Raw genomic sequence first — 139,629 nt, forward strand, 5'->3', positions numbered from 1 at the left:
CTGCTGGCGGCCTGTGGAACTCACAGTCTGGGAGGAGCAACTGGAAAAAGCTGCATTCCCTGCTGGGTTTCATTCACCCCGACTGGAGACACCAGGCTTGCCCTCAATACCTCCTCGCCCTCAGCTCCTTGAGGGTTGGTTATTACTTAGTGTGGGATGTCTCCCTGGTACGACTGTATGTTCCCTGAGCGCAGGGACCATGCTGGACTTGTTTACCACGCATCTCCAGCGGCCGGCACGAGGCCCGGCCCCGGCAGTAGTTGTGAAATGAGGGAGTTTATAGGGTGGAGAAAATGGGGTGTGGAAGTGTGGGGCTTTGGGGACATGTCCCTCTGAGCTCCTCATACTGTAGCAGTGGGGATTGTAACCCGCCCCACCATTCTTTTGACATTGTTTCTGTAAATACTGACTTGGACCAATATGTCGCTTGTAGATAAACAGCATCCTCTGTAATAAAAGGCTAATATGCAAATGGTCCCCTGACCGGGAGTTCAGGAGTTCGACTGGGAGTTTGCCTACAGCCCCTCCCTCGGCCAGCCCCGCCCCCAATCGCCCCCCTCCCCCACCTGATTGGGCCCAGCCAGCTGGACCCCACCCATGCATGAATTCATGCACCGGGCCTCTAGTGTTTGTATAAGAATCCTAGGAACTAACTTCAGAAGATACAGACTCTGACCTTCAGTTCCCCACTTCCGGGTGAGTTGTTGACCTTCAAACGTAGAACCGGGTTGACGAAGAGCCAGGATGACGCACGCCAGACCTCCCTTGACCAGTTTCGAGATCTTTATCAGGATGGACTGTGCTGAGAACTTTTCAACCCCCTCTCCTTGATTTTGTTGTTCGACTTTGCCTCTTCCTCCTTATAAAAACCTCTGCCTTCACCGAGGTGGGGAGATGGGCTTTGTGACAAGTGTTCCCCATTTCCTCAGGTGACCAGGACTTGAATGAAACCACGTTCCTTTTTCACCAGTATTTGTCTCACGAGTTTTTTTTTTGTGGTGGCAGGCAGCACAATACCTTGGTCACTTAGAAGCTGTGTGGCCTTGGGCAAAATGCTTAACCTTTCTGATCCTCCGGCTTCTTATCTGTTAGATGACACCATCTGGTGAATATGCTATAAAGACTAGAAATAATATCTGTGATTGAAAAAAAAGAAGCCACGTACTAAACCTGACAAGCTCAGGGGAGGCCTGCATGGCAGGCCCTACCAACTCAGGGACCAAGAGTAACCACATAGGATGGTCTGGGCATAACAATTCCTAGCTAACCGTGGGTCAAGGTGGGTAGTCCCTCCCTAGGCCTGTGGCTTCCTTGACAAAGATTAACTTTGAACTTAACTGAGGCTATTGTCTTCTTGCATCTATGATAACACACCTTTGGAATGTCTGAGTAACTTGTATCAGGACACAACCAATGCACCAGGGCAAAACCACAAATTCCCTCATTGTTATTGTTATCTTGTTAATTGCTGACTGTTAACTATCCTGTACCCACCTATGTATAATAAGTATGTGTCTATCATTTTACTTTCTTATCCAATCCCAGAGTTTCCCCCACTTTACCTTCTCCCTAATCTATCCCCAATGGATTTCATATAACCCACTTATGTCTCCTCCTTTAATGGTAATTTATAAAACTAGGTAAAAAACCGCCATTCTCCGGGGCATTATCTCAATACATAGAGATTCTACTTCCCAGCAATAGTCCACAGTTTGGCTCAAATAAACTCATAAAAATTCTCTACAATTTCTTTAAAAAAAAAATCTCGGCATTTCTTACGTCGACATATCCAAAAGGGCCTTATGGTGTAGGCCTCCCGTGAATGCAATCTATGATGAGTGTTACAGAACAGAGTCCGTCCACCTGGCGCTAGCGAGGCCAAACACTAAACATCAAGAACTGCAGTGGACAAATATTGGCTATTTTTACTATGAATGGTGCCACCCAGGAGAACTGGAAGTTAACCAAACTCCCTGACGGTGTGTAGGTTACAGATGATATAGGGCAAAATCACAAGACACCATGGGTTAGGGGTTCGGTGTCGTGCTGGGAGCTGGTTGACCAGAGGTGAGAGAAGGGTAATAAATAATTGTTCCAGGTTTTAAGGACAGTTCTGAGGTCGGCAGAACCTCTGTCTGGTTTCATGGGAAAGTAGCCAAGGAGTCATCCCTCTGTAGGGCTCAGGAGCTGAAACTTACCTTAGGTCAAGATGTTATCTTTAGCCTCTGGAGGTCCAGACCTTGTGATCATTGTTCAGGTCTGAGCTACTATCTCCTGCTGCCTGGGGGTGGGGTGGAGGGTGGTTGCTGATTATGGGGTCGGGGTGGAGGCTGTCTAGCTCTCTCAGAGGGATATGAGATAGAGAGATGAATTCTAGAGCTAAATTTTAAAGCTAAATTTAATCCAAGTCACAAGGACCCTGAGTTTCATGAGGAGGAGGAGTGCTGGCACCATCTCTCAAGCATCAGCAAGGCAGTAAAGCCACTCCACTCCAGAATACAGGAAGTGGTTTTCCTCCCAGCACTTCCTGTGTCTTTTGGTTTTCACAGAGCTCAGCCCGCCTGTGCATGGATTTAGGTGAAATGGGGAGATCAGGCTGTGCATGTGTCAGAGCAGGAGAAAATGGGACCCTGGGCCTGTCCAGGAAGCCTTGGGAGAGGGGGCTGGACCTCTGAGACCCCCTGGGGGGCTCCAGCATTCTGCCTCAGAGTTTCTCTGCTTTGTCTCTGAAAGTGGCATCAACTGAGCACCTCCTGAGCCAGGCACTGTACCAGGCTTGGGAACAGGAAGTCTAGGAAGGTCTGGTCTGGCCAATGCCACTTCCCCTCTCAGGGTTTGTTTCTCCCTCACTAGAGGGGGTGGGGGAAGTGTGGGGGCAGCGAGGGGTTTAGAGTGAAGATGTTGGGTGAGCTTCCTCAGCCTTGGCTTTGCAGATCTGGCTTTCCTTCTCCCATTCTGTCCCCACCTTTCCTACTGGGGAGGAGACAGACCCCCTAGGAAAGGGGCCTCTTGCATTCTCCCACCCACAGGGCAGGCCCCGCCCTTCCCAGTGCAGAGCGAGCGGAACCCCTCTCTCCCCATTGGAAATCAAGACTCCTTCACCCAAACCCCAGGCTCACCCTTCCCTTAAGTCTAGATTAAACCTCTGAGCAAGCAACTTCAATAATAATTCAAAAACACCTTGCTATGGGCCAAGCACCTTATGTACGTTATTTCAATTAATAGTCACAAAAACACTTTGGGGTGGATGCCAATTTGCCAACAAGAAAACTGGGATAAAAGGATAACCTCCTTTTATCCCAGCCCAGACCAGGCAACCAGACCAGGGTCACCAGGAAGTGAAGGCGCCCACCCTCCTGATGCCACCCCGGGGTGGGCAAACTCGTCTCCAGCGCCCTTCGGCCCAGATCCCTCGCGTCCGGAACCCCCGAGTCCCGCCACGTCCCCAAAAGCGGGGTTTGCGGCGAGGCCTAGCGGCCCAGAGCAAAGAACCGGACTCAAGTGCGTGGCACAGTCGCCCCACCAACCCCAGGGCGCCTGCACCCAGCTCGCCAGGGAAGGCTGGCAGGTGCGGGGTCGGAGGGCCCTGGGGTCTGCTGCGCGGAGGATGGGGGGTTTGGCTGAGCTCGGGTCGCCGCGCGCGCCGGCGGGGGTGGGGGTGGGGGCGGGGGTGGAGCTGGGCCAAGGTCGCCGCGGGGCTGGAAGGGGCGGGGCCACGGCCGAGGTGGGCGTGGTCTGGGCCCAGACCGGAGTGGGCGGGGCCAGAGTCGGGGTCGGGGCGGAGCTGAGGTCGAGGTTCAGGACCCTGGTGCTCGCGGAGCCGCGAACAGGGACCCGGTAGGGCCTGGGACTAACGTCAGCGCGGAGCCCGGAACAGGGCCGAGGTCCAGGATCGGGGGTCCGGGCGGAGCCAGGCTCAGGAGGGATCGAAGCGGGGCTGGGGACCAGGCCGGACACTGTCGGGGGGGAGGGGACGGGGAGCGGGGGCTGGGGAGGCGGTAGTCTGGGGCCGGGCCGGGGGCGGAGCCGGGGCAGGGCTGGGCTGGGCGGGAACGGTTTCCCGAGTCTCCGAGGAGGGAGGGCAGGCGGGGGGAGGAGGGGACTTGGCTGCGCCCTCTCGGCTCGGCTCCACTCCGAGCACCCACGCTTCGCGGCTCTGCTTTGCGCCCCCAGCCCGGGCATGCGCCCCCCGAGCTCCTGGCCACCCAGAGCTCACGCCGCCCCCCGGAGCCTCCCAAGAGCCGGCCGCGCAGGATGGGCGCCCCTGGTTCCACGCCGCTGCTGCCGCTGCTGCTGCTAATGCTGGGTAAGCCCGGCCCCTGCCCTCAGCCCCAGCCCTGGCCCCAGCCCCGCTCGGCAGGTGCCTGCCGCCTGGCGCCCAGCCCGGGCAGCCTTCCCAACATCTGGGAGCCCCTTGCATCCCACTTCTTCGTCAGGAACCCTAGGGTCGCTGCGCCTAAAAGCTGGGACTCCTCTCTGCCTCCCGTGCTGCTCAGGCCCAGCCCGGGTGCCCGCTGTGCGTGGGCAGTGTCTGCCGGGCTTCATAATTGCCCCTAGTTGGCGGGAGGCCCAGGGGCCGGCCCTACCCATGATCTTTGAAGTAGGTCTCCCCTAATTGCCCTCCGAGGTTGCACCCTTCATCGTCTGAGGTTGGGCGTAGTTCCCTCACCTCCAACCTGGGCAGGGTCCCTTTGCCCCACTTCCCCTCGGGGATGGCAGGCTCTGCAGCCTCCCACTGGTGGACACACGCAGTTAGTCCCAGCTTCCTGCCTCAGGAGAAGCCAGGCTCCATGGAGACCGGTGCGGGGATCTCCAAGCACCTGTTTCTGTCTGCTGGGTGTCCCTGGTGGGGTGCTGCTGCTGCTGGATTGTTTTTGACATGAACTGAGGGCTCCCTGTAGATGATCCCGGGAGGAGTATGGCCTCAGGACAGGGAGACTGACTGCCTGTGGGGAGAGTTCAGGAGACTGAAGCCCTTGAAATAAGAGCGCAGTGTGGGGGTGAGGGTGGGGGTGGGGGTGAGGGTGGAGCTGGGGGTGAGGGTGAGGGTGGGGGTGAGGGTGGGGTGGGGGTGGGGGTGAGGGTGAGGGGAGTCTTGCCGCCAGGATTCGGAGCTGCCACCATCCAGGCGCAGGCTGACAGCACCCGCTGCCTTTCCTGGCCCAGAGCTCCACAGTGGCACCACGCAGCCTCCCTCTCCTGCCTGCTCCCGGGCCCGTGGGAATAGAATGAGCCCTGGGTGGGAGGCAGGAGGATGTCACGGGCCCGTTGCCTAGCACTTGGCCCATTCTCCCCAGTGGGCAGAGGGGAGCGGCCAGGAGCTCCAGGGAGGTGCGCTGAGATGCGCAGAGAGGAAAGAGCCTGCCAGGCACTTAGAGTCATTTCGAAGATGAGGGAAACTTGCCCAGAGAACACACATCTAGTGAGTGTTGGGCCTAAGGTTTGAACCCAGGTCTGTCTGACTGCAAAGCAAGTCTGCTCCCTCTTCCCTCTCTGCTAACACAGAGAAGGGGGCCTGGCTGGGGAGAGACCTGCCTGGGGGCTGGTTCCCTAAGGCTGTGGGTGACTTTCCCATGGGCATCTCCAAGCATCAGCAGTGTGGAGCCAGGAAGGTGGGAGGGGGCCCTTCTGAGCAGAGTCTGCCTGGAGGCCAGGGAAGGTGGAGGCTAGGACAGGTGGACGCCAGGGAAGGTGTCAGCTCATCCCTCTTTGCCAGGACCCTGATGTAAAGCTCCCCCAGGCAGGGCCCTCCTGAGTCGCACTGCCAGAGCGGAAGCTGTTAGCTCTCCCCAGCGTGGAAACTGAGGCCTGGGAAATGAAGGGTCAAGCCCAGGCCACAGAGCTGGGGTCAGGAATGGGCTGAGTCCCAGTCTGCTCCCGAAGCTTAGAGCTACCACAAGCTCTCCCGGTGACCCAGCCACGGAAAGGGCGAAAAGCCTGGCCCGGTGGGAGCCAAGGGGAGTGCTTTGGGAGGAGCTGGAGGATGGAGTTTGACAGCAGACTCAGCCCCTGCCCTGCGGACAGGCCAGCAGCCGTGGGGATGCCCCTGGGAGGGACGTCTGGTTGGTGAAGTCGTCCCTTTAGGCCTTGCTTGCCTGGAGCTCCCCCTCTTCCTCTCTGGCTTTGTTCCTCTGCAGGGACGGGTGGAAACCATCCAAGGACAGTGGGATCTTGGCCAAGACTTCTGCCCTACCTTTCTCATGGGTCTGCCCCAGCCCTCCTTACCTGCTGGGGTTCCGTGATCTTACCTAGTGGGGCTAGGATGGAAGGAAAGGAGGAGGAAGCTGAGCCCTCCAAGCCCCCACGAGTATCTGCTGAGGCAGTGTGGGGCCTGGGGGAGGGGGAGGGTAGCTCAGTTGGTTAGAGTGTGGTCCCTATAGGCCAAGGTTATGGGTTCCATCCCTGGCCAGGGCACATACAAGACTCAACCAATGAATAGGTGGGACAACAAATCACTGTTTCTCTCTGTCTCTATCTCTCTATCTCATTCTCTCTCTAACCTTCCTTTCTCTCTAAAATCAAAAAAGAAAAAGAAAGATAATGTTTTGGCCTCTCCTAGGAGAGAAAAGTGGGAAGGGACAGCTGGGATTTCCTGTCTCTCTATGAAAAGGGAGCCATATATAAATGGATGCATATCATATGCAAATGAAGGCTTTTGTTAGGGCGTTGGGGGGGGGGGGTGGAATTGTGCATCAGCTGGACCAGCCTCTAAGATTGGCAGGCACTGGGGTGGGGGTGGGGAACTTCTGTCCCCAGAGGCCAGGGCAGAAGCTGGCCCTTGCCCCATAAGCCTCAGCTGCAGCCCTGTGGGGTGGGAGAAGCAGTGAGCTCATGGCACAGCTGGAGGGGGGGGGGGGGGGGGGCGGGGCGGGCATTGTGTGGTGAGAAATGACTGGGTCTGTGCCCTGTCCAGCTTGGGCCACTGGCTCCATTGTCTGGAGTTCCCTGGCCCAGGTGACATAGCTGAGCCAACCAGCCCTTCTGAGCAACAATTTGCCAGCTCCTCCCAAACAAAGGAGGGGGACATGTGGTCTCAGCATCTCTTGGCTAGAGGCTCTGCTGACCAGGCCAGAGCAGGAGCCCCAGACGTGAGAGTGAGGGGGCGGGCGGGGGGTGGGGGGGATCAAGGTGGAGCTGGAATCAGGAAGTGTTAAAACCGGGGGCAGATGTTCTCCATTCTGCCCATAGACGCTCTGCTTCCGCCTCCAGAAACGGGGTATTTCTGGGCTCTGAGACAAGCCTGGCTGTGTCATCAGTTCCTTGCGGCCCAGGTGTCCTCTTTCCCTGTCCTCAGATCTCAGTCCACCGGCTTACCACCTTTCTCCTCGCTTCCTCTCCTTTCAGGGGCCAGGGGCCGAGAATGGTGCTGGTAGTGGGGGGACACCTGGGGATCCAGGCCTTCCCAACTCGCCTTCTTCTTTCCTACAGGAGCCGGGTGCTGTGCCCGGGAGGTGCTGGTCCCCGAGGGGCCGCTGTACCGCGTGGCTGGCACGGCCGTCTCTATCCCCTGCAACGTCACTGGCTACGAGGGCCCCGCCCGGCAGGACTTCGAGTGGTTCCTGTACAGGCCTGAGGCCCCAGAGGCTGCACTGGGCATCGTCAGCACCAGGGACACCCGGTTCTCCTACGCTGTCTTCGGGGCCCGGGTGGCAGCCGGCGAGGTGCAGGTGCAGCGTGTGCGGGACGATGCCGCCGTGCTCCACATTGCGCGCCTGCAGGCCCAGGACGCCGGTGTGTATGAGTGCTACACGCCCTCCACGGACGCCCGCTACCTGGGCAGCTACAGCGGCAAGGTGGAGCTGAGAGGTACTGGGCCGGGGGAGGGGAGGAGGCAGAAAGAAAGGCAGAAAGTCAGGGCCGGGAGGAGCTTGTCGGATCACCCCTTAGGCTTTGCACCTGAGGAGCCTGAGGCCCAAAGAGGTTAAGTGAGCCCTGGCCGGTCTGGCTCAGTGGATAGAGCATCGGCCTGCCAGACTGAAAGGTCCCAGGTTCGATTCTGGTCAAGGGCACGTGCCTGGGTTGTGGGCTCGATCCCCAGTGGGGGACTTGTGGGAGGCAGCCAATCCATGATTCTCTCTCATCATGGATGTTTCTGTCTCTCTCTCTCCCTCTTCCTTCCTCTCTGAAATCAATTAAAAAATTTTTTTTTTTTAAAAAAAGAGGTTAAGTGACTTGCACAAAATCACCCAACCTGTCAGTGGCTGCCCTCCCAGTCCACTGCTCCTATTCCATTGGGCTGCCCCTGGGACAGGGGAAGCATCCTTACAATGTCCGATCCCTTCTCCATTCCCCGTCAGTGTGAATCTACTCCATTCCGGGCGCTTCTAGATTCCAGATCTGGAGGAGTGGGGTAGGAGGAGTAAGGCCATGTGACATTCTCGCGCTCTTAAGATTCTTTGTCTTCTGAGAAGGAAGACAGAGCCACTTCTCTGAGTATTTCACACAGGGTTCAGTCCCAAACATAAGGGTGAGTAGGCAGCGGGCTGGTTCTGATATTCAGCGAGTGTTTATTGAGCGCCTGTTGTGTGCCCAGCACTGTGCTTGGCACCACTGAGCTACAGAAGAAACCAGACACCATGAAATCTTCGCCCTCTAGGAGCGCGCAGTCTAAAGGGGTTGCAGGTAGGAAACAGTGACGAGGGCTGCCAGCTCCCGCCCTCCTTCACTCCGCTGTTCTCTCCAGTTCTTCCAGATGTGCTGCAGGTGTCTGCGGCCGCCCTCGGGCCCCGAGGCCGGCAGGCTCCCACTTCTCCCTCTCGCCTGACGGTGCACGAGGGGCAGGAGCTGGCACTGGGCTGCCTGGCGCGGACGAGCACGCAGAAGCACACACACCTGGCGGTGTCCTTTGGCCGAGCCGTGCCCGGGGCACCCGTGGGGCGAGCGACTCTGCAGGAAGTGGTGGGACTTCGGCCTGACCTGGCTGTGGAGGCCGGCGCTCCCTATGCTGAGCGGCTGGCTGCCGGGGAGCTGCGGCTGGGCAAGGAGGGAGCTGAGCGGTACCGCATGGTGCTGGGGGGCGCCCAGGCCGAGGACGCCGGCACCTACCACTGCACAGCCGCCGAGTGGATTCAGGACCCCGACGGCAGCTGGGCCCAGATCGCGGAGAAGAGGGCGGTCCTGGCCCACGTGGACGTGCAGACTCTGTGTGAGGGCAGGGGCTGGGAGCCGGAGTATCTCGGGGGCTGGCTCCACGGGCACTGGGGACACTAGATGGTCCTTGTCTGGCCAGGGAGCCCGCCTTCCCTAGAGTGAGCAGTGCTGTGAGCATCACTTCCCTCTGGACCCAGGAGGCTTTTCTGTGCTTAGAGTGGGAGTGGAGACAGGAGGGCTCTGGCTGAGGGTGAGTCAGGCCCCTGGGCGGGGAGACGGTCATACTCCGGGAGGGTCAGATGGGTGGCCTCGAAGGGAACAACAGCTGGGGAGTCAGGTGCCCTGTGCCCCCTCTGGCCTCTGTGACGCCTCTTCCCCCTCCTGTGTTTCAGCCAGCCAGCTAGCCGTGGCGGTGGGGCCTGGTGAACGTCGGATTGGCCCAGGGGAGCCCTTGGAACTGCTGTGCAACGTGTCCGGGGCACTGCCCCCACCAGGCCACCATGCGACGTACTCTGTGGGCTGGGAGATGGCGCCTGCAGGGGCACCTGGGCCTGGCCGCCTGGTAGCCCAGTTGGACACAGAGGGCGTGGGCAGCCTGGGCTCTGGCTACGAGGGCCGGCACATTGCCATGGAGAAGGTGGCATCCAGAACCTACCGGCTACGGATGGAGGCTGCCCAGCCTGGCGACTCGGGCACCTACCGATGCCTCGCCAAGGCCTATGTCCGAGGGTCTGGGGTCCGGCTTCGTGAAGCAGCCAGTGCCCGCTCCCGGCCCCTCCCCGTGCATGTGCGGGAGGAAGGTAAGAGGGGCGAGTTGGGCTTGTAGATCCCTTTTCCTTCTGTTCCCAGGCCTCTCTCCCTTCATCAGCTGCCTCTATGCCTTAGTCTCACACTCCTCTTGTAAGATTGTGGGGACACCTTGAATTTCCTGGGGTGTTGCTTGGACAGCGGTCCTGGCCGCATGCCCCCGACCCTTGACCCTCTGCTGCCATGGTCTCTGTTGTGTAGGCGTGGTGCTGGAGGCGGTGGCGTGGCTGGCAGGAGGCGCGGTGTACCGCGGGGAGACCGCCTCCCTGCTCTGCAACATCTCCGTGCGGGGTGGCCCCGCAGGGCTGCGGCTGGCCACCAGCTGGTGGGTGGAGCGACCCGAGGACCCGGAGCTGAGCTCTGCCCCTGCCCAGCTGGTGGGTGGCATGGGCCAGGATGGTGTGGCAAAGCTGGGGGTCAGACCTGGAGGAGGCCCTGTCAGTGTGGAGCTGGTGGGGCCTCGGAGCCATCGGCTGAGACTGCACAGCTTGGGGCCCGAGGACGAAGGCATATACCACTGCACCCCCAGCGCCTGGGTGCAGCATGCCGACTACAGCTGGTACCAGGTGGGCAGTGCCCGATCGGGGCCTGTCACAGTCTACCCCTACCTGCATGGTGAGTGCCTCCCTCCCCGCCTCCTGACTCACCGCCTCCCTCCAGCCCCATGCTCTTATTCCTCCCTTTCCATCTGACCCTCCTACCACCCTCCCCTCTTCTCCCCACATCACCTCACACGGAGAGCCCTGAAAATCCAGCTCTCCGCCCCCAGGGCCCATCTGCCCAGAGTCCTCGGAGGTGGAGGTTGCTGAGTGCGGAGAGGGCAGGGAGTGGGCTGGGAGGGCTGTCTGTGATTGGGGAGGAGGTGCCGACAGCTTGATAAAGAAGGTGCTGGGACTTCAGGGAGACAGTGCTTGGGGGGCAGCGGCACCCCAGGCTGAGCCATTCTCTCTCACCCAGCCCGGGACACCCTGCTCATGCCCCTGCTGGTGGGGGCAGCGGTTGCCCTAGTCACCGGCGCCGCCATCCTTAGCACCATCACCTGCTGCTTCATGAAGAGGCTGCGAAAGCGATGAGCCCTTGCCCCCGGCCCAGGTGAGGGAAAGAACCCTGGCCTTGCCTCCTCAAGCCCTGTTAGGAGCTGCTTGCTCCTTGCCTGACCCTGTGAATTCACGGGGTGAGTTCTGGGAGGGAGCCCCCCCCCCCCCCCCCCCCCCCCCACCAAGGGCCCTCCTTAACCCACTCCACACTTTCTCTGCAGGTCTCACAGGTGTTGACTGTCTTCCAGCCCAGCTCCAAGCCCACCTCTGGTTGCCCGGCTACCTTCTCCCTCTGTCTGCTCTTCCTTTAATTTATTGGACCTACCCCACTCGCAGTGGGGGGCCTGGCCTCCACTCCCCACTCCTGCCTCCCGATTCCTCCCTCTGGCTTTGTGTTCCGTATCTCACACCCAGCCTGCAGGGAGGCCTTCCCCATCCTGGTTAGTTTTTCTAAGATGTGAATAAACTGGTTTTATAAAATCCAGGCGTGGCGAGTCTTCCCTGCATCGTGCTGTGAGAGCCTGGGGGTGGCAGGGAGGTTGCCGGGGGCTGACAGCCTGTTCTGGGTGACCCAGGTCTCTTCCCACCACAGACGCCATCTGGCCTCCGTGGGCTGTGCCGCCCACCCAGGAAGGGACACCTGGGTCCCATCTGCTGCCAATTCCTACTGGGACTCCTACTCAGGGAGGGAAGCACAGCAAGGGGAGGGGGTCCCCGCTCCCAGCTTCTCCTAGGTTGTAGGGTCCAGTGCCCTGTCTGAGCTTCTGGCAGCGCCTGCACTCTCATTCTGCTGGTCCTGCTGGTCCCGCTGGTCCTAGACCTGACTCCTCCCACGGGCCCTGAGGCCTCAGCAGATTTCCTGGGATCTTCATTATTCTGTCTGACAGCAGCAGAATAGAAGCCCCAGGCCCAACCGGCGCGGCTCTGGTTGAGCATCAACCTATGAACCAGGAGGTCGGTTCGATTCCCCGTCAGGGCACTTGCCCTGGTTGCGGGCTCAATCCCCAGTGTGGGTTGTGCCAGTCAATGATTCTCTCTCATCATTGTTTCCATCTCTCCCTCTCCCTCCCTCTCAGAAATCAAAAAAAAAGGAAGAAGAAGAAGCCCCAGAACACAGCCCTGCTTGGGCGGTGGGTACACAGCAGCCAGGGCAGGCCTGTGTATCCATAGCCCCTGCATAAACCCGCCCCATAGCCTGCAGGCACCCCCAGGCCTTACTCACCCTCTGCCTAAGGGCTCTTTAATCTTAGGATTCTTACTACACTGCACCGTAAGGGCACAGTCTACTCTTTCTTTTTTAAAAATCATTACATATGTATATAATTTTCTTTAAGTCTCCCATTTCAGTTATTTAAACATTTATTGAGCATTACTGGTTTGCTAAGTGCTGTTTATACAGGTGGGGAAACTGAGGCCCAGAGAAGTGATGTGTCTTACCCAGAGTTACAGAGCTCATCGGTGACAGTGTCGGGACTAGACCTAGGTCTCCCGACTCTTTGCACTGTACCCAGTGGTGCCGAGTGGCGAGGACAGGTATGGTCTCAGTGCCTCCCATCCCGCCCCAGTGTCTCTGCCCATTCAATTGCAATGGATTAACTACTGTGTGAGTGTGTGTGGACACAGACAGCCCTGCCCTCCTGCACGGACTCCAGCTTTCTCATGGAATTCAGCCCATCCTGCACCCCACATTTGTTCTTCAGGTGACGCTAGGGTTCCAGGATCTCATCTGTGATTGATGCTGACTCAGGTGGCCCTGTGACCTGCGGCAAAGACATCCTTTCTGAGTGGACCTGAACTGATATGGACTCCCGGGACCCAGCCAGATATTGGACATCTCAATTCTCTGACATTCTCTCCCACATTTAATTACACAAGTGCTGGGGTCCAACCCCAGCAGGTCCAGGGGTCCCCAAAGGTGTGGACGGAGTCGGCGAAGAAGGAATGACACGAAGACAGCCTTCAGTTGATCAGCAGCCTAGTCAGGACCTCTAGCCAGGATCTCCAGCCAAAGTTCTGGTTAGGAACTCCAGCCAAGCTCTGGTTAGGATCTGATGAGGATCTGATGTTTATTGTCTTGTTACATCTATTTATACCAGCCGATTTTAATCCTGTCAATTTCTATTACAAAGGTTAGGGTGTTTCTTATCTCCATTCCAGGGAGTAAAGATTATGTAGATTAACTACCCGCCTGGCATTTAGTTAAGGGGTTGTATCCCCTCCCTAACCTCAGGGAAAGATCCCCACCTGGGGAAACAACCTTTCTCGGAGAGGTGACCTTGGTTAAAACACATGGCGCTAAGGAGAGCAAACATATTAAGAACAATATGCTATATATGCCAGGTCCCTTGAAACATATGCTGTGCAGATGTTTCTTTCCTGCAGCGACTGTGTCAAGCAGCAAGGATGGACCGGCTTCCGGCACACAAGGATGTCTCTGGTGTGTTTGTTGTAGCATCTTCGCAGCAAGCATTTTTTCCTGAAACATTTTCAATGCATAACTAACTGGCCAGAAGGCAATTTTGCTGTGAGAGGGATAAAATAACTGTTTGACAGTTTGGGGTATTTTTGTATTTGTTTGTTTGTTTTCATTTTTCCATTGACAAACCAATCACCTTCAGCAGACTTCATACATTTAAGCTAGTTGTCATTCTGGTTTCATTTCTCCATTCATAAAGTTCTTGCAGTACTCCCATTTTTAAATTGCATATAAATCTTAGCTAGTTTCCATTGTGGTCTACTCAGTGACAAGTAGACGGATGCTGGTCTTATAATAGCTAGCATTTCAGCCCTAGTTGGTTTGGCTCAGTGGATAGAGCGTAGGCCTGCGGACTGAAGGGTCTCCGGTTCAATTCCGGTCAAGAGCACCTGCCTGAGTTGTGGGCTTGATCCCCAGTAGGGGGCGTGCAGGAGGCAGCCAATCAATGATTCTCAGTCATCATTGATGTTTCTCTCTCTCCATCCCCCTTCCTCTCTGAAGTCAACAAAAATATATTTTAAAAAGTAGTTAGCATTTCTTCCAGATGACGATGATTGGCCCCCAAAGTTGGTTTCTTTGAAAGACACCACCTTGGGAGGAGAAAGAGAAGCCAAGGTCGCGCTTTGAAGGCGCAGAGTGGAACCCACATTTCCCACAGAACTAAGCCAAGTAGTTACGTACAACCGCAAAATAAAATCAGTGACCTGTGCAGTACTGCCACGAGGCCGCACCCTTTTAAAATGTACTCGAATACCTTGTGTTTTGCAATAAAGTCTTTTATTTTTTCCATCACCGTGTATCCTCTCTGCCCTTTAGTCTCCTTTTTAATGGCAGAATTGCCTTATAGCCAATCAGATATGTGGCGAAAATGTTTGCGGCCAAAATGCTTGCAGCAAAGATGCTACTGGGTAAGTAAGAATGCCCAGGGGGTTCCCTCCTTTGCCACTTCCTGCTGCAGCTCCCCACCACCTCCCCAGGAATCCCCTCAGGGCCGCTACTGCCTCCTCCTATCTGAACTGCCTGCTTATCTTCCCCAAACACTCTCTCTAGCTGTCACTCCCAGTTTCCACGGATGGGGGAGTTCCTGGGCCCAGAGTTAAACTCATCAGCCTGGGTTTCGGGGTACCTCTCCCCACACAAGACTCCACTCTGTATATTTCAGTCTCCACCCCAAGATCCCCCAGCTTCTCCTCAGCTTGTGTGCTCCATCTCCAGGTCTTCGCTTAGAGCAGGAGCCCTCCAACTGTGGTCCGCATTCCAGCCGTGTCAGCGTGACCTGGGAACTTGGCATGAAAACGTTTGGTCTCCGCCTCAGACCCATTGAGTCAGAAGCGCTGGGAGTGGGGCCACAGTCAGTTTCCACAGCCCTTCAGGTGACTCTGATGCACACTCAAGCATTACAGCTGATGGCTTAGACATTCTCCGTGCCTTGCTCAACCCCCAGCTTTCAGATTACCAAACCCTTCTACCCCTGCCCAGAGACTGCTCAGGCTCTCCGTTTGAAACAGTTGCCATGGGAATATTTCTCTGTTTTTCCCAGGCGCACTATATTCCGAGATAGGAAATGGGTCTCGGACTGTCCATCCCCATGTGCCCAGTTCAGTGTTCTATGCCCAAAGGACACCCAATGAATGGTATGAGTGACTCCTTCTCACTAATTCTGCTTTCCCAAGGGCCCCTGTGTCCCTGCTCTAGTGAACTCACCTCAATCCCTCCCTGGCCCTCTTCCTCCTCAGAACCCTCTCTGCCCTCCACCATTGCCGAGGTGTTTATGACATTTCACTTCTTTGCCAGGGCCCCAGCTCTGGTAGCTCCCTTCTTGCTTCCCTGTGCAATAGACAAAGTCATTCACACCTGCTGAGCCACTCCTACAGCCCCTCATCCTCCCATTCAGCCTGCCACAGTGGTAGGGGTGGAGCTGGGAGGGCAGCCTCCTCAGCTCTGCCCACCTCCATCCAGCTTTCTCTCCTCTGGGTCAGCTGGGCTACTGTATCTGGTGAGACAGGTGTGCCAGGCACAGGGAAGCAGGCTGAGGAGGTGAGTGCGGGCTAAGATCCAGCCCACGTTCTGTGCCCCAGGCCACTCACCCTGGTTTGGGGTGGTGTCAGTCTGGAGGAAAAGGGTGCCTGTTTAGAATTTGTACAAAGATGCTCAGTGGGTTAGCAGCAGCCCTGAGTGTACCACCTGTCTGTCGGTCCTCTTACCTATCCACTAGCTGTCTCCCTGTCCGCTTCCACCTTCCCATCCAATCCACATAAGTCCATCCTTCTGTCCATCCATCCACCCATGAGCAGATGTGAAGGTCAAACACGACAGGCTGGTCAGTTCACTCATTCCTGCCCTCCATTCTCTTGATATCAGGATGCCTCCTTCCACATTGGATCCTGGACTCGAGATTCTGAGGGGCCCCTCCAGCCTTAGCACGTCCCCAGGCACCTCACCGGACTCCTCCCCCTCCACTATCCAGCGCCCTAGGTGCCTGTGTCTGATCCTGCCACAGGGGTCTGCAAAGCTGGTCACACCTTAGACTCACTCTCTGGCGGGGGCAGGCAGCCATCCTTCCCCTTGTCAGCCCCAGCCTCTCCCTCTGCCTCCTCCCCTGCCCCCTCCCTTGCCCCCTCTTCCTCCACTCGCTCATCCAGCCGGCTGGGTATAGACCAGTAGAGATGGGCATCAAGGCGGGCCTCGGCCTCGGCCAGCTCCCGGGCACTGCATGAGGGTGTGGGCACCTCAAAAGTCTGGTGGAAGCTGGCATAGTCCACCTCGTAGAAGCCGTCCTCCAGGGTCAGCACTGATGTGAAGCGGTGGCCCCACAGCACCTCGTCCACCAGGTAGGAGCTCCGAGCTTGGCATGTCATTCCTGGGGGGAAGGGCATGGGTCAGAGGGATCCCAGCCCCAGGCTTCTCTCTCCTGCCTCTCACTCCATGACCTGATTCCCAACACCTTGCCTCATATCCCTCCCCAAGGGCCCACCCCCTTTTGGTCCGGCCCACTTTTCTCCCTTTCCCAACTCCTGAACTTGCTCAGTTCTCTCATCTCTCGTCCATTTGTACAGCCCCTCTTCATCTCCAACCCGCTCTCTCCCTGCCTCTCCACTGGAGATGCCAATCAGAGAAGCTTAACCTTAAAATTGACCTTGGGGATCATCTAGTCCAACGCCCCTCTCCATATAGGGCTTCTCACTGGAGCATTCCCAACTGTGGGCATCTGGCTTGCACTCAATTACCTCCCAGAATCGAGAGCTCACCACCTCGCAAGGTGCCCGCTCCTTTGCTCGATGGATGTAATAGTTGAGCTAAAATCTGCCTCCCCGGATTGCCACCCTTTGGTTTCATTCCTCCCTTATGACACCCCTTCAAGTATCTGAAAGAGGTTCCATCTCATCTTCTCTTCTTCAGGCTGAACACTGCTCATGTGACCCGGGTTTCCAAAATTTTACTTTCTTGACTGTAAACCAGAATGGCCAAGGAGGATCCATTAAGCACTCTCTGATAAGGAGTCCAATTGAGGCCTGATTCTTGCATGAGAGAGGGCTTCGCACTGCTCTCTTCTGGCCATGATGCGCTAGAGCAGTGGTTCTCAACCTTCCTAATGCCGAGACCCTTTAATACAGTTCCTCATGTTGTGGTGACCCCCAATTTCACTGTTACAAATTGAACATAATTAAAGCATAGTGATTAATCACAAAAACAAGATGTAATTATATATGTGTTTTCTGATGGTCTTAGGTGACCCCTGTGAAAGGGTCGCGACCCACAGGTTGAGAACCACTGCGAGTCTAGCCAATAGGGCCCAAGATTACATAAACGTGTTGGAAGCTGGATCACACTGCTCTGACATTAAGCCTGTGGCCAACTCAAACCCCCAGTTCTTTTTCACCAGAGCTCTTCCATGCTGTGCTTACATAAGTGATTTTTTTTAAAGTCTAAATGTAGACTTTTATATTTACTCCTTTTAAATGTCATCTTGTTGGATTTGGGCTCATTATTCCTGCTTTTCAAAAGCATTTTGGATCCTGACTCTCACACTCAAAATAATACCATCCTTTCTAGTCTTGCCGCTCCAGAAGTCAGACAAGCTCCATCCCTATCTCCTCCACCCCGCACTCCTGGCCCTGGGCCTGTGTCCGGTCCTCCCTCTTGGTGGGCACACCCCTAGGGCAAGTGGTTCTCCTCCCCCGGGGGTCTCTCCTTTCCACCTCAGCCCACGTGCACCTCAGAACAAGGGGGGACAGGGTGAACACCAGCTAACCAGACTGGCTCTCACCAGGGCAAGCCCCACACGGAGACACCTCAGGGTCACTGGCAGCCTTCCTCCCTTGATGAAGGCGGGGATAGGAAGCTTCCAGTGAGGGAGAAGAAGAGGCCAAAGGGACCCTGGGGGCAGGGGGCTGAGACAGAGAGAGGGAGGGGCTGGGTACACAGGGAGAAGAGGGATGGGCAGGAACATCCTTGTAGGGGAGGGGCTGCCTCAGGTACTGGCAAAACAGAGCTGGAGGGATAGAGAGAAAAGGGGGTGGGGTGAGTGGGGAGGGAGAGAGCTAGGGGAGCCCCGGGGGTGGTTAAGAAGAAAAGGGGAACACGAGGCAGAGGGTGTGGGTAGAGGATCAGCTTGAAGGGGCCAGGAAGAGGCTTGTGGGAGAAGCTGGCAGAGTGCAAAAGTTCTGACAACAGTGGTGGGAACCACGTGGACCTTCAGCCATCCACCTGCAGTTCTCGAAGCCGCCTCCCGCTCGGAGACCTCAAGCCCTGAAGGACCTCACCGCTGCGGGCGCTGACCTTCTCCTACCTTCCTCCAGGGCCTTCACTGTGTAGCCTGAGTTGGAGGCACTGACATCACAGGGCGCTGCCAGTCCTCCCGGGAGCCACTAGAAATGCTAAGAGCATCTATTTCCTTTGTCGGTGGAAGTTGAGACTCTTTGGATGGATGGGGAAACTGAGGCAGAAGTGAGACCAGGTGTCAACCTCTCGTTAAAGGCCAGCCTGGGCCAGCCTAACTCAGGTCAGGGAACACCCTCACCACCAAATTCCAGGGGCCTGGGCGAGACTCAGAACCGCCCCCTTCCAACCTGTAGCACTAAACACCGAGGCCAGACAGGCATGGCCACTGAATAGCCTGTGGCTGCAGACAACTTGCTTAACCCTCCGTTGGGCAATCTCCTCTGAAACACGAGCACAATAACAAGTTCCCTTGGAGAGGTGCTCGTTAAGATTGAGTTCTGCTCGTTAAGATTGAATGAACTCGGAGGTGTCAGGTGCGTGGGAGCCGCAGGACAGAGAAGCGCTGACCACAGCCCTCTCTCTGTTCCCACGGGCAGGCCTCTCCGCCGGGGCCCAGGCCAGGGCCGCTTCGGGGATCTCCCGACTTTCCCTGGCTTCTCGTTGGGGTCACTCTGCTTACATGCCCTGCCCAACCGAGGTCCCCCGTCTCAACGCATTCTCACCCTTCACCAGCCTCTCGGCCTAACCCCTCCCGGGCCCCGCCCCGCCCCGCCCCGCCCCGCCCCGCCCGCCTCCTGCCAGCGCACCGGTGGCTTCCACCATGCCCTCGAGGATCACCACGATCTCGAAGTCGTCCCTCTCCAGGGCGCGGCGCGACGCCTCCCAGAAGGGGCTGGCGGCGTCGATCTCGTGGCTGATGACGAGCGGCGAGACCAGGAAGAGGCGGTCGTCGCCCGTGTCGAAGCCCACGCTCAGGTCGGTCTGGTGCAGCGGGATGAACTCGCCCTCCTGCGTCTGGCGCGAGCGGATGAGCTTGGCGCGGATGGAGGCCTCCACGATGTGCGAGGAGCGCAGGTCGCCCACGCGGAACATGAGGCAGAGGCGGCCGTCGCGCAGGGACACCACGGCGTGCGACGAGAAGACGAGCGTGGCGGCGCGCTTGTTGGGCTGCGAGATCTTGACGAACATGCAGCCCACCATGAAGGCGTTCACCATGGAGCCCAGGATGGCCTGCAGCAGCAGCAGCACGATGCCCTCGGGGCACTGGTCGGTGATGACGCGGTGCCCGTAGCCGATGGTGGTCTCCGTCTCGATGGAGAAGAGGAAAGCGGCCACGAAGCCGTTGAGGTTGTTGACGCAGGGCGTCCAGGCCGCGTCCTCCAGGTGCTCCAGGTCGCCGCGGCCGTAGGCGATGAGCCACCAGATGGCGCCGAAGAAGAGCCAGGTGAGCGCGTAGGCCAGCACGAAGAAGAGCAGGCTGAGGCGCCACTGCAGGTCCACCAGCGTGGTGAACAGGTCGGTCAGGTAGCGGTACGTCTCGCCCGCGTGGCCCTGCTGCACGTTGCACCGCCCGTCCTTCTCCACGTAGCGCTGGCGGCCGCGCCGTCGGGGCGGCTCCTCGGGGCCCGGCGAGAAGGCGGCGTTCTCCTGCGCCATGGCCCCCGCAGCGTCGGGGTCGGGGTCGGGGTCGGGGTCCGGGTCAGCGCCCCAACGCGCGCCGCCGGGGTCCGCAGCGCCGCCGTCCGCCGCCTCTCGGTAGCGTCGCGGCTCCTGCAGGCACTTAAAGATGGACCGAGTTAACCGGGCCACGAGGGGCAGCGACAACCGGGGCTGGGTGCCCTGGGCGAAGCCCTCCTGCCTGTCTTTTCCTCCCCTCCCCTCGCCTCCACTCATTTCCCTCCCTTCCTTCCTTCCTTCCTTCCTTCCTTCCTTCCTTCCTTCCAAAATATATTTTTATTGATTTCAGATGAAGGGAGAGAGAGAGAGAGAGAGAGAGAGACATCAATGATGAGAGACATTGATCAGCTGCCTCCTGCACACCTCCTACTGGAGATGGAACCGGAAACCCAGGCATGTGCCCTGATGGAGGGTGGGGGGAAGGCCAGACCATGACCTTCTGGTTGGAACCATGACCTTCTGATTCATAGGTTGACACTCAACCACTGAGTCACGCTGGCCTGGCCCTTCCTGCCTCTTGGCCTCAGTCTCCACATCAGTAGAATGAGAACAATACATACAACCCTCGCTGCTCCCCCGGCTCACAGAATCATGAGGATCAAATGGGACGGCACTATCCAAGTGTGATGGTTATTTCCAGGGGAAGGCGGTGCCGAGATCGTGGCCCTCCACCTCTGACCAGGGCGTGCAGCACTCCAGGGCCTCCCAGGGCGAAAGCCCAGGCAGGGGAGCAGATTCCTAGTATCATTAGCCCATGGCCTCCTTGGGGGCAGGCAGTTAATCTTCCTTTCCAGCAGCAATTTTCAACTTTTTTCATCCCGTGGCACACGGAAGCTAATTACTAAAATTCTGCAGCACACCAGAATTTTTTTCTGACAGAAAAATAGGTATAGTTTTGACTCATTCACACCAGATGGCTATTATTGGGTTGGCTCTTGTAATTTTTTAATTGGACAATCTAAGGGAAAGGAGGTCAGTGCTCCTGAGTACATGGTTGAATGTTGCATCTTAAGAATGCGGCGTGCCCGGGCATCTGGGTTGGAAACCGCTGCTCTGCTGCACCCCCTCCCTAGCTGTTGTCAGGCCAGTGCCCTAATCTCTGTCCCCACAATTCACCCTGACGGTCTAACCATACCCAGGTCTTCTGAAGTTCACCTCAAGACGGACACAGGAAGTCCCGCCAGTTCCTGCCTCCCTGGACCTCACTCACGCGCTCCATCCCCACCCACATCTTATCCTCTCAACAAGCTTACAAAGGAGGAAGGGAAGTGGCGGAGAGTAGGGGACAGTCTCCAGGGCAAGGGCTGAAAACCCCCACACTAGGAAATCCCCACTGGAAACCTCCCTGAGCACTAACCATGCCCGTTGCTATAGTAGAATAACCCCATTTTCCCCGGGTTCTTTCCACAGTGGGGACAGCCTGGAATGGGCGGAGGACCCAAGGACATGCTGTCCGCACAGACGCTGGGGCAGAGGGAGCACCAAGCTCACCGGGAGTTAGGCTTGCATCCCTCTGCTCTCCTGTTTTCCATGAGATGTAACCAATCAGGGCCGGTGAACACTAAGCACCCACATTTACTCCCTGCCCCCTCCAGTTCTTTCCCACAACACCCTGCCTCCCACTGACTGTCCTCACTGACTCCCCCCCCCCCCCCGCCCCCCATGCTCCAAAGCTCACATTCCACCTGACTTTGCCTCAAATTCTTGCTCTGGAAGGAGCTCTCTGAGCTGTAATCTGCCCTGAGAGAGAGGTCCGGGGCCCTCCCCCAGGCACCCAGGGCCCCTAGGAGATGTGAACCACACAAGGAAAGGCTTAGAATGAAGATTGGAGACTTTTCAATCGGCCTTTCTTCCTGGGATCATCCTTTGCCCCCACTTCAAGGAAACCTGAGCTGCCTGGGGTGGGTTTAGAGGGATGGAGTGTGGCATAAGGATCACAGGTGGCCTGCATGTTTGAGGAGAAACAGCCTGGATATGTAACCCCAAACCCAGCGCTCCAGAATTTAAGGTCTGGAGTGAGGTACTCTGCAGCTGGACCTCTGGAGGCCGTGAGTGAGTGAGTGTGTGTGTGTGTGTGTGTGTGTGTGTTGGCACAAGAGGAGAAACCAACACAAGGTGTCTTAGAGCTTAGGGAACCCCCAATTTTATTTTCCAGGAGGAGTCAGGGGACACAGGGTCTAGGAGCCCCAATGCAATGGCAGATTAGGGTCTTCCCCTCCCCCAACAATGGGCTTCCCTTCCCATCCCTCAGCCCAGGATGCCCCAGAAAGTGGTCTCTAAGCCCTGGCCGCTCACAGACCCCGGCTCATACAGGCAAGTATGGGAGCCCCACTCATTCCAGCTTCAGGGGGACGGCCACGTGTTCTCTTAGGTCATCTGACCCCCAGCTGGCCTGCTGGGACCCACCTCTCAGCCCAGGGGCGGGGAAGGAGCCCCAGAGTGATCCCCCCAGAACTCTCACTCCCCTTTGCCCAGGGATCTAGGTGAGCCTTCCTTTGATGGGGTCCCCTTTCCTGCCGTCCTGAGTGGGCTGCATTCTCAGTGGGGAAGGACAGGTGTGGAATTATTCCCTCTATCCCAGGTACTCTGGTTTAGACCTGGTTTCTGTACCTTCCCTCCAGCGTCTTGTTCCTCCAGCCTACTGCTTTTTAGTTTTCGTGCATACCCTGACCCTTTTCCACATCTTCCTGGATCTTGCTTTCTTCCCCTAGGAAGTGCTCGCCAGCAAGGAGGCTTATATTTTGGAAGGAGATCTGGTGAAAAAGTCCCTCAGGAATCAGCTCTTCCCAAACCCCCACTTGCCATGGAAATAGGGGCCCAACCCCCCTCCCCTCCCTGCAACTCAACTCACAGTCCGTGGAGAGGAGAGCAGCGGGCAGCAAAGACCCCTGGAGGGGAGCGTCCATGCCCCTGACACGGCCCCACACCCGTCCCCTTGGAGGGTGAGAGCCACCGAGGACACACTGTTTCTCCTAAATGTAGCGGCAGCTCTGACTAGGACTTGCTATCTGTGTCATACCCACTTCCCAGGCTCCCCTGCTCCTCTCCTGTTTCCACAGCAACCAGTCTGGCGACAGCTCTAGAGCATCCCCCTTCCCTCCCCAGTCCTGGGTACCACTAGAGGCTGAGCCACACGCCGTGGTTATTTTTAGCCAAAGTCCCTCCTCTTGGACAGCTCAGAGCTTTGCCTTCTCACCCCCTCAGGAAAGAAAGAGAAAGAAAAAGGAAAAAGCTGGCGCGCTTGCTCTTTCCTGGGAAGATCTTTGCTCTGGGAAAACGCAGGCCCTGATGCGTTTGGGAATAAGGTGTTTGGTTTCCTGGGGACTCAAAGGGCCGTGTGGGAGCGGCAGCTCATCACTTCCAAAGGGGCCTCCTGCTGCTCTCAGGTCAGGCCGAGCAGCACAGTCTATTTCTGGAGAGGCCCCGTGATCCAGAAAGAGAGAGCGAGAGGGAAAGAGCTCCACCAAGGAAGGGGAGCTGGGCCAGGGGCTCTAATCTTTGTTACTAAGTTGTGATGTGGCCCATAGGAGTCCCCTCCTTTCCCCGAGCCACAGCTCTTCCATCTCTCACAGGGTGTGGGCCTTTCCGCCTGCTTCACAGGTGTGCAGACCGAAGGAGGCAATATATACACAGGCCTTTGAAGTTAATTCTGTTAGAAAGTCTAGAAACAGTTCAGATGTCCAACCGCGAGAAACGGCTAGGTTAGGGCTTACTAACTATTCATTCAGCAAACGTTTATGGAGTCCAAGTGCCAAGAAATGTGCTAGGTGGGGTTGGTTACAGAAATTAATGTCTCTACCTAGGACAGCTCCTGGTCCAAGGGGGAGATAGACACGTCCATGCATAATACTAACACTACTGCTAATCACTTGTTGAGCATCAGCTATGAAGTAGATACCTACCTCATTTAAGAACCCTGTGAGATACCCAATGAGGTAAGTATTATTTGCTTCATTTTTAAATGAAAAACTAAAAAGTAAAACTGAGAAAAGGTGAATGATTTACCACATGTCACAGAGTCTGGATAACGGCAGAGATGACAGTCAAACACATACCTGTGCCACTCCCTCCCATGCTATTCTCACAAAGTTACACTGCCTCAATAATATTGGTGGCATATCAATGTAATTGGTTACTATTTTATATATGTAAATGTGCCTATAGGCACACTCTTACATAGAAAATTCTTATAAGTTGATCATAACTGTATAGAAATAGCTGTAGGAATACTGATTAAAACAAGGAAAGATTTTGGAAAATAGAAATACCTCAATGTTCATTTTCTCCAGGGAAATAATTAAAAGCAGAGAGTGGTATACAAACACTGGGTGTTATTATTGACATTGTTATTAATCTGTTCTCCAGATTCCTTTTTAAAAAAATTTTTTAAATATATATTTTATTGATTTTTTACAGGGAGGAAGGGAGAGGGATAGAGAGTCAGAAACATCGATGAAAGAGAAGCATCGACCAGCTGCCTCCTGCACATTCCCTACTAGGGATGTGCCTGCAACCAAGGTACATGCCCCTGACCGGAATCGAACCTGGGACCCCTCAGTCCCCAGGCTGACGCTCTATCCAGTGAGCCAAACCGGCTAGGGCCAGATTCCTTTTTTAAAAAATATTTTTTAAAATTGATTTCAGAGAGGAAGGGACAGGGAGAGAGAGATAGAAACATCAATGATGAGAGAGAATCATTGATTGGCTGCCTTCTGCACGCCCCGCACAGGGGATCAAGCCCATAACCTGGGCATGTGCCCTGACCAGGAATCAAACTGTGACCTCCTGGTTCATAGGTCAACGTTCAATCACTGAGCCACGCCAGCCGGGCAATTCTCCAGATTTCAACAAGAAGAGCAGGAAGAGATAGAAATGGACACCAGAGGATAAAAGTTCCTGGAGTGAACTGGCAAGATGGGGAAGATGGTACTAAATAATATACTCTCTGGAGGCAGTGACTGGGTTCAATCTCAAAGCTGTCCACTACCAACTGGGTGACTTTGAGCAAGTTGCTTCACCTAAGATATGAAAACAACAATGTTATCCATCCCTTGGGGTTGTCATGAGGATTATGTGAGGCAATGCCTGGCACATTGTAAATACTCAGTAAATTCTTGCTTCCTCTTCCTCCTCCTCCCGGTCATGATCCTCACCATCCCAGGCATCTCCTAGAGCTCCACCCATCCTGTGCTGCTTTCCTCTGTTCTGGTGCTACCCAGTGAGACCTGCAGGGGGCACTCCTGGTACATGGCCCTTCTCTCCCCAGCCCTCTGCTGGTGTTTCTTGTTCCAAGTGGAAATATCGAGTTTTCGGCTGAGATTGGCATCAGGAGGGCTGTTAAAGCCCCAGTCAACATCCCCGTCTCCTGGGCCGGGCCCTGTCACCTGAGCCTTGGGACTGCTAGCCTGCTCCTCTCTGTCCTGCCAAGCGGCCGCTCATGTTGGTTCCACTGTGCCAGGAGCTGGGAGAGAAGAAACCAAACTCCTGGGCAAGAACGCATTTGCATAGAACTGGCCCCATTTCCTGGAGGGGGACATCACAGGGCTGGCAGGGCCTTCCAGAAGGAGGACCAGCCAGCCCCTGCCTCAGTCCGGGCTGCCCTGGGTCTGGCCTCGTGGACAAGGAAGGGGCTACTACCCCCTCCCTGATTTACTGATCCTGTAGGTCCTGGGTGTTACCTGCTCTCTAACCTCAATTCCTGTTCACCACTGAGCCTGACCACAGTGAGAGGAAATGGCTTTCTCAGGTACCCCAGGATTCAGAAAAATGGGTGAGACCTCAGCTTTCAGATATTGTGAGATAAAGAAAGCAACTTCACAAGGAACCAATGAACTATGTCAGTACAGTTGTGATGATGGGAAGCTGGGGTTGGAACTGGAGAGTACTGAGGGCAGGAGGGGCACAGCTGGGGCCACATTGCTGGTGTGTGAAGAACCTTGGAACAGACCTCTCTCAGCAGATGCGTTCCTCATGTATGGCATGGAGCTTGGAGATCAAGTGGTACTTTTGGGTAATAATAATAATAATAATAATAATGGGAATCCCTCCAGTAGACACAGCTCTGAACCACGGTGCACGAATTGCCAAGCAAAATGCAGTTCAGTTCTCAACTTTCCCCCTCAGTGGGTGCCTTTGTGCAGCCCACAAACTGTACAGCTGTGTGGGCAGCCCTGGGGTCAACACATCTGGGAAGTTTCCTTGAGTGAGAGTATGAGGCTTCTTGTGTAAAAGTTCAAAGGTGGGGGAGGAAGCATGATGGGGAACAGGAGATGGTTGAGGATATGAGATCCATGGAGCAGGGAGGCTGACATGGTAGATTACAACAATTCCTTTTTTAAAATATACTTTTATTAATTTCAGAGAGGAAGGGAGAGGGAGAGAGAGAGAGAGAAACATCAATGATGAGAGAGAATCACTGATTGGCTGCCTCCTGCACGCCCCACACTGGGGATCGAGCCCACAACCCGGGCATGTGCCCTGACGGGGAATCAAACCGTGGCCTCCTGGTTCATAGGTCAACGCTTAATCACTGAGCCATGCCAGCTGGGCTAGAACAATGCCTATAAATTCAAAGGAGATGGGACCTTAGAAAACTCTGAGCAGAGGGAGAATGTGGTTGAAGCACTGAATGTGGCTGGAGAGTAGAGTGAAATGGAAGAAGCACCGGACAACCCAGGACAGAGGGTGCCTGGTGGGGCTCCTGAGGCCGAGGGGCTTGCTGGCCTTTGGGCTGTTTTCAGCAGAGCTAGAGGGTGAGAAGACTTCTCGTACACATGTCTATCTTGCTTTATAGAATTGGGTGGAGGTGGATCAAAGTTTAAAAGTCATGGCGTTGGTGCCTGGCCAGAGTGGCTCAGGTGGTTGAGCGTCGTCCTGTGCACCAAAAGGTTGCTGGTTCAATTCCCGGTCAGGGGACATATCTGAGATGGGGCGGGGGGGGGGGGGGGGGGGGAGGTGTTTGCAGCATGTATGGTAGGCAACCAATTGATGTTTCTCTCTCACATCAATGTTTCTCTCACTCTCTTTTTCTCCCTTCCTCTCTCTAAGCATGTCCTCAGGTGAGTATTAAAAAAAAAAGATGTCACCCGAGTGGCGTGGCTTAGCGGTTGAGCATTGACCTATTAACCAGGAGGTGACAGTTTGATGTTTGATTCCAGGTCAGGGCACACGTCTAGGATGCGGGCTCGATACCCAGTATGGGGCGTGCAGGAGGCAGCTGATCAATGATTCTCTCTCATCATTGATGTTTCTATCTCTCCCTCTCCCTTCCTCTCTGAAACCAATAAAATATATACTTTTAAAAAGTCATGGCATTGGAGGTGGTCCAGAATTAGTCCTCACTTTACAGGTAAGGGATCGACCCCAAGCTCTTTATAGGTAAGGGATGGGCTGTAAGAGAACAGACAGGACTCAGACGCAGGCCTTCCAGGTCCTGGCCCTTGGTTTCTTTATTTCCTATTGCCTCCCTTCTACCTTGGTGCATTGTGTGTTACTGAAATTTTCTCTATTGGACTCAATTGAAAAGGTACTAGAGGAACCACTTAGTTGAAGAAACTCTGGGAAGAATCCTTTAGTAATGTGATTAAGTATGCCCTAATTTATATCTTACAAATGTAAGTGTGTATAGATGGAATTTACTGAAAGGAGGTGGTATACCGAAATCATGATCTTTAGTGACTGTGGGCATGTAGCTCAGCCACTCCGGGATTTCTCCTCTGTGGGATGAATTTTATGGGAATTGTTCAGCCTTGTGGGTCACTTGGGATTCTGGAGTGAGCATTGTCAGTGTCTCTACTCCAAGCATGTCAAACTCAAAGGCTAACACAGACCAAATAAATGAGGCATGTAGCCTGCAGGCTTCGAGTTTGACATGCTTGCTCTGCTCTTTCCAGTCAACTCCACATTTATAACGTGCCAGTTTGCCTATTCTGAGCCTCTTCATACCTCCTGACCCAAAGCCCCCACCCTGCCTTCTGTCCACACCTGCTCTTCCCAGCAGAAGCCCCTCATTCTGCTGCCCACCCGTGGATTCTCCTTCCAGAACAGATTGCTCACTCCTGGGCTCTGAGGGAACCCTGTCTCATTACAGAGAAGGTGCAAGAAGAGATGAGGCTAACATTGGAAGGAGTGAGTCTGACAGGAGCAATCAAGAATAAGAAAGACACAACTTGCTAAACTGGGAGAAGAGAAGGGAGGTTGTCAAAGAAAGACAGTTCCCCTAACTGCCATTTTGTATGGAGGACACTGGACATCACAACCCTGGCAAGTTTTTCCTACCAACATGTACTCACGCTTACAATGAAGATTATGTTTAAACCATGCAGATTCACTCTAGTATTTACTGAGACAAATACGTGGATTCAAGTTCCAAATCTAACACTTTCTAGCTATGTTACCGTAGACAAGCCACTTACCTCTCTGAACTTGTTTTCCCATCTCAAGTAATGTATTTAAATGCACAGTAAACATTCACAAATACTAATTTCCTAAAGCCTTTATCATTGATTCCCTATTGAGATACTGGTGACCATACTAGGACTTCTCTTTTGTAGAAAGACCTAAAAATTAAGAACTGACATTTGATCTGCACAAAGGAATCTACACGGCAGATATATGTATATTCGTTATAAAACATAATTTAAGAACAAAACCTCAAATCACTCTTTTTGAAAAGATATCTTTTTATTGATTTCAGAGAGGAAAGGAGAGGGAGAGAGAATCATGGATCAGCTGCCTCTGGTGGGCCCCACACTGGGGATTGAGGCTGCAACCCGGGCATGTGCCCTGACTGGGAATCAAATCGTGATCTCCTGGTTCACAGGTCGACACTCAGCCACTGATCCATGCTGGCCAGGCTTACATCACTCTTCTTGCATTAGAGAAATTCAGTGCCATTCAAGCTATCTCTGTACTTTTTTCACAATCTTACATCCCTGCTGTTCTAGAACATCTAAACTCTTTCTAATTGCCCAGTCCCATCCCCACCCTGAATTTTAAAAAATGACATTTCTGCTCTACAGCAAAAGTAGGAACCATTTGAAATGAAATTCTCCAGAGAATTCTCCTTCACTACAAGCCATCTCTTTCAGCTCTTTCAGCTCCATATTCTCTCTCCTCTCAGAGGAGAACCCTAAGTCTTGAGCTGAGGAGTTTGAACCGTGACCAGTAAGCAAGGAGTATTTAGGGTTTTGACACAAAGGTATAGGGACTGACATGATGAATACAGGTTGCCTCTTCCTTTGAGACTGGAGAGAAGGGTGAAGGGTGGGTTAGGGTCCTGGGCTGCTAGTGACCTTCCAGATCCTGGTAGTAATCTTGGTGAGAGGTGATGGTGTCCTGGACCACAGCCATGAGGATGAGGTAGAGAGAAGGGAGCTGGATTTAGGTGATTTAGAAAGCAGATGCATTGATTAGATAAGGGAGATGAGGTGAGGAAGAATGAAGGATCTAGGATGGCTGCCATGTTTCCCCTTGATTCAAACCATCTTGCGCACCTCCGGATGGATCTTTCTATAATTCTGCCATGGCTGTGTCTCTCACTCCACTGCCATTGCTCTCCACCGCCTTCAGGAGCTCAAAGCTGACCATGAGCTGTCACACTCTGTATTTACTCCAGGTCTTCGCCCAACACACGCTGCCTAGGTGCCTGACCTGCAGCCCACACCCTCCTCCCTTCCTGAGGCGCTCCTTGAAATGCACATTTACCCATCATATGGCTTTTAAGGTTGAACTGAGCTAAAATTTGAAGTTTCTTTGTTGTTGTTTTTTCCAAGATGTGTATCAACTCAATATGGTAATACTGGTTACTGATTAGTAGTTAAATATCTATGATGAACGAATATGGGGAGATAATTATTTTTTTCCTTAATAAATGCCAAGGGTGGGACATTGAAAATAAAAACCTCTCAAAACATGAATTCAGGGGGGCAAGGTGAAAAAAATAACAAAACTCATAGACACAGACAACAAACAATACAGTGATGACCAGAGGGAAAGGGGGGTGGGGGCAGGTATAAGTGGGTAAAGGAGGGACAAGTGGTGATGGAAGGAGACTTGACTTTGGATGGTGAACATATAATACAATTATTATACAGACGACGTAGTATAGAATTGTACACTCGAAACCTATATAACCAATTTTATTAACCAATGTCACCTCAATAAACTCAATAAAAACAAACAAAAAACCCACCCAGGAAAAAACCATGAATCCAGATGATGAAAGAAGGCGGCGATGAAAAGGTTGAGAACCCCCACCCCGTCTAGTCCAGCGGGCGGGTTGCTGCATGATCCCAAGCAGACTTGCGTTTTCCTGTCCCCCCGGATTTTGTGAATGCAGTTCCCTCTGCCTTAAGTGCCATCACCTCCCAGTACCGGAGTCTCCCGCGTTCTTTAGGTGTCACCTGGTCCTCCTCCGTCTGCTGGGACCCCCTAAGCAGAGTGACGTTTCCCTGTCTGCCGCCTCCAGCGCCCCATCTCTCCTTCCTGACGCAGCTGACCCAGCGGCTGCAGGTGGGGATGGTGTTCTGCGCATCCATCCGGCATCAGGACCACACCCAGTGCTTAGAGACGGCGAACGGCAAGGAAACTGCTGAAAGCTATAACCCGGGGTCCCCGTCGCAGCCCCTGTGCGCCCCTCGGGGCGGCCCTGAATTCATTCCCACCTCAGTAACTCGGCCCGGCCCGCCCCGCCGGCTCCCGCGCCGTTCCCCACTCGGACACGGCCGCCTCCTTCCTTCCCTCTCCCTGTCATCTTGCCAGCGCCGCTTCTATCACTTCGCGGATCGTCTCCGTCTCCCATTCCCCCCGAGCCTGTCTGGTTTTCTGTCTTTGGGTGTTGCGCCCTGCTCCGGCGTCTGGGCTCGGCTCCCTCGCTCCCTCCGCCCCGCCCCTTCCCGCGCTCCTCCAATCCGGGCAGCGCGGGCCTGGCGCTCCACGCTCCCATTGGCTGGTCTGGAGCCCCCTCCCGCCCGGCCCACCCGGTCCCACTCCGGGCCCTCCATTCACACAAAGTTTGGCTCCCGAGCAGCGGAGGGAGGGGGCGGCCCGGACCGGCCCAGCTCTGCCCCCAGCGGCCCGACCCCGGCCCCGGCCCCCAGACCAGCCCTTATCTGATCCCAGCTCCGGTTTAAGAGTCCGGCCCTGCCGTCGCACCGCTCCGTCCTCACTCCCGCCCGCCCGCCCCGTCTGTCCGTCAGTCCTGCTGCGCATCTGAAGGGCCACTCAGCACGGACCCAAGGTAAGCCCCTGGCCCTGATGAGGGAGGGCTGCCGCTCCGGCCGGGATGCTGCCCACCTCCCTTCCATAGACGTCGGGGTCGGGGGGCAAGACTTGGCTCCCACCCTGGCTGGTCTCCGTGGTATGGCCCTGTTCCTCACCCCCCCTTTTAGGGGGCCCCACAGGGACCCCCCTGGAAAGGGCTCCTAGAAGATAAGCCAACGTGGTCACCTCAGCCCTTCAGGCTAAGGAAGGGGCTTTCCTGGTGCCCCTTCCCACTGGGCAGACCTGCAGTTACATCACAGCTCCTCCAACAAATAGAACCATGCACCTCTACTCTGGCCCTCCAGACAGCGCCCCCTCTTCCCAGGATCCTCAGGTTACTCCCACTCCCGTGCCTAGCCCTGTCCCTGCCCCCTACCCACACAGTGACAGCACATAGCGACACCCACTTAGCACCATGGGAAGAAGAACACGTACAGCTTAGGTTGGGGATCCTCTGTAACCTGGGTGCCTGGGACCCCTGCCCACCCGCCTCTTCCATCCACTTCAGACACAACCCCTCCTGACTGCCCCCCCCCCCCCCCCCCCCCCCCGCTTCCCACTGAGACCCCAGGAGGAGAGCGGCAAGGCCACTCCCGCAGGAGGGAGAAGGGCAGGCTGGGCTCTAATATTCACCTTCACATGGAGATGCCCTTCCCATCCCATCCCTTCTCCGTCAGGCACTCACCAAGGGCACCTGTGTTAGGAAAGAAATGAGGGAACTCCCTGATTTGGGGAGGAGAGCTAAGGCCTGGGATGGATAGAAGGACAAAACTGGACAAAAGTGGGAGCAGGGCCGCTCTGATGGAGAGATTTCATTCTTGTTAATGAAGCACCCCAGGCGGAGCGAGGGAGATGGGGAACGGGGGTTGCTGCAGAAGCCAGTACAAATTTGGACCCAAAGAAGGCCAGGGCTTAGAGCCCGATTATGTTGCTCACCAATACAAATTGTGGCTAAAGCTTTTTGGCTCGTCCGCCTTAGCTGTGGGGTTTGAACCGCCCCCCCCTCACCCCGCCCCCCACACACACCCAGAACTGCTTTTAGGCAGTTCTGGATGAGGGAGATGATGGTGGGAGATTTGGGGCCCTTCTGTGAGGACAGCTGTTTGCTTAGGGGTGCTGAGGAGGGCCTGGAGTGGGTGCCTAGGCCAGCCTGCCGAGGGGCCAGCAGCCACTGCCGGCTTTCATTTAGTTTCATCCCCAAACCCTTTTCTAATCTCCAAGGATTTCTGAACATGCTCCTGGCATGATGGAGGCCACCATCCCGTGCTGAGGGGTAGGGCTTTTTCTTTTCTAAGGGGATAAGCTGGGTATGGGGGACCAAGTGCAGAAGGAAGCAGGTGTCCTGGCTCATAGCTGGTTTTTCATGGAGGAGGAAATGAGGAAGGAGAGGGAGGAGGGCACCACCCCAGGGAGAAGAGCCAGGGCTGGTCTTCCGAGGCAGTAGGCATGGCGTAGGCAGTGCCACCCCCCCCCCGCCCCCTCAGTCCTTTGGTGGTGGTGGCGAGGGAGGGAGAGAGGGGGTGTTGGGGGGGGTGATCTGGGCCAGTCCAGCCTCCCAAAGCCCTTGCCAACCTGGGTCCTGAAAGGAGCTGCTGTTTTCTGAGCCATCCCCCAGCCCCCACCCGGAGCCCGAGCAGCCAACTTGTCTCAGTGGATATCAAATGGCAATGACTCTACCGAGTGGAGGGGGGAGGCTGGACTATGGTTCCATTCCTCCTGTGGTTCTAATGCCGAATCCCACTGCGGACCCCGACCCTGCGGAAAAGCTTTGCCTCCCAGCAGCACCCCCACATCCAGTCTATTGACACATGTGTTTGTGTGGGAGGATTCGTTGTCTGCCCTCTGGCATCCCCCAGCTCCTTCCTCCCTGTGCCCTGTTGAATGGCCCCCGTGCCCCTCTGTGCGTGAGCGCACTTATAGCTCTAGCTCAGTTGGATTGGGCTACAAGGGAAGAGTCCGGCAGAAGACCCAGAGGCCTTTTCCCCTTGCTGTCCCCAGGGACCAGAGAGGCTGGGACAGGAGGGTCTGAGTGGGCTCAGATGTCCCCTGGGGTCATCCAGGGGGTGGTGGTGGGGTAAGGGGTTTAGGGCTCTGGCGGGTGAGTTGTGCGGGAACACATGCTTCCTCTGAAGAAAAAGGCCTTCTGGGTCTCCTAGCGAAATGTGCACAAGATGGAAGATAGGCTGGGCCCCAGGCATTGGTGGGAGGAAAAGAGGCATCGGGCAATGGAGCACCTCAACTTTCCTGCCAAGAGTTATTTAGGACGGAAGAAAAAACCTCCACTCTCCCTCCCCTCCCTGGCCTAGATTCTCCTCTTGCCTGACTGGTCAGTGTTACTGTCCAGCCGGAGGCCAAGCTGTCCAGGACAGTGGTGAGGCCCTGGAAGGGGTAGAGAGAAGGGCTCATACGAAGCACACTGTGGAGATGAGACCGCAGAAAGATTGGAGAGAAGGAGAAGATTGGCATCCAAGTGATTTAGCACCCAGCGAAGGGTGGTGGCTGGGGCAGGTCCCGGGAAGCAGAGCTTTTGGTGTTTACACGTCACCTCGCTCTACCACAGGCTGAGTTCAATGCTCATCGCCCTTCATCCAAGTTTAGTATGTGTGTTGTCACCATTCTTCATGGAGACAGTGCATCTAGGTGGCCCCTCTTCATCCCCTCCCCCATCAGAACCTTGAAAGGGCAAAGAGAAGGGGATTGTGGGAAAAACTCTCCCGTGGGTGTCTGCTAGCTGGGAGCTGAATTTGAGGTGGTGGGGAGGCGGGAAGGGCTGGCTCTGGAATGTGGGAGAGAAGTAAGAGCTGAATGAACTGCGTGGTTGGCAGAAAGAGGTTGGAGAAGCAGGACCCTGAGAGGCCTGAATTAACGCATTGGGTCTCCAAAATGGAGTAACATAGAAAGGGGGTGTGTGTAAGGCCATCCACTCCCCTTCCAGTGGCACAAGACCTGGGAATGGCATGAAGCTGGAAGGACTTAGGTTAGAGTTCAGGAAGCACATCTCATACAAGGAAAGAAATCTAAAATAAAGATTGGGGAAGAAAGGGAGACTGCCTTCTGGACCAAAACCGATCAACCAACCAACCAAACAAAAAAACAAAAAAACACACCAAAAAAAATCCCCAAAAGAAAAAGCCCGTGGTGAAGACTTCTGAGAGGCGCCGTGAAGCCCAGATGGGCACGGGGATTTACTGAGCAGCCAGGGGGACGGCCTCCCATGCCCAGGGCTGCTCCTGGGCTCCTTTCCGTCCTGGCTGTGCCTGGGAGGCAGCCGGCACTGGTTAAGAGCACAGCCTTGGAGTCAGACTTCTGGGTTTAGATCCTGGTTTCAGCACTTAGCTACCCAAGCCTCCTCATTCTTGCATGGGGCTAACAGTGGGTGAGGAGTGAAGGAGTCAGTATTTCTAAAGGGCCTGGACAAAGGGCTCTGGCTCTCTCTACTCTGTCATTTTTGCTGGCTCGTGGGCCTTGCCCCAGCCCTTGACTGTGGTTTTTCTGAGGTTCTGAGTCTCCATCCCTCCACCCTTCTAGAGTTTGGGAAGGTGGGAGAATTTTCATGTAGTCCCTGAACACGCCTGATCTAAGATAAGATGAGGTTCCTGTCTTTACTCCACGAGGCTGACCAGCACCAGGGCCTGGGTCCCCATCCCCATAGCCCCTTCCTCCCAATGTTTTCACCAGGCAGATGTCCTATCTTCAACTCAGATCTAATAACTGAGCTGTTGAGCTTCTGCCCCAGACAGTCCATCTCCCCATTCTGAGCAACTTCTCTCTCTCCCACCTCTCACCCCGGACCCCGCATGACCTTGCTTGTTCCTCTCCCTGCCTAGGTTTGCCCCACACCTTCTCTCAGGTGTGTGCTCACTCCTCTTCTGTCAGCCTGTCCCCCTCATCAGCCCGGATGCCCATGAAATGACCTCCCTACCTTCAGCCAGTCTCTCTCCTTGACTCCCTCTCCACCTCAGCATTGTCCCTGACATCATCACCGTGAAGCATCCGTGTTATCTTGCTCCTTTCCGCCCTAGATCTCTCTATTGGTTCTCAGATGGAAACTCCCAATCATAGTCTTCAAGATACTTCAGTCAGCCTTTCCCCACAGTCCCCTCCAGCACCCCATTTTGGGGGACTGCTCCATTCAGACCTTGTTCCAGGGGAATATACTCAATGGCAATTCTGAGCCACGCTCTTCCTTCCACTCTGGGCCTTCACACGGGCCATTCCGAGTCTCACCCTTCCTGCCACTCTCCATTCCTGTGTCCCTATCGGCTCTGCCATCGTGTACGCCCTCCTCCTCAGCATCCTGCTTGTCCCTTGTCCCTTGTGTAACGTTGCCCAGGATACCCGATGCAGTGGTGATGTTGGAGGGGACATCCTGTTGCCCTCATTACATGGGGGCTCCTCTAGGGTTAGGCCTCTGTCTGTCACATAGCAGGCTCCCTGAAACAAAGGCCTCTCTTTCTGCTTCAGACCCTTGGCCCCAGAGTGCCTGCTGACCAGCTTGGCTCTAACTAGGAAACCTTTCTGACTGCTGCTTCTGGCGGGAGGACCCTGGCTTCAGAGGCCATGGAGTTTGGGAGGAGGGTCTATGTAAGACCCTATTATCAACTCTCAAGGGAACCTCAAGAGACATTTATCAACCCCTGGTCCCGTGGAGACAGCATCATCTGAAGATGAAAAGCAGCAGTCCCAAGAGCCCCCAGTTTCCAGCCCTTTCAGACTGTTGGCCCCAAGTGCAAAAATCCATGTGGGTGTTCAGGCCCCTCAGAGCCTTTCTCTCCTCACCAGGGAGGTGTGCTCTGCCTGACGCTGGGCTTGTCAGCAGGTATACCAAGTGGAGCAAGAGCCAAGGTCAGAGTCCAGTCTGGACAGCCCCATTGTCTGGAGTATCCCTCTGAGCAGGGCCTGCAAGCTGGGAGACATGCGGGGAAGTGGGATGTAGCCCTGACATCTTTTTTTTTTTTTTTTTTTTTATATTTTATTGATTTTTTTTTACAGAGAGGAAGGGAGAGAGAGAGAGAGTTAGAAACATCGATGAGAGAGGAACATCGATCAGCCGCCTCCTGCACATCTCCTACTGGGGATGTGCCCGCAACCCAGGTACATGCCCTTGACCGGAATCGAACCCGGGACCCCTCAGTCCACAGGCCGACGCTCTATCCACTGAGCCAAACTGGTTTCGGCGGCCCTGACATCTTAGTCTTACATTACCCCTGGGACTGTCCCTCTTCTCTACCTTTACCACGGGACCCCAGCCTATACCTCCTCCCCACATCCAAATCTCCCTGTTTGACCCTCTGATAAAAAATAAAAAAAGGACACAGCCTGGCCAGCCTGGCTCAGTGGTTGAGCATCAATCTATGAACCAGGAGGTCACGGTTCGATTCCCAGTCAGGGCACATGCCTGGGTTGTGGGCTTGATCCCCACTGCAGGAGGTAGCCAATCAATGATTCTCTCTCATCATTGATGTTTCTCTCTCTCTCCCTCTCCCTTCCTCTCTGAAATCAATAAAAATGTATTAAAAAATAAAAAAAGAAAGTCACAAGCAACTGTCAAGAAGAGAGGGCCGGTATGTCTGAGTCTAGGGCTGTGATTCTCAAACTTTTTGACCTCAGGACCCTTTCACACTCTTAAAACCTATCAAAGATATCAAAGAGCTTTTGCTTATGTGGGTTACAGAAATTGATATGTTAGAAATAAGAACGGAGGCCCTAGCCAGTTTGGCTCAGTGGATAGAGCATCGGCCTGCAGACTGAAGGGTCACGGGTTTGATTCCAGCACATGCCCGGGTTGTGAGCTTGGTTCCCAGGAGGGGAAATATAGGAGGCAGCCAATCAATGATTCTCTCTCATGATTGATGTTTCTATCTCTTTCTCCCTCTCCCTTCCTCTCTGAAATCAATAAAAATATATATTAAAATAAAATAAAAAGCATGTTGTAAAAAAAAAAGAACTGAGGAGACTTAAATAGCTATTAATGTAAAAATAACAAAACCATTGCATGTCAATGTAAATGCCATTTTTAATGAAAATAGCCATATTAAAAAAAAAAGCTTAGTAAGAGTGGCATTGTTTCACATTTTCACAGCTCTTTTTAAGGGTTAATAGAAGACAGTTGACTTCTCGTGTCTGCATCTTAATTCAACATGTTGTACTATCACATGTCATGTGGCTTCTGGAAAACTCTGAGCACTCATGAGAGAATAAGTGAAGAAAGCCAACAACACATCAGTATTGTTGTGAAGATAGGTTTGACCTCAGAGAGCCTTTGAAAGGGTCTCGGGAACCTCCAGGGGCTGCAGACCACACTTTGAGAATTCCTAGTTGAGAGGAACCTTGGCCGATCTGGCTGGTCTCCCCCAGCTGCCATGGCCTTTTGAACGTTTCCACTCGGGATGAATTACGGGGCCATAGTTAGTCATGTGGGTTCTGGAGACAGACGACCTACCTGAGCTTGAATCTCAATTTTACCGCTCAATCGCTGTGTGACCTTGGGCAAATTATTAACATCTCTGTGCTTCCGTTTCATCTATGAACTAGGGCTTTAAAAAAGTGCCTGCTTTGTAGAGTTGCTGAGAACTAAATGACAGAACACTAGAAAAGGGCTCAGCATAGTGCGGAATAATGTTAGCTCTTATTCAACTCTTACCCCTGAGTGCACTGCCCATTGGCCCGGAGAGCAGGGAGCTGCAGAGGTGATTCTTTCTACATTCCAGATGGGGCTTTTTGGCCCAGAAAGGGGACGTACCTGTGCCAGGTCCCAGGGACAGTCACCAGAATTGTTGGGCCCTGAGCCCCGAGTTCTAACTCCAAGCCCTGTGCTCTTCCACCAGACTTTTCCGGTGGGGGGCGGGGGGGGGGGTAGGGGGGAACCCCAGGTCCTGAGACAGGGAAAGAAGCAGACCTTACCTTTCCCCCAGAAATTCAGGTGAGCCAGTCAGGGCCCATGGGAAGAGAGCAGGGAGCCTTGCGGGCAGAGAGCAGGAGGACTTCCTGACATCCCAGCAACCTACAGAGGAGAGAGCCGGACAAGTTTAGCCCAGAGATCTTGTGGGGAACAGTTCTGTGAAGTGGCTCGCCCTCTCTCCTGGGGTCACTGGCCCTAGGGACAGGGCGTCTGTGACTGGGCAATACTACCTCTTGTATGGTGCACCCAGCCCCTCCAGGGCATCGTCTGCTCTCAGCGGTCCCCCCTCCAGACCCCACTCTTTCCCAGGCTCCCCCGGCCTGGTCCTCAGTGCTGAGGCACCACAGAGCAGGCACTGCAGTGGGGAAAGGCAGCTGGTGGGGCTGGGGTGATCTTGGGGTGCGGAGGGGCGGGGGGTCCCGGGCAGAAGAGGAGCCTCTCCCACAGCGGGCGGGGGCGGGGGGGTAGGGGTTGAGGCAGATGGGGAGACAGACAGATATACACTGAGGAAGAGCTAGTCCTGGCTCTTGGGCCCTAAGCTGGGCTGCAGGCACCCCACCTTCCTTAGAAGCCCAGGACCCCCTCCCCGCCCCCACGCACACACTTTCTGGAGGCTCAGCTCCCACCCGAAGCCCCCAAGCTGACAACTCTGATATGTGGAGGGCTGAGGTTTGAGGTCTTGCTGTCTGCTGCTCCGTTCTTCTCCTGCCCACAGAATTCCCTTGAATAAAGGGTAAAATTGAGGCAGAAAGTGGGTGGCCTCAGATGCCCACTGCTTCTCTCCGGGGCCTGCCTGGAACCAAGGGGCCTCCCACGGCCCTCCCCCATCCCACCAGTCCCCGTAGCTTTTTCCACTTGGAAGATCCTTACTGGCGAGTGGCAGGTTTGGGGACTCTGGTCCAGTCTCCCTGCCCTGTCTCCTGGGTAGTGTCCCCCCCCCCCCCCAACCCCTGTGGGCTAAGATCAGTTCAGTCTCAGCCCTGCCCCACCCCCTGCCTCCCCTGGCGTGGCCAGCAGCCCCCTACCCGCCCTGGGCTGTGGGACAGGGAGAGGGCTGAGGGGCTGGCTCTGCATACTAATGTCCTGCCCATTGTCAAAGCCCCTTTGTGCCGGAGAGCTCCATTGAGGCGGCTCAGGGGCGGGCACAATGGGGGCTCTGTCCCCAAGTTCCCCCGAACAGTCACCTGCTTTCAGAGCCTCCCCCCATACCACCCCCCACACGCCCCAGTGTCCGGAGGGCCCAGAGAGCCTGGGGGAGTGGGCCCAGGGCTGGGTGGGGGGAAGGGTAGGAAGTCCCCACCCCCACCCCCAGGCTGGGGAAATGGGCACTTGGAGGGGAGAGGCCCAGCTGGCAGGGCAAGGGCAGCTTGTGGATGGAGTTGGAACGCAGGTTCTGTGCAGCCAGGGGAGAGGAGGAGAAGGGACACAGCCTGCCCGCTCCTTGGTTCGTCGTGCCCAGCTGGGCCTGGCTGCTACCTCTCCCCCTCCACCCACCGCAGGACTCATATATGCAGAGGCACACAGGCACACACTCATCTATGCAGCCCCACACATGGCACGGGCAGGGGGGGCGGAGGGGGGGCGAAATGCCCAGACACAGCAGCTGCCCCAGGCCCACAGTTCTGCATGCCCGCCACCATCCACTCGCAGATGCCCCTGCATACCCCCCACCCACCCCTCCTCTCCCCCTGCACCCCCTCCACCAGCCTCAGCCAGCTCAGCACCACTCCACCCCCCCTTCATGCCCTCTCTGGCCCCTGCTGCTCCAACACAGGTTATAACAAGTTTGCACTTGTTGTGACCTCAAGAATGTGGCCCTGGGGCGGGGAATGTCCGTCTGCCCCAAACCCACTTGCTTATTCGTTAACCACAGACGCGGCCTATGCTGAACTCTGAGCACAGTGCCCCTCATCTGACCATGGAGGAGGTGGGTGGGCAGGGCCCCGTCCCCCACCCCCAGCTGAGCCAAGCATGCAGGAGGTGCTCTGCTGGCACGACCGGACCCTGGCTGCTACAGCGCAGGCCCAGGGGGGCCACCCTCGCACCGGCCCAGTGCATGTGCATATGTCACAGCCCCTCATGGCCCTGGGAGGTGGATGGGACAGTTGTCATGTCTCCTGTGAGAGATGACATGATGTGTCCAGGTGGAAAGCCTGGAACGAGAATGGAAATTCCTTGCCTCTAGGTGGTTTTTAGTGATTTTTGAGGGTCATTATCTGCTTCTTGGCTTCACTCAGATGACCCCCTGTGGAGTTTTCACTGAGCTAGCTTTACCCACCTTTCTTGGGAAGGAGTAGGGGGCATGGAGAGGTGGTGAGTAGGGAGAACAACAGGTACAGGAACCTTAACTAGGATCCTGATCTAGAAAGAACCTCAAAAGGTCACCTTGACCCTTCCACTGTCCCTAAGCAGGGTAACCTAGATCTCTTCATTCCTGACTCTCTCCCTACCCCAGGCCTCTCCAGGCTCGGGATGGCTGGGGAGAAAGCCCCACTGCCTCCTTGCTGGGGTTGAAGAGTCTGCGATCTCTATTGACTACATGGCCTTCATGATGCCTGGCTCTAACCCTCCCTGCCAACATCCTATGTCTGTATAAGGTTCTGTAGGGGGTGTCCATGCCTCTCCCACCATTCTGGTCTGGGGCATCTTCTGGAAGCCCAGAGCGGGTGCCCTAGAAGGGGATTAGGTGGAGGGCCTAACGGGACCCCAAGGATTTGAAGGCTGCTTGCACCACGCTGTGCGGGGACCTGGGGTGGTGGATGGGCCACAGCTGCAGAAACGCCGCCAGGCGGAGAGCTAAGCTGTATTGGTTTGCTTATCTACTAATCCTATCGAACACTGAGCTGCAGCTCCGGGGTGTTTTCCTCACATCAGAATGGCACACACCCTGGCAGGGCCCTTCCATTCCTTAGCCCTGCTCCTCACCTGGAATGTTCCCTCTGTGGCTGCAGGACTTTGCTGAAGCCACCTCCTCCAGAACACGCCGCCCCGCCCTCATACCCTGGTGTGGTTCTTCTGCCTCCAACTGCCCCTTCCAATGTCCCCTGTCGGAGAAAGAGCCCACCTGAAATATAACTTCACCCTCCCCAGCTGCACTCAGGGGTGTGCAGATCTGGCTACTGAGAGAGGGAGGACAGGGATACAGTCACCTCTGAGTCTATTCTGCATCTAGTCAGTGTCTTCACGCCACCCCTACCCCATCCTTCTCTTATAACAAGGAAACTGGATAAGGAATAAGTAGAAAGTTGGGGAAGGGGTAGATTCCTACCAGGGTGACCCCCTTAGAATACTCTGAGGGTCAGAGGTTGATCCCCCATACATGAACCAGGAGCCCCGAGAAGGAAAGGAAGTTGGCTCAGGGAAGGTGGCTCAGTTCCCTGAATATGTGCCCTAAGTGTAAGGTCCCTGTGGGTCTCTAGCTCCACGAAGGGTAAAGATCAGAATACACTGCTTAGGCAGCAGCAGGTAGCTTTCGACATAACAGGAAGCGGGTCCAGGGAATCAGGTATTACTAGGAAAGGGGAAGGATGGAAAGAGAACTCACACCCCCTGATGAGAAAGAGAGGTGTCCTATTGAACAAAGGCTGGTGGCTGGGCGGGGGAGAGAGTCCCAAGGTTGCTCGGAGCCCCTGGAGGCCGTGGGATTTCCAGGTGTTTCAAAGACGTCTCCTGCCCATTTCCACACTCCCAGGCGAGAGCAACATTGAATGTGCCCCTCTCTATGGGCCAGCTACTTGCCATTTTTTCATGATCTTGATGGCGTGTTTCTGGGCCAGCTGCTACTGGGGTGGGGAGGATTCCTGATACCCGCTGATGGGTGGGGCACATCGGACACCTCCTGGGCTGTAGCTGTGGTTGGACAGGGGAAGAGTTCAATGGATAATGTTCCAAGGTTGGCTCCCCACCACCTGGCCCTTCAGCACCCCAGGGCCAAGAAAGGATCTTGTAGGAAGAGGGAGACTGGGACGAGGAAGAAGGCCAAGGTTACTGCCCTGATCCTGATTAAAGTCACATGTGCTACTCGCTAGCTGTGGTCATGGGCAAGTTACTCAGCGTTTCAGACCTGGGCTGCTTCTTCAGTGAAATGAGGGGTTGAATGGGATGACCCCCGGTGCCTCCCAGCATGGGTGTCCTATGTCAGTGCGCGGGCAAGGTGAGAAGCATGGGCCTCTGTTTAAGCAGACCCGGGTTCAACTTCCTAGTGGTCCTTCTGGGCCAGTCAGCTACAGTTTCTGAGTCTGGTTTCCACACCAATAATACGAGGGGAATGGCACTACCCACCTCCTAGGGAGGATAGGACGATGTGGTGCACAAACTCTCAGCACAAGGCCGGCTCATTGTAGGGCCTGTGGGGGGGTGAGGGTGGGGGGAAGTCCCTGGCACTGTGGCAGCACAGAGGAGGGGCCTCACATCCTTCTGGGGGTGTGGGCATCCGAAAGGGCTTCCCAAAGGAAGTGAGGCCTAAAGTGGGTGTAGAAATTAACCAAGCAAGGTGGGAAGAGGAAGAGAGCTCCATGGACGAGGCCCTGTCATTTGCCAAGAACTGTGGTTGGTAAGAGAAAGCAGAGCCCAGTCGAGAGTTGAGAGCAGCTTAGTGAGGCTGGAGGACAGTGTTGTGAGGGGTGGGTAGAGGATGGAGAACACGGGCACTGGAAAGGCCAGCGGAGGTCAGGTTATTATGGCCTCTGTCCCACCTATAACCCTAGGGGCTTCAGAGCTGGTGCCCCTCTGCTTCCCCTCCATCTTCCTTTTCCTACTCCTCATCTCCTTTTCTCCCAAGTCTCAGTCCTCTTGTCCTTGGTCACTGGGCACAAAGAACCACCGGGCTCCTCAGAAGGACCTCAATGGTCCAGGGAGAAGTTCAAGTCCAAAGTCGTCCTGCCCTGGAACAGTTTTTGGCCCCTGCCTGAAGTTTTCTGTCTCTCTGACACTATGAAAGAGGAACTTATCTCCCACAGAAGACTCTGGATTTCTGGCATTGAGGCCCTACTGTTAAGTATCGTGCCTTGGTTTCCCCATCTGGACCCCTCATTACAGAGAGCTGGGAGAGGGCAGTGTGGAGTGAGGACTGAGGGACACTAGAGAAAAGATGGCTCTTCAGCTTGGAGTAAATGCTGATGGGGAGACCAAATTGGTGCCCCCAACTGTTGCGAGGTTGACACTTCAATAGGAAGCTTGGAAGGAGAACTTCCCAGGGAGGAAGCATGTTACACACCAAATAGGGGCCTGAGGGAGGAAAAAGGAATGTAGACCAACCCTATAGATTCTTTTAAGGAAAATATATGGCACCGAGGAGGATACAAAGATGAACAAAACAGAGGTTAAGAACCAGTTCAGAAAATATTCTATTTGGGAAGATGGGCAGGGTTCTTCCTGGAAGGAGTGGGAAGATGAAATTACTCCAATGGGAGCTGCTCCTGAGGGTCCTTCCACACGGGCGGGGGTAGGGGGAGTGACTCTCCTGCCTTCCCTCTACACTCTGTCTTGGACCCCCACCAAAGGCCCAAGCCCTCCCTCACCCCTAGCCAGTGCAACCTATAGGATCACAGAGAAGAAAGTGTATAGAGAAGAGGTGTTGAGCTGGGATCTAGTCTGCCTGCCTCTCTTCTCGCAGGTAAGGAACCCCACTAGTCCCAGGACCCTAAGGAGCAGGTCCCATCAGCTTGGCCCCTCTCTGGTTTCTCAGACTCTGGTAGCATATCTGGTGACAGCTCAGTGGCTCACTGGCCTCCACCCCAAAAACCTTATCTCCGGAGGCCTGGCCATACAGGGCTTTGAGAAGCCTGCCAGCTGCCTGGAGCCACCGAGGCTGGGGACAAGAAGGAGGGCAAGGGGCCAAAGGGCAGTGGCCGAGGAACTTAGCTCCAGGCAGCTCCCCTCACTGTTCACCCCCCTCTCAGCAGCGGGGGAGAGTTTTGAAGGGGGCCTCCTCTTGGGAATTATAGGGAGGTGGAATGAAGCATAGGGGGTTGGAAGCTTCCTCCAATTCTGGGGCTATGGTAAACGCTACCCCACAAATCACTGTTCCCCTAGAGAAAGGAGAAATAAGGCATCATCAATCCCACGAGGGTGTGGAAAAGCAACGTGACAAAATCCACGAAACTTGAGACAGAGGTTCTGGCTCAGCTGTTAAATGACTGTCAGCAGGTCACTTTACCTGTCTGCGCCCTTGTTTCTCTAATTTAGTAGATACTTTCCTTCATCTGCAAAGTAGGATAATAGTAATATCATATATTTGTCTAAGGGCCTTGCAGATTTCACATACTTTCTCTCCTGTAACCCTGACCACACAATGGGAGGTTTTATTGCCTCCTTAGGTGAAGAAACTGAGCCCTAGAGAGATTAAGAGATTGACTGAAGTTCCCATAGCTAGTAAATGACACAGACCAGGATGGCAAATAGTGGGAAAGAAGAATAGATAGGGACCTTTGGCTGTGACCCAGACATGCCAGGATAACAAATAGGTTTCATCTGTTAGGCCAACTCCATTTGATTGAAAATGGCTCTCGGTATCACCACGTTGAGAAAGATTCTGAGGCTCAGTGAGAAATCAAGTGCTGTGATGAACTAGTGATATCTGTAAAGGGCAAGGGACAGGGGGAGTGGTGGCCCACATGCTCTCGGTTAGACATTCCTAGCCCATAATTACAGCAGGGGTTTCAAATCCAAGTCTTTTCTTTTTAAAAAAAAAATGTTTTTATTGATTTTAGAGAGAGCGGAAGGGGGAGGGATAGAGAGATAGAAACATCGATGAGAGAGAGACTGGGGATCGAGCCCACAACCCCTGCATGTGCCCTGGCTGGGAATCAAACCAGGGACCTCTCGGTTCATGGGTGGACACGACACTTAACCACTGAGCCACAGCGACCAGGCCCAAGTCCTTTTTTAAGTACTAATCAATTAAGCTAAATGAAAAGGTACCAGCTTAAAAAGAAAACTAAGATGTAGTCTCTGCCCTCAAAGAGCTCACAATCTTTCGAGAAGGACAAAGGTGCTATCTCGATGATGTGGCAAAATGTCCTAGCAACACAGAGGAAGAGTAAGTCCTTGTGGAGGGCATTCTGGGCAAAGGGAACTGCATAAGCGAAGCCCTGGGACACGCAAGTGGAGTGTAGTCACGTTGGAAGAACAAATGGAAGTATCAAAGGAGAGGCCGTGAAAGTTAGGCTGGAATCAGAGGGTGGAGGGGTCTATGCCAAGAGTCTGGGTTTCATTACAAAAGCGGTGGGACTCATTAAAGGATTTAAAGCAAGAGCAGTGGGAAGGCCCTATGGCAGCTGAGGTGGGTGGAGGTGAGGAAAGCGAGGCGGGGGCAGGAAGAGCAGATCATTGCAACATTTCAGGTGACAGAGAAGATGAGGCTGGACGAGGGAAGCCTCCAAGGAGGTGGAGAGGAGCCCTTAGAGACAGAATTGACACGACCTAGTGACCAACTCGATGAGGGGCAAGACGGAAAGCCAGGGAACTGAACGGATGGTGATGCTGTGAACAAGAAGGGAGGCAGAAGAGATTTGAGGAGAGAGGACATGAGTCTGAACACATGAAAGCTGGAATGACTCACACAGAGGGAGCCTGTCAGTACTTGGACAGACAGGCAGAGGTGAGGCGGAATCCACAGACTGGGCTGAAACAGCTGAGGAAGGGAGGTAGAGTGGTTAGAGATGAGAGCCAAGGGTAGATCCCTGAGAAATACCAACAGGTAAGGGTCAGAGGAAAGACCACAGCAAGAGAGATTGAGCAAAAGTAATAGAGAGGGCTCTGGCCAGTGTGGCTGTGGCTCAGTTGGTTGAACGTTGTCCTGTGCAGCTAAAGGTCACTGGTTTGATTCCCATTCAGGGCACATGCCCAGGTTGCGGGCTCTGCATGCGGGAGACAGCCGATGGAGAAACATCAATGTTTCTCTCTTTCTCTCTCTCCCTTCCTCTTTTTCTAAAACATCAATAAAAACATATTTAAATTAAAAAGTAATAGAGAGGGAACCGGGAGGACAAGGTCAGAGAGTACCACTGACACTCTCCTCATATTTAGTGCTTCACAAAGCTCTTACATATATGTTCTCCACGCATCCTCCCAATACCCTTGTGAAGTATTATTAGGTCCTTTTTGCAAACAAAGGAAATGGAAACTCAGTGATTTGCCCCAAATCACGCAGCCTAGAAGTGGCAGGGCTACGCAACGTCCATTCAAGTTCTACAAAATCAGTGGACCCCCACATCGCAGAATGAGCCAAATAAAAGTGTCAAGAACAGACGGGTTGGTCATCAGTTTCAAATGCTGTAAAGAGCCTGCTGGGACCAAGGACTGAGAAAACAACCTTGGATTTAATGACTGGAAGGTCAGCTGTGACCTTGGAGAGACCTCTGTGCTGTGCAACTGCCACCCGACCTGGCTGTGTGCATCAGGTGGAATTATTTCTGATGTGTTTTGTAGACTGCAGAGCCTCATGGTCTACAAGTGGCTGGTACTCCTATTTTTACTGTTATTAAATATTAGCAGATCAAACCATCTGATATTTGTGATGTGGGATACAAGTTTTTAAATTGGCAATTTCATGTGGTCCAACCTAATAGTAAAAGGAGTAGGCTGGGGTGGGGGAGTCTATGAGAGAAGGCCAGCTACAGAGCCAAGGCCTGCCCTGTGGGGCTGGGGAGCCCTGCCCCCTGGTGGTAGGGAGGTAAATCTTCAGAGCTGAGCAGAGGGGCAGGTACCTGATGAAGCTTCAAGTTTGTAGGAGTTCCCCTCATCGCCTGGCTACCCCTGCCCCCATCTGCAATCTTATCAGCCTCTTCTGCTGTAATAGCTGGGCAGGGGTGAACTCTCTCCAGGGGGCTCTGTCCGGAAGAATACTTCTAATCTCTAAACTGGTATGAGCCCCTCCATCAGTATCTTTGGGGATCCGCTGGATATAGATTCCCTCTGCGGAGAGTCTCAGGAGCTGAAGCCAGATGACGTGTGATTAGAGGGCCAGGGAAGGCTGGCACACGGACAAGAGATCCTGAATAGACATCTTGGTCATCGCCTTGTTTCCACCTAACTCAGCCCAGACCCTCCGAAGTCTCCCCGTGTCCCTGGGAACCTCTTCAGTGTCTCCTGTCTTACTGATAACCATAGAATAACAATGACAAGAGAGGTTGTTACTATTCATGTCATTGCTTCCAGCGATATCATAGCACTGATACGGACTTTCCTAGCTCTTCAGTGGAGGGAAGGAGGGAGGGGTTAACATCGGGCAGATGTTCTTCTGAGGTGAGAACCCAGATGGGGCCAGGTCAGAAGGCTCTCAGAATCGCAAGAGCTGGGGCTAGGGAGGCTGTGGTGCATCCTTTGTCCTAAGCTGAACTCTGCCCGGTGCCAAGCGCCTCACACAGGACCAGGATGTGCAGCCCGCTGCCCCAGACAGCGGGTAGGAGCAGACACTGTGGCCCAGTGATGACTCGGGGTGGGGTGGAGGGAGTGGGCAGATGCATCAAAGAGGCAGTACTCATGTGCCAGGAAGTCATCCTCTCTCTCTGCTGGGGACAGGGGGGTTCCTGAGATGCCCCTCTGGGCAATTCTCTGAAGGCACTGCCTGGGATTGGGGCAAAGGAAGGGGCAGTGGTCCTGGTCAGCCCACAGACAGGCAGGCGTGGTTTCTGGACAGAGAACATCTGACATGGCCCCATCGCTGTGTCCCTCCCTCGCATGGCTGGAAAACACGCAGGGGGATCAGAAGGGCCAGATGGAGGTCACTGCTCCCAGGAAATGCTCTGAAGGCTTTTATCCTCTCTTTTGATCAGACTATGAGAACTTTCCAAACGTTGACACAAGGGAAGAAAAGCCTATTCTTCCCTGGGCCAGGGCCTTGGTGTCAGGCTGAGGCTAGAGGATGGGAGGGAAGGGGATGGAGACCTGAGGGTGGGGGGCAGAGGCAACAGTGACTCAGCTGGCAAGGCAGGCCCCGGACACACACACTGCCCTCTGTTTCCCCACCTCAAGATGTGTGTGCATCTGGCCTTATTTCTATTTGTTTATTTCTCTTCAGGGCAGGACAGGAGGGAGATTAATGAAGAAAGACATCAAGTTTGGAAAGAACCCCAAACCCAACTCCATTCATCTTCCAACCTTGAGGGCTTACATAATCCTGCAGAGCTTTTCTTAGTGCCTTCCTCTTAGACCCCTCGTTCTCATTTCTTCCTCCCTCTCTCTCACTGAGAACACCTGAAACCCCAGAAATGCTTCTTTTCAGTCTGCAATGCAAGCTGACCTCCTTCTGGAGGCTTCTAAGGTTGCTATTCAAGTTGGGTTCCATGTCTAAAAAAGAGATACATGGGTGGTGAGAGGAGGCTGAGTAGCCATTTCCTCTCTCCACTGAGGCCAGTGGGAAGGATGGGACCAAAGTACAGAGGGAGGGACCCAGGCTGGGCAGAGAGTTTTATTTTTCATCTTTAAAAAATAAGTTTTTATTGATTTCAGAGAAAGGAAGGGAAAGGGAGATAGAAACATCAGTGATGAGAATCACGGATCGGCTGCCTCCTACACACCTCCCTCTGGGGATTGAGCCCACAACCCAGGCATGTGGCCTGACTGGGAATCAAACCGTGATCTTCTGGTTCATGAGTCGAAACTCAACCACTAAGCAACACCGGCCCGGCTGGGCATAGAGTTTTAAAGCAGGAAGTGACCTTGATAATCCTTGAACAGTGTCTCCCAAACTGACCCAGCAATTCGTTCTGAAAGGCAGAGGAGAGGGAATTACACCCAAAGGATACAGAGGTGCGCCATAAACTGGACATCTTTAGAATCTGTTTTGCCTTATAAATTATGCAATTTTTTATTTTACTCCATCATATATCATGTAATATTAAAATAAGATTTTACTTCAAAATCTTGGAGTAAAATTGACATTTCTGGAACACATGAAATTGAATCCTGCGGCTTTGAGTACGTCCTGGCACACTAGTTTGAGGCATGTGAAACTAACCCAATGCCCTTAACCCACGAGTAAGGAAACAAAGGCCTGTGAGGTTCAGAGACTTGCCCAGGGTCATTGCTAGACCCTGGCAGAGTTGAGATTGGCTCCTGACTCTTGCTTCTTAGTCCAGCCCACTCTCCACCAGGCAATGCTGCCTCTTAGTTCCTGGCAGGGTCCTCAAACCTGCTTGTGTCTGATTCTCACTCCATCTCGAATGTTATGCTGGGCATGTACCTTGCTCAGCTGTCTAAGATGAGGGTGGGCTCAGAGACCAGCCTGGCCTCGGCTTCTGAGGCTGATAGCGCTTCAGACTCCTCTGTTTGTACACAGGGCTCTCCCAACACATAGCATTTGAGCAGGACGGGCAGACACTGGCACAGAGAGTGACTGGGACATCCCTGTTTCTATCCACCTATTCATTATCTATACTTCACAGTGATTGGGTCAGAAATACTTTCAGCCTAAAATGGTTGAATTAGTTAATAGTTATAGTGAAAACTGCCTATTTGGCTCTATTTCCAAGTTCCTACCATAAATTGAGAGGCTGTTTGCTAGAGGGAAGAATTAGGGAGAATAGGAGGCTGCACGGCTTAGAATGCCTCTGTTGATGTAGGCACACGGATGGAGACACAGCTTGGTACAGAATTTGAAGGTCAGAGTTGTGATTAGATGGATAGCATACTATTCCTCCATATCACCATCTTAAAAAATCAGCTCTCCAGGATGCAACACAGGAAACTATAAGAAGGGGCAGTCCAGACCAATGTGTAGTAGGGAACGAAAAGACAAAGAGGAAGCTGCAAAGGAGGACAGAAGGGGGAAACACTTCAGTAACAGCATGAACTATCAGAGGGGCAAGCTGGGCAGCACAGATGACGGGAGATGTGGGAAGGGAGCTGGGAGCTGAGCCCAAGGGAGGGAAATAGGGAGGATAAAGACATGCCATGCAAACCCAGGAGAAGGAACTCGGGATAAAGCAATGGCAAAGAGCCTCACCACAACCATCAGACAGCCTGGCGGCACTGCCGCTGAGCTTTCGCACTGGGCTGGCTCCCGCTCCCCTCCCTGAGCGCTGGGTGTCCTCTCTGGTTGTTGAGTGTTGGATTTGCTCAGTGAAGGCTAATTCAGCATAGGATTCACCTGAAGGCGTAGTAAAGGACTTTGGAACACAGCCAGAACTGGGTACGGATCTCAGCCCTGCTACTTGTAAGTTGTGTCACGTGGGCTCTCTGAACCTCGGTGTCATCAGTAATCACGAAGAGTAAAACTGTTCTCCAGTTGTTGCAGCAATGAAATATGAAGTGCTGGTCTACAGCAGACATCAGTAAATGGCATTTCCTGCCTTCTCTCTCATGCCCCCTGGCTGGCCCTGGATTTTCTCCATTATCCCCTTTGCTCACACTGCTCCCTTCCCTGTAGGGCCTTCTCTTTGAGCCCTAAGCCCCAATCTCCAAGGGTCCAAATCTTGCTTCTCCTTCAGGCCCAGTCCCATTGCCACTTTTCTCTATAAAGTCTTCCCTGTGTGAGACTGTCAGATATGCAGGAAAAACTCAACTCCTGGTAGTTACCATGTTTCCTGGTATAAACGATGGGTTGTTTGGGGAATTATATGAATTAGCATAAAAAAATCACAACAACCCTGCCCAGTGCCTAGCACAAAATAGGTGTCCAATGAAGGCATGCTAATTTCCTTCCCAGCCCTGCCCCCTTAACACTTGGGTTGCGGGAAACGAGTTAAGTCGGCTCGCGTGAATTGCGCGTACTCGGCGGGAGCCGTCTTAACTCGGTTCATATAGATTTGCGGTGGAGTGCGGGAAACGTGTAAATTCGGGCCGATTGTAACTGCGTATTACCAAATATTTGTTTCAAAGATACCTACCTGCGTATGCGAACCGTTTCATACCCATTTCAATCGAACCCATACTTCAAAAGATATAGGCATTTTAAACTAACTCTGATTTTGCGCGGGAAACCTAAATAATTGCCCGCGCCAGCTTATATTTTGGCGGGAAATTCACCCGACACCAGAGTGTCGCCTTTCCGTTTGCAAACTTCCCTAGCACTTCTTCTACTTCACTTATCACTTCACGCCTCTTTCATGGTTGCCTCCCTTATTAGATTAGAAGGTCCTCAAGGTCAGAATCTATATCTAACTCATCTCCAAACTCCAGTGTCTTGTTTCAAATCTGGCACCAGTGCTAAAAAGGTTTATGAAAACACAGCTGAAACTGCATGGGTCTTTCTGTGTGGTAGGAAACATCATTACAGATGAGAACATTTGGCTCATTTGTATATCTATTAGTGTTGATAATTAATTATTGGGTTTCCGTGTGTATAAGGAAAAAGAGAAAACATTGTAAGAAAAATCAAGAGAAGACACACAGAAAGGGGGAGTGAGAAGGCCCAGAGTGAGGGCAGCCCTGGACTAGAGGGAAGTTCGATTCGTCCTCCCCAGGACAAGAGCTTCCACACCCCCTTGCCCTACTGTGAGGTGAAGTCCATTCTCAATTCTCTTAGATTGGCCCCTACAGCTGGAGTCATTTGGGAGCCCCCTTCTGCTCATTCATTCACTCATAAAATATTACTTGAGCACCTACTATGTGTCTTACATTGTGCTAATCATACATCAGGCTAATCAAAACGTACACATGAATCCTTATATCAATATGCTTATTTGTAGTAGAAGATGCATGATGTGCCAAATAGATGTGCCATAAACAGTGTAGCTGGATATACAGTTGACCCTTGAACTATAACTGGAAGCCTTACCGATAACATAAACAGCTGATTCACACATATTTTGTATACGTATTATATACTGTATTTTTACAATAAAATAAGCTAGGGAAAAGAAAATGTTAATATATCATAAAAGAAATTACATTTACAGTATTTACTGAAAAACGTTCACATATGCAATTTAACTCCTTGTTCAAGGGTCAAATGTATTTCTTCTTTTTTCCCTCACCTGAAGATATTTTCCCATTGCTTTTCAGAGAGAATGGATGGGAGGGAAGTGGGGGGGGAGGGGCGGCGGGGAGAGACATTGATGTGAAAGACACATCAACTGGTTGCCTCCCGCAAGCTCGAATGAGGGGTGGGGAGTGAACTTGCAACCCAGGCACTTGCCCTTGACCGAGAATTGAACCTGCAACTATTCGGTGTATGGACCAATGCTCTAACCATTGAGCAACATAGACCAGGGCCAGATTTCATTTTTTTACAAAAGCTTTATTGTTGGAAGTATTACATATGTCCCTTTCCCCCCATTGACCCCCTTTAGCCCGCCCCCACCCAGGACTTCACCATCCTATTGTCTGTGTCCATGGGTTATACATATATGCATACAAGTTCTTTGGTTGATCACTTCCCACTCACCCACCCTCCCCCGCCTTCCCTCTGAGATTCCACGAACTGTTAGATTTCCTTTTTTACAGCTGAGTAGTATTCCATTGTGTAAATGTACCAGTTTTTTTTAATCTACTCATCCACCTATGGACACTTGGGCTGCTTCCAAATCTTTGCTATTGTAAGTAATGCTGCAATGAACATAGAGGTGCAAATACTAGTATTCTTTTGAATTAGTGTTTCATGTGTCTTTGGATATATTCCCAGAAGTGGAACTGCTGGGTCCATGATGATGTTTTAAAATAGGAATGTGTACAAGACCCTGCTTAGTAAATCCATGCTGGGCTGGAGGTGAGGAGAGAAAGACAAACTCTTTTTTTGATGGTCAGGGGAAACTACAAAGGGGCAACTAACACTTGAGTTTTGAAAGATGAATAGGAGGTCCTCAGATAGGCATGAAACGGGCGATGTGAAAGCAGGTCCAGAGGCAGAAAGGATGAAAGTGATGCTCTTTACAGGGCTGGAGTCCAGGGTCCATGTAGAACAGTGGTAAAGCCAAAAAGTAGAGACGGAATCAAGGCCTTGGATGCTGTGCTCAGAGGCTCGCAGCTTATCCTAAAAGCAGTGGAGAGCCTTGGGTCACTTTTGTCACGAAGCATCAGAGCAGAGCTCTTACCCCAGAGCAGTCCTGTACTCAGGAGAGGTTGATAAACCCATTCATGCTGGAGCATAAATGACTCACAAGCTCTCAGGTAAAGAAAGTGAGCTCAGGGTTATCTACAGGCGAGAAGCAATAGGTGGGGATGGTATTTGCTGAGGGAACATGCTAGATATCACTGTAGGCATGACTGGCCTTTGTTTCAGGGAAAGACGCATTCATTCATTTTTTAGAGGAGGAAGAACTAATCTCTGTTTTTGTCTTTGTCTTCAGAATTCTTCAGATCTGTCTCTGGCATCTGACAGGGACCGTTTTTTGGGGAAACAGCACCATCTAGAGCAGCGGTTCTCAACCTGTGGGTTGTGGGGGTCAAACGACCCTTTCACAGGGGTCGCCTAAAACCATCGGAAAACACATATATAATTACATACTGTTTTTGTGATTAATCACTATGCTTTAATATGTTCAATTTGTAACAATAAAATTGGGGGTCACCACCACATGAGGAATTGTATGAAAGGGTCGAGGCATTAGGAAGGTTGAGAACCACTGCTCTAGAGGAAAGAGTATAGGTGTTTCAGGTGGGACAATAACCACCATTTCTGGGGCTTTGGCTTGCTCCCTTCCCAGGGGTCTGGCAGCTGGGAGTGGAGTGTAGCTGATTGTTTATCTGCTCCTGACTCTTCTCACTGCTGAGAACAAAGATGCTTGGCTGTGGGTGATGGCACAACAGCTGGCAGCACAACAGCTGGCAGCTGCAGATAACAGCTGGAGGAGGCAGATCTAAAGGCTGGCAACAGCAGGCACAAAGCTGGAGGTGGCAATCACAACAGTTTTAGCCAGTAGCCCACATCTCCAGTGCCCACAAGTCAGTGGCCGTAACAGTAGCCTCTAGAAGCTCCAGGCCCTGTCTTCTCTATCTCAGCTGTGATCATCCATACAGGGTACCACAGAGGCACCTCCTGAAAACACAGATCCATAAGAGTGAACCTGGGGAACACAGAAGCAGTTGCTATGACAAAGTTCTGGACCAGGAGCCAGAAGATCAACTCTACCATTAACCTACTTGGGGCAAATCTCTCTGAGCCTTAGTTTCTAATGAGGCCTTTCCCATTACCTCATGGTGGGGGGCAGATCAAATTACCTATTTTATAAATCGTAAAGTGCTCTGTAGTCAGAGACCATTATTTTGGTAATAAGCAAGGCTTTCCTTGAGTTCCAGGAGCTTCCATTTCCCCAGATACGTAGAATCTCTGCTCAGCACAAATAAAGCTGGACTTTGATAAAGAATCCCCAAATGTCACCATAGGAAGTGTCTGGGTAGAGATGGGCAGGCATTCTGATTCTCCGTGAGTGGAAGCTTAAAGACAATCTTTCAATCTCCCAACCAAAGCTTTCATCTCCTCTAAAGCACTCAGTTAACTTATCATCGAACGTCCCCAGGAATAGTGCAATCACTACCTTTTGAGAAGCTCTTTCCATATCTGGATGCACTGATTGTTACAGTGTTCTTTGTCATATCAATATAGAATCCTTCCCCCTGTGGTTTGAACTCACTGCTTCTGTTGTTTTTCTTGGAGCTCAAAGAAAAGTCCAAATCCGTTCACGTAGCTGTTCAAACAAAATATTTGCACACAGTCATCATATCCCTCAGATAATTTATTTTCCTGATTAAACTTCCATTTCCTTCAACCATTTCTTATATGATCCGTTCTGAATCCTCTCCTATCCTCATTGTTCCTTGATACTCGATAGTGCAGGTGTGGGATAAACAGAGCAGAGCAGAATCATCTACTTCCTTATTCTAGATACTTTAATTCAATGAGAGTAGCCTAAGATTGCATTGCTTTTCTGGCAACCAAAACACATAGGTAGTTCATACATGAATACTTTCTGCCAAAATTTATTTCCATGGTTCTGCTTTCTAGTCCAGAACTTGCGCAGGTAATTTTGGACACAAATATGTAACCCAACATTTATCCTTTTTGTTACATTTGGCTCACTCATCTGTCTTCTTTTGGATCCTTATTCTGCCCCCGACTTTGCATTTGAGATCTGTCCCGGCTTTATGTCATCTACGTAATTGATGGCCATGTGTAAAAGGGCAAGTCCAAAGATAAAGTTTTCTGGTACATCACTAGAAAACTGATTCCAGGCTATCATAATGCACTCACCAGTACCATTTGATTTTTTATTTTTAACTCATCTACTAGCATACTGTTCATTTTTCTCTGTCATATCCCCAAGGACATGAGAGATCTTGTAAAAAAATCTTGCTTAGATATGCTTTATCTATTGCATTTATCTAATTTGCCAATTTGGTGACCTTGCTATAGAAGTAAATTGTTAGTTTGATGTAACTTGTTCTTAGTAACCCATGGTGGGTCCTACTGTTAACTGCCTTTCCCTACCCAAGTATTCACAATCTTAATGCTCCATCTAGAATCTTGTCTAGGATCAATATCTCGCCTGTTTGTCTGTAGTTTGTGAAATGTACCTCATTTTTCTTTTAAAATACATTTTTTGTTTGTTTTGTTTTCAGAGAGGGAGGGAAAGGGATAGAAACATCAATGATGAGAATCATTGATTGGCTGCCTCCTGCACACCTCCTACTGGGGGATCAAGCCTGCAATCTGGGCATGTGCCCTGACCGGGAATTGAACCATGACCTGGTTTACGGGTCAATGCTCAACCAATGAGCCACACTGGCCAGCCTCCCCCAATCCCCCATTTTTCTTATTGAAAATTAAAATGTTCACTCATCCACAGCTTTCCACCACCTCCTCTGTTCTCTAAGAGTTTTTAAAAATCTCTTATAGAGGTTTTCCATCTTTTTGAGAGTTTGAGGACCAAATGAGAAGGCATACTAATGTATAAACTTTAAAATATATAGATGCAGGCATTGTGGTGATTTTTAAAAAAATATATTTTTAATTGATTTTTACAGAGAGGGAGAGGCAGAGTTAGAAACATCCAGAGAGAAATATCGGTCGGCTGCCTTCTGCATGCCCCCTACTGGGGATCAAGCCTGCAACCAAGGTACATGCCCTTGACTGGAATCAAACTTGGGACCGTTCAGTCTGAGTGCTGACGCTCTGTACACTGAGCCCAACCAGTTAGGGCATGATTGTTTCTTATTATTACTACTACTGAGTACTGAATGGGACTTTACTGGGGCTCTACATAAGAATTCTTCAAACTGCAGAATTATAGAGCTTCCCTTTTGCACCAAAGTAGCTAAGGATATTGGGGGAGCGGATGACATGCAGGTCTGGCTGAATAGTCACTCAGGCAAAAGTGTCAAGTGAGTGGGGGCTGGTAAAATGGGCTCCTGGTTGTCTCTGAACATTCTGGGATTTTCATTCATTATAATCTCTAATTTAGTGCCTACTTGGGTGGATATATGGCTGGACCCAAAGTAATTAGTTCTCAAGGCATAAGACCATGAAGATATAGTGAAGAATGATAAAATGCAGAGAGGAGAATGTGATGAGCCTCTCTGTTCTCCAAGAAGGACCAAACTCTGCAGAGAACACTCTCTCACTCAAGAAGATCTGGTCATCAGTTTCAGGGTCAAAGGGTTCATGTGATTAAAAAATTTTCTCTCTCAAATCAATAAAATGTTTTTATAAACATTTTTCTCTGCTGGAAAAGCACAAGTTAGTTTTGGGGCAGGGGTGCCAGACACCTTAAATTAAGTGAGCTGTCTTCTATTTCAGAGTCTGTCCCACTTTCTACTATTGGACATATAGTAATCCCGAATTTAAGCTTGTGCAGACATAGCCACTAACACACACTCTTAATCCTCCTACTCACTCAGTCAAGGAAATTTTGCCACTTCCAATCTGGCATTTCTCCCAGTCCTTGGGGAAATGGATTGTTGCTTCTCCTCCACCACTGCTTATTTCTTCTACTCTTTCTGTCCTGCCTGTGTTCTTCCTAATACTACCCCAGACACCAGCCCAGCCCAAAGTCCCCCAGATCATGCAAATAAATGATGATGGTGGTGATGATACTAGTAACTTATACATAGTGAAATGGGCTTGGTGCTTAGAGAACATCTTGAAGGGTAGAAGAATGGGCAGTTTCTGTTATTTTCTGAGCTAGATGAATATCTCAGTATCAATATTGACTTGGGGCTAGGACAAAAAAAATGGAGATTAAGGGTGTGTGTTAAGGGGGATTGGCCTGCAAGGATCTCAACAGAGTAGTTGTTCTTGCTGATGTTATTCATGAGGGTGAGGAGGGATTTCAAAATTAGACACCTTCACAGAATTGGTTTTGTGATGGAGACCAGTAGAAGCCCACTTTCCTCTGGCACCATCTTCAAGGAACTGTGAACTTATTACTCTTTCCTCTCTGCCTTTCCTAAGATATACAAATATTAGAATGTATTGTAATTGTTTACTGAACACATCTCTCTCACTAGACTGCAAGTTCTTGGAGAGCAAGGATGATGTTGTTTTCATCTTTGGCTTACCAGCATCTTGCACAGTGCCTGGCATATAGAAAGTGCTCAATAAATATTTGCTAATAAGACAACAAATCAGTGGTATCAAAATGAATGTTACTTCTTCCTTCCCATGGGGTGGTGGCTAGGAGTTGGCTGGATTTCTGCAATAACCTCCATTATACTGTCTTGCTCCCTCCAGATGACATCAGTTGCCAAGGTATATTACAGTCAGACCACTCAGACAGAAAGCCGGCCCCTAATGGGCCCAGGGATACGACGGCGAAGAGTTCTGACAAAAGATGGCCGCAGCAATGTGAGAATGGAGCACATTGCTGACAAGCGCTTCCTCTACCTCAAGGATTTGTGGACAACCTTCATCGACATGCAGTGGCGCTACAAGCTTCTGCTCTTCTCTGCGACTTTTGCAGGCACCTGGTTCCTCTTTGGCGTGGTGTGGTATCTGGTAGCTGTGGCCCACGGGGACCTGCTGGAGCTGGGCCCCCCAGCTAACCATACCCCCTGTGTGGTACAGGTGCACACACTCACTGGGGCCTTCCTCTTCTCCCTTGAATCCCAGACCACCATTGGCTATGGCTTCCGCTACATCAGTGAGGAGTGCCCACTGGCCATCGTACTTCTGATTGCCCAGCTAGTGCTCACCACCATCCTGGAAATCTTCATCACGGGTACCTTCCTGGCAAAGATTGCTCGGCCCAAGAAGCGGGCTGAGACCATCCGTTTCAGCCAGCATGCGGTTGTAGCTGCCCACAATGGGAAGCCTTGCCTTATGATTCGAGTGGCCAATATGCGTAAGAGCCTTCTCATTGGCTGCCAGGTGACAGGCAAACTGCTTCAGACCCACCAGACCAAGGAGGGTGAGAACATCCGGCTTAACCAGGTCAATGTGACTTTTCAAGTAGACACGGCCTCTGACAGCCCCTTCCTCATTCTACCCCTTACCTTCTACCATGTGGTAGATGAGACCAGTCCCTTAAAAGACCTCCCCCTTCGCAGTGGTGAGGGCGACTTCGAGCTGGTGCTGATCCTAAGTGGGACAGTGGAATCCACCAGTGCCACCTGCCAAGTGCGTACTTCCTACCTGCCCGAGGAGATCCTTTGGGGCTATGAGTTCACACCTGCCATCTCGCTGTCAGCCAGTGGCAAATATATAGCTGACTTCAGCCTTTTTGACCAAGTTGTGAAAGTGGCCCCTCCTAGTGGCCTACGTGACAGCACTGTATGCTATGGAGACCCTGAAAAGCTCAAGCTGGAGGAGTCATTCAGAGAACAAGCTGAGAAGGAGGGCAGTGCCCTCAGTGTGCGTATCAGCAACGTCTGATACCTTGGTTTCCCACCTCCCTATCCCTCTAGTCTCGCTTCCTTTTTGGCACTCTGGGTGAGGATATTACCCAGGCTTACTGAAGAGTTCCAGAAGCACCCATTCTCCACTCCCTCTCCTTTAACCCAGTGGCCTGTGGGTAGTCTTGGCCAACTGGAATCCAATTTTTCCTTCCATTGTCCCCTTTCACCTCACCCACTTCCACTGCATTATTACCGCCCCCTCCACCCTCCTTAAGCCAGGATGGAGGAAAGAGAGGGAAGATTAGGCTGAAAGGCTTAGAGGCTTCTGGCATGCTTGGAGACTCACATTAGAAAGACCATGCAGTTGGATGGACAGATTCCCCCTGACCTACCACCACCACCAGAGATTTTGGTCATTTGAGGCTGGAGTCCCCTCCTTCTTTAACTTTTATCTAACAAGTTCCCTAAGGCAATACTCTGATGATCCCCTTAAAGTCTGTGTCCTCAGAAATATAGGAATCTGGAATCGATTTATACTGGGGTCTCCACCAACCTGTGGAAAGAAGTCATGGTTTTTCCTGGTGAATTTCTGTTGGCAACTCCTGCCTTAACCTAGGACCTTGGTCACAACCGTTTTGCTTTTTTTAGTTTCTAAAGTGGACCATCAGGATACCCAGTTATTTCATAGATGCCTCTGCTCCCAGGGAATTGGGATGACCCAGGAAATAGAAAACCTATAGTCACAACCACCACACCTGCACCCATCCTGGATTCTGAACTCTTCAGTGTGGAGTGACCACTGCGAAGCTATTGTCCAAATCCTTGAACCTGTCCTTCAGGTAGCCCTAAGAGGATTGGTTTGTCTGTGTCCTATGAATGGGATGCCCCTCACCAATATGCTCCCCTGAAAAATGCCAGTGCCTAGACTCCATGGTAGGTCTGGAAATGGTGTTCCAAACTACCCTGTCCTTGGCTTCTCTTCGTTCCAGCCCAACCCACTCTTCCCTTAACCCCAACACTTCAGAGGGAGGGAAAATGCAAGAGCCTCCCTCTCTTAACACTGATGTTTGACTAAAACTACACTCACAGAGCAGAGTTCCCAGGAAAGTTAAACCAACCAGACCAAGTAGGATGAGTAAATTATCAGATTTCCAGACTGTTGTGTAGAGCCTCTGGGAATTGGGGATGCTTTGTTTAAGTCTGGACAGAAGCACAACTCTGGCTGGCAGTTACCCCTCCCAGTTCCCATCTGAAAAGTGCCAACTATTTCATTAGGTAATGCTGGGAAAGGAAATGATACCTCCTGACTAAATAACCACGGTCCCCCTCAGTCATTCCTGAGACGTGTTATAAAATGAGCATAAATCTCATTTTTACTTTCCTGTGCCACGAGGCCAGTTTCAGACAAGTTAAAAGGCATAATTTCAGAGATCAGACTCAGGCCATTCCTTGTTTCCTGCTGGGAACTGTGGCAGGGTCAGGAAGGGCATAAGGGCACCAGAACTTTTTCTAATACCCCAAATCCCAAGAGTGCTTCTTGATCTCATTTAGGTACAAAGGAACCCCACCCCCAATCCCAATGGTTTGGCATAGAGTCCCTGTATGAATCAAGTGGCAGTTTATTTAAGGTGGACTCAGCCAACTGTTACAAGCTACACACTTCTACAGAATATGTACATACATCTATGTGCAGAGCCTTGCAGAGAAACTCATAAAATTTTGAGGTGGACTTATGGTCACCAGTTACTACAGCTGCACAAGATTCTCTTACATTGATCTCTTCTTGAAAACTCTAATTATATCTTGAAAATGAAGACCCTTTGTTCTCCATTTACTGTAAACCCTCCACACTCCCCTCCCCGCTCCCTTGTTCTTAAGAAAGAAAGAACCAGAAAAACTTGAAAGTCTAAACAGAATAGAAGGCAAAGAGCCAGTTTCTGGGCTCTCAACTTTGTTCAATGTTAGACTTACTGGCTTTCTTCCAATGGGTAAGGGCAATATGTACTGCGTGTATATATATATATGTCTTCTTATCCATTAGCAAGTTAGCCTCCATCCAGTTTCTCCTGCACACAGCTGCTTCCCTCCTGAGGAAATCGCACTCTTCCCACCCCCTGATGTCTATTCTAAGCCCCCAGATTCTCCTCTCATTGGATAACAAAATGAGAATATTTTCTGACTTTTTGATTCTCCTCTATGATCCCAGACTTTGCTCTAAGTTGCACTTTAAATCATACTGTCCTTTTAATACAACCTGCTTTATTCTCCCGTAAACCCCCCTCTTCTGCCCTCCAGAACAACACCCCCATGGTCAACCCTAAATGGTTCTTCAGACTATAGCCCCCATCTCTTCTGAGCTGAAATCCTCTTTTAGGCTTTAGAAGCAGCCAGGTCTGGTGAGAAATGAAGCCCTTAACCACACCAACCATGGACCTGGCATGTCAGGAGAGCATTAGGCACAGATGTTAAGGGGGGAGATTTCAGAAGATGGGCAAAACAACTGATGAGAGCAAAACAAAAGATGAGAAAGTGCACTATTGAGGAACTTAGTGAAACTGATGAAACCCTTGAGTTTTACATGAGCTAGCAAACAAGAGGCAGGTGGAGGCTCAGGAAATTAGGATATGATATGTATGAAAGGTTTATCTAGAGAAACAGATCATATATATATATATGTATATAGGGAGATGTATATAGGACCAAATATATTGAATGTACAGAAAGGAAATGTCCAGAGACTTTAGCACGGGGCAAATATCTTGCTCTGGTTTTGGGGTAGGGCTCCCCAGATTTCCAGACTTAACAGTGATGCTAGTTTTAATATGAAAGTGATCTGAAGAAGGCTTTCAGGTGTGATTATGGCAGAGTGGTGCAAGATTCTCTTCAGAAATAAGAGGCATCCACTGAGGCTTTTCATAAAGCCTGTGTCGCTGATAGGACCAGGGACACAGGAGGAAAAGGGGACACTCCATCCATAGAAATCTAGGAGAATCCCTACTTTTACTGTGTGCTCCTATCCTCAGAAGTGTCCTGTCATTGTGCACTTTTAAAAATTTTAAATAAAAGCATCCTTCTGTTTCCCTCTCTTGAAGTACAATGAATTTCCTCTTTTTCCACAAGAGTGGGGCAAATGCAGCTCCAGTCCCTGGAGGCCATGGCTCTTCAACTGCGAAGCTGAACCCTTTGGTGTGTGGAGGCACTAAAGAGGAGCCTTGGCCCTAGAATCTAAAGGCCAGGATGAAAGTGGTGTTGGGTCCAAGATATTCCAAAGGCAGAGGCTCGCCCTCTATGTGGCTGCAAGAAGCCCAAAGAGAATGCTGCCTGTGCTAGAGGTATCCTGAGTCCCGGTCCTACATTTGGGCATGGGGGCAGAGTGCTTTGGCTTTGATGCTTCTGTATGAAAATGAGTGGGGTACCAGCTGCCCTAGGGGATTGTGCAGTTACATGAGAGGCTTCTGAGATCCCTACTCTGTGCTTCACCTCATTATTCCCTCAATCTCTGTCAGCTAATAAGACCATCCTGGGATTTCCATAAGACCTTAGCAGAGAAAGGAAGACAGTTTTACTAGTGCTACAAGCCAGGGACACTGCCCCCTCCCTAAGGCTGCGACCCTGGTCCTTTACCTGTGCTATTTAACCTAATTTATTTGTAAAATAACACACGATGTTTGCGGTAAAGTTAGCATGGGCCTCCAGGCTCAGTAATGGCCAACTCTACTGAAGCAAAAGTATCTAGGGATAGTTTCCCAGCCATTGCATCCAAGACTAAAGTAGGTCAAATTTACCTAGAAAAGAGATGTGTGAGATTTTTTTGGTTTATTTTTGTCTGTTCAGAACAAGCTACTAAATAAAATGGATGAATCTCTGTTCTTCACTCTAGCTTTTTTTGGAAATCCAAACCAATCTATGATTAAGGCCTGAACTCACAGGCCTACCTGGAAAGAAGACTGAATTTGGCTGTGCTGGAAGAATTTATGATCATGTGGCCACCCCTGTTCCCTTTATTGCTAGTATCCATTCCCGCTACACCTTTCCTATACCTTTCTTCATTAACTTTAGGGTCCTTTAGTAAACACCTTTCAAATTCAGTTTTTAAAGGACAAGATTTTTTTAAGACCCAGAAATCTGAAAATTGGCTCAGCTCAATCCAGGAAAGTCAAGTAGCTTTGGATATTGGGCATTGTTCCTTTGCCAGTGATCACATGCCAATTTCCCTTCCATGTTACCATAGAGACATTCCTCAAGGCTCTATAAGCCTAATCAATTAATTGTTGGGTATTTCTTCCCCCACCTCTCAAAGGAACGGATTTCCCTCCTATTCCTATTTGTCACTAACCTGAAAAAGGCCTGGTTCAATATCTAGTCCTAAATTCTCTCTGACAAGAGCAGCAGATACCAGTCACTGACTCTTGTTCCCCAGAAATGGAAAGACCGAGGAGAAAATTGGGACTCTTATCATCATAAATAAAATACTTATCTACATTTGGAAAACACTAGTTCACAGATGACTCATACGACATATGTGATATATAAAATATATGAAATACAGTCCCTTAAAGTTGAAGAAACTTACAAACTTGTGAGGAGGGCAAGCTAAAATAGCAAGTAGCATTCACTAAGGGCCAGATATACCATTAACAACATGTTCCAAATAGTGAGATCTCTATGGAAAACATTTCACAGGGACAGGTATTAGGCAAGAGATGGTATCAACCTAATAGTTTTGGTTAGAACACATTTAACATAAGATTCAAGAAAAATCAGCAAATACCGAGTTCCTATTAGGTGGAAGGGACCATTCAAGTAATAAATAAATAAAATACATGATACACACCATAAAGGAATGCACAATCATATTAGAATTTGCACCTGCTTCTAGGGAACGATCCCTACTGCTTGCCAACCCCCAACCTTGGTAACTCTCACTATGCCCATCTTAGACCAAACCCATTAAAAGCTATCATTACACCCTGTATTCCTTTCATAGTTCTTACCACAGCTGCAATATTATATTACTTGTAAATTTATTTGCCTGATGTTTGTCTTGCTCAGACATTAAATGCCATGTAACTGGGATTCATGTCAGTATTTGATCACCATGAACCTAGTGACCAAGCCCAGCACTTAACACAGCACCTGCCATGTATGATGCTCAACAAAAGCAGCAAAAGAAGAGGAGGGAGGGAAGGAACTTGCCTAAAGTTCACACAACTGGTATACCACAGAGTTAGTATATTTGTTAAACAACCATAAAAGATTTATATATTTCATAAGGCATGGCATAATCAGCTACTAAAAAAATGGAAAAGACTGTTTGGGAGAGAGATCATTTCCACTTGTTAAGGTCTGAAGAGTTTACAGAGGAGTTGAGGTTGGAGTTTAGCATTAAAGGACAAATAGTATTTAAATAAATGAAGAGAAATACAATTCCTTGTAGGTGGTACAGCATGAACAAAAGTACTGTAGGAAGAAAGCACAAGGCATATTTAATGGGTAGTTAATAAACCTAGAATTAAGGGTTTTATAGATGAATAAGTTGAAAAGGTAGGATAATGGAAGGATTAAATGTCAGGCTACATAGTTTATTATTTATTCACAGGCAGCTGGGAGATATTGAAGATTTTTGAGAAAGGATGGAGTCTAATTACAGTACTGATTATGAATATCAATCTGGCAGTAGAATCTAGAGACAGGAGACACTAAACAAGTTAAGAGACTTGCAAAAGATTGGGGGGAAAGGTAATTGTCACAGATCCTACAACAGTATAGGTATTCAATCATTACATTGAGTTGTGGAAGGCCTGGACTAAGGATGCTGAGCATAAAAATTAGAAATAGAAACAGATGGCACACTCAAAAGGCTAACTGGACATGGTTTAATGAAGGGATTATTTACAAAGGTGTGGCATGGGGTAATAAACCAAAAAAGGAATAGTGAAGCATGCAGGGACTCACAACAGTAGGAAGCCTTTACCTGTTTTAAACCTAAAGGGACAGTTATTGGAAGAGTGAGAGTTGTAGCAAAGGGCGAGGGCTATAGCTGCAGTGGAAGCCATGGCCTTAGGTAGAGAACTCAGCCACTAACAAAGATCTGCTAGTGCCTCTCATTGATTGACCTGTACTAATAGGAAGCCAGAGCGCAAGGAAGCCTATGTGATGCTGCCCACAGAGGTCAACCACGTAGAGCAGACAGGGCAGAAGGATGGAGAGTGGATCTGAAAAGGTAATGAGAGCATATACAGCAGTGACCAAGGTCAAGGTCCTGGCTAAGGATGCTAGGGATGAGCTATCCATGTCTGTGCTTTCCCTAGCCATTCACTCTAATGAATGGAAGCCTAGAGGTAGACAGTGAAAGGTGGAATTAGGAAGAGCCAATGAACAGTTAAGCATATGAAAAAAATGTAGCTTTTTCAGGGAGAGGTAAGAAAATAGAATTCTAAGCCCAATGCAAAAAGCTCAATATGGGGTCCTTAGCCTCTGTGAATGCCTCTTACCTAGAAATAGTAATGAAAATCAAGCTGCCCTGTCCAACTTATTTAATTGGATTCCAGTCTCTTCTTCATTCCCACTACTATCTACAACTCACATCTTTAGATTTCAGTAATCCCAAATTTAGTTTCTTTTGATTAGTTGGTTTCCTTATCAGCCCAAATTAGGTGTCTTACAACTGTTTATTAAATCAGCTCTATAGAGACAAATTGGCTGAGGCCTTTCTACCATACCACCTAAACCAACCCAGCCAGTGGAACCCTTACTTACTTAACCCTCAGACATCTACTTTCCATATCCTCTACTTTCTGGGACTAAGTCTCATTTTTCTGGCAGAGAAAATGAATAAATCAGAGATAGAGTCACAGAGAAACTATTAAAAAGATTCAGATAAGAGATCAATGAGAGGAGGCAGAGAAAAAAATCAGAATTCATCATCAACATTTTATTTGCAGGTTAGCTACATATTGACTAAGAATAGTCTGGGGGAAAAAAAAAAAAAAAAGAACAGTCTGGGCCAGACAGACCTGCTTTTGAATTCCCGCTGTCACTAACTAGCTCATTATGTGACTTAGGAACATTACTTAATATCCATAAGCCTTAATTTCTTCATTTGTAAAGGTCAAAATATCTATCATACTTTTTAAGTAATTAGCACAATGCCTGGCACATTGCAAATAATTCCTCAACAAAGCTGGCTATTAGAAATCATCAGCATTATCCTTTAAATGGTGATGTGCTGTCCTCATATATATGGCTATTATAATGCAAAAAAATGGTTAAAAGTAATTATCAACATAGGACATATAATTACACAAAGGCACATACTAGTAAAAGGGCAGAGATATAAGAATATGAATATGGAATATGAAAGAGTAACATGGTTCTTCCAAAGTATAAATTGTATGATGGATGAATGGAGGGTACTCCTGAGAGCTGCATGCTCAGACTGGATAGAATCTTCTATTCTCCTTATCCTAGTTTAGAAGACTTGCCCTAGGAAATAGGATGCCTGTGAAATCAAGTAAATCACTATTTACTGAACATTGACCATATGCCTGAGACGGCAATGAATAATTGAAAAATTAAGGATAAAATATAATTTCTAACCTCAAAACCTACAATCTCATTGATAGGGTTATGAATACAATCTAAAGTAAATTATGAAATTCTACAATACCGACTATAAGTGGAGTAAGTGCCCCCAGAAGGGAAACAGCTACAGGATTAAAGTCCTTAGAGAGAAATTCACAGAAGTAGGGTTGAAGTGGGTGAGTGAAGGGGGCAGGACTGGAGCTGGGTAAAGGATATTTCGGAGAAAAGGACTGGGAGTGGGGAGCACCTCGAGGATGCCACTCTAGAAGAATTTTGGTAATAGGAACGTGTATTAGATGCTGAGGGACAGAAAAGGACAAAATAACCTCTGACCTCAAAGAACTCAAAGTGCCCTGATGGAAAACTAGGAAAGCGAAACAAAAAATCAGTTATCACGAAGCAATGTGACAAATACTACACTGAAGGACGGTCATTCCAACGTGGAGTTCTGGAGCCCTGGGACAGGACAGCAGGCACCGGACAAGGCTTTCATGTACCAGGGCAGGCCCTTCTGTGCAAATGACTTTCTAGAGCTTAGCGCCCCTGCCCTTGTCCATCTATCTACCCTCAGCTAACGGAGGGGCCTGCCCTTTAAACAATATCACCCGGAGGAGAGCCAGGATATGCCTCTAGGCGCCAACACTGGAGCCGAGGTCTGAAGGATGGAGTAGTGACCGGGAGGGGAAGGCAATCTTGGCGGAAAGAAGAGCAAATACAGTGACGGGTAAGAGCCTGACAGTTTAGGAAGGACGAGGACTCCCCATCCTTCCCATCCCTCCACCTAGGGTTGCCTAAGTTCGGATTTAGATTTTTAAGAAAACCTGGTAATTTCAAAATACTTATAAGTATGTCCAAATACTGCGTGGGACGAACGCTCCGGGCTTCCTTCACCTCCTCCTAGCCGGTCCCGGGGCTCACCAACCCCTGGGATCCGCGAGCGGGCGGAGGATAGCACGAGGAACTAGCACAGGTTTAACTCTCCCTCACTCCATCTTTCACGCTCTGGTTTCCGCCCAGGCCCGAGGAATTTAGCTCACAGCTCGCTCCGCTTCGGTGGTCTGGCTCCGCCGACTGAAGTTAGGGAGGGAAGAGAGAAGGGATCACTCACACAAGAAACACCAACTCCGCTCGGCGAGAGGACAGCCCCGCAAGCGCACAGACCGGCAAGCAAGCGGAAGTCGCCTTTCCCCGCGACCAGAAGTCCCGCCCCTTCCGGAGGAGGGCCTAAAGCAAGACAGCCAATCCAGAGGAAGGAAATACTCTGGCTGGGGCGACTGGGAACTGGGCCTGGGGCTCGCGAACGGAAGCAGCCCGGGGGCGGGCCTCACGCTGGAAGTGCTCGCCGCCAGGCTGGTTCCACCGCTTAGGTGGTGGGAGATGCGCGGGCGGCCGCAGGCGAGGAGCCGGGTCGGAGGTCCGCAGTCCGGAGGCAGGTCGGCTGTGGGGCGGAGCGGTGCCCCGCCGTCAGACCATGGCCCCGACCCAGCCGTGGGGAGAGCGGTTCCTGAGCCTGCGCGTGACCCCCGCCGGGGTGTTCGGCGTGGCCTTCCTCGCCCGAGTCGCCCTGGTTTTCTACGGGGTCTTCCAGGACCGCACGCTGCTCGTGAGGTACACGGACATCGACTACCAGGTCTTCACGGACGCCGCGCGCTTCGTCACCGAGGGGCGCTCCCCGTACCTGCGGGCGACCTACCGCTACACTCCCCTGCTCGGGTGGCTCCTCACCCCCAACATCTACCTCAGCGAACTCTTCGGGAAGTTTCTCTTCATCAGCTGCGACCTGCTCACGGCTTTCCTCCTATACCGCCTGCTGCTGCTCAGGGGGCTGGGGCGCCGCCAGGCGTGCGGCTACTGCGCCTTTTGGCTGCTTAACCCGCTCCCCATGGCGGTGTCCAGCCGGGGCAACGCGGACTCGATCGTCGCCTCGCTGGTGCTGACGACGCTGTACCTGCTGGAGAAAGGGCGCGTGGCGGTGGCCGCGGTGGCCTATGGGCTCGCCGTGCACGTGAAGATCTACCCCGTGACCTACATCCTTCCCATAATCCTCCACCTGCACCCCGAGCGCGGCCGGGACCGGAGCCCCTGCGCCTCCCGGCGTTCCCTCCAGGCCGGTTTGCGCGCCTTCCTGACGGGACTGTGGGATCCGGCTGTGCTGCTCTTTGTAGCGGTGGCCGGGCTCACCTTCGCCGCCCTGAGTGTCGGTTTTTACTGTGCATACGGCTGGGACTTCCTGGAGCACACCTACCTCTACCACCTGACCCGGCGGGACACCCGCCACAACTTCTCCCCGTACTTCTACATGCTGTACCTGACCGCCGAGAGCGCGGGCGGCGCTGCCCTGGGCCTGGCGGCCTTCCTGCCCCAGGCCGTCCTGCTGGCGGCGGTGTCTTTCGCCTACCACGGGGACCTTGCCTTCTGCTGCTTTCTTCACACGGCCATTTTTGTGACGTTTAACAAAGTCTGCACCTCGCAGTACTTCCTGTGGTACCTCTGCCTGCTGCCCCTGGTGATGCCGCTGGTGCGAATGCCCTGGAGAAGGGCGGTGGTGCTCCTGGGGCTGTGGTTCGCAGGGCAGGCCCTGTGGCTGGCACCGGCCTATGTGCTTGAGTTTCAAGGAAAGAACACCTTTTTGTTTATCTGGTTAGCTGGCTTGTTCTTCCTTCTTATCAACTGTTGCATCCTCACTCAGATCATTTCCCATTACAAGGAGGAACCGCCGGTGGAGAGACGCAAACATGACTAGTGTATGCTCCGGTTCGCCTGCCACTTCCGCCTCTTAGGTGCTGATGGTTCTGAATGGACCAGAAGAGAGCTTTGGACCAATGTTGAGCATCCTAAGCACGCCCGTGAAAGTTCAGTTTGGAGCCTAATACCTGTTCCAACGAATTAAGATAAATGTTTACCTTATGTATAAAGGGGACTCAGAAATTGGGGTCCACCTTTAGGAAATGAAAGGGCTGTTTGAAAATGGAAGGGCTGATTAAACATTCGGATGTTAAAAGGTTTTTTGTGGGGGTTTTTTTAGAAAAATACAGGAATGTGGTCAAACATATAAGGTCTAAGCCAGTATTTGCTCCAGTTATACTATGCTACTGTCAGGAGCAGTCTTATCTTTTAACCCCCACTTTTTCCATCTAAAGCTCTCACGATAGCTGTGAAAACTCACAAAATTTTCCTGAAGTACAGATTTTAGATATGAATTGTTAAGTACCAGTACTGTGTTTAGGTTGGCAAAGTTAATTCTGTATTAATGGGGGCTTAGAAGATAAAGAATCCAAAGAATTTAAATTACAATCATGTTTCATATACAGGTATTTCTTTTATAGCTTAGTTTTTCAACACTTAGTCCCAGTGGTATTAGATTACCTTTTGGTTTTATACCAAAGGGATTACATTTAAATTCATCCATTTTTAAATTTAAATTATTACATATTTTAAAATAACATTTTGCTTTTGATGTTTGAGGTCTATAAACTATTAGGACATTTTACCCTTTGTTTTTAATTTTCTGATATTAAAAATATTTTTCATTTAGTATTTCAGTGTTAATCTATATTGTAAAAATGAACATTGATAGATTTTAAGTGATTAAAAAACAGATTGTTAGCAAGACATTTCCCAGCTTAAAAGTACCCCAATTATGAAAATTCCATAATAGAAATAGAGACCTGCACGAGAGGCTCCTGGAAAGTGTAAGAAGCATCCAAAATGTCCATTAGTCTCAGACCAGGAAATTGAGGGACAGATAGTGGAAATGAGAATTTGCAGATCCATTTCCCTTATTATAGTATTTCTGGGGTAAAAATGCTTTCTGAGTTTCAACCAATCACCCTTTAAACTTTTTTTTTTTTTTTAACATAGCCCATTAGGTTGGGGATTCCCTAACACTAACCTACAATGGTAATATATGAGTTTGATTTTTTATTGTGATTTTAAAAGATGAGTATTTTAACAACATTGTTCTTTCACAGTAGACAACAATAACAAACAAACAAAATCCTTCCAGAGTAGTATATTGTATGTCAGGCCACACCTAAAAAAGCCTTTGAGATCAAGATGTCTGTAGGCTGTCGCAGCATTTTGATGGATATCTTTTGAGACCTGCTATTAGAAAAAAGGGAAGAATGTTGGCTTTGCATGGGTTGCTGTTTTTGTGAAAATAACAGACAACTGAGGACTGACTTTCTCTTATCCCACATTAGGTATTTTCTTGTAGTCTCTTAGTATATGACTGCTCACTAGTGACCTTCCAGCCATGTCATTCTTAACTTCATTTTTTTCATTCTTTTATAATAGTAATTAAAATATTTTTGGTAGAACTGGCAGGGAAAGGGTTGGGTAACAGAAGTTTAACATCCTAATATAAGTATCTTTTTGGTATTCCAACCTTTTTAAAAATAGTCATATTTACTTATTTTTTCCCAACATTTTTATTGTGGCTTACTCTTCATAACTACATTGAAATTACAAGGAAGTTAACCTTGTAAATGCATCATTCTTACACTATGAGACCTTTAAGATTACTTTTAATATTCTAAGTAAGACCTTAAACATTTTTCATGTTTTAGATCATTCCCTTAACATTCTTAGAAGTCAGTAGAGTTCTGTTGGGGTCTTTGAAGGGAACTTCAATTCCAGATCCTGCCCTGCAAGAAATTCTCCACCAAAGAACTATAGGCATCTCTCTCGCTCTCTTTTTTTTTTTTTAATATATTTTATTGATTTTTCACAGAGAGGAAGGGAGAGGGACAGAGAGTTAGAAACATCGATGAGAGAGAAATATCAATCAGCTGCCTCCTGCACACACCCCACTGGGGATGTGCCTGCAACCAAGGTACATGCCCTTGACTGGAACCTGGGACCCTTCAATCTGCAAGCCGACGCTCTATCCACTGAGCCAAACCAGCTAGGGCTAGGCATTTCTTAAAAGGTGCAGAGAGTTCCCAGCCGGCATGGTTCAGTGATTGAGCATTGACCTACGAACCAGGAGGTCATTGTTAAATTCCCGGTCATGGCACATGCCTGGGTTGCAGGCTGCATCCCCAGCGTGGGGCGTGCAGGAGGCAGTCAAATGACTGTCACCATTGATGTTTCTATCTCTCCCGTCCTCTCTGAAATCAATACAAATATTAAAAAAACAACAACTCCTTTTTGAGTCTAGAGTTAAACCTTTCCCCCCAACCTAATGGATATAGGAAAAGAACCTGGATTTGTACTAAATAATTGTTTTAACTACCTGTTACTATTAACTTTATTCCTTCTGATCTTGATCTGGTTCTTTGAAATGGTAGTAGTTATACATGAAGATGTCTGTAAAGATTTCTCAGATGTCTGGTTTCATCTTGACAATTTTGTATTTGTGTATTCCTGCCATAAGTTAGCTGACTCTAATGAGTGGAGGTTTGGCTCACGCCCACAGATTACACAGCATTTCTTTTCTCCATTGTGTTGAGGGGTCATCCAGGGATTGATGGAAGCACATGTCTTCTGCCTGGATCAGAATCATCAGAGTAGCACAAGCATTTATTCAGCACTGACCCAGGAGAACCATTCATTTAGTCAAAACAAGCATTCATATTCATTATTCTGAACAAAAACCACACTAAATGGGAATGTTTCTAGCTGCTCAGACACTTTGCTAATTATATCTGCTATATAAAATAAAATGACACTTATAGCAACTATTTAAAAATAAGAGTATGAATATTTGAAGCTCAGTTCATTTCACAAAGGAAATTTTCAACCTTCTCGGTTGTCCATTCTTATGGCAATTATTTATAGATTTAGGCCCTGTGCTGAGTCTTGTAATAGATGAGTAAGATAACGTCCATGCTCTTGACGAATTAACACTAAAGACTAACATACCTTATTAATAAAATGCTATACCTTAGCTGGTTTGGCTCAGTGGATAGAGTATTGGCCTGCAAACTGAAGGGTCCCAGTTCGATTCCAGTCAAGGGCACATGCCTGGGTTGTGGGCTCGACCCTCAGTAGGGGGTGTGCAGGGGGCAGCTGATTAATCATTCTCATCAATGTTTCTATCTCTCCCTCTCCCTATCTTAAATCAATAAAAATATATTAAAATAAATAAAATGCTATATGAGACCCTATTCCCCAATAGTAATGTGATTTGTAAAATGGCAAAGTAGAGAATAATACTCTTACTAGTTTACAGGTTAGAAAATTGAGGCTCATAAACAAATGGCTTTCCAAGGGCAAATACCTTGTAAATGGCGAGACTAATCTAACAATTCTACTGTATTTTGCAAGTCCTTAATTCCATATGATGACAGGTGATTACAATGAAAAACATTTACCAAATGTTACTTAGGAAACTACCTAGCAAAAGGCTGTATCTTCTATGTGCCAGGCATTGTTCTAGGTATTTTGGATACAGCTGTGAGGCACTCTCTCTTCCTGGAGCTTACGGTTTTATGGGACACAAAGGATGAGCAAATTACATCATTGTGATGATTGTCATAAAGAAAAACTAAGGCAAGGTAAGGAAGTAGCGATGGCAGGAGAGGAGTGGATGCTGTTTTAGATAAAGTACTTAGGGAAGGCATCTTGAGGTGGCATTTGAGCAGAGAACAAAAAGAAGTGAAGACATGATATTCATGTAGCTATCTGGGGGAAAGAGTATACCTTGCTGAGTGAAAAACAGTGTAAAGGCACTGAGAGAGGAATGAGCTTGGCATGTTTAAAATACAGCAAGGCCAAGCTGGCATGGCTCAGTGGTTGAGTGCCGACCTATGAACCAGGAGGTCAGGGTTCAATTCCCAGTCAGGGCACATTGCCCAGCATTGTGGGCTCGGTCCCCATTGTGGGGTGTGCGGGAGGCAGCCAATCAGTGATTCTCTCTCATCATTGATGTTTCTATCTCTCTTTCCCTCTCCCTTCCTCTCTGAAGTCAATAAAAATATATTTAAAAAAATAAAGTACAGCAAGAAGGTGAGTATAATGAGTTGGAGTGAGCAAGGAACAAACAGGATGTAATTCACAGCATACAGTAGGACAATATGAATGCTAGTTGAAAAATACATTTTACACTAGCATTTTTACCACCCTGTAACAATAACTTTGGGCTCAACCTATCCTCCCCCCCAGACTGAGCACAGATTAATTTGTAAGAAAGATGAAACATAGAAACAACTTATATTTGAGCAGTGCTACAAAATACTTTCACACATTATTTTGAGACATGAGGATTTTTTTTTAAATTCTGGTTTTATAAATGAGAATCCTAAGTCTCAGAATATATGCATTTCGCCCACGGTCAGAGTTAGTACACGAGACAGGGCCAGAATCCAGATCTTCCAGAGCCAAATTTACTACTGTTTCTGTTATGCCCTTGTCATTTAGATATGGTGAGAAAAGGACACCATGGGCCCTAGAAAGCAAGACATTCAGGAAAAAGTTGTTCACCAGATCATTCATTTAGCAAACACTTATTAAGAGCCGGCTTGGTGCCAGGCACTAAGTTAGGCTGGGAGTATGATGATCATGATAACAGTCCTGGCTCTGAGGAACTCACGGTATCTAATAGAGGACACAGATGGAAAGGTGATGACGCTGTGACAATGGCTAGAATGAAATATATGAAGTAGTTGGGAGCACTTCACTAATGAATCAACTGGACAAGGCTAGCACAGAAGTTGGTACACGCTAGTGTTAATTACACAAGGAGGCCATTAGACTGAGGTGGTTCTAAGGCCTCAGCAGCCTACGCAAGCAAACCCAAGCCTGTAAATGCCTCCAGGTTAAGAGATTGAAACCTAAGGACAATGAATCACCAACAGCCAAGTTGGCTTTCCCAAGTGATGCAACAGCACGTTGGTGGTATAGTGGTGAGCATTCCAAATAATGCAACAGCCTAACCTACAGCCAATCAACAATGCCCTGGCTTTGCTTCTGCCTCTTCTCTAGAGAAGTCTTGGTTCTAGCTTCTGTGGGGGGCACACTCCTAGCCCCTTCCAGTTTGACTTGCTCAATTTGAATCACGTTTTGTTCAAATACATTCTTTAAAAAATTCATATGCCTCACTAGATACTGAGATTTTCGTTATCTTACCTGTTTTTCTTTCCTACTGAGTAAGTTTTGGGGGCTTTCTTTGAAACTTCCTTGCTGAAAATCACTTGGTGATTAATTATACTTTTGCTAATCCTTAGGTCACCTTCCACCTCACCCCACCCTACAGTCAATTGTACCACCTCTTCATGCCTTTGCATCTGCTGTTCCTTCGGCTGAAATATTCTTTTCACCTCCATGTCTTTCTGAACAGCTCCTATTCAGTTTAAATATGACCTTCACAAAACATTCTCTGATTCAGTACCTCATTATATAGTGCAGATCACATTGTACTGTATTTCCCACTTGTGTGTCTTCCCATCTAGACTGTGAGTGCCCCAGGGACAGTAATTATTTCTTATTCATTGATCTTTTCCTGGAATTTTCCCAGAGCCAAGCAAAGACAGACAGGTGTAGCCAATGTCACTGAGCTTGTGCGTGTGCCCCATACGCTCCTAGGTTTGTTGAGTTGTACACGAATATGTCATGTGAAAGCTGGAGCTAGGGGGCTCCTCTGCACAGTTAATGTAGCAGCTGTGAAAAAGAAGAGCAGTTTTGGGGTGCCTGCCATTTCTGAATGCTATTGATACCCACCCAATTTTCTAAGAATCTTCTAATCACCTTTTATTTCTTCTTCGCTTGCTATCCTCCTCCCCATCTAATCAATCACTGAACCCTGTCACTTCTACGTGTGAATGTCCCCGGAGACTATTGGCATCTTGCCATCGTCATTGCCGAGTCTACAGCTCGGGCCCTCATTATCTCTCATCCGGAAGGGATGGCTTCTGACTGGTCGCCTTGCTTCCCATCTCTGCTGCCCTTCAGTTCACCTCTCATGCATCCTTCCCTCTGCCGCCAGAGTGTTTCCAAAGCAGATCTGATCAAAGCATCCTAGAAGGCTCTGTGACTTGTAAGAAAAATCCAAATTCCTTACTCTCCTCCTCCTCGCACTGATTTCTCCTTCTCAGCCTCACTGTAGCCCTCTGGCTAACAGTCTCCTGACATTACCACACTGTTAAGACTTTGCTCCTTCTGTTTCTCTGCCTAGTATGCTTTGTTTTTCTGATGAACTGCCACTCATTTCTCACGACTCTGCTCACTGGCTCTTTCCTCTATCAGGAGGCATGCAGGGTGAGATTATGGAGAGAGATTATCTATTAGAAACATAAAGGAAAAGAGAGCCATAATTGTGTATGACTGGTAAATAATCTTTATCAGTGCACGTTGTCTATTATAGTTGTTTATTCGTCTCTTTCAAGGTGTGTTAGCTCTTGGAGGACAAGAATTGTTTTGTGTTTATACCCTTAGAACACAACATACGTACTTGATAAATATTTGTTAAGTAAATGAAGCTGGAACGGGGAGGGAACAAATGTGTACTGAGCACCTACTTGGAACCTTTTCACACATTTCATTTCACTTCATTCTCAAAACAACTTTGTGAGATAAGTATTTGCTGACAAGAAAACAGGCTCAGATACATAGTGTTTTTCCCAGGTCATACGTAGGCTTATAAGGGATGGAGCTGGGGTTGGACCTACATTTGTCTGACTGTGAAACTTTCCTCTATTGAGTGATTCTCAGTCAGGGGCAATTTTGCTGCCCACTTTGGGGGACATTTTGGTTGTCACAACTGGGAGATGTTATGGCATCTAGTGAGTAGAGGCCAGGAAAGCTGCTAAACATGCCACAATACACAGGAAACCCCCTACAACCAGCCCTAGCTGGTTTTGCTCAGTGGATAGGGCGTCTGCCTGCCGACTGAAAGGTCCCAGGTTTGATTCTGATCAAGGGCACTTGCCCAGGTTGCAGGCTCAATCCCCGGGTGTGCAGGAAGCAGCCAATCAATGATTCCTTCTCATGATTGATGTTTCTCTCTCTCCCTCTCCCTTCCTTTCTGAAAGCAATAAAAACATATTTTTAAAAAAAGAATTATCTGACCCCAATGTCAATAGTATCAAGGTTGAGAAACCGTGCTCCAGACCATGCTGACTCTATTGAAAAACATATAATCAAACAAAATAAATGCATCCACCAGGAAGCCGACTGGGCTGAAGAGAAGTGTTAGGGGCTTGAGGCCAGTCATGAGCCACTGACATTGGGAGGGGGAAAACACACAAACCCTTTCCTCTCCAATCTCTGACCTGCTTCCGATCATATGGTTCTTTCTCTACTGCATCCACCCTGCCTTTCTTCCCCCCCATCTTTCCTCTCCATGTTTTCTTTTCCTCAGCTGACTCTCATTTAGCTTGGAGAAGACAACCCAGAAGGCTCCAACGTTTTCAGACCTCTTTCTATTAGAAGGTACCGTTAGTATATAAGAAGCCACAGGTTTCAAATTGACAACAGCTCTAGAAACAGTATCAGGCCAACCATGTCACCTTCTTAAATGGACCATAAATAATGAATGAGATGAATCACTTTGATAATCTTCCCAGGAAATAACCCACTTAAGTCATTCTTTAAAAAAACAACAACACATTTTTATTGATTTTTTTAAAGAGAGAGGAAGGGAGAGGGAGAAAGAGAAACATTGATAGAGGAACATGGCATGCCCCTCAGTGGGGATCAAGCCTGCAAACTGGCAAGTGCCCTGACCCGGAATCAAACCAGCAACCTTTTGGTGCACTGGATGATGCCCAACCAACTGAGCCACACTGGCCAGGGCAGAAATTCTTGGTAAGTGTGCTGCTGATAAGATCTGGCTGTTTCCTAATCTGAGTCAGGGCCCAAGAATGCCTTCCCATAAAGGAACGCATTTGAAATGTAACTTGTGTGACATAAACTATGATCTAGGAAAATGTAAGATGTTTGTCCTTGGGGAAGTATTCTAATGGGGGAAGCTTTTAATGACTCATAAGTGTAACTGTAATTGTTAGAGAATCTTTGCTTTCTATTTTTTTTCTAAGCACAATAAACAAAGAGGGAGGAACCAGGTTTACCGTAGTGTCTTTGGCAGTGGAGGAGTCAGAGGAGGGTGGGAATTAATGGCGGTGTGTATAGTAGTAGAGGGATGTCACAGAAGTACTATTCCTAGTGAAGTGATTCTTACTCAGAAATCCAAGAACTTTTGCTGCATTCGAAACTGTGTATGTGTATGTGTGGACATGTATGATTTTTTTTGGTGTGTGTGTAAATGTCTGTAACCTTTATCAAAGGGGTCCCTGACCTGCAAAAAGTGAAGCCCACTACCTTGCAGATTGAAACATAGTTCATGAGAACAATAAATGAGAAACACGATAACGCAGGAGAGGCGAGGGAAGTGATTTCTCCCAGGAGACAGAGTTTTCCCTTTCAGAGGTAGGTTTACTGATGTGAGACCCCTCCATGTACATGTAGGAGCATGCAGCGGAGAGATGAACTGTGAGCAGACACCAAGGCTGAATAGAATCTAGCCTCATGGATGCTGGAGAAAAGTTACAAAGAGTGATGAGAGGTCTGGAGAGAATGCAGGAGTGTGCATGTGTGTGCATGTGTGTGCATGTGTGTGCGTGTGTGTGTGTGTGTGTGTGTGTGAAGAGAGGAGAATATGAAATTCCTGTGTACAATTCTCTGGTTTTGGATTCCACAGATGCCAATAGTTCCCAGTAAAAGGAAGATTCTGTGAGGCTGAGTGGTTGGTGGGAAGCAGACTAGGAAATGAAGATGGACTCTTTCATTGTTTTAGTCAAAGATCATTTCGGTTGTAAGCTACAGAAACTAACATTAGGTAAAGGACTGACTAGAGCACATTAGGTGGTTCATAAACTCCAGAGGAAGAGCTGCACGAGGAAGTCTGGGAAAGCAGAAATTGGGCAGTTTGGGGACTTGCACAGCCGGGACCAGCTCCAATGACCTCGTCTGCGGATTCAATGTCTAGGCTCTAAAATTCCCAGAGAGAAATTAACTGTTGGGACCAGTGCCAGAGAAGAGGACACCATGAGCCAAGGCACCTCCTCCGTTGCTGCTGACAGCAGTCATGCTCCTTATTGGTTGGGAGTGAGTGTAATACCTTGAAAAGAGGGGGACTCGCGTACCCACGTCTTCTGGTTGCCAGTTACACACTGTGTGCCCTCAGTGCATACTCTTCATTCTTTACTGATTCAAAACGAACTGATGTGGGTAGAGTGGGAGTGGGTGGGGGACTTATCAGGCAGCAGAAACAAAGTGCAGTAGCCTCTGTAGGATGAACTTGGGATCCCGGAAATAGGAAGAAGGCCCCTGTGGCTTTAGAACCCTTTGCCAGGAGTAGGAGCGGAGGCAGGGCATTCGTACAGTACACAGGGTGAGAAGTTCAGGGGTTTTTCCTATGTTCACTGGAGAGCCACTAGAGGGCTGTAAACACATACACATTACATTTAAAAAACCACTGGCAACTCAGTGGGGAATGGGTTCTAGAAAGAGCAAGTAGGAGGTTATTGCAATAATCCAGATGAGAGACGATGGTGGCCTGGATCAGTGTGGTGAGGGGGTGGGAAGGGGTGAGAAGGGGGTGGATTTGGCATGTATTTTTGTGTTGTGGAGAGAGAAGTGGCAGGACTTGCTGAGGATTTGATGTTGGGGAGATGAAAAGGGAAATCCAAAATGAATCCTAGGCTTTGGGCATGGGCAGCCAGGAAGATAATAATAATGCCCCTATTGAGCCGTGAAGACAGGAGGAGAGGGAGATATAGGGAGGACAGTTTAGAATAGACCTGTCAGGTTTGAGATGTCAGGTGTCTTAGTGGGAAGTCCCAGGGGCAGACACATATCCGTTGGGAGTCAGCCACTGTATTTACAGATGCTACTTAAAGCAAGGGGCAGAGTGAGGTCACGTGGGGGGAGGGTAGACTGAATCCTGGGTGATCCCACAGTAGGAAGTCTTGCTAGGCAGCAATGGTCAAAGGAAAAAAGGCGTGGTCAGGTAGGTCAGAGAAAAGCCTCTTTGATTCTAAAGCATGGGCTCTTTTTAAAAACTATTTTTATTGATTTTGGAGAGGGATAGAGAGATAGAAACATCAATGATGAGAATCATTGATCAGCTGCCTCCTGCACGCCCCCTATTGGGGATTGAGCTCACAACCCTGGCATGTGCCCTTGGCTGGAATCGAACCTGAGACCCTTCAATCCGCAGCTCTATCCACTGAGCCAAGCCGGCTACGGCAAGCATAGGCTCTTAATGTGTAGCTTCTGTAAGTACCACTTAGCTTACATTACATTACTGTTTATGAACACGCTCTCAGATTCAGCTAGTAAATATCACACCCTTTACAGCTCCACATTTTCCTTGCCTAAACCATTGGCAGAATCTCTCTAGCTTCTCTTCCTGTGTGTTGCAGGGACTGGCAGGAATTCACTGTTAACGGAGCCTAGAAGGAAGGCCAAGTTTGCCAATAAACCTCTCTCTGGGCCTGTAAATATTTGTATAAAGCTCATTAACTGTACTAAATTGCTATAGATAAACCAGGTACTTGTAGGTAACTAATAACCGCATACAGAAAATCCACTTTGTGGCTTGTTTGCAATAAAATTTTAATTTTGCAGAGTGTTAAGTTAAAGCCTGCCAAAGCTCTCTTCTGGCATTTTGTATAATTCTGGGGTGGCTCTCTTTACCATCGTTTAGCATACGATTCTATTTTAAAAACAGTCCAGGCAAAACACAAGTAGGAAGGCAAGCCTACTTATTTATATACAGTGTATATATTTATACATATACACACATTCAGAGCAAACGAAACCATAGAAACTACATTTAGATCTTTCTAATACCGCTAAATAATTGCAGTAATGAGTCTTCCTGAGGACCCTAGCTTTCTTTATCTTTAATTAAAAATGAAATTTTCCTTCCTGATATCCAAATAATAGGTTCATTATAGAAAAACAAAGTGGTAAAAACGGAAGTTTAAGACACAATGATCATAGCTCCACAACCCAGAAATAACTACCTGAGTGCGTATTCTCTCTGTTCTCTATATATGCTGTGTAGTTTGGAGTCACACCAATTTAAAATTAAACTTAGTGTTAAGTTTTAATTTCAAATAAATTAAAAATAAATGGTAAAACCCTCAGCAATGTATTGTTATCTTTCAATAATAATAAATGTTTTTCAAGACTTTCTCAGATTTTAATGACTGCCAAAAATTTCACAGTATGAATGTTTTGATTTAGGTTTTTTTTTTTTAATGAAAGAGAGAGAGAGAGAGGGAGAGAAGGAGAGAGAGAGAGAGAGAGAGGAGAGAGGAGAGAGGGAGAGAAGAGAGAGAGGAGAGGGAGAGAGAGACATTGCAGTATGAATGTATTCATTTAGGTATTTTTTTCATCAGAGAGAAAGAGAGAAACATCCATATGAGGGAGAAACATCCATCGGTTGCCTCCCATAGGCATTGATCAGGGATCAATGATGCCTGCCCCCTAGGTATGTACCTTGACTGGGAATCAAACTTGCAACTTTTTCATGTATGGGATGATGCTTCAACCAACTGAGCCACCCAGCCAGGGAGAATGTAGGTATTTTTTTTCTTTTTTTAAAACTGATTTTTGGAGAGAGAGGAAGGGAGAGAATTAAATGTAATGGGCTCAGATTGTCATTTTGGACTGGAAACACTGCCTAAGACTCTCAGATTGAAAAGTGGGCCTCTGGTGCATTAGGAGGTCTCTCAGCACTGGCGCAAGGGCAGCGATGGCTAGACGTCTTCCGTTTTCCAATCCAAACCCTGAGAAAATCGTAGCCCACTCAGCAGGTTACAAGAGAAACCACCGGAAGGCCACCTGGAATTTGTAGCCACTTGGGCGAAACACATTTATTTCTAGTGTTGAATTAGATCAGTGGTTCTCAACCTTCCTAATGCTGTGACCCTTTAATACAGTTCCTCATGTTGTGGTGACCCCCAACCATAAAATTATTTCCATTGCTACTTCATAACTGCAATTTTGCTACTGTTATGAATCATAATGTAAATATCTGATATGCAGAATGTATTTAGGCGACCCCTGTGAAAGGGTCGTTCGACCTCCCCCAAAGGGGTTGAGACCCACAGGTTGAGAACCGCTGAATTAGATAGTCTTTTCTTCCTAGCTTCTGGACAGGAGAAAAGGGAAGCCTCGCAGGATACTGTGGAAGGGAGAGATACAGGAGATGGGATGTTAGAAGGTGTCCTTAATAGTCTTCTTTTCCAGAAATTCTGTGCCTTGTGTTTTCTTTTGCTGTTAAGGGGAGTCCTTCTCTCTGATCCTTGAATCCTGAGACACGTGCCTTCCTGTTCAATGTCACTTAAGCCTTTTTAGTCCGTGTTTGAAGGATGGGGCTCTCTTGTGATCACATAGATATTTTTATTGTCTTAAGAGCCTAACAAATAAGAGAAGTCTTCCCCTTTAGGAGATCTCTAGCTAAATTCCCCCATGGGCCTGAAGTCCCCCTAATACTAATCACTAAGATTTCCTGCTGTCTCCTGGAAAATGAATGGGAGTCCTGAACTGTGACTTTGTTTATTGTTCTTATGGGCACTTTCCCAGAGAAGATAAGGAACACACAGTATGTATGACATTCCTGCGAGAAGGGGCTCTTTGTTCTTTGTTTGCTGCATACCATACATCAGAGCAGACCCGTCTGTTCAGCTGGTGTCAGACGTCAGCGAATTATGATTGGGAGTCTCCAGCTTATTTATTCTGCTATTGGGAAGATAATTAAATGGTGAGAACATTTCCTTTTGGGAGTTATCTCATGGGGCGAGGCTGTGGTCTTGTGAGGATGGTGCTAGGGGAGGAGAGGAAAGGTGGTTTTAGAGTTCCCAGATATTTGAAAAGAAAACATCTCCAGCCAAGATCTGGAAATGACACATATTACCATCAAGTATTTCTTGGAGAGAGAAAGGGGATAGTAAAAATAATTCTTTGATTCCTTAATGTCTATTGGAGTTTTGAGACTTTCATCTTTGCCTTTGACACCATCCAAGTGAGCCCAATGTGAGAAGGATTAGATAATTCTCCTTTATCTAATCTAAAGGAGGATTAGATTAGGTGAGTCTAATCTTATCAAATGTAGGTTTGTACAGCATGCTAAGAGACAGAAACAGGCCCCAAAGACTTGACACTCTCTTTTTAAATTTCCTTTTGCTTACCGAACATACGCTAAGCAATATTCTGCCCATGTTGCTTCTGGTCCTGTGCGGAAGGTGGAATTCTTCCAATGTCCAAATAATCCTGGAGCCATGCTGGGTGCAGGGGGTGCCCTCAACAAAGTAACCACCGGCCAGGGGTGGGGGTGGAGCTAGTCTGACTTCCTTTGTAACTTTCTCAATGGCAGCAAGTCTGAATCAATGGTGTCAACCAATCATAACTTTCTTAGTTATTTATTAACTCTGTGCCTCAGTTTCCTCCCCTGTAAAATGGTGATCAAAGCAGAATGTACTTTCTAGGGATGTTGTAAGGATTAGAACAGTTTCTGGGCCAGAGTCAGTACTTAATCAATACTAATTATTCATCATATTATTACCTTATTTGAATCACCGAGGAGTAAATTTCTCCCTATTCTTTAATAGAAGTGTTTAAAGATTAAAAAAAACTTCATTTCTAAGTGAAGATGAATTTTTATTGGGAAATTGAATATATCTTACATGTCTTCCTTTGTTGCAACTCTATAGCCTGTTTTTTTTGGGTTGGGACACACAGAGCCTTGTATACTTTGCTTGAGAACAACAGATAATACTCACGAAGTCTCTTCATCTGACCCACTTCCCGTGGGAAGGAGAGATGACAGTGGATCTCAACTCCATCACAGGGTCTTCCCAAGAGACTCCTGACACACTGGGTGCATAGCGAAGATACCTTCCAGCAAGACTGACTATAAAAAGAATCCTCTCTCCCATTGAATTGTATTATAAAATCATAGGTATAATCACATGGAAAAATATCACAATTGATTTGACAGTTTGTTTTATTCCACAACCACCTTGTAAGTTCTGTAGAAGGATTGGGAGTCCTGTTTTGTAGCTCATAAAGAGTTAGTACAGTGCACGAGGGCTCCCTCCCCTCCACCCCCACTTCCTCTCCAGCACTTGTCATTTGTTGATTTATTGATGGTAGCTTGTGTGCTCCTGGTGGGATTGTATATTGGTGCAGCCACTATGGGTGACAGTATGGAGGTTCCTCAAAAAATTAAAAAATAAAGCTACCATATATATGGCCCAGTAATCCCTCTTCTGGAAATTTATCTGAAGAAAACAAAAACACTAATTTGAAAATAGATATTCACTCCTATGTTCATTGCAGCATTACTTACAGTAGCCAAGATATGAAAGTAACCCAAGTGTCTAGCAATAGGTGAGTGGAAAAAGAAGCTGTGGTACATATATACAACGGGATATTACTCAGCTATAATGAAGAGTGAAACCTTGCCATTTGTGATGACATAGATGGACCTAGAGGGCATTATGCTAAGTTAAAGAGAAAGACAAATACTATATGATCTCACTTATATGTGGAACCTAAACAAAACAAAACAAATGCACAAACAAAACAAAACAGAAGCAGATTCATAGTTATAGAGGACAAGTTGACGGTTGCCAAAGAGGAGGAGTGGGGATGGGAATAAAAAAAGAAGAGTTAGTGCAGGACCTTCAAACATAGGCACTGTAAATGCTGACATGGATTGGCCAGGTTTTTATGGTAGGAATAAAAATTTTAGAAACTTTAAAAACAAGCTGTGGAATTATTTTTGAAAACCATATTTAAAAATCCTATAAAACGAAAGGCTAATATGCAAATCTACCAAACAGCGGAACAATTGGTCGCTATGATGTGCACTGACCACCAGGGGGCCGATGCTCAACGCAGGAGCTGCCCCTGGTGGTCAGTGCGCTCCCACAGGGGGAGTGCTGCTCAGCCAGAAGCCCTGAGCCGGGCTCACAGCTGGCGAGCACAGTGGTGGTGGCGGGAGCCTCTCCTGCCTCCGAGGCAGCACTAAGGATATCTGACTGCTGGCTTAGCCATCAGTTGGACATCCCCGAGGGCTCCTGGACTGCGAAAGGGCGCAGGCTGGGCTGAGGGACCCCAAGTGCACTAATTTCGTGCAATGGGCCTCTAGTTAGTATATGAAGAGATAAAGAGAGAAGTGCATAGAGTAGAGGGTAGGAGAGGAGCCTCACTCGCCTGCCTCTGTAACAAGACCCCAGGGTGCCCTTTGTGCTTTGGGGGCGCAATGATAAGGCCCCTGAAATGGCATGATCCTGTGTGATTCAAGATGAAGCTTCTGGGGCTAGGACACCAAGTGATGTAACCAAATCTGTACAGCTAATGATGGCAAAGGCAGGATCAGAACTTGGGCCTTTAACTGTACTGGGAAATTTCAAGGCCTCCTCTCTGCTCTCTCTGTATAACAGGAATTTCTCCTATTTTGATTTCCACTGGAAGATTAGTAGAATTAACCTCAACCAGCTTCTTTTATTTTCTATAAAAGGAAGTTGAATAAAATATCACAATTTACCATTAGATGTCACTATATGCCATGTTATTGTGCATAGTCTTCGCCTGAACTGCACTTGAATTTTTAAATTCTGGGTCTGCAGACTCCTGGGAATCCTTGGGTCTGTGAGGGGTGGGAGGCTGGTAGGGTGGGTAAAAGAACTATGAGAATTTAAAAAACTGTGTTTTAATCATGATGAATTTTTAAAAATATATATTTTATTGATTTCTTACAGAGAGGAAGGGAGAGAGATAGAGAGTCAGAAACATCGATGAGAGAGAAACATCGATCAGCTGCCTCCTGCACACCCCCTACTGGGGATGTGCCCACAACCAAGGCACATGCCCTTAACCGGAATCAAACCTGGGACCCTTCAGTCCGCAGGCCGACGCTCTATCCACTGAGCCAAACCAGTCAGGGCATGATGAAATTTTTTTAAAAAGTTATTTGACCAGATATAATGGCAAAACTCTTAGTTGAAATTCATTTTTATAGAAAAAAAAAGGGGGGAGGGTGGTTCTTAAACTGAATTTCCAGGATGAGAAGTAGTGTCAGTGAGGCTTTAGGGAGACCAACCTTCATTTCTGTCAGCAAAGCCCCCTTCTTGGCTTCAGAGAGAGGGCTTTAAGTGGTTAAAGTGCCCGAGGTTTGGCCGAAGCCGGTTTGGCTCAGTGGATAGAGCGTCGGCCTGCGGACTGAAAGGTCCCAGGTTCGATTCCGGTCAAGGGCATGTACCTGGGTTGTGGGCACATCCCCAGTAGGAGGTGTGCAGGAGGCAGCTGATCGATGTTTCTCTCTCATCGATGTTTCTAACTCTCTATCTCTCTCCCTTCCTCTCTGTAAAAAATCAAGAAAATATATTTAAAAAAAAAATAAAAAAATGCCTGAGATTTGAAGTGAGACAGAAGTGGGTTTGAATCCTGGCTCTGGTTAGCTGTGTGATCCTGAGTACATTACTTAACCTCTTCTAGACTCGGTTTCTTCCACTGCAACATAACGACACTGATCATGCGATGCTGTGAGGATAAAACGAGAAGATATGTGAAAGTACAAAGAGTAACCGTCATTGGAGAAAAACGTGGTGTGTGTTTTTGTAGCAAAAATTGTTGGAAAACTACCGAATATCCAAGCTGCCATCTCAAAGATGTGGGAACTGGGACTTAAGAGGCTGAGTGATTTGGTTCTCTGATTAAGTTTCACAATTTCATAACACAATGCAATTATTTATGTAAAACAAGACATGTTCTCGCTAATCTTTTCCAGGTGTGTCCCTCCCCGCTTGGGGAAACTGGATATGCCACCATTTGAATTTACGAAACTGATGAAATGCAAAACAATCCTTCACCTAATGATTTAGCATGCCAAATAACTCGTTTATTTTTAAATGTAAATTTTATCTTTATTTGTTTTGTTTACAAAAGTAATCCAGAACAAGTTTGTAAACTTTCAACACATGACATCCTTAGGTAATGATTTTCTTTAACGCGGTGTAAACATCGTTTAATAAATAAGTATAGATGATTTCATAACTTTCAGCCACAGATTTAATGCTTTAATTGATTCATTGAGTAGGCAGATATTTTGTTTGGGAACGTTTACAACCGCTGTGTCAGCTGCATTAGTGAAATGGGGATTTAGGATCTGTGACCTTGTGAGATTGGCTGCCCTGATAATTATCAACAGCAAGGATAATTCAGTGTTGTGGGTCTCCCCTCATTTGTAAAGTAAATTAAGTTTTACCTTTTAATGAAAATCCGCCTGAACGCTAGCATTTAACTTCTGTTTCCCTGAATTCCCAAGATTTCCAAATAGTTATTTTTTTTAAGGAAACGCAGTTTAGGATCCCATTGTTTATTATCCAGAGAAGCCTCTGGACCCTGGAACCAACAGCGCGAGGACTGGTTTTACTGGACTCATGAGGTTCTGGCTCCTTTCACGGTTGCCCATGGTAGTCAGGGTCAGGCCGTTAGAATCGTGGTCACTGGGCCCTTAAAATCATGGTCACTGGGTGCTCTGCCGCTGCCGCTGCCGACAGAGGGCGCAGGCGGTCGCGCCCTGGTTGCCATCCCTGTGGGGCGCCGGGTGCAGTCACCGGCCAGACTTAACCATTAGCCACCATTACGGGGATCAGGGTGGCCAGGGTCTAGGGGCCATGACACTTTGGGGTGCATGGAAATGTCTCAATTTCTTTTGAATGAATGATTCAAATGAGCCTAGTAATGAATAGATTACGTTGATCCGCATACTAACAATACACGTAAACATCCTCAGAGCATCTCAGAACCATAAATGCTGAGGGTGTGGGCACCACCAGCCCTGATGCACTTATAGGCCTCCAGGACCACTCTGGGCCACATCCTCCACACCCATGGCGAGTAGGAGGCCAGAGGCCTGGATGTTTCAGATCCTTCTCACGCCTCTGTGGCTCTGGGGCATCCTGCAGAGATGGTCCACACTGCATGGTCTCCCTGGGGGGGTCTCTCTCCCACAGTTTGCAAGGCCTTTCCCTTGGCTTCTCTTGCCCCACCCCCCCGCCCCCATCGGTGTTATATGAAAATCAGTCTGTCAGGGGCAAGAGACTATGAGGAGGTCAAAGTTATAGATGGCAGTGGTGCCAGTCAATGCCCAACAACTGCTCAGACACTGGCCAAGGGCCTCTCAAACTGCAGTGCTCATTAAACTACCAGGGGTGCTTTTTATTCTTTTTTTTAAAATTGATTTTAGAGAGAGGAAGGGAGAGATAGAGATAGAGAGAAACATCAATGAAAATGAGAAGCATTGATTGGTTGCTTCTCACACGCACCCCAACCAGGGGTCAAACCCACCCCCTTTGGGTGTATGGGACCAAACTCCAACCAATTGAGCTACACTGGCTAGGCCTGGGGTGCTTTTAAAATAATGATTTCCAAATGCCACCCCCAGGTTTTTTTTGACAGAGTTTTCAACAAGTACCCCAGAAGACTCTGACTCCTTCGGCCCTTAGGCCACCTGGACCAAGAGCTGCCCCAGAGGCTGAGAAACCCCTGCTCTCTGGGAAGGTGGGTGGTTTGGCTCCCAGGCCCAGGAACATGGTCTCTGGGAGGACCCAGGCTTCCCCTTGCAGCCTCCTGGGCCCCTGTCTAGCATCTCAGCCAGGACCAATTTTGATGGTTTCTCAGCCAGGACCAGTTGGGAAGATTCTTGGTTTAATATAGAAAAGTTCAGGCTTGCCAACAAGGATGCAAAAAGCCATTTAAATTGTATTACAGTAAATTAAATTACTTCCTGGCTGCCTTGACCTGAGGCCTTTTCCTTCATTTTATATCTTGTCTCCTCTCCAAAGCAGTTAAACCTGTGTTAGTCAAGGTTCTCCAGAGAAGCAGACTGGTAGGAGTTGATATATATGTAAATAAAGTAGGAATTGGCGCACGCAATTATGGTAGCGGAGAAGTCTGCTATCTGCAAGCTGGAGAAGCAGGAAAGTGTAATTCGCTCTGAGTCTGAAGGTCTGAGAACCAGGGGAGCCATCGGTACTAAGCCCCAGTTCAAGTTCAAAGGCCTGGAAAATGTGAGGGTGGGGGGGGAGGGCTGACGGTATAGGTTTCAATCTGAGGCCTCAGCACCGATGTCCAAGGACCGGAGAAGATGATGTCCCCTGTCAAGCACAGAGGACAGATTGGGCCTTCCTCCACCTTTTGGTTCTACTTAGGCCCTTAACGGATTGGATGATGCCCACCTCAGTCTCCTGATGAAAATGTTCAGAAACACCCTCACAGATATATCCAGGAATAATGTGTTTTTAAATGTTAAGAAGATGTAATTAGGATCTAGTATTAGGGAAATGTTTGATGGATGTAACATAAAAAGGAGATGCCTACAGGTATATAAATAGATATGTATGATGTGAGAACGTGCCCTAGCTGGTTTGGCCCAATGGATAGAGCATTGGCCTGCAGACTGAAGGGTCCTGGGTTCGATTCTGATCAGGGGCATGCAGGAGGCAGCCAATCAATGATTCCCTCTCATCATTGATGTTTCTCTCTCTCTCTCCCTCTCCATTCCTCTCTGAAATCAATAAAAATATATTAAAAAAAAATAAAGTGAGAACGTGGTGAATTGAGGAGTGTTGTTCTTGGAGAGGATTTGGAGGCGCCTGACCCTTGCCCTATGCCTTGTCCTATGCATCTCTTCTACCTGGTGGTTCCTGAGTTAAATCCGTTTATAATAAACTGTAAAATGTTTCTCTGGGTTCTGTGAACCACTCTAGCAAATTAATCAAACCCAAGGAGTGGGTTGTGGGAACCTTTGATCTATGGCTGGTTGGTCAGAAGCACAACTGACAACCTGGACTTGACAATTGGCAGCTGAAGGTAGGGGGTGGGAGGCAGTGGAGTCTGATGCTCTCTCCAGATGTCCAAATTGAGTTAATTGCTTGGTGGTGTGGAAAAACCACATTGGAATTGTTGTCAGAATCTTAATGTAGATACAGCTGTAGTTGTAGATACAATTAGAGATATGGAAAGAGACTTACTATAAAGAATTGGTTCCCATGATTATGGAGTCTGGCAAATCCAAATACACATTGCAGGCTGGAAGGCTAGAGGAGAGATCAGGACAGCTGAGGTTACAGCCTGAAGACTTAGCAGCTGGAGGCCCAGAGCCAAGGTAGGAGGAAGTCTGCAGGTAGTCCCCGGAAGAATTTCCTCTTGCTTGGGAGGCCAGTCTTTTTGTTCTATTCGGGCCTTCATCTGATTGTATGAGTCTCACAACATTATGGAGGACAATCTGCCTTTCCCAAAGTTCACCAATTTAAATGTTAATCTCATTCAAAAACACCCTCCAAGTTGCATCATCGCCTTTGCCTCATTCAAGTTTCCCTGACCAAAGAAAAAAATCAGTAATTCTGATGCCGTCTTTGTTGAAGATTCACATGATTATATATACAATAATTTTTTTTTTGCATTTCGACTTAAAATGATTGCTTTAAAATATTATTTATCTTGCTTACTGGGTTTTTGGCGCCCCCTTAAATTTATACCCAAAGGGATGCCTCATTCCCTTCACCCTAGTCCCAGGGAGCCCCAGAGCCAGAAAAAAACCTACAATCAGGGACTCTAAAAGGGACCCATGCAACTCACTCTATTAAACGTCCTGCAAGTTTTCCAGGACGATCGGAGACTCGCTGGGGGTGTGGGCCTGTCTGTAACAGCACTGAGTCTCCACAGGAAGGCAATGACTCCACATTCAAAGCCAGGACAAAATGAATGCAGTGTAGGCCCCACCTAGTGTCTCACACAGACCCGATGAAGACACACACCATGATAGGAACATGCTTTGAAAGTAGAGTTACCCTATCAAAACCTATAATTAGAACAAAGTGATATTGTTATGAATGCTATTATACTTTCTTTTCATTTTTTTAGCAAATATTTTTTCCTAGCAGGTTCTTTAACCTCTTAGATTATATTTTTCTTTAGCTACTAATTAAATTATTCTGTGTTCCCTGAACACAGGCATTATTTTTTTAAAATATATTTTTATTGATTTCAGAGAGGAAGGGAGAGGGAGAGAGAGATAGAAACATCAACGATGAGAAAAATCATTGATTGGCTGCCTCCTGCACATCCCCTTCCCTCCCACCCCCCATCACCATTGGGGATAGAGCCCTCAACCCAGGCATGTGCCCCTGACCGGAATTGAACCCAGGACCCTTCAGTCCCCAGGCCGATGCTCTATCCCACTGAGCCAAACCAGCCAGGGCCACAGGCATTATTTTGCAATTGTCCTGCATCGATGATAGGAAAAAATCTGCCTAGAATGAAAAAATACACACACCCCCCCCCCCCCCGACCTATTAATGATCCACAAAGGGAATAATAGACATAATCAATTGGAATTAAATGAAAATTGATTGGAATCGTCTTAATCAGGTATCTTCACTGAATTGATTAACCTGGTCTACACCCTTTCAGGCTGAGCAAATTACCAACCACGTTGGGTGTCCAACCTGCCTGGGCCTGTGGCCACTGGCTTCTGCCCTCAATGGAGGAGGCGAGGTTTTACATTATCATCATTTATGAATTGAATGTTTTCCAAGCAGAATGTATTGAATATAAAAACAGCATCTGACCCTGAGTTACTCACCATCTTTTTTCCAAGACAGACAAGGCAGGTGGTGAGATAAATGGGTCGGATTCAGGCACCGTGGGGTTAGTATTTCAAGTTCGTATACACCATGCTAATAATTTCTAGATGGACTCAGGTGCTGCTGATCAGGGTGCTGTTTAGACTGTTACAATATCCACATACCTCTCCCATCATGACATGCCTTCTAGACTCTTTTCTGTTCTTGACTTTCTTCTTCTCTGTAATGGGAGTCTGTGAATTTCTTTCTTTGTTTTTTAAGCAAAAGTGTGGAAAATGTATTATAAGCAGATTTAGACTCCCCGCAAGGGGAGGGGGTCCCCAAAATGGGCTGCCTGTTAAAGCCTTGTAGTCCAGGGGTATGTATTTGCTACAAGCCTGTTCTATGTCTACTTGTATTGTCACCTGACTGGGGAGTCTGTGAATTTCTATCACCCATCAACCCTGACTCCTGAGGCCTCAGCCCTTCTCACCCAGCCACTCAGGGCTGCAAAGGGTGTGCGGTTGCACTCTAGTCTCTTCTTCAAGGGACTATCATATTGTTTGGGGCTAAATGGCTCCAGACCTGGGCCTAAGTGCTAATACTTTTGACTCAATATTCACACTGATTAAACTTTCTCCTTCCACCTCCATCCTCTTCCCAGCCCCCCCCCCCTTTAATGATGAAGACCACCCCAGTGAGAACTTCCTGCAGGATTCTTAGTGTAGTTTCTCCGCTGTATAACCACACTTTCATCTCACCCTTATTCTCCCCAAATTCACAATAAATTGAGAATTTAACTAATTACATCTGTAAAGACCCTATTTTCAAATAAGAACACCTTCTGAGATTTTGGGTTGACATGAATTTGGTGGGAGGATGCTCTTCAACGCACTACGCCCTCCCACCAGAGTATGTACATCGTCCACATATTTCATCTCAGCCTAACAGTAGACTCTTCTTTATGTACGTTATGTAGACAAATGGCTGACATAAATATTTTTGAAAAACTAAACATCAAGATTGATAGATTTTATAAAATTTTATCTCTGATTAAAATTCATGGGCCATGAATCTGGCCAAATGTCTTCACATTTGATGAAATACTGCTGAGAGGCAACCGGTGGAATAAATCCAGGAAACACGGTGTGGATCCAGGGCAGGCTTCATCCACATTTTGAACCTAAGGGTCCTGGTAATCCAGGCTCTTAAATGACTTCAAGATACTCTGGTAGCAGAAATCTCATTACAACTAAACTTCATGGCCTTATTTGGTTACAGTTTTTCACTTTTTTTTGGGGGGGGGGGCGGTGATATTAAGAGCTAAATATACAAACAGACCATAGCTAGACCATATATGACCACAGCATTCTGACTCAAAACCTTTGTACAACCAACCTGGGAAGTGAAACCTGCACTTCTGCAGCAATCAGCCCAGAAAAGTCAGGACTTGGTCAGTGATGGCCGGCTCCCCAGACATTTGCCCCTGATTCCAACTCAGGACCAACCAGAGAAAGCCCAGTATGCCCCCCAAACCAATCATACTCCAGCTTCACCCTGCCCAGAGCCTCCTATCAAAGCATACGTAAAGCCTTTCCTTCGGCCCTGGCTGGTGTGGGCCAGTGGTTAGTTAGATTGTCAGCCCGGCACCAAAGGGTCTCGGGCTGGACTCCAGGTCAAGGGCAAGTCCCTGGGTTGCAGGTTCTGGGTTGCATTTTCCATCCCCTCCCCCACGACCAGGAGGCAACCAATCGATGATGTTTCTCCCCCACCCCTTCCACTCTCTCTGAAAATCAATGAAAAACATATATATGTCCGTGGTTGAGGATTCTCTCTCTCTCTCTCTCTCTCTCTCTCTCTCTCTCACACACACACACACACACCCTTCCCTTTGGTAAAGCTTCCCTACTCCCCTGCCTGCCTTGATTCCCCTGCTATACAGCAAGCTCTGAATAAACAGCCTGTTTTCATTTGAGTGGCCTTAGTTTATTTCCACAATTTTCTTGGTTTTGCCCGTAGGCAATTATGTGAATGAAATTAAGACTTCCTCTTTTCTTTTAAAATTTACTATCGTAACCATTCAAAATATATAGATGTTTTTATTGAATTTAGAGAGAGTGGAAGGGAGAGGAAGAGATAGAACATCCATCAGGTGACTCTTGCATGCCCCCTACTGGAGACCAAGTCCAAAACCTGGGCACGTGTCCTGACTGGAATTGAACCAGTGACCTCTTGGTGCATGGGACACACTGAACCAACTGAGCCACATCAACGGGAGGGTACTTCCTCCTTTCCGATAGCCATTTTTAAGTCTTCTGTCTTATTGCAGAATTGAAACTAGTGCAATAAGGTTATATAATAGTGTCAAGAGCAACCATTGTTATCTTACTCCTTACTTTAATGGGAATGTCTCTAAAGTTTTTCCTTTAAATACAATATTGCCTTTTGGTTTGAAATTATATTCCTTCATTTATTAAATAACTATATTTTCATCTCCAGTTTATTTAGGTTTTTATTTTTTAATATCAGAAAATGATGTTTTTAATGTCTATTGAGTTAATCTTTTATTTTTTCTCTTTAAGGATAATAACATATTAATAGATATTCTAACTTTGCTCCTTCCTTATATTTTTATAAAAATAAACCTACTTGGTCACAGTGCATTATTCTTTTAAACCATTACTGCATTTAATTGGCTAATACTTTATTCAAGATTTTAAAATCTATATTTATAAGTCAAGTTATTTTTAATTTTCACTTTTTGGACATATTTTAGTCATATTTTTCACTTGAAATCTATTTCATCTACTATTAATATTGGAGAATCTATTTTTTTGTTAGCATTAACAACTTGGTGTTGGTTTAAAATACATTTTTTTTTGTCTTGTTAAGGGCCTATATCTCTACCGTATTTGGAAGATGAATTCTTTGGCAATGATTTCCAACCTATTCCATGTCTGTTTGTCTTTTTATTTTATCTATCTATCTATCTATTTATTTATTTAATTTAATTTTTAAAAAATTGATTTTAGCCGAAACCGGTTTGGCTCAGTGGATAGAGCGTCGGCCTGCGGACTGAAAGGTCCCAGGTTTGATTCCGGTCAAGGGCATGTACCTGGGTTTCGGGCACATCCCCAGTGGGAGATGTGCAGGAGGCAGCTGATCGATGTTTCTAACTCTCTATCTCTCTCCCTTCCTCTCTGTAAAAAATCAATAAAATATATTTTTAAAAAAAATTGATTTTAGAGAGGAAGAGAGAGGGAGACAGAGATAGAAACATCAATGATGAGAGAGAATCATTGATTGGCTGCCTCCTGCACACCACCACCCCCCCCCCCCCACTGGGGATGGAGCCCACAACCCAGACATGTGCCTCTGACTGGAATCGAACCTGGGGCTCTTCAGTCCACAGGCCGACGCTCTATCCACTGAGACACACAAGCTAGGGCTCTTTGTCTTTTTAGACCTCCTATATTCTCTGAGTCAATTTTGATCATTTATACTTTCCCATGGATTTACCATTTTGTTAAGACTTTCAAAAAGTTGGCATAAAGTTTTGCATAGGTTTTACTTCTAAATTTGCCCCCTATATGTGTACTTTTAACCTGTGGGTATAACCTATCTTTCCTAATTTATTGCATTTTTGTTTTCTTGTTTCTCTCGCTATAGGTACAGACTTTTGTTTGTTTGGGATATTTATTCAATGTACAGTTTGGATCTTCCCCTGAGACAAAGGTTGGCGTTCAAGGAGTTTGTTCGGGTGGCGCAGGAGGACACAGCGGGGGAGCAGGGCGGTGACTCGGGACACCAGGCAGCCACTGGAGGATGAGTTGTTCAGCAAGACACCACAGAGGGCCTGGAAGGGATCCTGAGGGCTCTGGGGAGGAAAGCATGTCTCCGAGGGGTCCCCCCTCCCCTGAGGGTGTGTGGAGGGTGTTACACAGCCCCTGGCCATTACTATGTGAGGAGGTGGTTCGGGTGGGGTTGTCAGGGTGTTCATTCCCTGGTGCTTCATAGCCTGCCTTGGGCACAAGCAGAAGGGCATAGACCACAGTATCAGAACAAGCAATGCATCATGCGAAGGGATGTAGCTCTGACACTGGCATATTTTTGGAAGATACCAAAGTGGTGAAGGGACAGGACAATAGCCTCTGCCACATACAACCTCTGTGGCTCATTTTTCAGTTCTGCTCTTTTCTAGGTTTCTAATGAATCCCATCTTTTATTATTTATTTATTTATCAAATATATTTTAATTGATTCAGATAGGAAGAGAGAGGGAGAAAGAGATAGAGACATCAATGATGAGAGAGAATCATGGATCGGCTGCCTCCTGCACGCCCCCTACTGGGGATCGAGCCCGCAACCCGGGCATGTGCCCTTGACCAGAATGGAAGCCAGGACCCTTCAGTCCGCAGGCCGACGCTCTATCCCCCACGAGTCAAACCGGCTCGGGCTCTTCTTTGAGCCTTATTAATTATGTGCTCTGATTTTAAGCTTTCTTTTAATGTTCCTCTTTTTAACTTCTTGAATTGTGTTCTTTATACATTTTTACTTCCGTCTTTGCTAATAAAAGTATTTCAGATTGGTTATGAGGAACTGCTTGTAAAAGTGCTTAGCACAGTGTCTGTCACGGAGCAAGCACTCAACTAATGTTAATTATTGTTTCCATGAACACTTTGAAGCTGCTCTGATCACTGTGTGGCTGTCTCCTCTGCGCGTTGCTCACTGGTGCCGCCACCATCATTATTCCCCCAGGGTTCTGTAAATTGCAGTTTTGGTTTCCTCTTTGATCCCTGGGTTATTTTGAAGAATGTTTTCATACCAATAGTTGAGAGGTTTTTGTTTACATATTTTTCCAATTTCTAGTTTTATTATATTGTGGTATAGGATGTAGTCGTGTGTAATTTCTGGGTGTGGAATTTAGTTAGGGTTTTTGGTGGTCTACTGTGTAATCAACTTTAAAAACGATTCCGTAGGCACTTAAAAAGATAGTGTTCTTTTCTATTGTTTTCAGATTTGATAATGTACCCAGCAATGACTTTTGTCAGAGGTTCTACATGATTTGTTTGCTTACTTGATCAGTTAGGAACTGACTATGTCTCCACAGCAATTGTGTTTTGGCCACTTCCCCTTGCTTGGAAACTAAAGGTTTATGACAAACACAACTTCATTGCAGATCTTGGTTCTTATTAATTATTAGAGGCCTGGTGCACGGATTCATGCATGGGTGGGGTCCCTTAGCCTGGCCTGCGCCCTCTTGCAATCCAGAACTCCTTGTGGGAGGGGGGGGGGGCTGGGGGTCAGACTGCCAGTTTCGGCCTGATCCCCACAGGCCACTTGTGGGGATGGGGCTGAAACCGGCAGTCCCACATCCCCCAGAGGGAAGTAGCAGTGCCAAAGACACCTGCTGCCACCACTCAAGTAGCACTGTCACAGAGGCGGGAGAGGCTCCGCCCTGCAGCTGCCCTAGCCAGCTGTGAGCCGGGCTTCTGGCTGAGCAGCGCTCCCACTGTGGGGGTGCACTGACCACCACAGTTGCTTAGGCTTTTATATATATAGATTCTTTACTTTGTTTCATAGTTTAGGACTTTAGTTCTCCTTTGCTTAAGAAATTTTTTCCATATTTTTATTTTTAAACATCTGAGCTTAACACTTTGTTCTAGGTTTGCCTTTTGTGGACAATATATAGTTGGATGAAATACAAAAATCGTTGTCACTTAAAAGGAGACTATAACTTGTTTAGATATATCAGGTCACAAGTCAAGTGCTTGACTTTCTGGTGAATTTGTCTGGATCCCTTGGTGTGGTATAATAAGAAAAAATATTTGGTCTTCATCCCTGGTCCCTGGCACAGAGCTCCTAGGGCAGTGATGGCGAACCTTTTGAGCTCGGCGTGTCAGCACTTTGAAAAACCCTAACTTAACTCTGGTGCCGTGCCACATATAGAATTTTTTTAATCTTTGCAACCATAGTAAAACAAAGATTTATATTTTTGATATTTATTTTATATATTTAAATGCCATTTAACAAAGAAAAATCAACCAAAAAGATGAGTTTGTGTGTCACCTTTGACACGCGTGTCATAGGTTCACCATCACTGTCCTAGAGTGATAGGATGATAGGAGGATCTTTTGTTAATCATAGCTAGCCCTTTCAACCATATCTGAGATTTTGCTAATGAGGTGCCTCTTGGCTGGCCCTTAGATATAGCTTCAAGATTGGGGCTGGAGCCAGAAAGATTAAGGCAGGATTAGAAACTTGGAACTTTTCGCTCCACCCTGCACCTCTGCCTCTCTTCCCCGCAACCTCCTGGGAACTGAGAGGGACTGGAGATTGAGTTAATGACCTCCCTGTTTAATTAATTTAACCATAATAAGTGGTAACACTACATACAGAATTTTTACTGAGTTCTGTGAATTGTACTAGCAAATTATGGAACCTGGTTGAAGGGCAAGGGTGTGGGAACCCCTGACTTTGTAGCCAAGATGGATAGAAGTGGGAGTAACCTGGGGACCCCATCCTTAAGACTGGCATCTGACGAGAGGTCAGCCATATGGGACTGATCCTGAAACTGTGGAGTCTGATGCTAATTTCATGTACTTAGTGTCAGAAATGAATTGAATTGAATGATAGGGCATCCAGTTGGTGTCAGAAAATCAAAGAAGTGGTTGGTGTGAGAGAGAAAAACCCTCACTCTTGGCAAAGATAGAAATCTACTTTTAGCGTATGTGTTTGTTAACGTTTTCTAAATATTGGCTATTTGGACTGTAGGGATTGGACCGACCCGTCTCTGCCCAGCCTGTTGGTGGTGGTGCCACCTGGAAATGAGACATGACTCATGTTGCTTTGGAATAAGGCTCTGCATTGCTGCCGCTGCTGTTTTGTGTGTAGTGGCTGCTCATGCCCGGAAGGACCCGTGGCCAGGGACTGTCCCAGGGCCTGGCCTTGTCTCCAACCTTTGCCTTGCAAATCTCAAGATGTTCCCTTCTCTGATCGCAGAGCTTGGGGAAGATGAAAGGCCCATGCTTCTTCAAGGAGGAGAGGTGGAAGTCATTCCCAGTTCTTTCTTCCATCTGGTCCTATCTGAACTTCATCTAGTGCAGCGGTTCTCAACCTTCTGGCCCTTTAAATACAGTTCCTCATGTTGAGGGACACAACCATAAAATTATTTTCGTTGCTACTTCATAACTGTAATGTTGCTACTGTTATGAATCGTAATGTAAATACCTGATATGCAGGATGGTCTTAGGCGACCCCTGTGAAAGGGTCGTTCGACCGTCAAAGGGGTCTCGACCCACAGGTTGAGAACCGCTGACCTGGTGTGAATGCATTAACGTCTGGCATGTGGTTGGCACTCTTTTTTTGGACACTGATCAAAGTATAATTGAAAAGAAAGATAAAAGCTAACTCTCACACAAATACAAAAATGAACCCTGTTAGGCGACGGCCCGTGGACTGAAGAGTTCCAGGTTTGATTCTGGTCAAGGGAACGTACCTCAGCGTGCGTGCAGGAGGCAATCAATTGATGTGTCTCTCTCACATCGATGTTTCTCTCTGTCTCTCCCCCTCCCTTCTACTCTCTCTAAAAATCAATGGAAAAATATCCTCAGGTGAGGAGTAACAATAATAAACAAACAAACAAACAAACAAATAAATAAATAAATAAAAATTTTATTCAACTAACTCAAGAATTAATGTGGGAACCAGTGAAATGTTAAAGCTGGTTTAAGAACATTTGAGAAATTGAATATATAGGGTGTCCCAGAAAATGTGTAGACACACTTTGAATAATTATAAAGGCAGTGTTTATTAAAATACACTTCATTTTCAAAATTGAGCTATCAGTTGTTAAAGTGTATCTACATTTTTTGGGACACCATGTAATATTTAATAAAGATATTTAGATTCAGATTGCTGGGTTAGATACAAAACAGATTAAAGTGTTACAGGCCAAAAAACCGTACGATTTGAGGTTATCTTCTACGTGACAATAAATTATTCACATTTTTATTGAACAAAAAGCCAGAAGTTAATTTCTTAAGTATTGTAAAATAACATAATCAATAGAAATCAAGCCTAGCCTTCTCTGAAAGAACACTTAGAAATTCCTTTTGCCTAGTTCCACGTTACAGGTAATTTTTGTGACAGACATACTGTTTTTCACTTTTTAGGGCTCATCACTTCTGGGCGGCGTGAAGGTGAAGACTCTGCGCCCAGACCCGTGTTGTCATCTTACTCAGAGACCAAAGGAAATACTCCTGTTCTGTTCTGCTGCAGCTCCCTCCTGAGAGAGCGTTTCAATTCTCTCATTAATGGGTTATTGGCAGGATCAATATAGTCTTGGCTAAACTAGGTGTCTTAAATTATATTAAAAAAAACTTTCAAAATTGATCACAGGTCTTAATAATTTAAAAAATTCAAACACAAACACTCAAATAAAGTAGAATTACGTTATATACTTGTTTAACTAAATAAGTAAATTCAAGAGAGCAGTTTCAATAGCAAGGGAATTGCCACCTGCTTTTCTATTTAATGAATACACACTCCAGAATGAGGGCTGGAGGGAGACACAGATCTGTTCCCTTCTTTATAAATCTCAGTTTTCTTGTATGAGTATCTTGGTATGCGGAGTGTGATCCTAATGTTTAAAAACACGTGCATTTTGAACCACACGTTCTCTAAATGAAAGTCACCTACTTCAACTAGTATCATAAATTCCAACGCAGAAGGAAAAACCTAGCTGTGAGCGCCAGCTCTCCTGAAGGAATATCATGGCTGACTTTAACACGATGTTTAATTTGCCTTCTGCAAAGTCTGCAGGCGTTGGATGAGTTTTCTATTGCTGTATAGCAATTTGCCGCACAGTTAGCAGCTCAGCCCAGCTTCCATAGGTCACGAGTTCTGCATGACTCAGCAGAGTGTTCTGCTCAGGGTCTCCCGAGACTGTTGTCCAGGTGTCAGTTGGGCTGCGTTTTCATCTGGAGACTCAACTGGGGGGGAATCTGCTTTGAGCTCATTCAGGTTGTTAGCAGAATTCATTTTTTTTTGTGGGCGTAGGACTGAAGGCCCCAGTTTTTTCTTAATGTCAGCTGTACCTGTTCTCCAGTCCTAGAGGCTATTCTCAGTTTCTGGCCTTGTGGGCTTCCTTAATGCGCCTCTCACTTCATCAAGTGAAAGCACTCCAGAGAGGGACTAGGACCTCTCCGACGTCAGAGATGCTCTCTGCTGACTCAGTGACTACTTTTGTGCACCAATTCCTAGTTATGACAGAATGTCCCACTCCATTGTTAGGAGGAGATATTTTAAGCAGAGTTAAAACCTTAGTGATTGCCCTAACTGGTGTGGCTCAGTGGATAGAGCGTTGGCCTGTGGACTCAAGGGTCCCAGTTCAATTCCGGTCAAGGGCATGTACCTGGGTTACGGGCACATGCCCAGTAGGGAGTGTGCAGGAGGCAGTTGATCAATGTTTCTCTCTCATTGATGTTTCTAACTCTCTATCCCTCTCCCTTCCTCTCTGTAAAAAATCAATAAAATATATTTTTAAAAAAACAACACACACATACCTTAGTGATTGTTTTCAACAGATACTGAGAGTCTCATTCCAATTATGACCTTACTTGTAAAAAGAGGAGCAGTTGAAATAAATTTAGACGTAGATCAGGAACTTAACCACCAGGTCTGGGCCATGGGAACTTCAGGCCAAGCCCATAAGACAAAGCTGGCCACGACCAGGCTGAAGGATCCTAACACATTTCCAAATAAACGGCAATATCCTATAAATCCCCAAGCAGGAGAGGCCTACAAAAAGTTATTACAGTATTCTTTGCTCAGAGGCTGCTGGTTCCTTTGAATTCCCCCTGCAACACCCCTGTCCTACCTGTTAGGAAAAAAGATAGAACATATAGGTTGATCCAAGATTTGTGAGCGAGCTATCAATGAGGCTGTAATTCCCATACATCCCATAGTGCCAAATCCATAGACAATTTTGGGAAACATTCCCTCTCAAACTCAATGGTTCTCAGTATTAGGCTTGAAAGATGCTTTCTTTTGTATCCCATTAGGCCCAAATCGCCAATTCTTGTTTGCCTTTGAATGGACAGATGCCCAGGGACATAAACAACACTTTACATAGACAGTTTTCCCCCAAGGGTTCAGAGATAGGCCGCACTTATTTGGACAGGCCCTGGCAGAGGATTTAAGAGACCTATCACTGGAAGGGGGTGGACAGGTCATCCAATATGTGGATGACCTATTAATCTGTTCTCCTACTGAAGAATTAGGGAGCGAACACGGAATACAAACCCTAAATTTCCTGGCTGAGAGAGGATATACGGTCTTTATAAAAACAAGGCTAAGGGAATTGAAGGAAAGTTTGTAAAAATGAGTCTTTTTAAATCCTCCTAAATCCTCCTTCTGAAGGCCCAGGAGCAGCTTTGGCCCTGGGAACAATTGGGAAATGAATGCCACCCCAAAACCCTGCTCAGGCTCCGGGAGCAGCAGGGCGACTGCCCCACCTCCATGTGAAGGGGAAAATGGTGCTTTAAAACGGAAACCACCGGATTGCACAAGCCAGATATTTCCCAAATCCACCCCCCCCCCCCCGCCCCCGCCCCGTCCCCACATTCTCCAGCCTCCTGAAAATGGTCAAGGAATCTAGAGAATGAAACAGCTCACTTTTAAACATACTAAAGGAATGATTCATGTTATCTCTGTTATGCATCTGAAAGAAATGTGAGTGTATTTGCCAATGAAAAAGCCTGTTTCTGAAAGTTATGAAATATATTGCCTTTAGTTGTCACTAAAAATTAAGGTTTCTAAGAATTAAGAATTCTAATTAAATTGGGGGGAAAAAGTGTATGGTAATATAGAATTGAAAGTAGGTTAGCCCTAGCTTGTTTGGCTCAGTAGATAGGACGTTGGCCTGCGGACTGAAGGGTCCCGGGTTCGATTCTGGTCAAGGACACATGCCAGGGTTGTGGGCTTGATCCCCAGTGGGGAGCGACCTGCAGGAGGCAGACAATCAATGATTCTCTTTCTTCATTGATGTTTCTATCTCTCTCTCCCTCTCCCTTCTTCTCTGGAGTCAATAAATATATTTAAAAATGTATTTTAAAAAAAAAAGAAAAGAAAGAAAGTAGGTTGTCCTGAGGGTAGACTTCCTGGTCCAGCGACTGGTCATGGAGCTCTTGGCTACTACCCTTTCTAGGCTCCCTGGCTTCCCTGCTTCTCCTACTTTGTTCTGGACCCTATATTATTAATACCCTTGTCCATGTTATAACTTCCAGGCTAGAGATAATTTGCTTACAAATGGTCGTCCCACAAGGATATTCGAACATACCACTCAACCCCCTAGACCCGTGGTCGGCAAACTGCAGCTCGTGAGCCACATGCAGCTCTTTGGCCCCTTGAGCGTGGGTCTTCCACAACATACCGCCACACTCAAGGGGCCAAAGAGCCGCATGTGGCTCACGAGCTGTGGTTTGCCGAGGGCCTAGACCTGGCTGCTGAAAAATTCTATACAGAACCCTAACCCCCTCCTGCCCAGAAAGGGGACAGTGATGCCATCCAGAACCAGCCCCATGTCCTCAATCAGCGGGAAGTAGAAACGGAAGACTGGCCATTGACCCTCAAACTCCCAGAGCATTTGGATAGTATCCCTTGAGGGGAAATGTTAATAGGATAGACAGTTGCTTCTTATGGTAGGCCTTGGAGACATCCCTCCTGATGAAAAGCACTCCAGCTCTAGCTGGTTTGGCTCAGTGGACAGAGCATTGGCCTGTGGACTGAAGGGTCCCTGGTTCGATTCTGGTCAGGGGCACATGCCCAGGTTGTGGACTTGATTCCCAGTGTGGGGTATGCAGGAGGCAGCCAATCAATGATTCTCTCTCATTGATGTTTCTACTTCTCTCTTCCTCTCCCTTCCTCTCTGAAATCAATAAAAATATATTTTAAAAAAATAACACTCCACATGTTAGTGTTGGACCAGCCGGTTCCACACCTCTGCCCCTCCTACCAGCCTCCATGTACTTTCTTATTTACTTCTCTAGTTGTAGGACATCCATTCAGCCAGATTTCAGGTGGTTCTGAATGACGGTTGTTCTGTATTTTAATTGTAATTTTGATGTGGTTGTGGGAGGCGGAGAGTACCGGCATTTACCTGTGCTGCCATCTTGGTTCTCCTGCTTTTCCCCAAGTGTATTCTTAATAAATTTGCTTGCTTTGCTTTCTTAATAAATTCGCTTACTTTGCTTCAACACTTTTCTGTCACTCATCTGAATTCTTTCTCATGGGCATGACACGAGCTAAGGAGGAGAGAGCCCCCTTCGACTTGGGTGTCTCTCCGATAACACAACCACAGGACTGCTCAGGGAAACAGCCACTGAGAGACCAATTTTCTCAAGAGGACGCTGTGTGATGCTAGAAAACTGTATCCTTAGGTACATCTTTTCTGGAGTCCCGTTGAATATTCCTACTTTGTGTGGAAGAAAAGGGGCCACACACTAAAGCTGACAAGCTCAGGGAAGGCCTGTGTGGTGCCTTACAAACTCAGAGACCTACAGTAACCACATAAGATGGTCTGAAATGAAAACTTTTAAACTAAAGCAGTTTATGGCGGGTAGTCATGTTCTAGCTAGAATCTTCCTTGACAAAAGTCAATCTTTACCTTAATTCAGCCCGTCTATTGTCTTTTTGCATCTAGGATAACAGGCCTTTGGAATGTCAAGGTAACTTCCTTTTTTCCGGACCCCTCAGGGCACAAAACCCACACCAGAATAGAGACCAAAAATACCCTCATTGTATTGTTATCATTTTATCATGTACTAGAAGCCCGGTGCACAGATTCGTGCACCCTGGAGTCCCTCGGGGTGGCCTGCGGGGATCGGGCCAAAACTGGCAGTCCAATGCAGCCTGCTGCTCCTGCCTGCAGCTCCTGCTCATCCTGGCCCTGCTGCACCTGCCATGGGCTCGCGCCCAGCCAGTCCCAATCTGGAGAGGCTCGTGCCTGACCTGCGTTGAGCGTCTGCCCCCTGGTGGTCAGTGCGTATCATAGTGACCAGTTGACCAGTCATTCGGTCGCTTAGGCTTTTATATATATAGGTTGTTGTCAACTATTAACTATCCTGTACTCACATATGTAAAAGATGTATATGTCTATCATTTTACTTTTTATCCAATCGCAGAGGTTCCCCCCACACACTTTGCTTTCTCCCGCCTCCCTAATCTATCACCAATGGATTTCATGTAACCCACGTATGCCTCCTTTTATTTTTTATTGTAATATACAACATAAAGTACAAAACTGCCATTTTCTAGAGCATTTTCTCATTCTGTTGAGATTTTGTTTCCTGACAATTGTGCTCAGTTTGGCTCAAATAAACGCATAAACATTCTTACAGGTTTTAGACACTTCTTACACCAACAGGCTAATGATTCTCAATGGGAGCAAACTCCCCCCACCCCACTTTGAGGACCTCTGCCAGAGCAAGCTCTGGTTACTTATTGGAGCATATAGCATTCTTTTGTGTTTTAAGGCTACAAAGTGAGTAATAAACACGATTTTAAAGGATTCTGAGTAGAGAGGAGGATGGTTGTTTTTTTAAAGGGAAGTTTTCCCCACAGGAAATCTTTTTATAAGCCCAATATGTAGATAGAAGAAACTCTCACCATCCTATTGGAAATGGGGGTGGAAGTCCTGGAATGCCACCTGCTCCTGCTGCCTTGTTTCTTTGCCTTCTGTCCACAACAGAGGAGCTCCACAGAACCCTAGGGCTCCAAGAAGTTGCCTTGGGGCTTAAACTCAGGGGCAAACAGTGCGGGCCATGCAGATGGAAACTCAGATATGGCTGTCAGTCAGCTCTGCAAAGGGGGTGGGCCCAGCACAGGAACAATGGCCCCTGGGAGCACCCCTGTCTGGGAGAAAGCCGCCCCAAAGTTCCCGTCCCGTTGCCAGACAGTCCAGTTCCTCCCTATACGTCCCTGGATTCCTCCAGCTTCCACCAGAAAAGTCCGTTTGTATCTATTTCACAAATTGGGTTTCTTGTAATATTTCCTTTGAGGAAAGGGCTGTGTAGATATTCTCTCAAGTTCAGAAATCACTGTTCTAAAGGAAGGGCTGGACTGCAGAGCCTTTAGGTAACACCTCATCAGGTGAGCTCGTGAAAGAGCGATACCCCTGGCCCCTCACTAGGCCCTCCCAATGCAGCAGCTCTGAGATCCTCAATCTCTCCTTCGGTTCCTCTAGTTCCTCCTCTAGCAGAACAGGGGGATCCCCAAGGCCTTCCCCATCTTTTAGCCATTTTCATAGGCTGGGAGAAAATATGGCCATTGTTGGTGTTCTGTTACCAGGTTGCTCTCCTCTCAGAGAGGGGGGACCTCTCAGGTCCAGAGATCCTATCCCACAATCCGATGGTCTACACTCCAAGCCACCTTCGGTGCTCTGAGGTCAGGACTCCAGACGGCCTCTCTGGGCTCTAGGAAGAAGGACTTGACCCAGAGAGCAGAGTGATGCCATGGGAGTCACAGAGTCTTTATAAGTGATAAGCTCTTTGGGGAACTTGACAGGGAAAGGGGGTATTCCCTGGTAAGAACATTTTGTTTTATTTATTTATTTTTAAATATTTTTAAAAATTGTTTTTAGAGAGGAAGGGAGAAAGAGAGAGAGAGAGAGAGAGAGAGAAACATCAATGATGAGAGAGAATCATGGATCGGCTGCCTCCTGCACGCCCCCTACTGGGGATCGAGTCTGCAACCCAGGCATGTGCCCTGACTGGGAATTGAACTGTGACCTCCTGGGTCATAGGTCGACGCTGAACCGCTGAGCCACCGCTGGGCTCTAGTTTATTTTTTAATTAAAAAATTTTTTGACAGTTTCTGTATAACTTTCATCCAGCTTCCACTGGATGTTAGCAATTTATATTTTTTATTTTTAAATATATTTTTACTGTTTTCAGAGAGGAAGAAAGAGGGAGAGAGATAGAAACATCAATGATGAGAGAGAATCACTGATTGGCTGCCTTCTGCACGCCTCACAGTCTCAAATACAAATGAAAAAGAACAAATGCATGCAAATCAAATTAATAACAACACTAAGGATAATCATAACATTTACTGAGAATTTTCTATGTGCTGGGACATCAGCAGATATATTCTGTTACCTTCCAGATAAGTTTAATCAAATAAAGTTCTTCCAGCAAGACACCAGGACACATGGGTTTGGGCCTCAGCTTTGCTATTAAACTCTGTGGCCTTGGAAAAGTCCTCATACCACCTGGACCTCTGGGTTTTGCTTCTCGTGTTTTTTTAAAAAAAATATATATTTTTTTATTGATTTCAGAGAGGAAGGGAGAGGGAGAGAGAGATAGAAACATCAATGATGAGAGAGAATCATTGATTGGCTGCCTCCTGCACGACCCCCATTAGGGATCAAGCCCAAAATCAAAGCATGTGCCCTTGACCGGAATTGAACCTGGGACCCTTCAGTTCTCAGGCTGACGCTCTATCCACTCAGCCAAACCGGCTAGGGCTGTCGTGTTTTTAATTTGTAAAATAAGGGGTTGGAAAAGATCAGTAGGTTATAAACTTCTATTTTCTTTGAGCAACAGCACCCTGTTTTCAGCACCTGCATCTATGAAGGGGTAAAAGCTGATCTCTCAGGTTGAAGCTCCTGGCCTCACACCTGCTTCCCCCCGCCCCCTCACCACTGCCTCCCAGTCCCGGCGGATTCCCAGGAGGAAAGACTCAAAGCCCCTCTCGGTTCTAGGAAGCCCAGCTCAGGAGGCAGCTGTCTCACAGCTCTACTCAGGGGGAAAGAAACCTTTGTGCTGGGAGACAAAGGCGTGACCGGCTGGGGAACTTCCTCTCTGCTTCAGCAGAAAGGAGGAGCCGGCAGTGTGGCATTCTCAAACACAGTGAACCCCCACAGTGGTCGGCAAACTGCGGCTCGGCAAACCGCGGCTTTCGAGCCACATGCGGCTCTCTGGCCCCTTGAGTGTGGCTCTTCCACAAAATACCGTCGTCTGCGCATGGGCCACGAAGTTTCAATCGCACTGTATGTGCACGCCCGCACGTGGTATTTTGTGGAAGAGCCACACTCAAGGGGCCAAAGAGCCGCATGTGGCTTGTGAGCCGCGGTTTGCTGACCACGGCAGGACCTTCCTAAGTAGGTGGATCTGCAGGCCTCTGCCCCTGGTACCCCTGTCCCGCTTCCCTGGGTCTGGAGTGGGGCCAAGGAATTAGCATCGTCATGGTGCTCCGGGTGATTCTGATGCAGACAGCACAAAACCTGCATTTTGAGAACAATCAGCATGAAGGAGGCAAAGGACATGCAACCCAGGAGGTGGATTTCAGGAAAGAAGAGCAGACAAGTCATGGTTAAGAGAGAAGCTGAGGGAAGAGTGTGTGTGTGTGTGTGTGTGTGTGTCTGTGTATGTGTGTGTATGTGCGTGTGTGTGTGTGTGTGTGTGTGTGTGTAGGAACCACTCTGGGATCTGTGATGCCAGAGAGACAAGAAACCAGTCATCAGTGTGTCAAAGGGCCCAGCTTAGTGTGCTGAGCCTCTGCGTCCCCCTGGGTGTGACTGGTGAAGAGGCAGGCGACCGTGCTTGAAATCAGGGGGCCACTTAATAAAGTATATGATTGTGAAACCACTATGTTGTACACCTGAGACGAATACAAAATAATATCAAATGTAAAGTGTAATTGAAAAATAAAATTCAATTTAAAAATACAAAAACAGGAACACCGCACAAAAGGCCAAGCTGGGCTGCATGTCCTGGCAGCAATGCCAGGTGCCTCCTCAGTCTAAGGAAGGGGTTCTCAACCTGTGGGTCGCCACCCCTTTGGGGATCGAACGACCCTTTTCACAGGGGTCGCCTAAGACCATCGGAAAACACATATATAATTACATATTGTTTTTGTGATTAATCGCTATGCCTTAATTATGTTCAATTTGTAACAATGAAATTGGGGGCCACACAACATGAGGAACTGTATTAAAGGGTCACGGCATTAGGAAGGTTGAGAACCACTGCTCTAGGGGCTGATGGGTGTTGCCAGTGGACATTGCTGAGTAACTCCCTTCATGTGTCTTATGCTAGAGACTTCCTGCCTATTCTCCTCAATAGCCAGACATTCGCCAGTTACAAAGGGCCCCAGTCTTTATAATGCCAAAGCCCATGATCCTGATGCGACACCAGCCTTCAGTCATAACAACAATGACTTCCTCAAGCCCTCACCACGCGCCAGGCCCTGCGAAGTGCTTTCAGGCATCATTTTATGTTTACAAGCACCTGTAAAGCAGAGGTTGTGAGTACCCGTCCTGCTGGTGAAGGGGCCCAAGCAGTTTGGTTCCAGATGCATTCTCTTATCTCCTGTCCATCCAATGACTCCCTCCAGATCTTCAGGGCCATTTGTTGACCTGAAAAGCTAAGGATGGCCTTGGTCTCTTAAGGTTCAGCTGTCTTCCTGTGAGTCCTTTAATAAGATTTTCTACTGTCCTTGGGTAACCAAATAATTTATCCTATAAATCAGAACACTTTCTAAGAGTGAAAAGGAACACTATTAATAACTAGAGGCCCGGTGCACAAAATTCGTGCACTGGGCGGGGCGGGGTGTGTGTGTGTCCCTCAGCCAGGCCTGCACCCTCTCACAGTCCAGGAGCCCTCAGGGGATATCTGACTGCTGGCGTAGGCCCGCTCCCCACAGGGCTTCTGGCTGTGAGCCTGGCTCCTGGCCAAGCAGCACTCCCCTTGTGGGAGCGCACTGACCACCAGAGGGCAGCCTCTGTATTGAGCATCTGCCCCCTGGCGGTCAGTGCATGTCACAGCAACCGGTCATTCTGCTGTTCAGTCGATTGCATATTAGCCTTTTATTATATAGGATTAGGCCAGGACAACAGTCTTAAACTGGGGTTGTCCCAAGAAACCTGGACACAGAGTCACCTCAACTGTTGCCAACTTTGTCCATCCTTCTGAAACACTTGCTTTTGAGACACACACACACACACACACACACACACACTTAAACTTTCAGGTTCAGCAGGTAACGTGGCCTCTACTTTAGGAGAAAATATGGCTACATTTTAAGGAATACAGATCATCATCAACTAGAAATCTTTGATATGCTTGCTAAGGACAGTAAGGTTGGTCTTGACTGAGCATGAAAACTCTGGGGTACAAAGATGAAGTTAGTTTTGTTCACATCGACATCTATACACCATCTAATGCCAGAGATGTTGCCGAATATCCCAGCAAGTGGATGTCTGGTCTTAGCTTGAACACCAGGGGCCAAAACTACCTCCCAAGGTCACCTCGTGCATCCTGGACAGCTCTGACCATCAGAGATATTTTTTATTTCTTACACTCCCCCTCAGTCTGATTTGATCCACATTATATCCTCACAGAATGATTTAAAGTCTTTCCGTAACATTAACAACTGGGTCAGCAATTGGGTACAGATTGCTTTTTTAAAAGAGGGCCACATTTTCTTCCTCTGAATAATTGCTCAATTGGGAATATAACTAACTTGAAATAGAAAGACGTCATTCATTCATTCATTCATTCATTCATCTGTTCCAAAAATATCAGTTGAGCTATATGTGTCTAGCATGGGAGCCAGAAAAAGATGGGGTCTGTTTATAAGATCAAATGATCACAGCTACATAGGAGCTGCCAAGGCTGGACAGAAAGTTTTCTAAGAGTTTGGGAGAGGTGGTATGTCTGGTGGGGGGGGTGGGAGGGGTGGGTGGAGCAGGGCAGCGGCGGGAAGGGTCTGGAAACACAGTGGGTGGGGAGTCTAGGAAGGCTTCACTTAGGAAGTGGGATCTGAGCGGAGTTGATAGACAAGACATGAATCAATGGGCAAACCATCTCTCCAATGAGGCGCAGAGAGAGACATCTTCCCAAGAAGGAGGGGGAGGGGCTTTGTGAGGAAAGAGGAAGGAGGAAGTCAGGGGCTGGAGCTAGGGTGAAAATTATTTCCCTCTCCTCGGGACTGTCAAATAGTCACTGTCTTTAGTCACTTGCAGACAGCTTGCTTTCTTCACAGCCTTGGGCACTGGCCAAGTCACACCTCCCGGGCACCAGGCTGGGGACATGGGGGCCCTTCCGTGGCTGCTCCTGCTCTCACTGCTCCAGGAAGGTGAGAGTGACTGCAGCGGGGACAGGAGTGTGTCCTTCACCCTCTTTCATCGGCTGAGCCTGGGGCTAGCAAGTCACTTTCTTTGGGGCCAAAGGCTTCAGCTCTTCTGGAGGGAAGAGGAATAGGAGATGGTTTCAGGGCAGGACCAAGAGAAGAGGAGGCCTGGAGATGTGGAAGGGAGAGTAGCCCCCGGATGGCAAACAGAGGAGGTCAAATTTGGAGGTTGAGGGCACAGATGGAAGCTGACCCCTGGTAGGTGCTCAAGTCAAGTTGAGCAGAAAGCTAAAGCCAGAAGAGGCAGCTGAAGGACAAGTGCAGGGCCATAGCACTTGCTCGACTGAGAGTGAGAGCACAGCCCTGCTGCCAGTCTCAGCAGCCCAGATACGCCAGCTGGTCTGTTTGCACCCCTTTCCTTCCTTTCTCTGCAGCCAAAGGAGATTCTGGAGACGGCGTGGGTCCCGAGGAAGTGGTCGCAGTCCTGCAGGAGTCCATTAGTCTCCCCCTGGAAATACCACCTGATGAAGAGGTTGAGAACATCATCTGGTCCTCCCACATAACGCTAGCTATTGTGGTGCCAACGAAAGAGGGACATTTAGCTAACGTCACGGTGACCGACCCTCGCTACCAGGGCCGAGTGAGCTTCCCGAGACCCAGCTACTCTCTGCACATCAGCAATCTGAGCTGGGAGGACTCGGGGCCTTACCAAGCTCAAGTCAACCTGAGGACGTCCCAGATCTCTAGCCTGCAGCAGTACAACCTACGCATCTACCGTGAGTTTAGCTTGGGAACCGCACACCTGCCTTTGCGGGCTTTCCTGGGCTTCCCATGCAGAGGAGGAGGGGTCTCGGACTTGGGGTTATGACTTGAGGGGTTGGGACTGGAAGGCAGACTGTCCCTAGTGTACCCGACCTCAGCATCTGGGCTGCCTTGCTGCCGTGGGTAGAGTGACCTGGAGCAACGAAACACTGGGGCATGGAGCTGTTCCTGTGGAGGGGCCTGACAGAGAGCTCGGGCTTTGTGGGGAGATTTCTAGGGGACCTTCTGTCCCAGTGAGATTTCACACTGGGCGGCGGGTGTGTGTGTGTGTGTGTGTGTGTGAATGCACCTCCAGTCTTGAGCCTTTTTTAAAATCCTTCTGAGTGATTTGAGGGCTACTAATCAGTGACTCCTCTCTACTTGAATGCAAGTTCCTTCTTAGTGCCCGTGACATGGACTGATATTCTACCTTGAATCTTGTTAAGACACTGATTAAGCTATAAATGTCCCTGAGAGAGAGGGTAACAATATGTTCTGGGTTTGAGGAGGCAGAATGGGGTTTGGAGGAAGGTGGGTGCCAATGTGAGAGAGAGGGGCAAGGTATAAAGGGGAAGTGGAAGAGGCCACAGGCAGCCCTGCCTGCCTCCGCAGCTGCCCGGGGACCCTGGGTTGTACGGTGGCTGAGTTTTGTTCGTTTCTGCCTGCTTGTGTGGGTGGAGGGGCCCTCAGAGGACAGCACCCAGACCCCAGTGTTGAGGAACTTAGGAAAAGAGACCCAAGCCCTGATGACCTAGCTGGCTTTTGTGTTCCTCCTTCATCCAGGACGGCTGTCGGAGCCTTCCATCACTGTGAACTTTGAGATCTCTGGGGGCGGTCTCTGTAATATGTCCCTGACATGCTCTGTAGAGCAGGCCAGCCTGGACGTGACCTACAGCTGGATATCCCGGGAGGATGGTGTCGACACAGCACGTGAAGGTTCTGTCCTCAGCACATCCTGGAGGCCTGGGGACCATGCCCTCTCCTACACCTGCAGGGCTAGCAACCCCGTCAGCAACATGAGTTCCTATCTCATCCCTGCTGGGCCCTTCTGTGCAGGTACCAGGACCCTGAGCTACTGCAGAGCCTCGAGGCCACCACCTTCATTCGTCAGTTCTTCCCAAGAGAATACATGGAATCTAGAACCTAACCCTCTCCCAGAGGGACTTGACCCCTGGATTGGGTGGGGAGGCTCCCCTCTTTCCCTGGAACGCCCAACTTCCGAAGGTCTCTTCTAGACTCTTGCTCAGCTTGACATTGCTCCTCAGATCTCAGTTCCTGAGCTTCTGTGAATAGAATAAGTATTTCAAGAGACACTTGCAAAGGCACACAGCTGACTGAACTTGAGACCCCTCTGTGGGATTTGGGGTGGGTGTCTGCAACTCACCTTTCCCTTTGGTGAGGTCCCCTCTCCCCCTGCCTCCTTCCTTCTTCTGTTCCAGATCTTAGGTACCCTTCAGAGAAGGCCTCCGCTTCCTTCTGCCTCCTTGTCAAGGCACTGCTCCTCCTCCTGCTCTTGGTAACTCTGGCCACGGGGCTGTGGCTCGCTCGAGGCCAGAAAGGATGCAAGATACCAAGGATGAAAAAAATCAGGAGAAACAGATTGAGACTGAGAAAGACGGACAAGCCTGGCCCAGCTGGCTTAGTGGTTGAACGTCGACCTATGAACCAGGAGGTCACAGTTGGATTCCCGGTCAGGACACGGGCCCGGGTTGCGGGCTCAATCCCCAGTCGGGGGCGTGCAGGAGGTCTATGATTCCCTTTCACCATGGATGTTTCTATCTCTCTCCCTTTCTCTTCCTCTCTGAAATCAATAAAAGAATATTAAAAAATAAAGTTGAAGCAATTGAGAGAGAGAGAGAGAGAGAGAGAGAGAGGAGCCTGGCCCTTGCCTGGCCTGATAGCCCCTTGGGGACCCCCATCCTGACCACTGTTTCTTCCCAGCTCCTGGAAATCCTCCTTCTTCTCCAAAGGCTATACTTGTCAAAGGGCTGAGGGTGGATGTACAAAGGGCTTTACCCTCCCAGGGACGATTGGCAATAAAGTTGAATCAGATGACTGCCATTCTGGAGAAGCTTGTTTTTTTTGTTTGTTTGTTTTTTTCTTAAATATACTTTATTGATTTTCCACAGAGAGGAAGGGAGAGAGAGATAGAGAGTCAGAAACATCGATCAGCTGCCTCCTGCACATCTCCCACTGGGGATGTGCCCGCAACCCAGGCACACGCCCCCAACCGGAATCGAACCCAGGACCCCCCAGTCTGCAAGCCGATGCTCCATTCACCGAGCCAAACCGGCTTCGGCTGGAGAAGCTTGTTTGGTCCCTCACTGGATGACTTTGGTAAGCCTGCGTCTCTTCCCTTCCTCTCCAGGTGCTCCCTGCAGCCCCCTTCCCTTCCTCTCCAGGTGCTCCCTCCAACTCCCTTCCTTTCCTCTCCAGGTGTTCCCTCCAGCCCCCTTCCCTTCCTCTCCAGGTGCTCCCTGCAGCCCCCTTCCCTTCCTCTCCAGGTGCTCCCTGCAGCCCCCTTCCCTTCCTCTCCAGGTGCTCCCTCCAACACCCCTCCTCTCCCTCCAGCCCCCTTCCCTTCCACTGCAGGTGCTCCCTCCAACACCCCTCCTCTCCCTCCAGCCCCCTTCCCTTCCACTGCAGGTGCTCCCTCCAACACCCCTCCTCTCCCTCCAGCCCCCTTCCCTTTTACTCCAGGTTTCCCCTCAAATTCCTGCTTCCTTCCATTCCAGGTGCCCCCTTTCCAGCCCACGTTTTCTCATGCCTGCCTTCGGGGATAGAAGTGAGACTTCACAATGTGGTGTTGGTGTATTATTCACCGCCTATCACCTTCCCCATTAATATACAGAGTGTTTACATTTTAAATGAGAGAAGTGAGAGATTTCTTCTAATTTACTTAATCTGTGACTCTTCAATGGGCGCATTGCCGGCACTGAGCACCCGATGAGTAGTGTTGTTCCTGCTAAGATCTGCTCTCACAGCCCCACTTCCACCCTGGCTGCAAGTGCACTTAACTCTTCCCATGCACCCCACCCCAGTCTAGAGGCTGGGGTGTCAGGGAAACAGGAACCCTCCCCTCCCTTAATCCCCCTCAGTGCTGCTCCTCTCTGGGTCTGAGGGAGCCTGGAACCTTCCGGCCATCTCCCTGATGCCAGCTGCTCTGACCCTCTGGTGCCTACCCCATAGGGATACTGCTGGATCAATAGCCGCGGTCTGGACCCTTAACCTTTATTTGTGATTCATCTTACTGTCCTTTTTCTATAGATTTAAATGTGTCACACCTCTCTGGATTCTTGTCCTGGGTTAATGCCTACCTCTTACACACCACTCCTCTTGGGCAAAGGCCCTTCAATTTGTGGTCCTGTTCTTTCCTGAGCCCACTGACTAGCCTGGATTCCTCATCCAGGCCTGATCAGCCACTGCCAAGCCTTGGTCATCCTCCCAAAATCACACCTTGTGAAGCTGCCATGGGTGGGGGACTTGGGGAGAGACTGGGGAATCACCCAAGTGACAGGACACGTGTCGGTAATGAGTGAATGGAAGGGGGTGTAGAGTCCAGTGGGGAGAGCACTGGGGGAGATCTCAGGAGATGTGGGTTCTGCCCTGCCACTCACCTCTAGCTTAGGACACTTTGTTCAGGAAACTCCCATTGGGGTAAGGTTCCTTCCACAAAGAACACACACTTTGAAGGAGAGGCAGGCCTTGGTACAGCTGATTGGCGCATTTACAGAGATACGGCTAAGAGAGCACCGTGGCTCCCACAGAGGCAGGAGCAGCTGTGCCCCTGGGGAGTTTAGGAGTCCGAGGAGCTGGGAAAAGCCATGTGGCAGAAGCCACACCTGACATTTGTCTGGACCTCACCTTCCCCCTCCCTCAGTGAGGACGGAGATGCTGACCTCCAAAGTGTCTTCTAAGACAGGGCTCCTAGGCTGCGAGGGGCTTTGGAATGCCTGGGAATGGTGGAGACCGAGGACACTGCTTTGGGGAAACCGGACGTGTGGGCCAGGCACCAGGAACCTAGGAGGGTGGCTCTGGGCAATATGGGCAGAAGCTAAGAGCCAGGCCTCCTGGACAGGAAAGGAGCGGGGCTAGGAGGTCAGGAGGGGCTTCCTACCTAGGGTTTATGTGCAGGACAGGGAGCCCCATGGGGCTGGGGAAGGTGGTGGCAAGGGTGGGAAACCAGTCCTCAAAAAGCCCCTACGAGCTCCTACGTCTGGCAACAGATCCACTCTGCTCTCTGGGGGTCCCAGCCCTGGTTCTGCTGGAAGGCAGTCCCTGGCCCGAGGCTGGTTTTCCACGCCTCTCCCCAGCCCTACGCAGCCCCACTTTCTACGAGGCCTGAGTTCTAGGGCCACGCCTGCAGCCCCCACGCTCTTCAGTTCCTCATTACCTTCCTGAGGACTAGGAAAGGACAACTGGTTTCTATCTGCACACACAGGGGCAGCTGCTTGCTCTTGCATCCCAGACACAGAAAGTAAATAAAGGAGCGAAGGGTGCCTGGACGGCTGGCCCAGGGCTCTCCCTGGAATTTGGCCAAGTCCCTTCTCCTCCCACGCAGTCTCTGAACACACAGAGAAAAGCGTGCCTGGAAGAAGAGGGCTGAGACCCTCAAATGAGCCGAATATAGGCTCAGAGAGGCCAGACCTCTTCCAGGATAGTGACCGCCTGATAGCACTTTGCAGACGGCAAAGTTTGCTTACTTTTTGAAAGCAGGTGAAAGCAAACATTTAAGCACCTACCATCAGGCACTGGGCTAGCACTGGAGAGGAAATGACACTGTCTGCCCTCAAGGGACTTTGTGGGGTGTGTAAGGATATAATCACAGCGATATAATCACAGCGAAGGTGACAAGGGCTGTGGGTGAAGGCGAGGGCATGGTGGGAGGAGTCAGGCATGGGGTGGCCCTGAGGGAAGAGGTAAACAGAATTTGACCAGTGATTAGCAGGGAGAGTCCTGGGAAGGGAGAAAGAGGACTTTGTAGCCAGACAGCAGATAAGGGAGAAGACACTACATGAAAAAGCACAGGGTATTCCAGGGGCTGCAAGGCCACGCACTGCTCCTGATAAAGGGGTAGGAGACAAATGAGTCTAGAGGGGTGGGCAGGGCCCCTGTGAGAGACTAAGGGCTGTGGGGGAATTCAAGGATGAACAAGACAGGCTCCACGCGCTCACAGGGCCAGAGTCTCATCCAGACAGGAGACAGCACACCAACAGTTACATGACAATCTGGGAGAAGCCACACCTTTTTTTAAAAGAAATCATGACCAGTGCTCATGGGCACGTGGTCAACCAAATCCCTGGAATTGACAACCTGTAGGGATCTTTTGTCAACAAGCTGAAAATAGTTACTTTGGTTAGGCAGAATCCTAGTTGGCTAGATAAACTTTCCCAGAGAGTAATGGTTATTGGTTGAGATCAACCTGAGGAAAATCTTCAGTTGTGAGCCTCGGGGACTAGTCTCCCCCCCGCCCCGCCCCCCCCATTTATTTTGGCCTAGGGGGTGGGGGAACAAGTTATAGGGCTAGGCTCCCTTTCTTACCAAAAAGCCATCAAGATAACACCAGAATCGCAGCAAAATAACTACAATTAGACACAAAATAAGCTTCCAGGGAAAATGACCAGATCATACACTTTTAAAAAATGGAAAATCCCTAACCGGTTTGGCTCAGTGGCTAAAGCATCGGCCTGCGAACTGAAAGGTCCCAGGTTTGATTCCGGTCAAGGGCAAATACCTTGGTTGCAGGCACAGCCCCAGTAGGAAGTGTGCAGGAGGCAGCTGGTGGATGTTTCTAACTCTCTATCCCTCTCCCTTCCTCTCTGTAAAAAAGTTAATAAAATATATTTTTAAAAAAATAAATAAAAATGGAAAATCATGTAAATCCCAAGTTTACAAAAAAAGTGACTTTAGTGCTCAAGTGCGATCAGCTTATCCTCAAGAAAACACTGGGGACAGCAGAAATGCAACCTTTGGACCAGAGGTGGAGCCCATTGCGCTGCCTGGAGGCAGCTCTGCCCCGCTGGCTGGTGAGGGGCCATTTTTCCTGGGCACGCTGCCTGGCCTTGCTTTCTTGTGTGTCCACTAACACGCTTTCATCACAGTCTTATCACTGTCAGCTCGGCCTGTTACACTGTTCAGTATTGCTGAAAGCTGCCACTGGGGAGCATGTGCGGAGGGATGGTGGGAGAGAACTCCTGTCTCCCCTCATCCTCCGGGGTCCCCCTCCACATTTCCATCTCAGGCACCCAGACGTTTACCCCTGGGAGAACTTTCCAGCAGTGAGAGTCCCTACAGGTGGATTGGTCGTGGGTGGTGAGCTTCCTGGTCCATGATGGGGTCAGATGGGGCTGGCTGCTCACCCGGAGGAGGAGGCAGGGACACAGGTCAGCACCGTGTTTAGACCCATCGTGAGGTCTCTCCTGACGTTGAGGCCACGATTCCATGAATCAATGCCCGTTGCACTAAGTTTGAGCCCCAGGAGATCAGACTCGCGCGCGTGTGTGTGTGTGTGGGGGGGTGGGGGGGTGGGGGGTGGTCAGTGTTCTGCTTCCAGGAAAGACTTCCGGAAGGGAGACAGGACTGCTTACACCTGGTGGGGAAGGCACGGCCAGGCGGCATCCACATGTAAGGCAGCACAGAGCTGAGGAGTAGCGGCCCAGCGGCACAGACAGGCAGGATATCTTCGTGCCTGAGGTTGACATGTCCCAGGGGTGGGCCGATGAAGTCAGGGTAGGGTCTGGATCCGGCTCTGGCTCTGCCGTGTCCTCGACGGGGAGCTTGGGCAAGTCACTTCACCGGCTCACTGAGTCTTGGCTGTCCCACTAGTCACGGGGACCAAACCTACCCCACAGGGCCTCCACGCGGCTTACATAACAGTTATAAACACGGAGCCCCGAGTCTGGCACCTGCGGGGCTCAGCAAAAAGTCACATTCCATCTCCTCTCTTCTGATCTCCCGGGTCAGCGTCTCTCTTTTCTCCCTTCTGGGCCTGTTTCTCTGGGTGGTTGGAGCGGGGCGCTGGGCGGAGTGGACTTGGCAACCTCAGCGGGGCGCCGCCTTCCCTCCGCTCGGCGGGCAGTGCTGGGCGGGGCCTGGGAGCTCGCCAGGTGCGGACAGGTATTTCCAGTTGGGCCAGAGGAGAGAGGGGCGGAGGTGGGATGGGATGAGGGAGGAGATCAGAGGAGCCGGGAGCTAGGTGGATCCCCTGGGAGGCGGGAGGGAGTCCTGCTCCCCGCCGGGTGCTCCAGCCCCGGGCTCAGATTTCAACTCCGGCTGCCGGGTAGAGGAGGGAGCGGTCGGGGGGAGCGCACCCCGGAAGGAGGGCGCGCGGAGCCAGCCAAGGGCAGCTCCCGCTACTCCCGGAGCCTGGAGCCCGGAGCCCGGAGCCCGGCCCCGACCCGCCGCCCTCCGGCCTCTCCGCCCGGCCGCACCGCTCTCCGCCAGGGGGCGACCTGCCCACGTGCGCGCCCAGCTCCCCAGAAACTACAAGTCCCAGGCCGCCCGGGGTCGCGCCCACCTCCTCGCCCTCCGCTGTCTCCATCGGCCGCCGCGGGCGGGGATTGGCGGTCTCCAGGGCAACGGGAGGCTCTCGGGGCCTCGGAGGCGGGAGGCGGGTCCGCCCCCTATTGTGTCGCGGGTGGAGTGGAGCGGAGCGCGAGGAGCAGGTGAGGGCGTGGGCGTGCTCGAGGGGCTGGGATGGGAGCGTCTCGGGGGACAGAGGAAGGTGCGGGAGTCGGGGGGGACAGGAGAGAGCGGGAGTCTTGGAGAGAAGTGGAATTTTCTGGGGCGCAGAACTAGGGGAGTGCTGGGGAGCGAAGTGGGATTCTTGGTGGGTGGGTTCCCTGGGCGCTGGAGGAGTTCTGGAGGCAATGCGTGTGTGTGTGTGTGTGTGTGTGTGTGTGTGTGTGTGTGTAGGGGGCTGGCCCTGGTGGGTCCCAAAAGCAAGGAGTTCCAGGGGTCCAGAGAAGGCGAGGACTGAGGAAATTGGGGGTGAGGCATCAGAAGTGTATAGTGGCCCCTGCTGGGAGCTCAGGTGGTTGGAGCATGGTGGGGGTATACCAAGCTTGCACGTCTGATCCCGGTCTGGGCACATAAGAATCAACCAATGAATGCATAAATAAGTGGAACAAGTCCATGTTTCTCTCTCTTCTCTTTCTTTCTCTTCTCCTTCTTGCCTTCCCCTTTCTCTTTTTCTCCCTCTCTTCTGTCTCTTAAAAAAAAATCAATAAAAAATGTAAAGGAGTGTATTGGAAGCAGAGGCAGGGAAATTCTAGGGAGAAAAATCCCAGGGGGAGCAGGTGGGAGAAGCCCCCGTGGGTGTGTCTGTGGGTGGGGATTCTGGCAGAGACTGGGAGTTCCTGGAAGTGCAGAGGACCTGATGCAATTGGAGATCAGGTTCCAAAAATGGGCATTTGTGTGTGTGTGTGTGTGGGGGGGGGGGGGGACAGGGGGTGCGCTGTGAGAAGTAGAGATGACTGGGATGGGATACTGGGAGAATGGAGTGCTGGGTGCAGGAGACCAGACAGGTGAGGACATGCTGGGGGCCGAGGCGTTGATACAATTTTAGGGAAAGCAGAGGAATTCTGGAGAAACCTGGGTTACTAAGGTCCCCAGAACACTGAGCCAGGAGGTAATTGAGGGTTCTTACACACTTGGAAGAACATTGTTGGGGAAGTGTGGGAGAGCTGGCGAGAAGCAGCGGGGAGCAAGGGGATGCTTCCCATGAGGTGCAGGACACACGGGGCCATTAGGTAGAGGCAGGGGTCAGGCTGAGAGACGGGGGATGTTTCCAGTGGGGAACCGTGAAGCCAAGAGTGGGGTGGAGGCCTAGAGCAGAGTCCACTGGATTTGCCAGGCCCGAGGCAGGCAGCACCCCCACCCATCCCCAGGCCTTGCCCTGTGGACTTATGGCTTTTTTGGCTTTTCATGGAGCTTGCCCCTAGGGGTGGGGAAGGGAGAGCCTGCAAACTCTGGGGGGTGGATAGTGGAGGGGAGTGAGTGGCAGGAATTGGGGTGAGGCACTTGGGTCAGGGTGTCTGGTGGAGGGAGGCTGCCTGGCAGCATCACGAAGAGGAAGTGAGGCCAGATGCCAGCCCAGGGACCTGCCTAGACCTGGAGGGTGCTGCCCGGGCCCCCCATACCAGCCTGGGGGAGAGGCAGTCCCCTTTTCCCAAATGCCTGACTCACTCACTGCTGAAGCAGTGTTGGGAGGCTGAGTGGAGAAGGAGGGACTGGTCCCCAGCTTCCAGGGTTTTCCGAGGCTGGGAAAACAGGACAAGGAATTGTGTGGGGTCCCCTGGGGGCCACTTTCTGGGGGTTCTTATCCATGTTTTGCCCCTGACTGGCTCTGTGCCCCTGAGCGAGGCTCTCTGAGTCTCAAGGTCCTTATTTTTCACTAGGGGAGTGGAGACAATACCAGTCCTACCTCCTATCTGCCACCTTTTTGTTCACATCAGAACTAAGGGGAGAGAAGGAAGAGGAGGCTGGCCCGAGAGGGTTCATTCCCCGTACTCCCCTGAAAACATTTTTCTGAGTGGATAGGAACCCCCAGTTTCCTCCTGCTTTAGTTTTTCGAGAACCTTAGTAACCCGAGTTTCCGAAGAATTCCTCGGCGTTTTCTTAGATGTGCCCCCTAGCATGTCCCGACCTGCCTGGTCTCCCTCTGCCCGCACACCCTATCCTCCCGTGCTCGGTCTCAGGTCCTCCTCACCAGGGACAGGTGTCAAGCTCTCTGGTCTCCTGTGTCCCTCCCTCCTACGTATCTCCTTTCCCGACCTTTGCTCCCCTCCTGGCTTTTCTCTAACCGTGGGAATCCTCCCAGTTTCCAGCACTGGCCACCTCTGGATATCGCCTTGCAGTTGGCATTTCGATCTGGCCGTGCTCCAGAGAACAGCTTCTTCAGGTGTTGCGTGAGCCACGTCCTCACTGTCCAGCAGAGTGGGAGCCGAAGCCTGTTACCTGATCAGAAGGATTGACCGGGCTCGCTGGGCGGTGGACATCCCAGGCCCCTCCACCCGGGCCCCTGTGGACAGGGCGGGGCCGGGTGAGCAGGCAGCCGGGCTATGGTTTGGTGCCTCAGTCTGGCCATCCTCAGCCTGATCATCAGCCAGAGGGCTGACGGTGAGCTGGACTCCAGAACTCCCTGTGAGCTTTGGGGTGGGGGCGTTCCCCAGGGGTTCTCTGTGAGCATGGGAGGGTTCTGGAGCAGTTGAGGGTTCCCTCAATTACTCAGAGTCCTAGGGAGCCCCCGGAAATGCTGATGGGACCTCCCCTCTCAGCCCTGACCTGGGCCCTGCTGTGTCTCGTGCCACCCGCCATGCAGGTCAAGGGAAGCCTGAGGTGGTGTCGGTGGTGGGCCGGGCTGGGGAGAGCGCCGTGCTGGGCTGTGACTTGCTGCCCGCGGCTGGCCAGCCCCCGCTGCACGTCATTGAGTGGCTGCGCTTTGGGTTCCTGCTTCCCATCTTCATCCAGTTCGGCCTCTACTCTCCCCGCGTGGACCCTGATTACGTGGGTAAGACTTGGCCACAGGTCAGAGGGATCACCAACAGAGAAGGGCTGGGGTGGGCGGGGGCTTGGGGGGAAGGGGTGTCTCCTTACCTGCTCTGTCCCTGCCCTGACCTTACCTCAGCTCCACTGCTTCGATTCTGCTTAATAAGCATGTGCTCCAAGCTGCATTTACACATGTGTGCACGCGTGCGAACACACACACATGCACGCACACACGCACGCACGCACATGCACACGCTGTTTAGAACTCCATGTGGTCTGTTCCCAGGGAGATCCTACAGCCCTGTTTCAAGTATCCAACTTAATTCTCTAACCGTTTTTCTAGATCTCATCACAAAGCTTCCCAGACTCCATCCTGATCTTACCCGGTCTCCCCATGTGGCCCTGTCCTGGTCCCTGGCTCTGCTATCAGCTCAGTCCCCTGCCCTCTCCCTCCTCCACTGCCTTGAATGCTAGTTTGGGGCTCCTAGACCCTAGGGCCTGGACTGGTAGAGTAGCAGGTGGGTGGGTCTACAGCCTGTCTGCTTGTCCAGTGGGCACTCAACCTGTGTACAGAGGTGAGCTGGGGAGGGCCAGGCTCCCAAAAGATCGGCGAATGGAAGGGCTGGGCTGGGTTGCTGCTCCAAGGGGCTCCTGCATGGACTCTAGAGGAGTGTGTAGGCCTCCCTGGGCCCCTCAGAAGGCTCAGCGTGCCCCTAATCCTGGCTGGAGCCTTAATCTGAGAGGTGTAGTGCAGGTCCCAGAGGGCAGTGTGTGGGAGGCCCAAGGTGGGGTCCCCTGTGAACTAAGGAAGAAGCCCAGGAAAGGCCACCTGGGAGCTCCTTGCTGGCTGGAGGGGCCTCTCCCTTCCCCGTTTTAATTTGAATCCGGGGAAGCCATAGGATTGGCTGAGCTCCCTCCAAGGGGCTGGCTGACAAAGGGGAGGCGGCTCAGGCAGGTGCTGCCCAAGGGAAGAGTTTATTTTCAAACTGGGGGCAGTTGTTGGCAAACAGCCTAGTGGGAGCATATGCGTCTCCACAAGCCCCCTGGGAACTGATGAAAGCGGGCTCTGGTTAGGACAAGCGGAGAGAGCTGCAGTGCCCACCCCCCCTCCCTGCCTCTGCCCCCTCACCGTCCCGTCCCCGTCCCCCCCCCCCCCCCCCCCCGCTTCCCGCCAGGCTGGGAGGGGTGTGGGCTGCCTGTCTGAGGCTGGCAGAAGCAGAGGATGCCTGACTAAGGCAGAGGGAGGAAAAGAGGGAGAAGGGCTTTTCCTGAGGCTCCACCAGGCAGATGTGCAACTCTTCTTCCCTCTGTTCCCGCCCCCCCCCCCCCCACTACCTTCTCCCCCTCCCCAACCCCATCCTGTTTTGAGGTCTGACCAGCAACTGGGCTACCTGTGGGATTTCTATCTGTCAGGGCTGTCGCCTCTGGGGCTTTCTTCCTACCCCTGCCCTCGGTGTCCACCCAGCCCCAGGCTGGAGCTCCGGGTTGGGCCAGGGCTGGTCCTCAGTCTGGTCCCAGGGTGGAGGTTGGGAGATGGTCCCTGTGCCCTGGGCCTCTTTCCTGCCTCCCAGTGTGGAAGGGCCTCTCATCCTTTGTGTAGGGGACTCTGAACTGCCCGTTGCTAGGCAATGGGAGGTAGAGGTTGCTAATGACTCTTCTGCCCTGTCATAAACCCTCTGGGCAAGTGAAGGGGCCAGGGCCTGGGACTGTGTGGGGCTGGTGCCTCGAATGTGGGAGGAACCATGAGAGAGACGGGAGCTTTAGGGCCTGGACTGAAGGGAAAGCTTCCAGCCATGGAGGATTCCAGAATCAATCTAGCGGAGGAGACTGGGTTTATAGACTAGGTTGAAGGTAGTAAAAGGCCGTATAAAGCCAGCTAGTGCTAACTACTAGGATTAAGTCCGACACAGTGTGAAGTGCTGGCATGGAGCGCCTGCGTGGTGTGAACGTGGCCGGGCGTGAGAGGACAGAGGCGTGCCTTATCGACTTCACCTTTCCTGGGGTGGGTCTTAGGCCAGTCCTTCTATTCCATGGGACCTGCTTTTGGTTTTTGACTTTTCTGTTGTATTTCTTGGTAGTTTCAGGGTGCACCAAACAGCAGAAGGGACATGAGTTTTTTCCCTCTTTCCTGACTTGTTTGATACAAATCAGTTATCTTATTCTGCTTTAGAATGCCCCCGATCCCTCCAGTCAGCTCCCCTTACTGCCTTTTGTCCTCCAAAACCCTGTGCATGGTCACAGCTTCCTGGAGACCTTCCGTACTCCTCTTGCTTCACAGTCTCTTGGAATGTCTGGGCGCAGTTAGCACCATTGTTTGGAACTGTGTGTACGTGAACGTGAGTGTGGGTTCCCTGCCTGCTGGGAGCTTGTGAGAGCGGCGATGCGTCTCCTGCTTCCTTTATACATCCCTGCGTGCAGGGAGGACTCAAGTCCTCCAGGCTCTGGCCCCATGGGTGGAGGGTGGTCTCCAGAAGGTGGACGGAGGACTCAGGTGGACTCGGGACTGCCCGCCCTGGCCATCTTCCTGTTCTGTAATGGGTCTAGTGGTCCACATCGCACGGGAAAGTTAGGACATGCAGTGTCTTCACTGATGTTCTGGTCAGCACACTCGGAACTGTTACCACTGGCTACTAACACCGGAGTGAGCACACTGAGAGTACTCCCTGCTGGTGCCTTGAGCATTGCATGCTCCTGACACCAGTGTGCGGTGAAAGCATGACCGACCGGCTGAGAAAGAAGGCCTGGCTTTGGCACTCACTAGTCATGTGATTTTGGACAGAAGCTTACTATCAGTTCCTTCCTCTATAATGCAATTTTGGGGAGGATGAAATATCGTGACAGTGCCTCATATCGCACAGCCCATATTCAACATTCAATTTCCCTTCCTCTTCTGCCTTCTTTGTAGAGATGAAGACCACAATGAAAAGTTTATCCCATGGCAGTTAGAGGAGGTGGCAGCCTGTGGTCTGTGGGGTTGCACGTCCAGGTAGATTAGGGTTACTGAGGAATGTTATGGTGGGTGGGAAGGTGTGATTATGTTAAATATTTACCTGCAGATCCTCGGCTTATCTCCTAGGTGGAGATGTAAATACCAAGCCCTTTAAACAGGCCTACCCTTCCTAGAGAACCCACACCCCTGGACTTCATTCCTGGGGGGAAGAAGTCCCCGCGCACGATCACAAAGCCGGCCTCCACTTAGTCATTCTCTTCCCAGCTGGCAGTGGGGGCGCCATGGGGTCAGACTCGAGTTCAGAAAGGTCACCTCTCTGGGGGGAGAGGTTAGGGTGGAAGCAGATGGGGTGGTGAGTGCACAGACAGCTGTAGGATTCCCAGTATTGGGAAGGGCTAATTTGGGGCACAGTCTGGTTGGAGTGGGCACAGTGCTAAGGGACTTGTGTCTTTTAACCACATGGAAGGTCCGGTGGGGTGGGCAGTGGATGAATGCAGAGGGCTCAGCCGGAGGAGGGAGACCTCTCAGTAGGCTGTCAGTCATGCAGGTGAGAGATACCCAGGACTAAACTAAGGTGAAGGAGGTAGAGAAAGAACAATGGCATAGGTAGAATATGAAAGATGTACTGGACAGGTAGAGGGAGCGGTCACGGCGAGAGGAATAGGTGATGCTGGGTTTCTGGGAGGGGGGCTTGGTGCACGGTGGTGCCGCTACAGGTAAGGGAAGGGAGAGGATGTGTTATGAGGTGTGGGCTGGGGCCCTGATTGAATGCAGGTTGCTGATTTCAAACCTTGAGCTCATTTATTTGCTCACCAATCTTTATGTGAGCACAAGCTGATGCCGGGCGCCATGCTGCCTTCCTTCCCTGCATGACCTCTCCCCTCCCCTCCACCCGGAGTTCTCTCTCCTTTTACAGATGGGGACACTGAAGTTGAGAGAGATTAGGGTATATAGCAGAGCTGCCATTCTTTCTGCATTGCACTGCCAGGCAGCTGTCTGGGATGCAGGGCTGTCGGGAGCTGCTGAGGGATTTGGGGGCACCCTCCGTCCCTGGTGGGGCGGTGTAGATGCTGAGTGAGGTGGGGATGCAGTGCCTGCCTGTGCTGGGCTGTGTGGCCTTGGGGAGCTCTATGTCAGTCAGCTGGGGCCTGGGTGCCCCGGGGTGTGAGGGGTGGGGTGAGGAGGCTGCTGATCTTGCTGCCTGGTGGGGCTGGACTCTGGCCACCCAAAGGCGCTTAGGCCGCTGATAATAGCCCCAGGGATTAGGGCCTTTGGGAGAGTAGGTCTGGGTCTCCGCTTAGGCCCCAGGCTCTGCTGAGCTTCCGGGGACAGAGTCCTGTGGCTGGAGGAGGACTCATGGGAGGGGCAGATCCTGGAAGAATCCAAGGATACTCAGTGCTGGCTCTTCAACCTGCTCCCCCAACTGCCCTGGAAGCTGTCCACCTCTTTAGTTCTGCGCTTCCCTTTGTCTAGACTGGTCCCCACTGCTGATGCAGGAGCAATGAGAGGGGCTGACGAGGGACCTGCCCTCAGGACCCTCTGCGCCTCTCCAGACCCCACTCCATCAGGGTAACGGGGAGAGACTGGGCCCAGTATTGACCTCTGAGAATGACCAGTGTGACTAGGGTTTGGGGCTCCCTTGAGTCCCTGCAGCACCCTGATTCAGGGCTCCTCCTCCAGGGCGAGTCCGCCTGCAGAAGGGGGCATCTCTCCAGATCGAGGGGCTCCGGGTGGAAGACCAGGGCTGGTACGAATGCCGCGTGCTCTTCCTGGACAGGCACAGCCCCGAAGACGACTCTGCTAACGGCTCCTGGGTGCACCTCACAGTCAATTGTATGAAGCTGGGAGCAGGGTGATGGGGCCCCTGGCTGGTGAGGGGGGAGGCTGTGTGGGGGGAGGAGTATGGCAGATTCTCGGCCCCCACCCTTGCTGACACCCTTATTTGCTCTCATTGTTTGTATTCTGTCCCTCCCACGTCCACTCCTGCACTTTCCGGTCTTTGAAATCCAGTCTAGGCTCTCTGTTAGGAACTTTCTCTTCCCCTCTCTTCCCTGCTCCTGCCTCCCTGGCCAGGAGAGAGGAATGGGTAAGGGGGTGGGGGCTCTTGGGCCCTGAGTGAAACACAGATCACATATATACAGCATATTTTTCAAAAATAGCTTTTAACCCAATACCGCATGAATTCTTTCTCAACCCTGAGAAGGAAGGAGGTTATAATTATTCCCATTTTATAGATGAGTAGACAGGGGCACAGGGAGACTGGGTCATGCCACTGATTAGGGGCAGAGTGGAGTCTAGAACCCTGGCCTCCTGATGCCCAGAACAGTGCTCTTCTAGGGGGCACCTGGCTCTGAGCAGCCTGCCTGTGCTCAGACCCCGTTGCCAATTCTGCAAACCATTTCAGGCTGGGCTGGTGCAATCCTCATTCAGCCCCGAGAGCAGCAGACAGGGTGGCCCTGGGCTGGGGGTGCCTGTGAAGCTGGGTGGGCGGAGGCTGCAGCCCTGATCTGTCTCCCTGCCTGCAGGCCGGGAGCTCCTCTGGCAGGCCCTGATGCCTCTCTCTCTGCAGCACCTCCTCAATTCCTGGAGACACCTCCTCAGGTGCTGGAAGTTAAGGAACTGGAGCCCTTGACCTTGCGTTGTGTGGCCCATGGCAGCCCCCAGCCTCATGTGACTTGGAAGCTCCGAGGACAGGACCTCAGCCAGGGCCAGGGCCCGATGCAGGTGAATCCTGTTGCTGGCTGGAGTGAGGGGCAGGTGGGGGGTGTGGGGGCGGGGCTGTAGGACAGAGCTGGCCAAGGCCAGAGGAGGGGCTGTCCTTTGGTTTCCTGAGCCTGGGGTGCTGCCTCCCTCTGCTGGCCAACCTGGGAAATGCAGGGTCTGAGGCCTGCTGGAGGGGGCCTTCCCCCTCCCCTCCTACCCTAGGTGCAGAACGGGACGCTGAGGATCCCGAGGGTGGAGCGAGGCAGCGCTGGGATCTACACCTGCCAGGCCTCCAATTCCGAGGGCAGCACCACCCACGCCACGCAGCTGCTTGTGCTAGGTGCCGTCTGTGGGGAGGGCCGGGAGCTGGGACACCGATGGGGAGGCCTGATTGTGGCGGGGTGGGGCGGGGCGGGGGGCGGGGGGCGTGCACATCTGGAATTTGGAGGAGACTTACGCCTGAGGACAGGGGCACGTGGAGAGTGAGGCAGCTCCCAACACAGGCTGTTCTTCTAAAATCGGCATCTTACGTTTTAAAAGGATCGGTAAGCAGACAAATAGACATTTAGTGCAAAGTGCTGCAGTGTAGAGGCGAAAGCATGGGTGCTGGTGTTCGTTCATCAGCCCTGTGGCCCCCGTGGCCCCCGGTCTCCCCATCTATATAAAGAGGTTCGTATCTACCACCACAAATTCTAGGGCGGTGGCAAGAATTTAATTAGTGATCAGCACCTAGTAATTCCTGGCCGAGACCTTCCCTTTAGCATGAAAGCTGAGCAACAGAAGGCCTGGACTCTGCCTCCATCGAGCCCCTGAGAGGCCGTGTCGGGAATGGCTGAGGGTGAAGTCTTTGGTGTTGGGAAGGCTGACTGTGAACCTCACCTTCCCTGCTGACCTTGGGAAGCCGCTCACAGCCTCTCTGCCTCTGAGCCTTCGTTTCTTCACCTGTTCCCACCACACAGGCTCTTCTGAGGGTGAAAGGCAATGAGCAGGGCTTGGCAGAGCCCCTGGGAGCGGAGAGGGGAGCGAGCAGAGCAGCGGCAGCTGCTGGGGCGGTGCTCTGTGGCTTGGCCGGGCTCTCAGGAAGCGCACCCGGGATGGGGGTTCAGAAAGCAAAGGCCTGGGACAGGAGTGACCACACGTAGCTAACAGCCGCCCATAGGCGCTGACGTGTGAAAAGAGGGCTGGCCAGGCGGGAGGGCTGGGATCGGGAGGGCGGAGTCAGGACGTGTGAGCTGCACACGGTAGGAGACAGCAGCTGCTCTGGGGTCTGGAGTAGATGTGTTCTGTGGCCAAAGAATAAATAAATGGCCTTTCGGTGCATGGATGGCCATCAGAGGGGGAGAGGTGAGGAGCCTGGGCCCAGGATCCCTGTGGCACCTGGGGGTAAGGGACTCGGTACCTGGATTAGGGGAGGAGACAGAGATGATTTAAGGTGTGGCAGATGAGGGGTCTAGAGCAGTGAAGGCGAACCTATGACACGCGTGTCAGAGGTGACACTCGAACTCATTTTTTTGGTTGATTTTTCTTTGTTAAATGGCATTTAAATATATAAAATAAATATAAAAAATATAAGTCTTTGTTTTACTATGGTTGCAAATATCAAAAAATTTCTATATGCGACACGGCACCAGAGTTAAGTAAGGGTTTTTCAAAATGCTGACACACCAAGCTCAAAAGGTTCGCCATCACTGGTCTAGAGGGTGAATGAGTGGAGAGTTAAACCTGGTACCCATCCCCAACACACACACACACACACACACACACACACACACACACACGGTTTTCGGCAGGAGGAGCAGGGTGAAGGAGTGTTCTAGAGGGCAGCTCCAGGAAGAGCAGTAAAAGTGAACTCAGGTGTCCGGGAAGACTGTGGGCTGAGGCCCCTCCCTCCCCTGTGCTCCCCACAGGACCCCCAGTCATCGCAGCACCCCCCAAGAACAGCACGGTCAATGCTTCCCAGGATATCTCCTTGGCCTGCCGGGCCGAGGCGTACCCTGCCAACCTCACCTACAGCTGGTTCCAGGACAGCGTCAACGTCTTCCACATTAGGTGGGGCTCTGAGGGATGGGGCGGGGACGGGGGGGGCAGGTTTTGGGGAGCCTCTTGGCTGAGCCAGGCCTAGACTCCTTCCCACGCATGCCCCATTGCAGCCGCCTGCAGTCGCGCGTGCGGATCCTGGTGGATGGGAGCCTGTGGCTGCAGGCTGCCCAGCCTGATGATGCAGGCCGCTACACCTGTGTGCCCAGCAACGGCCTTCCGCACCCGCCTTCAGCCTCAGCCTACCTCACTGTGCTCTGTAAGCCTGACCCCTGCTCCCCTCACAGCCTGCTCCCTCCCCTGGGCCAGGCCCGGCGCCTCCTGCATCATTTGCCACCATTTCCCCCCAGACCCAGCCCAGGTGACAGCGATGCCTCCTGAGACACCCCTGCCCATCGGCATGCGAGGGGTGATCCGGTGCCCAGTTCGTGCCAATCCCCCGCTGCTCTTCGTCAGCTGGACCAAGGATGGGCAGGCCCTGCAGCTGGACAAGGTACAGGCTTACAGGCTTGGGGCAGGGGAGGGAGGCCTCAGCTTGTTTTTCTAGTCAGGACAGCTGGGGCGGAGTTAGTTCAGTTTAATTTAATTCACTGACTAGATAGTGATGGCGAACCTTTTGAGCTCGGCTTGTCAGCATTTCGAAAAACCCTAACTTAACTCTGGTGCCGTGTCCCATATAGAAATTTTTTGATATTTGCAACCATAGTAAAACAAAGATTTTATTTTTGATATTTATTTTATATATTTAAATGCCATTTAACAAAGAAAAATCAAACAAAAAAATGAGTTTGCGTGTCACCTCTGACACGCGTGTCATAGGTTCGCCATCACTGGACTAGAACATACATGTGCTGCCGGGGACTGTGCAGGGTGCTGCGTGGGGAGCCGAGCAGGGAGACGTCCGTGCTTAAGGAGGGCACAGCCTAGAAGCCGGAGGGACAGCCACAGGGACACTGTGCTGGAAGGCCAGGGATGGAGGAAGTACCTTCCTGTTAGGCACTGGTCGAGGATAGATCAGCTACCGGCTGGGACTTTTGTGGTGGGCCTTGAAGGGTGGACACACATGCCATGCAGAAACCAGGGCCCAAAGGCAAAAAACACCAGAGTGCATCTCTGACACAATGAGCCACCCAGCGTGGGGGGAGCGTGTGCTCAGGAAGCTGGGAAGGCAGGCTGGTGCCAAAAGGAAGAACTCTGGATGCAACGTAATATGACCTCATCCCAAGGAGATTGGGATCTTTTGTTTGTCTGCAAAGACTATAAATTCCTTGTGGGCTAGTATTGCATCTTTTAATCCTAGTGTCCCCAGGGTTATGGCCGCAATAGTCCTCAATACGTTTTTGTTGAATGTTGGGGGGGGAAAAGTCTAAAGGCAGTTGGAGGCAGTGAAGTTGCTTGAGCGATGGTGTGGTAGCAGGAGTTGCACTTGTTGGATGGAAGGGAGGGGGAGAGAGTGGGCAGGGAGAGGGGTTCAGGGGCTGTTGAATGGTCCAGGTGGGAGTTGTGTCGCTTGAGTTAGAGAGGAGGACATGAAGATGGATGGGCCTCACGTCTAGACAAGAGGCCGTCCCAGGAGGACAGACCTGGTGAGTATGTAGACGGGGGAGTGAGGGAGAATGAGGAGTTAGAGGTTAGCAAGGACAGTGGGGCCTTTCACAGAAATAGGGAAGCCCGGAAAAGCATCTGATTTGGGATGGAAGATGCTGAATTTAGTCATGGAGTGCTGGGAAGACAAAGAGATGAGGTCCCGGCAGCTGGGAGCGCCCACACAGCTCACCTGCAGGGGGCGCCATCCACACTGTATTCCCTGGAGTTGTGCAGTGCTGGCCTTCACTGCCTGTGGGGGTGGCCCCTCTCTGGGAAAGGGAGAGAGAGGACTGGGGTGCGGAGAGGTCAGGCCTGGAGGTTGAGCTGGTGTGGCCTCTGCATAGCGGTGGGCTTCCTCCTCCCTGGCATGGCCTCTCTCCGTCTCGGTTTTGCCTCTGCTGACTTCGTTTTCCTCATTGTCGTCTCCTCTTCCCTCCAGTTCCCCGGCTGGTCCCAGGGCCCAGAAGGCTCGCTGGTCATTGCCCTGGGGAATGAGGATGCCCTGGGAGAATACGCCTGCACCCCTTACAATAGCCTTGGCACGGCAGGGCCCTCCCCGGTGACCCAAGTGCTGCTCAAGGTGAGGCCCAGGGTTAGCCAGCAGCGGTGGGGCAGGTGGCTGAAGATGCCCCCTGTGTGGACACCTGGCTGGTAGAGGGGTGTGTGTGTGTGCGTGTGTGCGTGTGTGTGTGTTGGGGGGTGGGCTTCCAAGTCTCTGTTTCTTGTGTGGCCACAGCAGCAGCGTCAGATACCATCCCAGAGTCTTTTTGCAGAGGTGGTGCTAGGGAGATGGGCCATCAGTCACACAGCACATCCACAGTCAGATACTCGTTCCACCCCCCTCCCCCCCCTCACTGACCTTGACCTGTACACCTCAGAGAGGCCGCCCAGCGCCCCAGTCTTCCCTGTCCCACCAGGAGAGCAGAGACACAGTTAGAGAGAGAGTGAGAGGTGAGCCTGAGGTGTGGTAGAGCCCCAGAACGGGGACACAGTGCGAGAGAGGCCCTTCCCAATGCCAGCTCTGGCTTGCAGGCCCCCCCAGCTTTTCTAGAACGGCCCAAAGAAGAATATTTCCAAGAAGTAGGGCGGGACCTACTCATCCCCTGCTCTGCGCGAGGAGACCCTCCTCCTACCGTCTCTTGGGCCAAGGTAAGGCTCCGGAGCTGCGTGCCTATCCTCTGCCCGCGCATCCCTCTCTCCCTGCCCCTGGCCATCGTGTGGGAAGGAGGACCTGGGAAGGGAAGGGCTCTCAGACGCAGGGCGGGGAGGAAGCTGGAGCCGCCCGCAGGGATGGGGGCGCCCGTGGTGAGGGGTGGCTGCGTGTGTCCTCAGGGCTGACCGGTGGTTCTGTAGGTGGGCCGGGGGCTGCAGGGCCAGGCCCAGGTGGACAGCAACAGTAGCCTCATCCTGCGACCGTTGACCAAGGAGGCCCATGGGCGCTGGGAGTGCACCGCCAGCAATGCCGTTGCCCGCGTGGCCACCTCCACGAACGTCTACGTGCTGGGTCAGTGGCCGCATAGCTGGCTGGGGCTGCCAGAAACCGTGTGGGCAGGAGACAGGGAATCGGTCTTGAAGGCTCAGATAGGATGGTGGGTGGGGAGCCCCTGGGATGATGGGTGGAGGGCAGAGGCTCTGGGTTCCTCTTAGTTCTTCACATTCCTTCGGGGCCCCGGCCATAATCCTTCCCCCACCCCTCTACCCAGGCACCAGCCCCCACGTTGTCACCAATGTGTCCGTGGTGCCCTTGCCCAAGGGTGCCAATGTCTCCTGGGAGCCTGGCTTCGATGGTGGCTATCTGCAGAGATTCAGCGTCTGGTACACCCCATTGTGAGTGCCCTGCAGGCCACTCCTCTCTTCCCCACCCTGGTTCTCTCTGGCCCTCTGCCCTTCCTCCTCCCTCCCCCGGCCCCACCCCAACCCTGCCCCAACTCCACTGCTTGGCTTCCAGAGAATCCTAGGTGACCCTGGTTGATGAGGCACCCTGTTTCCTCATGTTCTAGGGCCAAGCGTTCCGACCGAGCCCACCACGACTGGTTGTCCCTGGCGGTGCCCGTGGGGGCGGCTCACCTCCTTGTGCCAGGGCTGAAGCCCCACACCCAGTACCAGTTCAGTGTCCTGGCTCAGAACAAGCTGGGCAGTGGGCCCTTCAGTGAGATTGTCCTGTCTGTCCCTGAAGGTGAGAGACCTCTCAGCCCAAAGCAGTAGATGAGGATAGGGAGGGGCTGGCAGGAGAAGCTGGATATGGGGGGGCCTGGTGGGGAGGATGCAAGGTGCTGGTAGCTTGGGGTCCAGAGGAATTTGTGGAGCGTGATCCAGGCTTGTCTTAGGGGCACTGGGAGAATGGTTGGGCACTGGCGGCCGTGGGAGGCCGGGGAAGAGGGGAAGCACTGGAAATTCTATTTCTACCCGGCCTATCTGTCCCATTCAGGGCTTCCTACCACACCAGCTGCCCCCACACTTCCTGTCACAGAGATGCCGCCTCCTCTGTCCCCACCCCGAGGTCTGGTGGCAGTGAGGACCCCCCGGGGGGTACTACTACACTGGGATCCCCCGGAAATGGTCCCTCAGAGACTGGATGGCTACATCCTAGAGGGCCGCCAAGGCTCGCAGAGCTGGGAGGTGCTGGACAGGGCTGTGGCGGGCGCAGAAGTGCAGCTGCTGGTGCCTGGCCTCATCAAGGTTAGTGTGGGCAGCAGGCACGGGGGGTTCTGCAGTTCTCCAGGCCCCAGCTCCATTCCCCAAACCCAGATTGGACCATCTTCCCAGCTTCCTACCCCCACCTCCCCTCCCACTGCTCTATCTTTTCAAATGGGGCTGGTGTGGGAGGTCAGGCCGGGCCCTGACCTCCTTGAACTCCCCACCCCCAGGATGTTCTCTACGAGTTTCGCCTTGTGGCCTTGGCCGGTGGCTATGTCAGCAGTCCCAGCAACTCGGCCAACGTCTCCACCTCTGGTGAGAACCTGGAGGGAGGGCCGGGGCCGGGGCCCGGGGGCTCTGAGCCCACTCAATCTGGACACTGGCCCTCCCTCATGGCTCCTTGCGCAGGCCTGGAGGTCTACCCTTCCCGCACCCAGCTGCCAGGCCTCCTGCCACAGCCCGTGCTGGCTGGCGTGCTGGGGGGGCTCTGCTTCCTGGGGGTGGCCATCCTTGTGAGCATCCTGGCTGCTTGCCTCACCAGCCGCCGCAGGGCTGCCCGCCGCCGCCACCACTGCAAGCGCCTCCGCCAAGGTAGGGCCAGCCTCCCTCAGCACCCCCTCCAAGGTAGGGCCAGCCTCCCTCAGCACCCCCCTCCAAGGTAGGGCCAGCCCCCCTCAGCACCCCCTTCCAAGGTAGGGTCAGCCCCCCTCAGTCAGCGCCTCTTACTTGGAGGAAAGCCCGCACCCAGCACCCTTCCTGCACCCAGCCTGGCCTACACTGTTCCCAGCCGGATGGGGTGAGGTCTGTGCCTGGGCCCTGGAGAGCCCTGGTTTGCCTGTGTCACCTCTGGTTCTCCTGCCCTTACAGATCCACCTCTTCTCTTCTCTCCACCCCGGTTGTCATCTCCACTGTAAGTCCTTCCTCCTCTGGGCTTCCTTCTGTCCCCCCGCCCCCCCACTCCCTCCAGTGTGCCCCTATACTCTGCTCCTTTCCTGTACCCGGGGTAGGAGCTGTGAGAGGTGAGGATGGGATGGTGAGGTGAGGATGGGATGCAGAGCCCAGCCTGGGGGTGGTCCAGGGTTGCCTGAGCCTCCCTCCATCTCTGTGTGGGTCCTTGCTCACTTGCTTTCCTAGCTCTGCTCTGCTGTGTACCAAACCCCTCCAGGCCCAACCGTGGTTCCTGGGACGGGGACTGGCCCTTACCACAGGCCCTGATCTGTCCTTCCCCAGCTCTGCTCCAGGCTCGGGCAGTCCTGACAGCGTGGCCAAACTGAAGCTCCGGGGTTCCCCAGCCCCCAGCCTGCGCCAGAGCCTACTCTGCGGGGAGCCTGCTAGAACCCCCAGCTCCCCTCCAGACCCTCCACCGAGCCAGGGGCCCTTGCCCCTGGAGCCCATTTGCCGGGGACCAGATGGGCGCTTTGTGTTGGGACCCAACGTGGGGACCCCCCAAGAAAGGTCAGGCCCTGAGCAGGCTGAACCTCGGACCCCAGCCCGGCACCAGGCCAGGCCCTATGACTGCAGCAGCAGCAGCCCCACAGGGCTGCCCCAGCCCCTCTGCATTACAGACATCAGCCCTGTGGGGCCCTCTCCCGCCGCCCCGCCCAGTCCCCTGCCAGGAACGGGACCCCTGCTCCAGTACCTGAGCCTGCCCTTCTTCAGGGAGATGAATGTGGATGGTGACTGGCCCCCTTTGGAGGAGCCTGCTTCTGCTCCACCCGCAGATTACAGGGACATCCGGCCCTGCCCGCCCTCCTCTCTCCTTCAGCCCCTGGACTCCCCTCCGGCCTCCCCCCGGGCCATGCTTCCCGGGGCTGTGGGCAGGGCTGGGGCTGCCCCGGAGGGCCCGTACACAGCGCTGGCCGACTGGACACTGAGGGACCGGCTGCTGTCGGGCCTTCTCCCCGCCGCCCCTCGGGGCAGCCTCACCAGCCAGAGCAGCGGGCGGGGCAGCGCCTCTTTCTTGCGGCCCCCCTCCACCGCCCCCTCCGCCGGAGGCAGCTACCTCAGCCCGGCTCCAGGAGACACCAGCAGCTGGGCCAGTGGCCCGGAGAGGTGGCCCCGGAGGGAGCATGTGGTGACCGTCAGCAAGAGGTGAGGGCAGTCCCTGCCCATCCCTGCCCCGTCATCTCGGACTGTCTCCCCAGCCCTCTCCTGACACCTCCTGCCTTCTCTGCTCCGCTCCCACTGTGGCCTGAATTCGGGAAGTTCAGGTTCAGGCTTTTCTGGCCACCCTCCACCCCCCACCCACCCACGCCAGACATCTGTCTCTTTTTACAGGAGGGACACCTCTGTGGACGAGAACTATGAATGGGACTCAGAATTCCCGGGGGACGTGGAATTGCTGGAGACCCTGTACCTGGGCTTGGCTGGCCCTCGACCCGGACCTGAAGCTGAGCCAGAGCTAGGTGTGTGAGCCTCCAGAAAGGCAGGCGCTCCTGGCCTTGCTGTTCCACCACCCACAGCCTTAGGACCCAACCTGTTCCCGGTTGCCCCCTGGGGAGCTTCATGGTGCCAGTGAACCTCAAGACTCTTTCCTCTCCTCGTTCTGCCCTCCGCTGGCAGGTGCCGAGACTCCGGAGGTGGGCTGCCCCCTGAGCGCCGCCCCGGCTCCTGGCCCCGAGGCCCGCTGTGCTGCCCTGAGGGAGGAATTCCTGGCCTTCCGCCGCCGCCGAGATGCCGCTAGGACCTGGCTCCCCGCCTATCGACAGCCGGTCCCCCATCCTGAACAGGCCACTCTGCTGTGAACACCCTCACGTGAGGCAGCGTGAAGGCACAGGGACGCTGTGAAGGAGGCCCCAACCAGACCTAGCTCCGCCTGGGCAACTGCCCCTGCCCCTTGGAGGCCCAGGCACAGACCCTGATGGTGGGCTGGGGTGGGCGTGGTGTGGGATGGATGTGCTGAGCCTGGGCACTAGGGCGGGGTCCTAGGTCTGCTGGAGGGTGTGTGTGTGTGTGTGTGTGTGTGTGTGGTGTTTGTGGTGTGGGTGAGGTTTTATACAGGTGAATAAAGAAAGTCTGGAAAATGTTTCTATGTTGTCTGACTTTGAATCTGAGAGGGAGGGGGGGATCTCAAACCCTTGAAAGGCGAGCATTCTTCCTAAATGAATGGAGGAGCATTCAACATCCATTCAAAAAGCATGTATTGAGCGCCTACTGAAGTCAGCGACCAGAGACCAGCCACCAAGCTAGATGCTGAGAAAATACAGAGTTCACTAAGTCAAGCCCTGCCCTTGGGGGTTCTTTCCAGTCGGCAGACGGGAGAAATAGCTGCAGCATGATGCCATCAGTGCCGTGATAAGGCAATGTCTTCGTTACTGTGGTAGCACAAAGGAAGGAGTCAGCAGGGAACGCTTACAGCCTGTGCTGGGACCAACGCTTCATGTGGGGGATCCTCGGAGCTTTCCGAGTGGGAACAGAGATAGTGAACAGCCGAGCACTCTGACGTGTAGGCACTGCTCTCCAAGCCGTACTTGTAGCAGTTCATTCTCCAGGTGAGGAGGTGGTACTATTAGACCAGGGAACTGAAATGAAGAGGGCGTGGGGGGGAGAGCAGGTGAGGATGAGTCAAGGGCCCAAAAGCACCCCAGGCAGAGGGGACGGCCTGAGTGAAGGCACGTTGACTGGCTTCTAGGGAATGGCCCGAGGCCCTGGAATGTAGGACTGAGCTGAGTAGGACTGGGGGAGAGAGAATAGAAAGGTGGAAGGACAGTGGTGGGTGTCCTTGAAAACTAGGTGAAACTGGCTTCTACCATACGCGGATATAAGCGGGGACTCTGCCTGAAAGGGGGGAGCACGCCTTTAGCCCCCACACCGCTCTCCTCCACTCCCAGGAGCACTGATAGCCTCCTCCACTGGGGAGGCGGTGGAGGGGGGAGCAGTCAGGTCTGAACCCTGGGTCCCAGCGCTGACTGATCACACGCAATGACCTCACTGAGTTTTCCTGCCTCGGCTTGAAGTAGGCTCGGGTGCTGTCCTGGCCTGCCAGCCCCAGTCCTGTCACACCTAGTCAGTTGGGGGGAGGTGCGTTTTCCTGGGCCTCCGTTTACCTAACCACCCTTTTTAATACCTATATGTTTATATCAGAGAAGAAGGGAGAGGGCTAGAGAGATAGAAACATCAATGATGAGAGAGAGTCATTGATCAGCTGTCTCCTGCACATCCCACACCGGGGATCGAGCCTGCAACCTGGGCATGTGCCCTGATTGGGAATCCAACCGTGACTTCCTGGTTCATGGGCTGATGCTCAACCACTGAGCCATGCCAGCCAGGCCCTAACCACCCTTTTTATTCTTTATTGATTTCAGAGAGGAAGAGAGAGGTAGAAACATCAATGGTGAGAGAGAATCACTGATCGGCAGCCTCCTGCATGCCCCCAACTGGGGATTGAGCCCACAGCCCGGACATGTGCCCTTGACTGGAATCGAACCTGGGACCCTTCAGTCCGAAGGCTGACGCTCTGTCCACTAAGCCAAACCGGTTAGGTCAGGACCTAGCCACTCTTTTCAAACCAAGAGGATTTTCCCCACATAAACTGGCCGAAGTCTGGAACGTCCCCACTGGGGCACGCCTCTCCTGGCTCTAGGGTTGGGGTAGAGGTGGTCCTGGGTGAAGGCCACTGCCGCTGCCCTAGGAGGCCCTGACCCCCAGATCCTGTAACCAAGGTCCCATCCACAGCCCTTCCCTTCTAACCTCGGTCAAGGCTCCCGCTACGGCGCCTTTAAACCCTCCCAGTCCTCGCCCCGCCCCGGGTCCGCCCCGTCCGAGGCGGGAGCCGCTGAAAACCCCCAGCCCAACCGCTGCGATCCATTCGCCCTGCAGCCCCGTCCGCAGTGCGCACTCTCTTGCCCGCCCGACGGTAAGGAAGGTTTTTTAATGGCGTGTGTGTCGTGTGTGTGTGTGTGTGGGGGGGGGGGGGGGGGGGGCGGGGGGGGTGCTCTCTAGGAAGCGAGAAGCTCCGTCGGCGACCAGCTGCACTGAGGTTGGGGACCGAGCAGAGGCTGGGAGGCCAGGTCCGGTGGCCGCGTCGCCCCGCGCTGTCAGGGTCTGCCCCAGCCCTGGCGGCATTGCTGGGCCATGAGGTCAGGCCTGTTGCGGTGCACAGACGGGGCATCGGCCCTGAGCAGGGACCCGGGGTCTGCACCCCGCGTGCAGCTGCAGCTCGGGTCCCCTCGGGTGCGGAAGGGGGGCGTCTGGGTTGGCTAGTTGGCCCAGCGACGGCGCGCCCGGGTCCCTGGGCAGCTCGGCGCCCCGCACCTCCCCGCACTTCCTGGTTCCCAACACGTGCGGCGCTGCCCGCTCTCTGCGCCCCGGACGGCCTGTCCGTGCCTCCTGGGGACTCGGGGTCACGGGCTTGCGCTCCCGCAGCCCCACGATGGCCTCTGCTCCCCGGGTTCGGGCGGGATTGCAGCCGCATCTCCTCCGGGGGAGCCCCCTAGCGCCGGCACTGGGGGAGCCCCCTAGCGCAGGCACTGGGGGGCTGCAGCCCTGACCGCGCCCGCCGGGTGCCCGGCCGGCGCTAGGCGGTGGCGGGAGGAGTCGCCGCTTCCCGCCCCAACGTGAGCCGAGGCCCTCACCCCCGCCGCCCGCTGCTTAGAAAGCGGGCGGCGGCTGCGGGCAGGCGGCCGGCGGGCTGCCCAGACCGCTGCGTCACCCCAGCGCCGGCGGCGTGACTCACCGCGGTCGCTACGGCCCAGGGTGTGGCCAGGAGGGGGCCGGACCCGAGGGCCGGAAGCGGCGGGCAGCCTTCCCGCCCTGCAGGCCCCGGCGCCCCGGCCGGGGGAGTCCTGGGGGACCTTGGCATCGGGGGGCTTCCAGGAGGCAGCGGGGGGAGGTGAGGGGGAGCCGCGGCGGAGGCCGTGCAGGAGGGGACTCGGGGGGGCTCCCCAGTTCTATCTCTGACCCCAGGGCACCAGACGGAGGACCCCCGCCCTGGCTCAGCCCCCTCCCCTTCCTCCCCCTGGTCCTCGCGGATGACCCAAAACTGCAGGGGAGCCCACGGTGGGGCGGGGCCAGCAGGGCCCTAGCGCCCCAGAACCGAGTAGTCCGACTGCAACCCCTCCTCATTCCCACTGCCTGCCTGCCCCCGGAATTGGCCCCTGATCCCTTCTCCCCTTCCCTCCTGCCCGCAGGAGTGTCAGGTGTGGGGCTTTAGCTCAGAGCCCAGCTCTGTTCCCAGGGCACGTCGGCTTCTCCGGAACCATTTTCTTGAGTTACTTCTCTGCCCCAAACCATAACTTCCTTGTCCTCCAGGTGCGCTCTGCACCTCCACGCGGCCTCCTGCAGGCGCGTCTTGCACCTGCTGCTCCCCAGAACTGCCGGGAGGCGGCCCCTTCCCAAGGACCCACCTCTGCCCGCTCGGAGCCTGTCACCACTCCCCCGTGCGGAGTGCCCCCACCCTGACCCGTGCCTGTTTGGTACACAGAAGCTATGGCAACATCC

The 139,629-nt window shown here is 50.9% G+C and overlaps 7 protein-coding genes across 8 annotated transcripts in view; 6 read left to right on the forward strand and 1 right to left on the reverse strand.

Annotated features, from left to right (window-relative positions):
- The first annotated feature begins 3,782 nt into the window (after positions 1-3,782).
- On the forward strand, positions 3,783-11,414 carry IGSF8 (immunoglobulin superfamily member 8). Of its 2 annotated transcripts, none has more exons than XM_070396543.1 (8): positions 3,783-3,837; positions 4,174-4,306; positions 7,429-7,806; positions 8,684-9,145; positions 9,483-9,890; positions 10,099-10,512; positions 10,855-10,989; positions 11,156-11,414. In XM_070396543.1, the coding sequence occupies exons 2-7, from the start codon at positions 4,255-4,257 to the stop codon at positions 10,968-10,970; spliced, it is 1,830 nt and encodes a 609-aa protein (XP_070252644.1). In that variant the 5' UTR covers positions 3,783-3,837; positions 4,174-4,254; the 3' UTR covers positions 10,971-10,989; positions 11,156-11,414. The 2 variants fall into 2 exon arrangements, with proteins under 2 accessions (XP_070252644.1, XP_070252645.1); XM_070396544.1 differs by lacking the exon at positions 3,783-3,837 and adding an exon at positions 3,869-3,884.
- A 1,511-nt stretch (positions 11,415-12,925) lies between these two features.
- KCNJ9 (potassium inwardly rectifying channel subfamily J member 9) lies at positions 12,926-22,795 on the reverse strand. The gene is made up of 3 exons (XM_070396580.1): positions 22,661-22,795; positions 18,939-19,911; positions 12,926-16,270 (listed from the first exon to the last, which is right to left on the reverse strand). The coding sequence occupies exons 2-3, from the start codon at positions 19,786-19,788 to the stop codon at positions 15,927-15,929; spliced, it is 1,194 nt and encodes a 397-aa protein (XP_070252681.1). The 5' UTR covers positions 19,789-19,911; positions 22,661-22,795; the 3' UTR covers positions 12,926-15,926.
- An 8,055-nt stretch (positions 22,796-30,850) lies between these two features.
- KCNJ10 (potassium inwardly rectifying channel subfamily J member 10) lies at positions 30,851-62,553 on the forward strand. Its single transcript, XM_070396052.1, has 2 exons — positions 30,851-31,048; positions 57,582-62,553. Exon 2 carries the CDS (start codon positions 57,582-57,584, stop codon positions 58,719-58,721), a length of 1,140 nt encoding a protein of 379 aa, XP_070252153.1. The 5' UTR covers positions 30,851-31,048; the 3' UTR covers positions 58,722-62,553.
- Positions 62,554-67,534: 4,981 nt separating this feature from the next.
- On the forward strand, positions 67,535-69,269 carry PIGM (phosphatidylinositol glycan anchor biosynthesis class M). The gene has a single exon (XM_070395782.1). It carries the CDS (start codon positions 67,740-67,742, stop codon positions 69,009-69,011), a length of 1,272 nt encoding a protein of 423 aa, XP_070251883.1. The 5' UTR covers positions 67,535-67,739; the 3' UTR covers positions 69,012-69,269.
- A 40,590-nt stretch (positions 69,270-109,859) lies between these two features.
- SLAMF9 (SLAM family member 9) lies at positions 109,860-112,836 on the forward strand. Its single transcript, XM_070396271.1, has 4 exons — positions 109,860-109,994; positions 110,423-110,764; positions 111,573-111,845; positions 112,229-112,836. Exons 1-4 carry the CDS (start codon positions 109,949-109,951, stop codon positions 112,540-112,542), a joined length of 975 nt encoding a protein of 324 aa, XP_070252372.1. The 5' UTR covers positions 109,860-109,948; the 3' UTR covers positions 112,543-112,836.
- A 5,449-nt stretch (positions 112,837-118,285) lies between these two features.
- IGSF9 (immunoglobulin superfamily member 9) lies at positions 118,286-136,204 on the forward strand. Its single transcript, XM_070396700.1, has 21 exons — positions 118,286-118,453; positions 120,610-120,908; positions 121,111-121,299; positions 125,908-126,060; positions 126,797-126,951; positions 127,153-127,270; positions 128,838-128,979; positions 129,081-129,226; positions 129,318-129,460; positions 130,994-131,134; positions 131,587-131,703; positions 131,908-132,058; positions 132,258-132,381; positions 132,555-132,730; positions 132,983-133,233; positions 133,422-133,506; positions 133,600-133,782; positions 134,059-134,101; positions 134,422-135,282; positions 135,469-135,596; positions 135,754-136,204. The coding sequence occupies exons 2-21, from the start codon at positions 120,851-120,853 to the stop codon at positions 135,933-135,935; spliced, it is 3,546 nt and encodes a 1,181-aa protein (XP_070252801.1). The 5' UTR covers positions 118,286-118,453; positions 120,610-120,850; the 3' UTR covers positions 135,936-136,204.
- Positions 136,205-137,958: 1,754 nt separating this feature from the next.
- TAGLN2 (transgelin 2) overlaps positions 137,959-139,629 on the forward strand; it is an 8,400-nt gene continuing 6,729 nt past the window's right edge. The window contains exon 1 of the mRNA XM_070395882.1: positions 137,959-138,046. The gene's annotated coding sequence lies outside the window, so the exon portion shown is untranslated. The remainder of the gene's footprint in view (positions 138,047-139,629) is intronic.

This window comes from Myotis yumanensis, unplaced genomic scaffold, assembly GCF_028538775.1.
Source record: "Myotis yumanensis isolate MYYU_CA2020_CCGP unplaced genomic scaffold, mMyoYum1.0.hap1 SCAF_17, whole genome shotgun sequence".
In the NCBI taxonomy this organism is placed as follows: Eukaryota; Metazoa; Chordata; class Mammalia; order Chiroptera; family Vespertilionidae; genus Myotis; species Myotis yumanensis.

What these genes read in the sequence shown, in the direction of transcription:
- IGSF9 (XM_070396700.1), top strand. Translation starts at nt 120,851, where the DNA reads ATGGTTTGGTGCCTCAGTCTGGCCATCCTCAGCCTGATCATCAGCCAG. An exon ending in GGTGCACCTCACAGTCAATT is followed by an intron (nt 126,061 to 126,796) that starts GTATGAAGCTGG and finishes CTCTCTCTGCAG; the next exon opens with CACCTCCTCAATTCCTGGAG. An exon ending in AGCGTCTGGTACACCCCATT is followed by an intron (nt 132,382 to 132,554) that starts GTGAGTGCCCTG and finishes CTCATGTTCTAG; the next exon opens with GGCCAAGCGTTCCGACCGAG.
- IGSF8 (XM_070396543.1), top strand. Translation starts at nt 4,255, where the DNA reads ATGGGCGCCCCTGGTTCCACGCCGCTGCTGCCGCTGCTGCTGCTAATG. An exon ending in GCTGCTGCTGCTAATGCTGG is followed by an intron (nt 4,307 to 7,428) that starts GTAAGCCCGGCC and finishes TCTTTCCTACAG; the next exon opens with GAGCCGGGTGCTGTGCCCGG. An exon ending in CGGCAAGGTGGAGCTGAGAG is followed by an intron (nt 7,807 to 8,683) that starts GTACTGGGCCGG and finishes TGTTCTCTCCAG; the next exon opens with TTCTTCCAGATGTGCTGCAG.
- KCNJ9 (XM_070396580.1), bottom strand. Translation starts at nt 19,788, where the DNA reads ATGGCGCAGGAGAACGCCGCCTTCTCGCCGGGCCCCGAGGAGCCGCCC. An exon ending in GGGCATGGTGGAAGCCACCG is followed by an intron (nt 16,271 to 18,938) that starts GTGCGCTGGCAG and finishes CCTTCCCCCCAG; the next exon opens with GAATGACATGCCAAGCTCGG.
- PIGM (XM_070395782.1), top strand. Translation starts at nt 67,740, where the DNA reads ATGGCCCCGACCCAGCCGTGGGGAGAGCGGTTCCTGAGCCTGCGCGTG.
- SLAMF9 (XM_070396271.1), top strand. Translation starts at nt 109,949, where the DNA reads ATGGGGGCCCTTCCGTGGCTGCTCCTGCTCTCACTGCTCCAGGAAG. An exon ending in GTACAACCTACGCATCTACC is followed by an intron (nt 110,765 to 111,572) that starts GTGAGTTTAGCT and finishes TCCTTCATCCAG; the next exon opens with GACGGCTGTCGGAGCCTTCC. An exon ending in TGCTGGGCCCTTCTGTGCAG is followed by an intron (nt 111,846 to 112,228) that starts GTACCAGGACCC and finishes CTTCTGTTCCAG; the next exon opens with ATCTTAGGTACCCTTCAGAG.
- KCNJ10 (XM_070396052.1), top strand. Translation starts at nt 57,582, where the DNA reads ATGACATCAGTTGCCAAGGTATATTACAGTCAGACCACTCAGACAGAA.